Here is a 144,179-nt window from a genome sequence, read left to right as displayed (position 1 = left end):
CTCTCTCTCACTCTCTCTCTCACACACAAAAAGAAAGCTAGACAATTTGGCAGGGGAAAAAGCTGGTGTGTTTCAGTGCTGGAAGAGATCCCACCGATAGTACTTGCACCGAGTATTTAATGTCAAAAATACCTCATATCTGCCCAACACACTTGTTTCAAGGCAAGAGGCCATGAGGCCATTGCCAATGCTTGGTGGGGACATAGGAGTGTGTGTCATGCCAGGACAGGTTTGTGGTTGAACAGCTGAGTGGTTTTAAAGAGTTGACATAACACAAAGGGATTGGACATAATGCCAGTGGCCCACAGAAATTAACTGTGGGTGATGCGAAAAATAACAAGAGTTTGAAACTGATTTGTAGCACTGTCTTTTCAAAGTCTTAAGAGGAAGACTGTCCCCTAGATTCTGTATACTCAAATGAAATTTAAAGAGGCCATCAGAATGTTTTTCATCCCTGCCAGAAGGCTTTGAATTAGGCTGCACACACACAATACCTTTAGAGCTCATTCGACGCACATCTTTCCCTCAAAGAATTCTGGGCACTGTCGTTTGTTAAGAGTTAGTGGGTATTGTTGCTCTGTGAGAGGTAAACTTCTGCGCCCAGAATTCTTTGAGGGAAACAGAGGTCTCAAAATGGGATTTAAAAGCATTGTCTGTACGCAGCCTAAGTATACACTCAATGAGAAGCTGTGGCCAATCCTAGTCCTTTGCTGAATTTAACAAATCTTAGCATCCTTTTCAAGCTACAGTTCCCAGATCCTTTGGAGGAAGTCATAGCTGTTTCTGCCTTAAACGTATTGCATGGATTGGACTCAGAGAATTAGATTGCTCTTAACATGTTGGATGTTTAACTATTCTGATTTCAGTGCCTTTATAATACAGATTTATTTACCTTATATATTCCAAATTGTTCTCCCTGCAAATTTCCACATGTTGAAATGCATTGTATACTTTTGATCAATATTCAAAGTAATAATAGCAATAATTGCAGGCCCAGGTAATTCTAACCATCCCAAATGAACATCCTTATGCCATCACTAACTTTAAAATCTTTTGTTTTATTCCCAAAGTTGTGCTGTTTCCTTAGGAGGAACCCAAACAAAGCTATAATTGGGAGGAAGACCAATTTTATCCTCTCCATCTCCATCTGCTCATAAAACCTTGATGCGACTGGGAACTGTATGGCAGTACAAAAGTAACAGCATTGGCTTCATGAGCTAATTCCTGGGGAGTTTGTGGTAGCATTTTATAATAAATGGAGAAATGGAAAGGGCGCAGCTCTCTAGGAATAAAGGTAGCAGCTAGATAGGCTATTAAATCATGAGCAATGTGAACTCTGCAGCTTTGTGAAACCCCCAGAGTAAAATTTCTCAAATCCAGAAAAAGGAAGTTACAAGCTGCAAACTGTAACACAAAGTCCTGACACAGGTTTCACCACATTTCTGCTTAAACCTCATAAAAATTAACACACGGGCCCTGTGTAGATACAAGCCCTCCTAAAAGCACAGGATTGGGGGAGGGAGGCACCAAGAATGAAGTGTCAAAATGTTTTATTATGTCAAAGAGGTTTCTGAATTAATAAATTCCTGAATCAGGGGCAACTTCACCCCAGCAACCTTCTATAGCTTTCTCCTTGGCCAAATTATGCAAAGGAAGAGGCTAACAGTAGTTTATCTCTGCAGGTTGCTGAGCACATGTGTAAAATGGGCATGAAAATATATTTTTTTAATGGGTCTTTCATGCCCTCCAACATTTCTCCGATGAAAATAGTGATGCCCCATTCCATAATGATAATTTTACTGTTGATACCCCCCCCACATCTTACTGGGTTGCCCCAGCCACTCTGGGCAGCTTCCAACAAATCTAAAAAAGCAAAACGTTTAAAACAGTGTTTCCCAACCACTGTTCCGCGGCACACTAGTGTGCCGCGAGATGTTGCCTGGTGTGCCGCGGGAAAAATTAAAAAATTGAAAGATTTTTTTTTTTTAAAAAAGTCAAATTTTCGATTGGGGCGCCGTCACTAGATGACCCCTGGGGTTCCCTCCCTCCCGCTCTGCGCCTCCCTCCTCCTCCTCCTCCGGGGAGGCCCTTCCTGGCTCTCGGCCAAGGCTTGGCGGCTGCCACTCACTCACTCGCTCGCCCACCCGTCCCTCCATCCCTGCACCCGGCCTCTCCCCCTCCGTCCCCGGCGCGGGGGCTGCCGGGATCCGTAGTCGCCTCGCCCTTGGGCTCCGCGCCCGCGCGGGGTGCACAAACTACGTTTCCCAGCGTGGCCTGGCGGGCCGGGCGTTTTGTTTGAAGCGCTCTTCTCCCGGCCATGGAATGAGCGCAGCGGCGGCGGCCGGGCGGGCAGGGGCTCTTCCGCGCAGACCCCGCGCAGCCTGCCTGCGCCCCCCGGAGATCGGGCGGCAGGATGGAGCCCGGGGATCCCCGCAGAGGCGGAGCGGCGGAGGCTGCCCCCCAGGTAGGGCTGCGTCGGGGTTTTTTTATTTTTTCAATGCTGCATCCGCGCCGGAGGGGACGCATCGGACCGCGGGGAGACCCCTTGGCGGGCGTGCAAGGCAATGCATGCGTGCAGGCGTTGCATGGAGTGCAGTGCAATGCAATGGCAATGCGGCGCCCTGCATGCATGCATGCAACTTCCACCGGCGCTCCGGACTTGGCAGGTGAGGGGGGTCCCCAGTGGGCGGCAGAGAGAGCCGGGAGGGCGAAGGGGAGCCGGGGGGGAGCAGCGCTGCTCCCCGAGCCGAGCCCGGGGGAAAACTTTGGCGTCGTTGCGCCAGGTGTTGGAAGCGGAGGCTGGCGGGGGCCCCTCACCTGCAAAACCTGGTCGCCTCTCATATATTTCATGCATTGCATTCATCGCCCGCTTTCTCCTCCAAGGAGCTCCCGGGGGCGCGCGTGGTTCTCCCCGTGTTATCCTCGCAACAACAGCCCTGCGAGGTGGGTCAGGCGAGTGGCCCAAGGGAGCACCCAGGGATTGTCCTGGCCAGGTGGGGTGATTTGAACCCTGCTCTCTGCCCGGTCTTCGTCCTCATTTAGTCCCCACATGTGCATGACTGTGCATGACTGAGGTTTTCCCCCCTCGTCTTGGCTATGGTGTGAGTCTGTGCTGTTAATTAATGGGGTTCTGCCTTCGGAGAAGATGAGCCAGCCCTCAAGGAGGTGATTATGTAATTTGCTAGCAATTCATGTCCCTCCCGGTGTGACGCTGCGCGCTGACGTCACGGGGCTGTAATGGTGGTGTGCCTCGAGATTTTTTTCATGAAACAAGTGTGCCTTTGCCCAAAAAAGGTTGGGAAACACTGGTTTAAAAAAACCTTCCCTATACAGTTGTACCTTGGCTTCCAAATGCCTTGGAGTCGAACGTTCCGGCTCCCGAACGATTGAAAACCGGAAGTGTTCCAGTTTGCGAATGTTCTTTGAAACCCAAACGTCTGACAGCCAGTTGGAAGCTTCCTGCAGCCAATTGGAAGCCGCACCTTGGTTTCCGGATGCTTTGGAAGTTGAACAGACTTCTGGAACAGATTCTGTTCGACTTCCGAGGTACGACTGTACAGGATTGCCTTCAGATGGCTCGGGAGTCGGATAACTTCACACCCTCCAACATTTCTCCAATGAAAATAGGGACATCCTAAGGCAAAGTAGGACATTCCGGGATCAAATCAGAAACCTAGACAGCTTCTGTCAATCTGGGACATCCCTGGAAAATAGGGGTACTTGGAGGGTCTGGCCTTTTAGAACTTGTTCTTTCTGGGGTTATATCACCAGAGTTCTGTAATTTGTTCTACAACCCCAAACAATAAAGTGTAAATTCTGTCACAAGGAAAACTGAATACTATGCTCTGTATTGAAGAAATGTGCATGGTTTGTCTTATTGGGAAACTCCTCCGGCTTTTGAGATCTCACAAGGCATTGACTATATACGTTTTCAAGTGTGTCTTTGCAAATATAATGGCTAGTAATTTGCTCTTTTTGAAAAAATAATAATGGAAATTGACATACTTAGTAGCTGAATTCTGTGGTGGACATAACATTCAGAGCTGTTCTCTGCTCCCACCAAAATGTAGCACACACACAGCAATGAATACACCTCATTTCTTTGCTATGAAATCAGATTGGAAAGACCACAGCTAGGTTTTCCTTGGATTACATCACAGGCACATCTAGCTGTTCTGCAGACTGGCCGTATTTAAAAATAACCATCTTCCATCTGAACAGAGAATAACAAACATATGTTTTTGAAGGTGGCGGAGGGAGAATAGTTGATTCTGGCCTATATTTAGACAGGCTTATGTTAGGCTGATGGAAAGCTGCACAAACAAAGAACCTTTTTAAGTTACAGTTTTCCATGCCGCACTGAAATTGAGTTAATAATTGTTTATCTCTCTTTTGTCTCCCAGCGCTTTTTACAAGTAGGCACGTATTGTTCCCAAAGCAACTCGGTGCATAGGTGCTAGAGCGGACGGCCTCTGTTTTCCATCCACATAAGGCTCTGCCAACTTAAACTATCTCCTCCTAAAAATCTCTCTGTGTAGATAGACAGACATATTACTTAAACAGAATTTGCACTGAGTGGTTCAACCATGGTATAATGCCAGTACCCCAACATGCCTGACTCTAGGGGTGGCTAACAGGTTATCAGCCATATTTGGCCATCCACACAAGGATTGATCGTTTGTTTAAAACCAACATTGGTCCCCATCATCACACTAGGCTGGGGAGAGAGGTTTCAATCTCTCTCTCTCTCTCTCTCTCTCTCTCTCTCTCTCTCTCTCGCCTGGCTGTTACCAAGAAGCTGGAACCTCATATGAGCCCTGAAAAAGACTATGGGCAGATCTACACTCATGGTTTTTAACATTAAGGAAGGGTTAAGGAATGGTTTTCATAACGTAGTTGGAGACACAACGTCCTACTTTTAACGTTCATAATGCCTCATTAAAATGTGACACCAGACACCACTGCAGAGCAACCAGCAACCGCAGTAGGGAGACAGCATTTTGACAACAACAACAACAACAACAACAACAACAACGGCAAGAAACGCTTTAATTTAGAAGTATGCCCTGCAACACTTTAGAACAATATATCTAATATTGTTATAATAATGTTAAACAGGTCAGTGTAGGCCCTTCCAGTCAGTGTGCAATTTAGCTTTGCTCTGAACAATTGGTTCAGGTCATTGTGGTCAGCCAGAGAAGGCAGCTATAGCATAGACCAGAGGTTTTCAACTTTTTTGAGTCCACAGCTCCCTTGACCAACTACATTCTTTCTGTAGCACCCCTGTGGGGCTCAGGGGCCCAGCTATGTCAGCCTTTCCCTGAAGAGCTGGGCAGCTGCATCTGCCACATCTGGTCTTTGAGCTGCCCACCCACCCCCTATATGAGCCAGTGTGGTGTAGTGGTTAAGAGCAGTAGACTCGTAATCTGGGGAACTGGGTTCGCGTCTCCGCTTCTCCACATGCAGCTGCTGGGTGACCTTGGGCTAGTCACACTTCTTTGAAGTCTCTCAGCCCCACTGAGGGAAGGGAAAGGAGAATGTTAGCCACTTTGAGACTCCTTCGGGTAGTGATAAAGCAGGATAGCAAATCCAAACTCTTCTTCTTCTTCACATATAATATATATGCTTTTAGCATTTTGCAGATGTCTAGATGTACGTAGATGTTCATCCTTCACCATATAAAAGTTTGGGGAAGGGTTGCACAACATCGTTGCAAAACAGCTCCAACGAATGGAAAGCCGGGATGTTGGTGTTACAGGTGTTAGCAAATAGGTCCTTCCCATAGTTGGTCTCCCCACCCCACCCCTTAGTTCAACCACACTGAAAACACCCAGAACCAGTTTTTCAGAGTTCCTCCTGTGATGGAAAAACATGTTTGTTCTGAACACAGCGAGGGTTCCTTCACTGTTCTTAGAATGTGATGCCTGTCTTCAGCTTCAGTACATTCAGATAATTTTAGACTTAATGTTTTTAGAGGGGAGGATTCTTTCTATGGTCTCACTTACTTCCAATGGTCTTATAAGTCCCTCTTCTGTAGATGTTCTTTCAATTGCTTCGAACTATGATAAACCAGCCCTGCTGTCTTGGGGACCTCTCTTGCTCATTCTGAGCGGGGCATCTGCCCTAAAGGCCTACTGTGAAGGCACCTGAGACCACCACGTTGCCGAAGCTAAGTGTGCATGATCAGTGCCTGGGCAAGAGACCGCCTGAAGACCCCATGACTCCTCCTTGGCTTCCATGATGGAAATATGGCAGGATATAAATGATATAAATGAAATAAATAAGAAAAGAATCAGCATGTGAAGAGCTTGGCAATGCTCTACTCTGCTTTCCACTGTACTTCACTCTTAATAAAGTTAGGTAGCTGCAATTATTTTTAACTTTTCCAAAAGAAAAGAGAGAGATAGAGAGAGAAAGATCATGACAGAAGGAGATACTTTGGGATGAATTAGTCATGGTTCGCAATGATAATCTTTGTTAATGAAGCCTGAAGCAGGCACATGTCCAAAAGAACGAAATAATGAAGTGTAGCACTGTTTATGGGCCCATGGAGAATTCATTAACAAGGATACTATATAAGCCAGGGAGCTAAGGGAGGGAAACGGGATCGTTTTTTTTTTAGAATGCTATTTCCACTAGGGGCATTGTGTTTTCCCCCAAAAAAGTTTCCATTTGGGAGGATGACCTCACAGTTAAAGGTATACCACAGAATAGGCCCCTCAGCTCCCACTATGTTTTCGCATGGTAACTACAATCCCAAAGGATAAGTGTGTGAGACTGGAGATGCACTCCCTACTTTATCTTCTCATATTTCTGCTTCAGCAAGTTGCACCTGGTATTCCAAATGCTTGAGGTTTCTTGTTTAGTAGTTTAGTGTTTTTTTTAAGGCTGTCCATTAAAAGCAACAACATACCCTATGGCACTTCAGAGACGACTGTGCTACAAAAAAATTGTTAAATCATTAGGGTGTCACCAGTAGGGTACTTCATTAGTCCCCTTGGCAAATTATGTTTATAATTCCAGAGTATTTGAAAGCAGTTTTGTGCAATGAACAATGGTATATTGAATTAGTAGGGGAAATGTACCCACAGTGAACTTACCTCTTTCCTATACATTATATATGGTAATTGGAAGCACCACCAGAGCTACATTTGGGGTTCTGGAGGGGTATTGGTCACTTTTCCCAGCTGTCAACTAAACAAGAAAGAATTATGGAGGGAATGGCAGCTGCCAGCAAAAATTGTATTGCTAAATTTCATAGAAAGTTCCTGGCTGAAACACTCCAGAAACTGTGGTGGTTCTTCCATCCTGATTTCATCACTGTTTTGTCACATGGTCCTAGGGCTTTCCAGTGCAATCTTAGGCATGCCTACTGAGAAGTAAGGCCTACTAAATTCAGTGGGCTTATTGCCAGGTAAATGGGTATAGGATTGTAGCTTGAATTAAAGAATTCAGATCCTTAATTCATCATGGTAACCATGCTCTTGGGATAGCTCAGTCAGTAGAGCATGAGACTCTTAATCTCATGGTGGTGTGTTCAAGCCCCACAATGGGTGAAATATTCCTGCATTGCAGCGGGTTGGACTAGATGATTCTTGTGGTCCCTTCCACCTCTATGATTCTGTAAGAAGAGCCCAGCTGGATTGCACCAAATGCTCCTCCAATCCATTTTCCAGTTGCACAATTATTTCTGAATGAGTTATTAGGTTGAAGTACTTGCTTGGAAGGCAAGGGAATCACAGAGGCTTACTTACTATTCCTGGGTCCATTTCACACAGGTATGTTGCCTTTTAAAAACCTTTAAATGATTTACCGGGATCATTCTTGTCTGTATCCTATCACCCAACGGAACAAAGGGCACCCATGAAGGTCAGTGCTATTGAGAGGAGTTTTATAAAGTGCAGTAGGTTAATGATTATAGAGGTGGGGAGCACACAGAAGTCCAATTAAAACAGATTCTAGTATGTCTTTCTCCCTTGTTATGCAATCTAGTTGCAGCTCTTCCAATTAAAAAATAGCTGATTGATAGATACCTGTGTGGAAAAACAAGCACAATGAGAAGACAGAATGAAAAAAAAAAAGTATTCAAAAGTGAAGACCTCAATGTAGCCTTAGTCACTAAGGCTTAGTGAGATATGTCCAACTCTCTGTACAAACTTAAGCTTGCAGCCAAGCCTAAGAGGTAAAGGTAAAGGGACCCCTGACCATTAGGTCCAGTTGTGGCCGACTCATCTTGCTTTACTGGCCGAGGGAGCCAGTGTACAGCTTCCGGGTCATGTGGTCAGCATGACTAAGCCGCTTCTGGTAAACCAGAGCAGTGCACAGAAATGCTGTTTACCTTCCCGCCAGAGCGGTACCTATTTATCTACTTGCACTTTGACATGCTTTCAAACTGCTAGGTTGGCAGGAGCAGGGACCGAGCAACGGGAGCTCACCCAGTCGCGGGGATTCGAACCGCCGACCTTCTGATCAGCAAGTCCTAGGCTCTGTGGTTTAACCCACAGCGCCACCCGCGTCCCAAGCCTAAGACAGTGTTTCCCAACCGGTGTTCCGCGGCACACGAGTGTGCCGTGAGACGTTGCCTCGTGTGCCGCGAGATGCCTGGAGGGAGGCGGGCGAGTCGGGCGGCGAGAGGCGGGGCGGCGGCGGCAAGGAGAGGCCGCGCCTCCTGCTGTTGCCTGGCGCTCCTCCTCGCAGCCGGAAGCGCTGCCTGGGTGCCTCCGCGCGACTCTGCCTCGCTGGGTTTGGTCTCCCAGCAGAGACGGGTCACACGCGCCCCTCCCTCCCTCCCTCAGCCTGCGCGGAGGGAAAGCCAGAGAGAGGCATCGCTCCTGCGCGGCGGGAGAGGGAGCAGCCGGAGCGATGCCCCAAACGAACGCATGGGACCGGAGGGGAAATCCTCTCCGAGGCGGATTGAGCGCAGCTGAGAGAAGCCTTTCGAGGAGCTGCCGTGTCCCCTGGAAACCCCCTTCCCAGCTCTGCCTCAGCCGCCGCCGCCTCAGTTGCCGCCGTCCCTCAGTCCCTCGCTCTGCTGCCTCCTCCCACCCCCAAAGCTTGGAGGTTCCCCAGCAAGGGGGAGGGAAAAAACTTTCACTTTTGTGCGTCCCTCCCGGCGTGACGCTGCGCGCTGACGTCACGGGGCGGGGCTTTAATGGTGGTGTGCCGCGAGATTTTTTTTCAGTAAACAGGTGTGCCGTTGCCCAAAAACATTTGGGAAACACTGGCCTAAGAGATAGGAAGTGAAAAATTGGCCCATGTGGCACCACCAAGCTCTGAGCAAAAGGAGAGAAATGCTAAGGAACCAGACAGGCCGACCAAAGAACCTCTTCCATAGTAAGTAGGCCAGGCTACTTCTTGCCACCCCTGTATGTTGAATGGGAAGCAGCGATAGTTTTCTGTAAACAAATTTGCTGCAGTGTTTAACAACCAACAACAGAAACCCTAACCCCACCTGCAAAAGCAAAGAACCATTGGAAGAATCTCATGGGCAATCTCTTGAAGGGCAATGAAACTAGCTGCTAGAAGGCAGAAAATAAAACATGCATTAAGAAAGAGAAAAGGTTAATGATTGTAAAAGAGGTGCTCACAAGCTAAAACGGCCATTCATTGGGAACACCTAGAACCATATAACTGTGTGTTCTAAAACAGCAAAGGAATAATATTTTTTTTTAAACAACAATAACCAAACATCTATTTTTCAGTAATTTCTAAAAGGTTGAAAGCAGTTGTTGTTTTTCTAAAAACAAACAAATGTTTAGGGGTACTCTCATTTTCCTACTCATATTGAAATTCTGCCCTTCAATGAGGCCAAACTTAGATTCACAAAATGTTTAGGGGTATGCGTACCCCTGCATACCCACAGGGGGGAAAAGCACTGGCTGAAAGGATGATCAGGAGTAGGGAGGGAAATTTGGGTCAAAGAGTTTCATCGTTTTGCAAATCAGAGGCAAGAGCTTTGCATACAGTATAAATAATATGGCCCTGTATTATGACAAGATGTAATTCCAGCATATCCTGAAGCCAAGGTTATATATAATTTTCCTTTGAATTCATTGTAATGTGCAGAAACACTGTCTATTAAAAATAAAATAAAAGATTTGAAGTAAACATCAAATGCCGCAAATGTTATTCAAGAAAGCCATAAGATCACACTGAGACCTGCATCATGGAATTTCACAGAACAGCAAGTTAGGGGCAAGAGACAATTATTTTGATCAGGCAGCCAGAGACAGAAAGGTATTACATTGCTGCCAAAGGAATTGAGGAAAGGAAGAATTGCCTGAATACAGGTGAATAGTGAAGCTTCGGAGACATGGCAGACCCAAGGGAAATTCCCCAAACTGCTGAAAACAAGCTAGGCTGGTAAAAGAATTTCTTGTTTTTACAAAGGGGCCATCACTCAACTGATTCCCTGGGACCACAGAGAGCTCTTTCTCTCTCTCTTTGTTCCTGAAGATATTTATGCCTCCTGCACAGAAAGCAATTCAGTGAGCCATATCTCTTTTCCAAAATGCAATGCTTTATCCCCAACACACATGCCCAGGATCCCCTGTAAACTGGCAGAAATTTGCTAAACTTACACTTTAAGATGTCTACAAAGGAGTCCCCCACTGACTCCAGGGAGTGTTGCCTCTTGATCTGCCAGAAGCCTCGAAGAACAGCATATTCAATGCATCACATTACTTGTAATAGGGAAAGATCTTGCAGGAGGCAAAGGAATAATTGCTTCCCATATTGTACTTTTAATTCTTTGGAGTGTTTCTGCAGGAAACTCCCTCTCTAAAATCTTGAGGAGGGTGACTTTCAATGATTTGATTGCTTTTCAGACCTCTTTACTAATTTTACCATGTATAGTAGCAATCAGCAGAGTATCTGAACATGGACCGTTCAAATGCATATGACATTATTGCTTGAATGTGATTAATTTTTGCCTTTTTTGTTACATAAATAATAGCCGCATGGAGGACTGTGCAGCCACAGGATGGTAGTGGTGGGGAGTTTAATAATTTCTCTCTTTGACACCAAAATAACCTCTCTGAAGCTGCTATTTGCATTTCAGAGAAGCCTCCATTGGCATCAATTGGAGCTTCTGCTGAAAATGAAAATAGCAGCTTTAAAACAAACAAACGAAATCTTATTGGTTTTTAAACAAATACAATAACCATTAAACACTTATTCAGCAGTACAGCTAATGGTGTTTGTTTTACCCATTGTACTGCAAGGTAAATTAAAACAGCAGCTTTGGGGAAATAATGTTTGCCAGGACTGTGGCAAAGAGACAAAAACATTATGTTTAAAAATCTTGAAAGAGAAAAAGGCATTTTATGGGTTTTATCACCCATACTTCCTACCCTCTAGACCTGTTTCTTCCTATGTTGTCTGTCTATCACAACATTGACCTGATTTTATCCAGTAGGTAGGAATTTCACAACCCCCAGTGTGAGACATTTTAAGAAAAAATAACAGCAAGTTCACATACTTACCTTGTTCATATTAAGATTGCAGCTATCACTTGATAACCAAAATAACTGACACCGTTGCTGTTCATCACCTTATGAGCTAGCATCGATCATTGTCTCTTATCTCAAGAAATCTCCCAGGATGGGCACCAAACTGTAAGCTAATAAGAGACAATGATGTATGGCAACTCAGCGAGTGATGAATGTTAGTCCAGCTGCAACACACACTTCCCTGGTTTCTCAGACACTGGAAACACTAGCATTGTGCATTTTCTTTGTCAAGTGCAACAGAGATAAAGCCTTTATTAACTGGAATTAACAGGATTGTTGTGATGCCCTCTATTAAGGGCAATATAAAAGCAGACCATATCCCAGACATGATAATCAATCTTTAGAACAAACTGAAGTTTGCATTTAGACAAAGATTCCCATCCCACCCAGCCAGGGAAATACTGTATATCTTCACATCCAAGGTTCACTAGCCAAAAAAGGTAAGCCCATTTTTTAGTCTCCTAGCAAAACCTCTCTACCTGTTACTACCCTGCAGTTAATGTTGGGCACATTCTTTTATTTGTATTCTTTTGTATGTGTGCTTCCAGGTTTTAGCTTCTTATGAGCACCTCATTAGTATTTCTTATTAATGGCAATGAGTGCAGTTTTAGAACTGCTAAGTGCCTAATTAGGGACGCGGGTGGCGCTGTGGGTAAAAGCCTCAGTGCCTAGGGCTTGCCGATCGATTGGCCGATTTGTCGGCCAATTGGTGTCAAAGAAAGATAGAATTTTCTTTATGTATGCTACGACAGCAGCAAGAATACTCATCGCAAAGTACTGGAAGACACAAGATCTACCCACCCTGGAAGAGTGGCAAATGAAAGTGATGGACTATATGACACTGGCTGAGATGACTGGCAGAATCCGCGATCAGGGGAAGGAGACAGCGGAAGAAGAGTGGAAGAAATTTAAAATTTATCTTAAGGACTATTATAAACTTGATGAATGCTAGAATGTTGAGGTTATGAGAAAGAAAGGGTGACAGTGATATAAGATTAGACTGAAGGAAAGATTAAAAGGACAGAGGCTTGACAGAAATATTTAGAAGTTGCTAAAAAACTTTGGACATTGGGATGCAGAAAGGGGAGGTATGGGGGAGTCTGTGAAATAAGGTTTAGGAAAAAAAGGTTATGAAATTATACACGTTTGTATGTCTTTTTATATGTTTGTTTTGTTTTAAAAAATACTGTAAAACCAATAAAAAATTTTATAAAAAAAAAAAAAAAAAGGGCTTGCCGATCGAAAGGTCGGCGGTTCGAATCCCCACGGCGGGGTGCGCTCCCATTGCTCGGTCCCAGCGCCTGCCAACCTAGCAGTTCGAAAGCACCCCCAGGTGCAAGTAGATAAATAGGGACCGCTTACTGGCGGGAAGGTAAACGACGTTTCCGTGTGCTGCGCTGGCTCGCCAGATGCAGCTTGTCACACTGGCCACGTGACCCAGAAGTGTCTTCGGACAGCGCTGGCCCCCGGCCTCTTGAGTGAGATGGGCGCACAACCCCAGAGTCTGTCAAGACTGGCCCGTACGGGCAGGGTTACCTTTACCTTTACCTTTTTTAAGTGCTTAATTAGTGCTAAGCCAATATATACTCTCCCCTACCTTGCCACCTCATTCATAGGCTGATATTTTTCTACGTGCATGAGAGGGCAACAATTTGGCTCATCCCAACTGAAATGAAGCTTCAAAATACACATCACGGAACCAGAAGGTCAGTTCAAGTTTAGGCTAGCCAGATGGCAAGCCTTTGTCAGTGCACATCAAGGCCCGTTTCACAGGCCTAGAAGCCATTCCCATTTCTTAGGCATAGTATCTTACTGGTACCTTTTCCTTTCATCTCTCTATTATAGACAATCTTCTTCTTTGGCAATCACTCATAACTGAGTAAGGTTGTCTTTCATAAACATGATTTTAACAGTGGATCCGTAAATGGCTGTGGAGGCCAATTCTGGATCCATAATGGGGACATATGTTTCTGGGCAGGAGTTGATCATGGTGAGCGTGTCTTCCTCTTAGCATATTTCTCCCTTTGTCCTGAGTTCGAGCATCTTAATTTCGTGAGAAATTCCCATTTCTTAGGCATTGTGTTTTGGTTCACATATTGTTCTGGAAAGTGCAAATTATGTAGCTTTGCCTTTAAAATACAGACCCCCTTGCATCCCTTGGTGTGTGTGTGGGGGGGGGAACTTCTGAGGTGATAAATCTTCTCTCCCTAATTTGCAAATTGTAATTATATGTAAGGAGTTCTTTTTACACGAGAGAGCTTTCAAAACTGATGTCTCTCCCTGCAGTCTGAAACGGTACTGTTTGCCCTAGTACCTCAGAACTCCTTATTCTGCTGCATGCATACACCAGACTTCAATGTCCCATCCATGCATTTGCCAAAGAATCATGCAAGCTTGCCTTGACAGATGGAACATTTTCTCTAGCAGTTTAAAAGGCCTGCATAATATGGAGGACAGAAACTAGGTGGCGAATCAACTGTGACTGCATTTACGAGGGATCGTTGACAGCAATCATCTGGAATTAGCAGCTGAATCTTTCAAAAGCCACCCTCTTCAATTTCACGAAATGTTTACATTATTGCCCTTCTGGGACCTCGTGCAATCAGGAAGGAAGCTTGAAGGAAACTAGATATTATTCAAAGATGTCAGTTGGCTGCTGATTGGGTTGTTTACTGAACAGCTGGAAGAAGGAGGAAAAAGTCTTTCTGAAGTTGCTAGATCAGCAATGTGCTCCTTGGACAGCATTTGGCCTCATGTGCTGGTCAGGGCTGCAATGGCTCATCTACCAGAGTGCAAGCCTTTGGCCTGGAAGAGCTGGCTGAGGTCCCAGCAGAGACACGGGGCTGATATTGTAGAAACGCCTGAGTGATGTCGGGTCACTGCCCTTTAAAGAACAACACTCAGCTTTTCAGGGTTATCTATCTTTTATTATTATTTCAAATGGTGAAAATATCCAGCTTCTTCCTCTTAGAACATAAAGCAGTTGAACCAGAATCCCGCTCACTAAAGTCCACCCAAAATTGACTTGATAAAGAACAGTTTTGGGGACAATTGTGTTTCCCCTTCCTCAAGGTTTGTGTTGGTTTTGCAAAAACCAGGTAGTGAAGACCTGTATTTCTGCTCTTTTGTTTTTTTCCAGGCTCTTTTCCCTTGTAATTGTGTGTGAGTCTCAGCAATAAGCAACACCTTAGGGCATAGGAGCCAACTCCTAGGAGCCGAGGTCCCTTTGGCCCCCCAATAAAATATTTGAGGGGGCTGCCCCCCCAAAAAAATTGATGGGCATTGCTATTCAAATGGTGTGTGTGCCAAAAGAAAGAGGGAGGCAAGGGGAATTTTCCCTCTTTGCTCCAATCAAACTGCCCCCATCCTGCCCAACGTACATCCCTGTGGGATGGAGGAAAGGCAGGCAGAGAGCAACATCATCTAGCCCTGATCCAGACACACTGTGCCCTCTCCACCACAGGGCAACAGACACCATTGGCCCTGTGGCAAGGAAGAAGAGAACAAGGCAAGAAGGCAAAGGCAGCTGTCAGATAGCTGCACTGGCTTATTTTAGTATTTTAAGATTGCAAAGTGCCTTGGGTGCCTTGCCTTATTATAAAGGCAATAAATGAATAAGTTAAACCCTGGAGCATGCCTAGAAGCAGAACAAAAGTGGCAGAAAGTCTCAGCTTCGTATTCTTCCATGCTGGATATAGTTTTTTGTTTTTAAGGTGAGCATGAAACCGAATGGATTCTCTGTGCTTTGTGTTTGCTGATGGAATATTACCTGCTCCGAGAGCTACCCTTTGCGAATGTTTGTGTTTTCCTGTTTTGCGCTGCGAAAAAAGGATCCCTTGTTCTTCAGGAAGGGAAGAACGGTAAACATATAACTAGAAGATTACACGTCCTCACGATAACTGCTACTTCTAAATAACCCACATACCTCTTGCATTGTCTCCTGGTGAGTGTCCCTCTGTGGCTAGTGGGATTTGCTAGAAAGGTTAGCAAACTAAGCATCTAGTGCAGCAGCTCCAAGTGCCCCTATTTTTCAGGGATGGCCCTGATTTAGAAAAGCTGTCCCAGTTTCTGATTTGATCCAGGAATGCCCCACATTTCCTTAGGACATCCCTATTTTCATTGGAGAAATGTTGGAGGGTTTGGAGTTATCCGACCCCCAAGCCATCTGAAGGCAATCCTGTATAGGGAAGGGTTTTTTTTAATGTTTAATGTTTTTATTATGTTTTTATAGATGTTGGAAGCTGCCCAGAGTGGCTGGGGCGAGCTAGTAAGACGTGTGGGGTATAAATAGTAAAATTATCATTATGCAATGGGACGTCCTTATTTTCACCGGAGAAATGATGGAGGGTGTGCAGCTGTCTCTCTCCCCTCCCTCTCAAATTCGGTGGCTTTGAAATCTGCCAGAACAAAGCAGAATAAAACCGCTGTTTGTTCTGATTTTAAAGCAAAATAATGAACGTCCTTCATTTGTACTGCCACCTTTTACAAACAAGAAGCCCACCCCAATCCAAGAGGAGCTTGCACCAAGGAATAAGTGCATAAACTAGCAGTCCTACCTTGCAATCCTGTCCTTCTCTCTTTGGGGACAAGCCCCACTGAGTTCAATAAGACTTAGTCTCAGGTAAGTGTGTATAAAGGGATTGCAGTCATAATCTTTCACTTTCCCTCATAAGCTGTTTATGGAGACTGTCTTAATAGCTTTGCAGTTTTAAAAGGAACAATATTTGCATAGAAACAACTCTCTTGAACTTTGCTTGCCCTGATAAACTGGCTTCATCCCCAGCATGTCTCCTTGGCTGGAATTATTATGAGCACCATGAGTAAAATCTTGCAGTGGAAAGGAAGTTTAATTTCTTGAAACCATGCTGGTGTTCTTGAGCACCATCTACTGGAACATATCCTAGTGGCTTTCTGAATCATGGAGTTGGAAGATATTTGAAGGTCATTACTTAGCTCTTTGCATTCTCCAGCTCATTTGGGTGTTTTTTATTTTTTTTTTAAAAGGACGGTAACAATATAAATTTTTAAAAAACCCTAAAATCATAAAATTCATGTTGGATGCCGCCTGCTCATATAATGACGTTGTTTCAATTGCCCAATCATGTGTTAAGTCTCTATAACTTAGATCCCAACTCTCGCCGCTCCTGTAAATGGGAGAACTGCACTTGCTCAGCTCTCCTTAGAGAGTTTAGAGCAGGTGTATGGAATCGTTGGTCCTCCAGCTGAACCTCAGCTCCTATTGTTGTTGTTTAGTCGTTTAGTCGTGTCTGACTCTTCGTGACCCCATGGACCAGAGCACGCCAGGCACTCCTGTCTTCTACTGCCTCCTGCAGTTTGGTCAAACTCATACTGGTAGCTTCAAGAACACTTTCCAACCATCTCGTCCTCTGTCGTCCCCTTCTCCTTGTGCCCTCCATCTTTCTCAACATCAGGGACATTTCCAGGGAGTCTTCTCTTCTCATAAGGTGGCCAAAGTATTGGAGCCTCAGCTTCAGGATCTGTCCTTCCAGTGAGCACTCAGGGCTGATTTCCTTAAGAATGGATAGGTTTGATCTTCTTGCAGTCCATGGGACTCTCAAGAGTCTCCTCCAGCACCATAATTCAAAAGCATCAATTCTTCGGCGATCACCCTTCTTTATGGTCCAGCTCTCACTTCCATACATCACTACTGGGAAAACCATAGCTTTAACTATATGGACCTTTGTTGGCAAGGTGGTCATTAGCCATGTTTGCTGAGGTTGATGGGAGTTGTAGTTCAGCAACATCTGGATGGCCAAAGTTTCCACAGACCTGAATTAAAGGTTAAAACCCAAGCTGTTTTCAACAGCACCAGTGAAGGTCTGGCATTTAGGGTGGCCAGGTGAAATCAAAGCAGGATTCTTTTAACTTGAATAGTCTTTTTTTAAGAATCATGGTTGTGTAGAATAGATTTATTCCGCACAACTATAAAATGTGCAGGTGCCCTGTCCTCTTTTGCATCTGGCTGTTCTACTTGGATTTGGTGTGAGGGGAGAGACCAGGATGCCTTTGTCCCCGGATTTTAGGATTCCCCAGGCAGCAGGATTTGGTTGTTGCTCGCCAGTGGAGGAGGGTCAAAGACATGTAAATTGACAGTGTCCTGGTTGTCATGAACAGAGAGGGGACTCTCACTTTCACAGGACTCATCCTGCCTCTGGCACACTCCTGCCGGACTGCTGGTGTGCTCTTTAAGAGCCCATTGTGCTCTCAGCTTGGGGGGGGGGGGTTGCTTACATAACCTTCCGAGTCTGAGCAAGTGTCCTGCCTCGCTTGCATAATAATAATAATAATAATAATAATAATAATAATAATAATAATAATTTATTTATTTATACCTTGCCCTTCCCGGTTCAGAAAACCAGGCTCAGGGTAGCTAACAACAAATTTAAAACACTTAATTGATGCAACAAAAAACAGCATAAAATTCAGTATAAAATGTGAATAACAATAAATTCAGAGTTCAAAAATCAATTTGCCTCCTAGAGGCAGCTCACAGTGGAGGCATGCTACATGCTTGGGCAGGTCTACCTAAGAGGAGTCCAGATGCTCCAAGTGTCCCTATTTTCCAGGGACAGACCTGGATTTACAGAAGCCACCCCAGTTTCTGATTTGATCTCAGAATGTCCCACTTTTCCTTAGGGTGTCCCCATTTTCACTGGAGAAATGTTGGAGGGTATGGAGTTATGTGATCCCCGAGATTGAATGTATTGCCCTCGGCTGTACCCGAGGGACGATTCCAACAGATTCCACACGAAAAACGCTTATGTCCCTGTGGAGATGGCAGTACCGAATCGGTGGCGCATGCCCTTCTGGCTTGCACTCTTTATAAAGACTTGAGGAATGAGATTATCACCCCTCTTTTATTGTCCATTCCGGGTCGCCCAACCACTGCCACAGTGTCCTTTCTCTTGGCAGAGCAAGATGAGCAGGTGACAGCAAAGGCTGCAAGGTTTTTAGCTGGGGCGATCAGAATAAGATCCACTATTTGACTATTGATTCAAAACCCTAAAATGTATTTTATATAATTGACTTTCTATTTCTATTCTTTGTATATCGTATTGTTGTTTTATTGCTATGGCCGATGGCTGACACAAATAAAGATTCATTCATTTGACCCTCCAAGTCAAGGAGATAAGTAACCATACAACCTTTAGAAGACATCTGAAGGCAGCCCAGCATAGGAAAGTTCTTTAATGTTTAATGTTTTATTATGTTCTCATATATGTTGGAAGCTGCCCAGAGTGGCTGGGGCAATCGAGTCAGGTGGGCAGGGTATTATTATTATTATTATTATTATTATTATTATTATTATTTATTGAATAGGACATCCTTATTTCCATCGGAGAAAAATTGGAGGGTATGGGAGCCCTGCTGGAGAGTGGCATGGAGTGAAATTTTCCATAGGGGAACAGAGCCAGCTTGCAAGGGCGATTGCAGGTTGCATGTGTGACATAGTGACGTCTTAACGTTGAGTGTGAGAGCATTGCACCTCCCTCCCTAAACCGGACAGGAACTTTCTAGGCTTTGGGAAGGAGATACCAGGCCTCTGACAGAATGCTGGAGCTCTGCTGTCTCCTCTTTGCCCAAACTAGGAGAGCTTTGGGGAAATGGCAGGAGGGCTCTTAGATATAGTCTACTGACCGTACTCCACTGCTGCTTAAAGGCCAATCTAGTGCAGCGTCACCTTGCCAACAAAGGTCTGTATAGTTAGTTATGGTTTTCCCAGTAGTGATGTATGGAAGTGAGAGCTGGACCATAAAGAAGGCTGATCGCTGAAGAATTGATGCTTTTGAATTATGGTGCTGGAGGAGACTCTTGAGAGTCCCATGGACTGCAAGAAGATCAAACCTCTCCATTCTGAAGGAAATCAGCCCTGAGTGCTCACTGGAAGGACAGATCATGAAGCTGAGGCTCCAATACTTTGGCCACCTCATGAGAAGAGAAGACTCCCTGGGAAAGACCCTGATGTTGGGAAAGATGGAGGGCAGAAGGAGAAGGGGACGACAGAGGATGAGATGGTTGGACAGTGTTCTCGAAGCTACAAACATGAGTTTGACCAAACTGCAGGAGGCAGTGGAAGACAGGAGTGCCTGGCGTGCTCTGGTCCATGAGGTCACGAAATCAGACACGACTAAACAACAACAAGTGCAGCGTCCCGTTTCCCACAACAGCTGACCAGACAGGTTCCAAGAACCAGGCCTGCCTTGTTTTAACCCTTGGTTTCATGCGCCTTCGTGAAATCAGCCAGGAAGGGAAAGGGGAACTCCTGCAAAAGGATTTCCTGGCAGATTGTGTGGAGAATCTACAACAACAGGATGCCTTGAAAGGAGTAAACTAAAAGCCACTTTGTCATCGCTTGTAGCATCATCTTATAGGTTCTGTTCAAGGAAAAAGAGGCACTAAAAGCAGATAACCTGTCAACATTGGAAATATAAGTTTCCCCTTCACAAAAGATGCAAAAGCAGGGCAATGCTGCCAGCTGTCCCCCACCCCCAAAGGCAAAGAAATAAGAAATGATACACCAAGACTATACAGCTCTAATACATTGCTGCACACTTGTGGGAGAGAAACTGTGGTCCCCTTATTTCAGCTTCTGAAACAGTGAGAGTTTATTCTGAATTCTTCAGCAGAGTTTGGTTTTATTTTTATTTTGGATTTGAACTCTTTTTGCAATCTTTGATGTTTTAAAAATAAGCTTCTAGCCTTCATTGGTCTAAACATGAATTGGAAATCACAAAGGTAGAATTACAAAAGGCTCCATTGACACTACACGTCCTTCCTGCAAGAATTTCAGTCCCTTTTTCTGATGAAAGATAACACCACTGTTATACATCTCTTCCATCTAAATTTCCTCTTGCCACCATACTTTCCCTCCCACAAAGGTAAACATTTCCCATTCTACAAAGGTGCTTATTAAAAAAAAATAGATACGGACTAGCAAAAGTTTTTTACTCAAAATCTGCTCAAATTTGATACAGAACCAGAACAAATCAATAATAATAATAATAATAATAATAATAATAATAATAATAATAATAATTTATTATTTATACCCCACCCATCTGGCTGGGTTTCCCCAGCTACTCTGGGCGGCTTCCAGCAAAGATTATATATGGTGAAATGGGCTCAAAGTATTGCAGAAAATATTCCTTTGGACATCTGGGAAAATCTGTACATATCAGATTCACAATTTCCCTTTCAATATGGGTAATCTAGAAAATTCCTGTGAAATTATGAGCGACTGGTACATTACACCAGCAAAGAAAAATGAAGTTAATAGAAATTATCTTTGTCAAGAAGAGAGAAGCAATTCCCACCCCCCCTCCAACCCACCCGCACATGTGGTGGAAATGTAAGCTGTCAGAAATATTAGAAGATGATAATAAAAAAATCAAGTCACAAGCATTTTGGGATATGAAGTCCCACTTCACCCTGTTTTCTTTTTACTAACCTCCAGTATATGAAACAGTTGTCTAGGCCAGAAAATAAAGAACTAGTTTTTTATATTGCTGCCTCAGCCAGAATTATTCATGCCAAATATTGGAAATTACACACTATACCTAAAATCAAAGAACGGATTGATAAACGTCAGGATTTTGCAGTTATGGACAAATTGAGAATATATCGAGAAGGAAGGAAGAGACAAGATAACACATTTTGGTAAAATGGCAGAAGTTTATTTATTATAGTAAAAGATACGGAAAAGCAATGGGTTTGCAAAGTTGACAATGGGTTTCAAATTTATGGCGCCTTATGGTAAGTAGATATAGATATGCTTTATAATTTTGAGAAATGTTAGCAAAATGTTGAGACCGTGCTCCTGGTGTGTTTATAATTTGGGACTAAAAGAGGTAGGAATGATCAAGTATATTCTTCTGTAAGGTTCTCGTTATAATTTCTGCTCATGGGTGAAGCGATGATAGTTTTATTGCTTGCTCTTGTTAGGACCAATAATTTTAATTTATTTTTTATCTGGCATGAAAATATGTATGTTGTTGTGAGCATCATAATCAGTGGAAGTGGAAGTGCAAAGGAAGTAATGTACATAATAGCCATCTCTATAAGAGAGAGAAGAAGGGACGTGGGTGGTGCTGTGAGTTAAACCACAGGACTTGCCTAGGACTTGCCGATCAGAAGGTCGGCAGTTCAAATCCCCACGATGGGGTGAGCTCCCGTTGCTCGGTCCCTGCTCCTGCCCACCTAGCAGTTCGAAAGCACATCAAAGTGCAAGTAGATAAATATGTACCGCTCTGGCGGGAAGGTAAATGGCGTTTCCGTGCGCTGCTCTGGTTCACCAGAAGCGGCTTAGTCATGCTGGCCACATGACCCGGAAGCTGTACGCTGGCTCCCTCGGCCAATAAAGTGAGATGAGTGCCGCAACCCCAGAGTCGATCACGACTGGACCTAATGGTCAGGGGTCCCTTTACCTTTATAAGAGAGTGAGAGAGAGAGATGCCCATGTTGGGTTCCATATAGATGTAGCCATCGCCATGACACCTCGCGCCACAGAGCCCTGGGTTGGTGACTGAGAGATGGCTGTTTGTGGACTTAAGCTCAAACAGGGCAGTTCATAGTTGAATAGGAATGCAAAGGGAGTTCGACTTGATTAGGCAAATGCTATAGACACTATACCACACTGCCTCTCCCCCATGCAAGGATAGCCTGGAGGCTGAGGGTTCAAAGCCCTCTGTCCCTCATGCTGAGAACAGGAAGGAAACAAACCAATAAATTGTTATTATTTATTAATATTTTACTGAATGTTCTATTGAAGAATTCTGGGGGTTTTAAATGAAAGTACGCTTTCAGAACTGAAAACCATTAAAGGCTTTGCTTTGAAAGATGGACATGTGTCCTACTTTACAAAGGATAGTGCTCTGTTTGTAGGAGTCTGGTTTTGAGATAAAGAAGATCTGGTTTGAAGATAAAGAAGGGAGAGAGGCAAAAGCCCTAAAGCTGCCCATCAACAGGTCACCTGCTCAGTTTTCACCACGGTGGTGAGATGTATTGCATTTGTACTTAAATCATCACAATTATTTCTAAATTTACATCAATGCAGCTCAATTAGAATTTGCAAACTTTATTGAAATCTGTGTCCTTGGTTGGTTTTCGGTTTGCTTGTTTTTGGCGATTCGTTTCCTCTCTCGTTTTGGTGATGGGTGAGAGGTTGGTCATCCCTATTAAAGGTAAAGGGACCCTGACCATTAGGGCCAGTCGTGACCGATTCTGGGGTTGCGGCGCTCATCTCGCTTTATTGGCCGAGGGAGCCAGTGTACAGCTTCCGGGTCATGTGGCCAGCATGACTAAGCCGCTTCTGGTGAACCAGAGCAGCGCACGGAAACGCCATTTACCTTCCCGCCAGAGCGGTACATATTTATCTACTTGCACTCTGATGTGCTTTTGAACTGCTAGGTTGGCAGAAGCAGGGACCGAGCAACGGGAGCTCACCCTGTCTCAGGGATTCGAACCGCCGACCTTCTGATCGGCAAGTCCTAGGCTCAGTGGTTTAACCCACAGCGCCACCCGCATCCCTTGGTCATCCCTATTACTCTGTTGTTGTTATTGTTGCTGCTGCCTATCAGAGGTGAAAGACACTTTGTGTGTGCTCAGAGGAACTGTGATCTTGGGTTCATTTCTGCAGACACCAGTTCCCTTCAGAAATAAAAGGCACTCTTTAGAGAACCTAAAGGTACTTAGATTAAGGAGCAATTTTTTATTTTATTTTTTAAAAAGAAGTTCACACCCCTGCTTGTTCAGCCAACAAGGACAGAGTCCTGTGCGCTTTTAACAGAATGATGAGCATGTTTTCCAAAAAAGCAGCTGCAAACTAACATCCTGTGAATCTCCCACTTACCCGTCAAAAATTCTCCTCTGGCATTGGAACGCAGAGAAAAATGTTTATTGTTCTTTTTCCGATCAGAACTCTCTTGTCCCAGAATTCTCCCACGTGATTCCAAACCATCAGCAAACTTTCGGGGGGGGGGGATTGCTCTTTGGAAAATCAGTCAGGGTTAGGGCTTTTTTTTCCAAGCGGAACTTACCAGAACTCAGTTCTGTGATAGGAAATTTGAGGTCTTAGATATATGGTAATGTTCATAACCGCACGTACATAGATCAGCACAGGAAGACCGACCTGAAGCCATTTTGATTCCTAAACTGAGCAAATGTTTTCTCTGCAAGGTCAAAGTGGAAAAGCCTGCCCATTGTCTTTTCCTTCACAAATCCTGTCTTAAGGGTATGTCTGTGTTTGAATAGGGTGTGAGCCTGTGACATGGCCCAGGAACTAAGTATTTATCATTACACAAGATTGGCCAGGCTCCCCAGGCAATCCAATCAAGTAACCTGCCAGACAGGAGATAAACAAGGACAGGAGAAAAACAACATTCAAATTTCTGTTTAGACCGCCTTTTTTGTGATGTAGGTATGATGTATCTGAGGGGTGGTCTTAGGTTACACCCTTCTGTGATGTATGTATGATGTTTCTGGGGGTGGTCTTGATCTACAGGGTGGAAATTTCAAAAGTCTTTATAAGGCCTTGCATGCCATTTTTCTGGGTTCCTCCTCTCTCCTGCAGGTGAGGGGAGCACCCTGTTGCAACAGATCAATAAAGATCAAGCTTACTAGCTGCTTTGCTTCTCAATATTCTCTGGTCGGCCTCTGTTATTTTCTCCTACCAATAGGGAACCTATGCAAGGACTCTATATGGGCTCTTGGATACCCCATAAGGGAAAAGGGCAATTTTTGTTTACAACAGTTCCAACCCCTCTCATTTGGGCGCCATTGCCCTTCTAAGAGAACGAGGCAAATGTTCATGGTGAATTCCTCATTTTCTAGTAAAATAGCACTGGTCCGGGTGGTAGATTCTCAATCCTCCACTCCCTTAAAAAACGTGTTTTAAACTGCTTCCTTTGAAATGAACAGATATATCCTAGTCTGACCAGCATTTCCCAAACTTCTGACCGCTGAAGCACACTTTGTTTCCAAACTAAAAAGTAGGAGGCATGCATTAGTCTTTAAAAAGTTTTCATTTAGCATGTTTGCTAGTAAGGCTGCAAACAGATATATATATATATATATCTACGAAAGCATATATATATATATATATATATATATATATATATATATATATCAGTTCAGCTGTGAGCCCAATGTGAAAGTATACCCATCACATATCTGATAAGCGTAAAGCCATCTTCTGAGGATTGGACTCAGTTGATCCTGTTCTTCTAGTTTAGAACAGAAAACAAATTTCCACTGTTGTAAATAAAAATATATGCCCTTTTCCCTTATGGGGTATCCAAGAGCCCATATAGAGTCCTTACATAGGTTCCCTATTGGTAGGAGAAAATAACAGAGGCCAACCAGAGAATATTGAGAAGCAAAGCAGCTAGTAAGCTTGATCTTTATTGATCTGTTGCAACAGGGTGCTCCCCTCACACGCAGGAGAGGAGGAGGACCCAGAAAGATGGTGTGCAAGAGCTTATAAAGACTTTTGAAATTCCCATTATCTAGATCAAGACCACCCCCAGAAACATTATGCATACATCACAGAAGGGGTGTAATCTAAGACCACCCCTCAGATACATCCCACCTACATCACAGAAATTTAAATGTTGTTTTTCTCTTGTCACAGTTTATCTCCTGTCTGGCAAGTTACTTGATTGGATTTCCCGGGGAGCCTGGCCATTCTTTTGTAGTGGTAAAATACTTATTTCCTGGGCCAGGTCACAGGCTCACACCTTATTCAAACAGACATATCCTTGAGACAGGATTTGTGAGGAAAGAGACAATGGGGAGACTTTTCCAGTTTGACCTTGCAGAGAAAGGATTTAGTCAGTTTAGGAATCAAAATGGTTCCAGGTTGGCTTTCCTGTGTTGATCTATGTATGTGCGGTTATGAACATTGCCATATATCTAAGACCATAAAATTCCTATCACATTATCCCCCCTTTGGGGCTAGAATTTTTCTTAAAAATTTTTGCCCCACAAATAATAACATCGTATGTTGTAAATGAATGCCTTTGTATAAATATATCATATAAAAATAACACATGTTGCATTTTGTTACTAAATTACTTGTGGCATTCTAGCTCTTGGGAGAAACATTTTCTCAATAGTGGCTATGCTTTACATTTAGCAGGAAGGTCCACTACTGACTGAAAAATGCAGTTGGTGTTTTGTCCTTCGCCATTTTTGTGTGTTTCTCAGGTGTCAAGCTAGCTCTTCTGTGGTCTCACACTGACATAGTGCTACAGCAACACATCCTGTCTGTTGAATCCCCTCGGGGCTTTCATTTAACCATGTCGCCTGGCATTCACCATAGCTGGCACAGGTTTGGGCATCTCGTGAGGGAGATGCCTTTGCCTTGGCCTTTAGCTATGGGATTTTATTATAGGCTGTGGTCTTGCACTCATGGAAGTTGCTCACTTGCACTTAAAGGACCAAAAAGCTAATTGCAGCCTGGATACACTTGCCCAATTCAAACTGAGTCCAATTTGAATTTATCTTGCCCCATGGTTCTCAACTTTTCGAACCAATCTGTTAAAACAAACCCATTCTTAAAAGGGCACTTGTCCAAATTAGTTAATTTAACTCTTTAGGGGATCATTCCTGCTAAATCAAGGCATATACACTTTTCTTGTTATCTAGGCTTTTATGGATCTTGAAGCTTCTCCTTGGTAAAATCAAAATTCGGCAGAGAAGAGCAAGCACACAATTTGGTTGTCCAATTGAGATAAAAAATGAGAGCAATTATGGGGAAAAACCTTCAGATTCACTGTGTGCAATCTGGGAAAAAACTATGAAAATGATATGCAGATGTTAGCAAAATAAAATAAAATAAAATAAATAATGTGTTGGAGATATAAACAAAGTGTAGGAACCTTATTCCATGTATGGTGGACGTGTCCTCAAATAAATAAAATTTGAGACATGATCTACACTCATTTCCATTTGGCATTCTAATCAAAACATCCCAAATAATAATAAAGTGTGTTGTTTCAAAACTACCTGATAAAATATGGTTCCAAGAATAATACTTGGTTGTGGTTAGATTAATTTCACAGGTATACGGGAAATCCAAGATTAATACAGAACAATTGCTACTTAAAGACAGTACTGAATCTGCAAGAGATACAGAAGTCTTAGAAGAGATTCACATAAAAACAATTACACACAAAAATATCCCCCCCACTTTGTGGAAATAACACACTGTCAGACACATTTCAACATTCCTACGTAATAACACATAATACACAACAAACTAATTACATATCAGATACATATCTTGAGACAATTGTGATCTTTTACGTATGTATCTCAAAAGTGAGAAAATGTCTTTGCAATTCAACTCCTCCCCCCTTTGTCAGCCCCACTCCCCCGTCAGTCTGTATCCTTTGAAAGAGATAGCTGTGGGCACTTTGTTGCAGGTCTTGTGATGGTGAAGAACTCTGAGTTGAGGGGTTGTTGCTGCTTTTTCATCATCGCACATCTGTAGAAGTGATATCCTGTAAGGGGGCAGGGTTTTGGGGGGACTTAAAAGACAGAGTTAGGAAAAGGAAGGAGCAAAAGCCCCCTCCCCAAGAAAATCTCCTTGAGTTATTAGCTGCAAATAATAAAATCTTAGCATGTTAAGCATTTTACTCATTTTAATATTATTATCACATTTCCAGATAATTACTGTTATTATCTGCTAAGTTTGTTTGCTTTCCTTCATTTAGTTTTTGTTGGGTTTTTTTTCAAATTATTAAATAAAAAAATTACTCCACATGTATAGTAAGAAAACTGTAAACAATACAAGAAAGACATCAGATTCAGAAAAGAATTATTATTAAATAATACAAAGATATTATCTAAACCACACAGATTACTACTGGACTAAAAAATGGGAAGAACTTGGAGCAAGCTTGCATTTTTATTTTAGATGGCACATTTAAGATAAGCAGCTGCTGGATGTTACCTAAGTACAATTTAAACACAGGAAAAACGTTTCTGTCAGAGTCCAGGCGGGAAGTAAGCACCAATTGGGCTTCTTTCACGCCAGGGGTCTGAGGACTATTTTTCTTTTGATTGAGGTGCACCCATTTTCAATTAAAAGGGGTTTGGACCTGGGCAAAACTCCGAAGGGTCCGGAAAAGGGGAAATCTGGACAAAACTCCGAGGGGGAAAAACCTGGGGACACCTGGACAAATCTCCGAAGGGGAAAAACCTGGGGACACCTGGACAAATCTCCGAAGGGGAAAAACCTGGGGACACCTGGACAAATCTCCGAAGGGGAAAAACCTGGGGATACCTGGACAAATCTCCGAGGGGAACCTGGGGGTACCTCACTTAATCTCTATTCTACAACCCACAGCAACCTCCCTGCCTCTTACAATCTAACTCAGAGTCCCTACTGAACGCTTGCACACTTGCAATGCCAGATTGAGACTCTGGAATATGAAAGATGGAAAGGAATTCAGCGCCCTTGCGTTCTCTGTTCACAGGTCATTTCTAACAAAGATCGCCATGGCAGAGGTGCGGCTGCGCTGGGAGTTATAGTTTTGGGAATTATAGTTCTCAGTGCAGAAGAAATTGCACAACCTTTCTGGGCAAAACTCCGAAGGAATAGGTTGGCATATAGAATTAAGTGGAAGAAATCACACACAACCTTGTGCCTGGGCATACTCCGAAGGGCTAGGGCTGGTGTTGAGATCAAGAGGACAGAAAGGAGGAGAAGGCAATTTTTCAAGAGTTAAAGTGAGGAAAGAAGTAAGGATTTGAGAAGTATAGGTTTGCTGTGGTTTTCAGAATCCCACCCCACTACCCGTTTTTCCTACTCATACTCACTTCGCAAGCGCTGTCCTGGTGATCCCGGGATCTCTTGACTGGTTGTTTAAGGCCGGCCTGATCAAGCGTTGCTTCCTCTGGTTAGCCCCGCTGAACCTCCAGTTATTTCCAGACCCTGGGATCGATGGAAGACTGGTCATTCCTCCTGGCAAACTGCCTGGTGCGCGCTGGATAACCAGTCCTTCCTCGCTTCCAGAATCTGGGTAACCAAAAGTCCCTTCGTGCGTGGTCGCCATCTGTTGTAAATAAAAATATATGCCCTTTTCCCTTATGGGGTATCCAAGAGCCCATATAGAGTCCTTACATAGGTTCCCTATTGGTAGGAGAAAATAACAGAGGCCAACCAGAGAATATTGAGAAGCAAAGCAGCTAGTAAGCTTGATCTTTATTGATCTGTTGCAACAGGGTGCTCCCCTCACACGCAGGAGAGGAGGAGGACCCAGAAAGATGGTGTGCAAGAGCTTATAAAGACTTTTGAAATTCCCATTATCTAGATCAAGACCACCCCCAGAAACATTATGCATACATCACAGAAGGGGTGTAATCTAAGACCACCCCTCAGATACATCCCACCTACATCACAGAAATTTAAATGTTGTTTTTCTCTTGTCACAGTTTATCTCCTGTCTGGCAAGTTACTTGATTGGATTTCCCGGGGAGCCTGGCCATTCTTTTGTAGTGGTAAAATACTTATTTCCTGGGCCAGGTCACAGGCTCACACCTTATTCAAACAGACATATCCTTGAGACAGGATTTGTGAGGAAAGAGACAATGGGGAGACTTTTCCAGTTTGACCTTGCAGAGAAAGGATTTAGTCAGTTTAGGAATCAAAATGGTTCCAGGTTGGCTTTCCTGTGTTGATCTATGTATGTGCGGTTATGAACATTGCCATATATCTAAGACCATAAAATTCCTATCACACCACAGCACAGACCTGCTATCAATCATGAAGCAAATCTATCAGAGCCGGTGTGGATTGGGGGTAGCTGTTTTATATCAGTCCTGAAACCGCCTCCCCTTCCTATCAGAGTAGATTTCAAGGTTTGAACAAACTGTGGGAAATAAGCTCTTAAAAACGCTGAACAAACCAAAGCAGGTAATCTACCCGGAACCTAGTACAGATAAGCACTTTCAATCTCATGTGCTATTGAGAAACAAAAAAGTTTTATGTTTTGGACGATGGGGGAGATAACTTCTCTGGCAGCATCCCGTGAATGGCTGAGTCAGACAAGTGATAACAGCAGGAACCTTTACTGAACTAACAGAACTGGACAACAGGGGCAAAGTAACTGCTTATATACATTTCACAAGGCCTGGGCCACTCTCAACGTGATTGGCTGCCTAAACTCCCAAGCTGCAAATCATGACTCAGAGTTTAAGGGCCAACGGCAGAGGGCCAGATCCTGAAATGTTCTGTGATTGGATATCACGTATCAAATCAGATCACGGGCTCAGAATCCTTAGTCCTGTCTCAAGCTCAGGCAAACACAGACTACTGAATAGAAAAAGACTCTCGTTCACTAATCCAACCCATGGCATTTCATGGCCACAGAGCACGCTCAGTCCTCACTGTTCAGGGTTCACTTGCAAAAATGCACTTTATATATATACACAGTAGAATCATAGAATCATAGAGTTGGAATAGACCACAAGGGCCATCGAGTCCAACCCCCTGCCAAGTAAAAAGCAGACTAATTGTTCTGAGAATTCTTTTTGCTTGAGTCCAATCCCATCAGGGGATCTGTCAATTTCAAGTTTTTGTAGAGGGAAGTTTTTAATGTTGGATGTTTTACTGTGTTGGATGTTTTAATTTGTTGGAAGCTGCCGAGAGTGGCTGGGACAGCCCAGTCAGATGGGTGGCCTGGAAATTGTTGTTGTTGTTCTTCTCCTCATAATTAAGTTCAATTTCAAGCATCGGTTTGCATTTTGCATATAACAAATGTGGTGAAGGGAACCGAAGATTGAAGAAATAAGAAAAAGCAGAGAGACTGAAACTGTCCATCGCTGCAGAGGGGTGAGCCCCCTTGAACAAAAGTGGGCTTACTTCTCGGTAAACATGCACAGAAGTGCACTGAGGAATGGTTGTGTACCAGAAGAAAACAAACAAATATGACTTTTTAAAAAGCTTTGTTTCTCTCAGGAGTTTCCAGAATAGGCACTCTTGATAAATCAGTGCGACGAAAGATCTGGGCAGCATAGGACTACATGTGACATGCAAATCAATATATGCACTACAAGCATGTTCATGTTCATGTTTGCTCAGAAGTAAATCTTAAAAAGCAGAGACAGCACCTTGCCGACAAAGGTCCGTATAGTTAAAGCTATGGTTTTCCCAGTAGTGATGTATGGAAGTGAGAGCTGGACCATAAAGAAGGCTGATCGCCGAAGAATTGATGCTTTTGAATTATAGTGCTGGAGGAGACTCTTGAGAGTCCCATGGACTGCAAGAAGATCAAACCTATCCATTCTGAAGGAAATCAGCCCTGAGTGCTCACTGGAAGGACAGATCGTGAAGCTGAGGCTCCAATACTTTGGCCACCTCATGAGAAGAGAAGACTCCCTGGAAAAGACCCTGATGTTAGGAAAGATGGAGGGCACAAGGAGAAGGGGACGACAGAGGACGAGATGGTTGGATAGTGTTGTCGAAGCTACCAGCATGAGTTTGACCAAACTGTGGGAGGCAGTGGAAGACAGGAGTGCCTGGCGTGCTCTGGTCCATGGGGTCACGAAGAGTCGGACACGACTAAACGACTAAACAACAAATCCAGTTGAATTCAGTGGGACTTACTCCTTAGGACAGGCTTCCTGAAACACAGCCCTCCAGACGTTTTTGAGACTACAATACCCATCATCCCTGACCCCTGGTCCTGCTAGCTAGGGATCATGGGAGTTGTAGGCCAAAAACACCTGGAGGGCCAAGTCTGAGGAAGCCTGCCTTAGAACGTATGTTTAAGACTGGCCCTGTTTACATCGATCGAGTTCCAGCACTCAATCTTGTTTTATATCCCTCTGATGGGTGGTTGTGTGCATAATATATGTCCAAGCATAAGTAGGCACATAAATGCACACCCTCTGTGTGGGAAGCCTTGTAGACCAAAGCATAGAAACTATATATGAGGTACTTGTGACCTTCATTCCAACAGAGCATGGGAAGATTTGTTTTAAGGGCGGTGCTTTCCAAAGTCTGTAAAAGAAGTAATGGTTGGCGATTAAAAGCATATCAAAGCCACATCAACATCTCAAGGCTGCTGAATACCCAGAGTGACTCATGTGCTCAATGCGGTCATTCTTTCAACTTCCCCTCTCCGGTTTGTTCATGAATTTTACTATTGCTCTCAGTCAACAATCACATAAGGGAAGCAGTGGTTAATGGCAGGACACTGTGAGGGTGTGAGAAAGCCTCATCCTGCCTTCCACATTTCTCATTTATAGGGCAGAGATGGGGAACTCACGTCTCTGAATCGGTTGTTGAGCTCCAACTCCCATCAGCCCCACCCAGAATGGACAGTATTAGGAATGCTGGGAATTGTAATCTGGAGGGCCACAGGTTCCATATCTTTGCCATACGTAAACTACTCTATGAATTCTGCCTTTACTAGCCATAAAAAGGTAAAGGGACCCCTGACCATTAGGTCCATTCATGGCCGACTCTGGGGTTGCGGCGCTCGTCTCGCTGTATTGGCCGAGGGAGCCGGCGTACAGCTTCCGGGTCATGTGGCCAGCATGATTAAGCCGCTTCTCGCGAACCAGAGCAGCACACGAAAACGCCATTTACCTTTCAGCCGGAGTGGTACCTATTTATCTACTTGCACTTTGACGTGCTTTCGAACTGCTAGGTTGGCAGGAGCAGGGACCGAGCAACGGGAGCTCACCCTGTTGCGGGGATTCGAACCACCGACCTTCTGAATGGCAAGTCCTAGATTCTGTGGTTTAACCCACAGCGCCACCCGCGTCTCTTTTACTAGCCATATCGCTGGATAACTTATGCTAATATGTTTGTTTCCATATGAACTGACCCAGACCCTCTGCTTGTCATCGGAGGCCCATCTCTATGTACCCACTCCCCAAGAGGTTTGAAGGGTGACAACATGAGAACGGGCCTTTTCTGTGGTGGCTCCCCATCTGTGGAATGCTCTCTCCAGAGAGGTTCACCTGGCACCATCATCACAGGTCTTTAGTCACCAAGCAAAAATGTTCCTCTTTTCCCAGGCCTTCAACCATTAAATAATCTAAATAATGTTAAAGTTGTGGGTCGGGGCGCCATTATTATGACTATTTTTATTAGTATGCTGTCTAATACTATGCTTTGTTTTATGTGTTTTATAATTAACCTCCGTAAAATGTTTGAAAATGTTGTACGCTGCCCTAAGATATTTTGATAACGGGTGGTATATAAATCAAATAAATAATAACAATAAAAATCATTCCCATTTTTATTCTATTCCTTTCCCTAAACTGAGGGTATGTAATAATAGTTTCAAGGGCAGGAGGTGCAACAGAATACAATGCCCAGCAGAGGTTCATATCTTTTTCAAATATTTGCTGGACGGTTGGGGACAAACCAAAAGCTTAGCAAAAACAAACATAGAGGAAAGATGGTTTCCCCCCCAAATTTCGGGGAGGGGATTGCCATTTCCTTACCCTTACAAGGTGGAGAAGACTTTCCCACTTTTTTTATTTTATTTTAAAACTTAAAGTCCCCTACTGCTCAGAAGCTGCACTTCCCGGAATATTTTAGCTTAAGGATGACTGAAAAGATCTCTCTCCCCACCACTCACCCCATATGTTTTTTTTTAAAATCACATACAGCTTCCCAGCTGGTTTGAAAGGAGTAGAGAGCCAGTGTGGTGTAGTGGTTAAGAGCGGTGGACTCGTAATCTGGTGAACCGGGTTCGCTTCCCCGCTCCTCCACATGCAGCTGCTGGGTGACCTTGGGCTAGCCACACTTCTTTGAAGTCTCTCAGCCCCACTCACCTCACAGAGTATTTGTTGTGGGGGAGGAAGGGAAAGGAGAATGTTAGCTGCTTTGAGACTCCTTTGGGTAGCGATAAAGCGGGATATCAAATCCAAACTCTCTTACATGTAAGTACATATGTACTATCAATTGGATGGATGTAGAATCAGAGAAGGGAAGTTGGCATTCTGTCAGCCTAATAAATATATTTGGATGAAACTCTGCCGCAGCTGGAGCCTGTGATAAGAAAATGCTTAACAATACATGTCAGTTGCTTTGTCAATGTGTCTGCCCAAAATCAGCTCTACGCAAGGCTGCACCAAAAGGTTTACTTTGGCTCTGTGCCAGTGTGTGTTGCAAATCCAGAATAAATTTTGGAGTAACTTACTTTGACTCAAAAACCAGTCTAAGAAGCTAGAAGAGGCCCAAGGTTTCATTGTAGGTGAGTGTGAAGTCTGGGTCAATATCTTTTTATGCAATATGTACGCTGGCTCCCTCGGTCAATGAAGTTAGATGAGCGCCGCAATCCCAGAGTCGGCCACAACTGGACCTAATGGTCAGGGGTCCCTTTACCTTTTTAAGCATCGGTTGGGAAGGGTGTTCTGAACTCACTCTCCATCCCAGTGCAAAAAGGTATGCCTTGACTTGACACTGAGATGTATACAATGATGAAGCTAGGGAGAGTGAACCTGGGGGCCACTGTAGAAAAGGCCCTGTCATTCACTGCCAACACACTAGCTTCACAGAGGAACACAACTGCCAGCTAAGCAAAAAAAAAAAAAAAAAAAAAAGCATATTGCTGGGGTAAATGTGAGCATAAAAATGTGTATAGTCATGAAAACCATGAACAAAGCATTATTCTACTGGAAATATTACTGCAAAAAAATATTATTTGGGGAAACATGTTTATTAAGACAAATTGTCGTAAAAATGTTGATGCATTTTCATGGGATATATATAGGGGGGGGGGACTGAATTTAATAGTGGAAAAACTGAGATAAACTGAAATTCTGATATTTGCCCTACCAATTTAGTAGATGGACTGGGTCTTTATAATTCATAGCTTTTTTTTCTTTTTACATACTGATCATAGCTTTAACTCTAAAAAGTGCTCCCCCTCCTTTGTCAACAAATCATCCTTCACTGAGAAAGGAAATTAGATGACAAGGACACTGAATGTTCCAGCAGGGACACGACCGGATAGCTGCATGAGAGTAGCAGCAGTACCATGATAAACCTCAGTGACCCAGTGGAACGGACATATTTTCTGTGGAGTGAACATTTAAAAACAACAACAACTAGCATCTTTTGCCAAGAAAGGCATTTGATTTATACTTTTTTAACAACTCTGATAGAGATATTTTTTTAAAAAAATACTGACAGAAAGCATTTATTAAGGGGTCTTTTTTTATAGAAACAAAAATACATTTCTCTTTTAGAGCTAAAATAAAATTAAAGCTTTTCCCATGAGGACTTGGGGTTGTGGGCAATTAATTCCTACTCAGAGTAGGCCCACTGAAATTAATGAAGCTGGATCACATCCCAGTGTTAACAAGCAGCAGCTCTAAGCACTGCCTGTCTAACGTACGATGGAGTTTTGCTCCTCTCCATTTGCAAGTAAAACTTTGACAAAGAGCCCAACCAATGGCTGCTTTGAAGTCCAGGTTCTGTTTGAAGAAATCGGAGCATAGATACATCTACTTGAAGGATTGCTACCACCCCCAGCTCTCCTAACAAAAAACTAGATCTTTTCACAGGTTCACCACAGGTTGTTGTTGTTTAGTCATTTAGTCGTGTCCGACTCTTCGTGACCCCATGGACCAGAGCACGCCAGGCACCTCTGTCCTCCACTACCTCCCGCAGTTTGGTCAAACTCATGCTGGTAACCTCGAAAACACTATCCAACCATCTCGTCCTCTGTCGCCCCCTTCTCCTTGTGCCCTCCATCTTTCCCAGCATCACCACAGGTAGGCTATTCTAATGTGCTGGTGCAGTTTCCGCCAGTGTGGAAGTGTAGTGATGATTTCAGATAGTGAAGTTCTATGTAAGGTAAGACTCCTGCAAGGAAGAAAGAGGGCAGCCCCACACCATACCTGGCTGCTAATATGATTCTGTGGCTTTATCGTTTCGATGATTTAATTGTATTGGTTTTTAAATTATATGCCACCCATCGTGTCCCGTTACTGAGGGCCAGCTGATCAACAGCCAAAGAAAGTAAAGAATACGTGAATATTATCACATAAGCAGAAACTATTTATATGATCTGTTTAAGCTTTTTTTGTGTGCTTATCCTGCTTTTGATCTCTGCCTTTCTTCCTGGTGGCAAAGCTTCCTAAGTAGAACCGAGGAGCCTTTTAACAGTGTGACTCTCTCAAATATCCCAGTGTGACTCTCAAATCTGTCAGAGCAATGTTATAAGACTTCGGAATGTGTGTCACATGCTAATCAGTCCCAGAAAGGAAAAAAAAAAAACCCCTCTCACTCACTGCAACCAATTATTGTCGGGAGTGATTTCAGGGGCTAAAAAAAAAAACTGACATGAAAACCCAGCCAAGAAAGAAGAGACTTTGAAAATAAACATCACATTCCCGTGATGAAGCCAGAGCGGAAAGGAGGTTCTTATAGCAGCCGCAGACAAGAGGAATTTCTCATTCACGTGGTAAAGCACCGAAGCATTGCTTGTTAAAGGACACGGGACTTGTCATCCCAGACTGTGTGGGGGACTTTCGTTCAACAACGGTGAGAAGCAATATTAGACATCTGGTCGGGTTAATATTCTACCGTTTCAGTCTGACCCACGCCCAGGTTTTGCAGTAAGATTGTCATTGCACAGCTAACGCATCCCAGAGATTCTGCTGGGAAAGTGAGCATGTTTGCACGAGAGCAATGCTTTTGAGGGATTGTTCCTTTGAAATATGTCTTCAGTGTCTTGGTGTTAGAACTCCGCACCATCAGGTAGCTGCCAATGGCCCATTCTCACAACCGGACGCCTTCATCTGCCCCAACTGCAACAAAACATGTCCCTCCTGTATTGGTCTCTACAGCTACAGCAGGTTTGACTTCACCCCCGAAGGTGGAGTCTTCCATTGTCTCCCAAGACAGATGGGTGCCAACCAACGAGAAATTAGCACTAAAATGCTGGCTAATTTTCATGAGAACCTTTTGGGGTGGGGGAAGAACCAGCTGAGGTGGAACTGATTGGGAGAATAAGAAACCAAAACGGAGAGATTCAGTCACCCATCCCTAGGCACAGGTGGCTGGGGAGAAAGTCTGGTCAGATTCCCAGAGGAAGCTTGGCTTACGTCTTGCCACTTGCTCAGTGTGGGAGTCATGATCCGACCTACAGTGTAAATGAGAACCTGGCAATGCTCTCATGGAGAACTAAATCACAGCTGCTGGGGCATACATCGGAAGACTGTCCAAGCGTCCTTGCTGGCAAAACAAAACAGAAAGGCAGTGATGTCTGCACCCAGTACAAAGATAAAGACAGCAGTGACCTCATTCCCTTAACTCAGCATTGGACCGATGAGTCTGTAGCATCCTGGCACGTCCCCTGTGGCTCAAAACATGTGTCAGAACAGAACAAGGAGAGATCACGGCTCCGGCCGTCCTTCTGCTTTTCATTGGTTCAAAGTATAGCAAACAATGTCCCAGATTTCGTAATAGAATATTAAGAGATAATTGGTGACAGGATAGAAAGTAGTAAGAGAGAAATATCGTCATGTCGAGAGACACGCGGAGTCCTCTGTGTGCAACTTAATGCAGTTCTTGTCATTTCATCTCACAAGAGAATAAATCTTTTAATAATGATGATGATGATTTTTTATTTGTATCCCGCCCTCCCCAGCTGAGGCTGGGCTCAGAGCGGCTAACGTCATAAAAAAATCCATTTTTAGAGATAAGGGAAGAGAACAATACCAACCACCAGGTCCTTGAAAAGAGACTACAATTCAAGACTGAAAAGGGCAGGGTTCCTTAGCTTGGGCAAGGAGACAATTAAGGTGAGGGCGTGATTGAAGCACGGAACGCTTTGCGTGGATTTTCAGAATGGAATGGCGATTCTTTGGAAATCCTTTGGAGAGCCAGTGTGGTGTAGTGGTTAAGAGCGGTAGTCTCGTAATCTGGGGAACCGGGTTCGTGTCTCCGCTCCTCCACATGCAGCTGCTGGGTGACCTTGGGCCAGTCACACTTCTCTGAAGTCTCTCAGCCCCACTCACCTCACAGAGTATTTGTTGTGGGGGAGGAAGGGAAAGGAGAATGTTAGCCGCTTTGAGACTCCTGAAGGGGAGTGAAAGGCAGGATATCAAATCCAAACTCTTCTTCTTCTTCTTCTTCCATGACACACAAGTAATTTTCTTGAAGGTGCCTCTCAAGAAAGGTGAAAATGTTTTTGTTCCCAGAAGCTGTCTTTGTGGTATTAGCTGTATAAACACCAACTGGGCAAGGAGAAGGTAAAGGGACCCCTGACCATTAGGTCCAGTCGTGGACGACTCTGGGGTTGCGGCGCTCATCTCGCTTTCCTGGCCGAGGGAGCCAGCGTACAGCTTCCGGGTCATGTGGCCAGCATGACTAAGCTGATTCTGGCGAACCAGAGCAGCGCAAGGAAACGCCGTTTACCTTCCCGCCAGAGCGGCACCTATTTATCTACTTGCACTTTGACTTGCTTTAGAATTGCTAGGTTGGCAGGAGCAGGGACCGAGCAACGGGAGCTCACCCCGTCACAGGGAATCGAACTGCCGACCTTCTGATCGGCAAGTCCTAGGCTCAGTGGTTTAACCCACAGCGCCACCCACATCCCAGGCAAGGAGAAAGGGGGAGGCAAATAAAGCTAGCGTTCCATTTCAGTCCAGGCTCTCCATTAACCTGGTCGCCTTCAGCTATTAACAATTCTAATTAACTGCTCTGGTTAAATGTCTAAGTCATATTTGTGTGTGGTCTGGTTTGCACATGTGTAACGTGTACAGGGGTCCATTAAAGCCTAGTTTGTTCCCAGTTGTCAGAGGGGAACAAGGGGTTCATGCAAACTTACCTTTTGCCCGTGCTTTGTAGGCATAGATCTATGCATTCCCAGTCCATGTCTGAATACTTCCCCCCCCCCCGATGCTTTCCCTGCCAAAATCTTTTTACCACTGAAAACAATTCCACAGAAAACATGAATTGCTGTTTGTTCCAACACAGTGTTAAAGAGCGGGGGGGGGGGGGTCTGGAGAAAGCCACAGGAGCTTAAAAACACAGACCTGTGCCTATAAATGTGACACGAAAGGAAGTCTGAGTGAGCCCTGTGTCCATACCATTGGGTACCTTAAAAATCAGCCTAGCAACACACTTTAAAAAACAACAACATCAATTGGAGTTTTTGGTGTGAGCTGGTCACTCAAAATAGTCTTCCAGCACATATATCATGGAAAACGCATGCAAAGGTCTGCAGTATTAAAACCTTTGTTTTAAAGTAACGTATTTTCATCATCTGATTCATCTTCTTCCAGAGATTCCTTGGCATATTACTCTGCTTCTTCCTTAATTTCTTTTGGGACACCTTCCTCTTTTCCATTGGTTATTTCTCCAACCCAATTGAGTTCAAGTTCAAAAGCTTTATCTTTTACTTCACCACAGCTCAAATCAATGAGGGAGTCCAATGGTTGCACGCTGCTTCCTTCCCCTCCCAACGTTTTCTCTTTCAAACATCTGATATGGTGTGTTCATCCACCCACAGCCCGAGTGGCTAGCGCTTGTGGGTGGGTGGGCTTCTAAAGTAGTCTATTGTCCCACCTACCAGGATCAGTCCAGTTGAGCAAGGCAGATTCCTCCTCCATCCCTTTGGGCTACACCCACTTTTGTGCCCTGCCCTCTGGCAGCCCGTAGCCCCCATAGGGGTTACAATGGGGCAATGCTGGAAAAGGTTATCCATCTCTTAGCTCAGCAAAGGACAAAGGGCAAATGACTTTGGCACTGCTGATTCAGTCACTGACTGACTCAAAGCGTTCTTTCACCCCCTTCTCCCAAGGAGTAGCAACAGAGGCTCTGTCCAATCGACACCCCTTCTCTTTCAGATCATGTTTCCTTGAGGCCTATACTGTAAGAGAAAGTCCTTGTTGCGATTCACAGTGGAGTAATTTGAGCTGTTATACCTTGGCTCTTGTGAGTGTGTGGTGTTGAGATAAATAATATGTAGGGGATCTTTATTATTGGGCTATGCTGGAAGTCTGATATGAAGCAGGTATGCTTTAGCAATCATGCAGTGCCGGCGTTTTATACCGTTGGGATCATTTTATGGTTTTATACCTTTTAATGGCTACACTGTGTGTCAGTTTCTTTGTTTCTCTTCTGAGGACCTCAAAACGGGGTACATGGTTCTCCTCCTCTCCGTTATTACTTAATGAATATTACTTAACAAAAAGTAACCAATAAATGCATATATAATGCCAAACAGCTATTTTGCAAAGAACTCAAAGCAACCTTAAAAGTATATATGATGCCTTAAAGTGTCAGAGACTACAAATGAATTGCGGAGATTGGAGAACTCACATTTGCAGCTAACTCTAACTCACTAGTCTTTGACCTCTTCAGACCTCTTTCAACCCAAAGAGACTTCCTTCCTTCCTTCCTTCCTTCCTTCCTTCCTTCCTTCCTTCCTTCCTTCCTTCCTCTTTCTTTCTTTCTTTCTTTCTTTCTTTCTTTCTTTCTTTCTTTCTTTCTTTCTTGTATTTCTATGGTGCTATCATTGCTGTTGCAACTTGCAACCCACCTTAGATCAGGCTGGAAGCCAGTAATGGGGGGACTGCAATCCCCATCATTCCTGACTGCTGGTCCTGCCAGCCAGGGATGATGGGAGTTGTAGTCCATAAACAGCTGGGGACCCAAGTTTGGGAAAACCTGCTCTACACAAATCAGTTCATAACCTATGGTTTGCAGTTGTCTTGCGACCAGAATCAGCACTCTGGGTCTAGCCATTATTTCAGTTTCATACAATGCTCTGGAATGATGCTACATCCTGGGTATTGTGGGAAATTTAAATGGCAGATAGACCCAGCCACATGGCCTGGCTCAGAAAATTATATCAGGATTATTATTATTATTTTAAAAGGGGGGGGGGAGTTTCATCAGCTGTGGGCCCCATAGGGTGTTTGGGCTGCCCCCAGATGCCCAGTGTTGATGGTGACCCTCTGAGCAATGCATTGCTAGAATAGCCCTCCATATTCCAATGCTTAGTCTTGCCCCATGTTGCTTCTAAAAAGGTAAAGGGACCCCTGACCATTAGGTCCAGTCATGACCGACTCTGGGGTTGTGGGGCTCATCTCCTTTATTGGCCGAGGGAGCCGGCGTACAGCTTCCGGGTCATGTGGCCAGCATGACTAAACTGCTTCTGGCGAACCAGAGCAGCGCACGGAAACGCCGTTTACCTTCCCGCCAGAGGCAGTACCTATTTATCTACTTGCACTTTGACGTGCTTTCAAACTGCTTTCAAACTGCTAGGTGAGCAGGAGCAGGGACCAAGCAATGGGAGCTCACCCTGTTGCGGAGATTCAAACCGCCGACCTTCTGATTGGCAAGTCCTAGGCTCTCCAGATATATGGAGAAACGTGACTCAAAGAAGTAGGAGGCCCAGGGTTCGCTCTGATTGTTTAGAAATACGCAATCGCTTTGAGGTCCTTTCCCCTAGCATGGAAGACGAAGAGCAGACTCCATTTGAGGATCTCTCCCTCATTACAGTCGATCAGGTATATGAAGACGAGGAGCAAAGGCAGTCCTCTGGGAATGTCCAGGCGACCTTGGAACCGACAGCTCACAGAAGAACCCCGACCAGACCTAAGAGGAGGCGTGTAGTGGTGATAGGGGATTCCCTACTGAGGGGAACAGAAGCAGTGATCTGTGGGCCTGACAAGATGTCTCGGGAAGTGTGCTGTCTCCCCGGGGCTAAGATCCAAGATGTAACTGAACGACTGCAAGGAATCATAAAACCCACTGACAAATACCCCTTCCTCTTGGTTCATGTGGGAACCAATGACACTGCAAGCAATAGCCTCCAGAAGATCAAAAGAGATTACGAGGCTCTGGGCAGGAAATTGAAGCAATTAAATGCACAAATTGTCATCTCATCTGTCCTCCCAGTTGAACGACGTGGCCCAGGGAGAGAGGGAAAAATAGTGGAAGTGAACAACTGGCTTCGCAAATGGTGCAAACAGGAACGGTTTGGATTCTTAGATCACGGAATGCAGTTTCTTGAAGATGGACTTCTGGCAAGCGATGGGCTGCACCTCACAACGGTTGGGAGGAATGTTTTTGCAAAAAATCTCAGAAACCTCATCAGGAGGGCTTTAAACTGACTAATGTGGGGGAGGGAGACAGTGCTCCTGAAGGTAGGAGTCTATCAATTGATGAAGATGATCATCCAAATGTCATAGACCGAATGGAGCAAAGAGCATGCAGACCTAGTGGTGGGAGGAGAAAATCCTTAAATAAGAGACACGGGGGAATGATTAATGGACTTCAATGTCTGTACACTAATGCGCAAAGCATGGGAAATAAACAAGATGAGCTTGAGCTCCTGGTACAGCAAACTAAATATGACATAATAGGAATCACTGAAACCTGGTGGGATAAATCCCACGATTGGAATGTAATAATGGAGGGATACAATCTATTTCAAAGAAACAGACCAGACAAGAAAGGAGGAGGAGTGGCGTTATATGTCAGGGATGTGTATACCTGTGAAGAGATCCAAGATTTAGAACCTCAAAGCCAAAGTGAGAGCATTTGGGTCAAAATTAAGGGAGAGAAGAATAACAGTGACCTCACTGTGGGAGTTTACTATAGATCCCCAAGCCAAACGGAGGACATAGATGATGCCTTCCTGGAACAGATGGCCAAGCATGCAAAAGGAAGGGAGATAGTAGTAATGGGGGACTTCAATTACCCGGATATTTGTTGGATGTCAAACTCAGCCAAGAGCATAAGGTCAAACAGATTCCTCACTGCCCTTGCAGACAACTTCATTGTCCAGAAAGTGGGAGAAGCAACAAGAGGAACAGCCATTTTAGATCTGGTCCTAACCAATGTTGATGACCTGGTTAGTGGGGTAGAAGTGGAAGGATCATTAGGCGCGAGTGATCATGCTCTTCTGAAGTTTACTATACAGCGGAAAGGAGCAGCCAAGCATACTAGGACTCAATTTCTCGACTTTAAGAAAGCCGACTTCATAAAGCTTAGGGAAGTGCTGGGTGAGATCCCATGGACAGTAATACTAAAAGGAAAGGGAGTTCAAGATGGCTGGGAGTTTGTTAAGAGGGAGATAGTAAAAGCACAACTTCAGGCAATACCAATGAGACGGAAACATGGAAGGTGCCTAAAGAAGCCAGGGTGGCTATCTAAAGAACTTTTAACTGAGTTAAGATTAAAAAAGGATGTGTACAAAAAATGGAAAAGGGGGGAAACCACCAAAGAGGAATTCAAACAAATAGCCAGCACGTGTAGACACAAAGTCAGAAAAGCTAAAGCACAAAATGAACTCAGGCTTGCTAGAGAGGTTAAAAGCAACAAAAAAGGCTTTTATGGGTATGTTCGTAGCAAAAGGAAGAACAAAGAAACCGTGGGGTCACTCAGAGGAGAAGATGGTGAAATGCAAACAGGGGACACAGAAAGGGCTGAACTCCTCAATGCCTTCTTTGCCTCAGTCTTCTCCGATAAAGAAAACAATGCCCGACCTGAAGAATTTGGAGCAAATGATTCAGCAGAGGAAACACAGCCCAGAATAACTAAGGAGATAGTACAAGAATACTTGGCTAGTCTAGATGTATTCAAGTCTCCAGGGCCAGATGAACTACATCCAAGAGTATTAAAAGAACTGGCAGATGTGATTTCAGAACCACTGGCAGTCATCTTTGAGAATTCCTGGAGAACAGGCGAAGTCCCGGCAGACTGGAGGAGGGCAAATGTTGTCCCTATTTTCAAAAAGGGGGAAAGAGAGGACCCAAATAATTACCGCCCAGTCAGTCTGACATCAATACCAGGGAAGATTCTGGAGCAGATCATTAAGCAAACAGTCTGTGAGCACCTAGAAAGGAATGCTGTGATCACCAATAGTCAGCATGGATTTCTGAAAAATAAGTCATGTCAGACTAACCTGATCTCGTTTTTTGACAGAATTACAAGCCTGGTAGATGAAGGGAACGCAGTGGATGTAGTCTACCTTGATTTCAGCAAGGCATTTGACAAGGTGCCCCATGATATTCTTGTAAAGAAGCTGGTAAAATGAGGTCTTGACTATGCTACCACTCAGTGGATTTGTAACTGGCTGACTGACCGAACCCAAAGGGTGCTCATCAATGGTTCCTCTTCATCCTGGAGAAGAGTGACTAGTGGGGTGCCACAGGGTTCTGTCTTGGGCCCGGTCTTATTCAACATCTTTATCAACGACTTGGATGATGGACTCAAGGGCATCCTGATCAAATTTGCAGATGACACCAAACTGGGAGGGGTGGCTAACACCCCAGAGGACAGGATCACACTTCAAAACGACCTTGACAGATTAGAGAACTGGGCCAAAACAAACAAGATGAATTTTAACAGGGAGAAATGTAAAGTATTGCACTTGGGCAAAAAAAATGAGAGGCACAAATACAAGATGGGTGACACCTGGCTTGAGAGCAGTACATGTGAAAAGGATCTAGGAGTCTTGGTTGACCACAAACTTGACATGAGCCAACAGTGTGACGCGGCAGCTAAAAAAGCCAATGCAATTCTGGGCCTCATCAATAGGAGTATAGCATCTAGATCAAGGGAAGTAATAGTGCCACTGTATTCTGCTCTGGTCAGACCTCACCTGGAGTACTGTGTCCAGTTCTGGGCACCACATTTCAAGAAGGACACTGACAAACTGGAACGTGTCCAGAGGAGGGCAACCAAAATGGTCAAAGGCCTGGAAATGATGCCTTATGAGGAACGGCTAAGGGAGCTGGGCATGTTTAGCCTGGAGAAGAGGAGGTTAAGGGGTGATATGATAGCCATGTTCAAATATATAAAAGGATGTCACATAGAGGAGGGAGAAAGGCTGTTTTCTGCTGCTCCAGAGAAGCGGACACGGAGCAATGGATCCAAACTACAAGAAAGAAGATTCCACCTAAACATTAGGAAGAACTTCCTGACAGTAAGAGCTGTTCGACAGTGGAATTTGCTGCCAAGGAGTGTGGTGGAGTCTCCTTCTTTGGAGGTCTTTAAGCAGAGGCTTGACAACCATATGTCAGGAGTGCTCTGATGGTGTTTCCTGCTTGGCAGGGGGTTGGACTCGATGGCCCTTGTGGTCTCTTCCAACTCTATGATTCTATGATTCTATGATTCTATGATTCTAACCCATAGCACCTAGCTAACTCACATCTCAGTTTGCTTCTCTGTGTGTCGCTATATACACACACACTCCTGCCCCCTCCATCGAGCTGGTATGGCGGTGAATCACCTTCCCGTAATTCTGATGGATCTTCCATTCAAAAGACATAAGAAATACCTCTATATCTAGGAGCTATGCATCACTTAACAAGCCCATAAAAGCAGTGGCGTAGCGTGGGGGGTGCAGGGGGGGCGGGCGCACCGGGCGCAACATCTGGGGTTAGGGCAAATCCACGGGTTAGGGGGCGCAAATCCACAGGTTAGGGGGCGCAAATCCACGGGTTAGGGGGTGCAAATTACTTTCCTTGCCCCGGGTGCTGACAACCCACGCTACGCCGCTGCATAAAAGGATATCAACTGCCCATTCAATATTCTTAACAAGCTGTTTACTGAATAAAGAAATAACCAGCTAACTTCTGTCACAATAGCATGCCTCTTTGGCACTGGCCAAAAGAAACAGATTTGTATACATTTTGCAAATTACTTTTAAATTCCAGTTTTGCAGTAGTTACCCCTAATCCTGAAAAATAATCCAGCGAAAAACTGTGGATTCCATCATCTGTGGAAGCCTCTGAATTTAACTGAATCTGTTTATCTTTAAACAGATTTTCATTAATTGTTGAACAGAGACAAATGCCCCGACATTTGTGTTACAAAACATAATAACTCAAAACAGGTTCAACTTGAAGTAGCTCCTGGAACAAACTGCCAAGGACTGTTGTGGCCAGGGTGGCATCCTTAAGGATTTCTTAAGCTGAAGTCTGAGACTCTTCTGTGCAAAGGTTTGAGACACTCTCATTGTCATCAGAGGTATTCTGATGAAGCTTGAAAACCCTTCTTAAAACCACAAGGTCATATGACTTCTTTAAAAAACCCCACAAAACTCTTAAGGATACACACACCTCTTTGCCAGAACAGACAAGATCATATTCAAACCCTAAAATTGAAAAGCTCAAATCACATTATTAGTGGTGATGAGGAGAAATGCCATCTTTCTCAGCTCAGGCATATAACCAGGCCTGTAATCCTATAGGATACACACTTCCCTAGGAGTAAGTTCAGTGGAGCTCAGTAAGGCTTTCTTCAGAGAAGACATGTATCGCTGGAAGGCAAAACAGCCGTCTCCCCCACCCCACCCCTTCTCCAAACTTCTGGCTGATATCCCAACTTTTTATTTCTAGCTTGCCCCAGTGCTCTGTCCTAACAGTAACAAAGAGAAACAAAACAGAGCATATAAAATATATGCAAGCTATTTAACACAGAGGTAAAAAGAATGCCATATTTATTCTTAACTGCCAGCTTAAATGACAGGCCCCTCTAGATGGCTTGGCTTTTTCCTCAAGTGGACACTGCAACATGCCACTGACACAATAATAGTGCGTGAGTGGTGGATTTATACTGGAATAATGAATTTATTCTACTTATTAGTTGTTCTGTGATGCTTCCTCAGTGTTGCCACATTAGTGTTGCCTGGAGGGGCACTTCTGAAACAGTGCGACAAAAGCAGGACAACCCACAGCATGTTTGTGGCAGAGATATTTGGGTTTGGGCATGACCCATGACTCCAACCAGGCCCCAACCCGCATCCCCACTAAGCCTCATGTCGTTGCTCACCTCCTTCTCCAACAATTTTTGGGTATTTCCCACATCAAAAGGATGGCCGCCTGACTTTTCTCTGACTTGTCATGTGCTGCAGTTAAGGGTGTCCTCAAGAAAGCTTCCTTCTGAATCAAACAAGCCACTAGACTGCAACGTAAGAGAAAATGGCTGGATGGACAACAGCCAGGAACTTAATTGGAACAGAGTTCTTTGAGATTTCTTTTCAGGCTGTAGAAGCAGGGTTTGTATCTGCAGCATTAATAGAGTGAAAACCACAGTAGAGTGTCAACACAGTCCTCAGCTGCCATGTGACAACCCACTGCAGATGTTACAAGGATTTTGTGCACATTAACTTCTGGATCTGTGCTAGAGACAAGCAGGAGAAACTGAGGGCAGTCAAGACTGCCATGGCACTGTTTCATTATGCCACCAGCTTGATAGATGGACGTAGCTATTTCCATGTGGCTGGCCTTGATTCTGAGAAATCATTCCTACTCAGACACAGGGAGGTAACACAACTGCAAGGGACAAGTGGGAACAGACAGGAAGCGGCAGCAGCCTAACATACAACTAGGTCCTTATATAGGGCTTTCTGGCTGAAGAACTGCAGACAAATGTATTTGCGTTCTCCAGAACGAGCAGCACATTGTTCTGGAGATGTCCTCACTCTGGCCCTGGCATCCAGCTCTGCCTTGTGCATGGGTGAAGTGGGCACTGTTGGTATTCTGGCATCAACAGTCTGTGCCCTCCATAAGGAACTTTTCCCAGTGCAAGTAGGGTGCCAATCGGATGCTTGGCAGAGCATCTCTAATACGCCAGCTTAGGCACAACGCTGTACTACAACCTGCAGCATTCAAAGTGGTGGTGGGCGTTGGCGGTGGTGTAGGAGAAAGGACATAGGAGAGGTGGGGCATCTGAAAGCTCAGTCCCTCTCACTTGCATAGAAATGAATGCTGCTCCAACTTTCAGCACCACGAAGGTCTGCTTGCAAACGTATGCTTGAAATTTGGAGCAGGGCAATGGCAGGTAGATAAAGGGTTAAACCTGGAGTGTGGAACCCATGGCTCTACAAATGTTTATTAATTAAAAAATATTTGTAATCAGTTGTGTTATTAAAAAAATATCAAAGTGGTTGGATTCCAGCAATACTTGAAGGGTCATAGGATTTCCACCCCCAGGTTAAGCAATCCCTCTCTTGCCGATTCTTCCTTCTTAATTGCTCCTGCCCAAAGCGGCATTTCAAATTATTATTTTCTTAATTTATTTTAAGAATGCATTATTTGTTTGTTTGTTTATGACCTTTCATATAAATTTCAACTAAAAATAGGTTTTAAAACGCAAAAGACAACAATTAACGATGCTTTACTTGTACTTTTCTAAAACAGTATGACGAAAACTGTAAGGCTACAGTTCTATATACTTGGGTGTAATATATAGCTTCACCTCAAGAAATACTGAAACCAAAGCAAGTTTTAAAGTGAAAAAAGACAACAAGGTGAAAAATAAAAGCTTTTCTTCTTTTAATTCCCAAGTGAACAGTGTAGCTTTGGAAACATTTTGCCTTGAAGAGGCTTCCAGTGACAGCAGTGTGATCAAAAGCATGTAGCAGTATCTAAAGTACAGAAGAATGTTTTATTATAAAAAAAAAGCCTCAGACTTAGATGGCTCGGTGCTTTGTGACTGCAGCCTGATGCAACAGACCAGCTCAGCTAAAACATGAGATAGTATTTCCTTATTCATATATACTTTTTACTGGGGCATGTAAAAGCAATGCTTCCCTTTGTTTTGGATTGAGAATTTACCTCCTCACCCCCCAAAAAATGGCCTCAGAGGCTGAGGGTAAGTTACCACACTTGCTAAGGATTTCAAGTGAAGATGTGGGTATACAGAAGAACTTTTCCCCCAACACAGTTCAGAAATGAAAAGGAAATGAGGAATCAAAACAGAAAATATCCCTTGGCTTCCTAATGTGGAAACAGTAGCTGACATTCTGTGGGTGGACTTGCTTGTTCCAAGCACCCAAGACAGGGACTGCCATTTTAAAAACATGATTCTCTCTTCACAGGTTATTGGTGGATGCACACATTAGAGAAGAGAGACTGTCTGAAGCATGGGAGAAGACGACGATGCAATGTTCTTCCTGGCAATATCGACAGTGATTGATAAATGTCCAGTATCGTTGGAAAATGCTTTTCTGGGCAGTGAAGATGGAGATATGTGCTGTGTCGTGCTGCATTGTACAGATAAGAAACCATGAAAAGGAGTTGACGGGGGGAGGAAGAACAACAACAGTTAAAGTTTAAATACTCTGTGCACTGAGCTACAAAATCTACATAGAGAAGAATCTGATTCACAGTTGGCGACATCCCAGAATATACAGTATCTGGAATTTATCCAGCACATAATTACCCAACCCTGCAATGGGCCAGGGTTTGTTTAGCCAAGACTCCATGATAAAAAGGTACACATTGTCCTACAAAACTGGGTATAAATTATATTGCTGAATAGTGCCCTTGAGCAGAAGGCAAAGTTGCAAAGCTTTCCAATTTTCCCCTCCCCACAAGTGGCTCCCTAGCAGTCCCCTCACGTTCAACACATCAAGTCAATTTCCTGCGTTTCTAATAAAGGCACAATCCTATCTTAATCTGCTATCATCTTTATTGTTAAATGCCTTCTGCAGTAAAATAAATAAATAAATAAATACCCACTCCAGATAGTTATCATTCTAAACAAAAACTCAGTTGGGAGTTTTAAAATTACATTAGATTTATCATACACTCCGGAGTCAGGAGGGAACAGGTATCAGTGCTTTCCTGGTCAACTACCAATTACGAGCACAAAGGCACTATTGGGGGAAAACTTTGCTTTGGGATTTGAATCATGAGAATCTAATTAACTCCCCACCCCCAAAGCAAAACCCTCCTTGTTCGCTATTCCCTCTCTCTCCAAATATCTCTCGTGCAATTCTGAATGCCAAACATGCAGATTAAATTGACTAGATCTTCCCAGTTCCTAAGCAAAAATAAGCAGGCCATTTGCCTCTCGGGTGAGACATGAAACAGGAGAACAGAAATAAAGTGTCTACAAACACACCTCTTGGTTGAAAACGTATTTAAAATTACCAAACAGGCAGAGCTAAGTGGCAAAGGGGATCTTATACAGTGGTACCTCGGGTTAAGTACTTAATTCGTTCCGGAGGTCCGTACTTAACCTGAAACTGTTCTTAACCTGAAGCACCACTTTAGCTAATGGGGCCTCCTGCTGCTGCCGCGCCACCAGAGCACAATTTCTGTTCTCATCCTGGAGCAAAGTTCTTAACCTGAAGCACTATTTCTGGGTTAGTGGAGTCTGTAACCTGAAGCGTTTGTAACCCGAGGTACCACTGTATATTGAGTGGAGTTACCTGAAGAAAGAGGGCCTGTTCAGACGTAATGAGAAACTATGGATTATGTAAAAGAGCTTGAGCAAGAATCAGGATTGCACACTTCCTCCTTACCCTGCCTCCTTTTGAGCGGCCAGGAGGATGGTATCTGAAGCATCCACTTACTTTCGGGCTTATCCACACTAACTTTTCCCAGGCACAGTCCACACTTTGAAGCTCTGTGTCTGAGCATCCTTTTTTAGATCTGGAGCTTTCCCAAACTGATGGTTGCTCTGATTGAGCACTAAAGAACAGGTTTTCATGGAGAAAGCTCCACAGCAAAAAAATAAATACAATGCTGTCGGGCACATGGACCTGTGCCTGGTAAGAGCGGGGCAAAAGCTAAGTGTGAATAAGCCCTAAAGCAAACCACAGTTCTCCATTATGTCTGAAACCCAGGAACTGTGGTTTGTTTAAACTGTAGATTGTTAAAACAAAACAGGAGCAAATCATGGTTCCGGCTTGTTCTAAGAAAGCACAATTTAAACTTCTCTTCATATGGACAAAATAAGGGGAAATGATTTCTTTAAAAGCAGAAGCTTTTGATATCCTCCTTGTGGCCAAACAAGAAGAGAGAAAGAAGGAACGTATGAACCTGAGGATTATTCGCGTAACAGGAAATTGTGGTTCCACATTATGTCTGAACTGGTCCATATTTTTTTAGCCTTGAAATACGTTTTAAGCATGAAACAATTACTGTTTCTCTCCCTTGATCAAAACAACTGGCTCAGTAATAGAGACAGGGGTGGTCTGATAGTGTTGCCCACGTTGTCCTCTAGATGTGGTTGGACTCCAACTCCCATCAGTTCCAGCCAATGGTCAGGGATGAAGGGAGCTGCAAATCCAAAGGACCACAGCTTTGCCACATTTTGGTTGTCACTGAAAGGCTCCGCAGATTTTCCAGCGTGAGATTTTCAACACAGTTCTAAGGTGCATGTTCCATCAGTGCAAGCATTTCTCATTGTGCAGTGGGAGGTTCCTCCCTCTCCTTTTCCCCTGCCCTCCTAAATTTGTTCCACCAACCCTCTAGAGCAGATCTGGAGACAACGCAGGGCACATATGGGGAAGTCCTGTTGTGCAAACAGAAGTACTTCTGCTTGCGCAATTGTTTAACTGAATGCCACTCTGAGTCTTTTTGACCTGATGGTGCTAAGAGCCTTGTGAATAGTGTCAGTGACATCACTAGGAACCTCACTGCCTGTCCCATTTACCTAGTTCCCAAATTAGTTTTGCAAGATGAAGGTGAAAGGTATCAGTTTTGTGTGCATGTGCAGTGCTGCTTTTTTCTTTTAAAGGACACAGATTGCCCAAAACATAATTTGGGGTTAGGGGAGACAACTGAGGGCTGACACAATGTTGTGGAATGGGAGGCAACTTGCTGGAGGAGCATTCAGCTCCCTCATATGTATGTCTGTAACAAAAGTTTCAAAGTGGGTTCACATTGCAGGCAAAGGTCTCCTGTAACTGCCCTTCAGAATTCTACATCTGCCTCCCTCTTAGCTTCCAAGAAATTTACTGTGTTATCCATTCTTTTGTACACAGTTAAGTCTAGCAGACAAGAAGAAAGTTACCAAAGTGAATTCTTAGCACCACATACCATGCCACAGAGAGCAACAGTAACAGGATGGAGCAGAGAGCAGCAACTGACCCCAGTAAAACAATAGTCAGATGCTGTGGCGGGGATGATAAATCTGAAAGAAAAGTAAATTAAAATTCAAGTAGGCGCCCACCAAATGACGCAGTTCAGTCTTGTGATTCATTGTCAGAAGGGACTGAAGTTTACATACTGTAACAAAGCTCAAATGTTGGGTTTCCTGCTTTTTCTCTCTCCAGACATCAACCAGACAGTAGCCAGCACCCAACTGAAGAAATGACACAAACTACATGGAATTGTCTTTCTCAAAAGCAGTTGTACTTCTTACCCATGGCTTTCTTGCCTCACTCTTTCTTGACGGCAACGTGGTGATCCCCAAACTTCCCCATTTATCCTGGGGCTTATAGGAATCCCCAGGACGCTGAACAAGACAGAGGAATTCAAGCAAATGTAGATCTTGTTAACTGCATGCAATGGTGACCAGCTGACTGCTAAGGTCCAGAGACCGTTCCTGGGACTTCCCAGGGTGCAGGGGAATGCCAGCCTGCAATACCCCCCAGCAGAGAGAGTGAGTGGACTTCCTTTCTCTACATTTTGAGAGTTTTGTCACATTCACCCATCTGCTCTAGACCTTCACCTCTTTAGTTCTGAAGTATGATAGTGTGACGTATTGTTATAGGTTTAAGAGGGGGAACCCCCAGGAACCCTGGAAATTAATAAATGCCAGGGTTTGGATTAATTGGAATAGGGGTTAAAATACAGAACAGTGCCAGATAGGGAATTCAGTGAATTCCTGGGCTGGCTTATGCAAACCAGCCTGGATGATGGAGTGAAGGTCAAACCTATTAACATGACAAAAGGTGTTGATGGGCCATTGGGGAGTGAGCTGTTACCAAGGTTTGAGGGAAAAGAAAAAAGGTTTCTGGGAAGAAAGAGGAAGAAGAGCTGTGATCCATCTTGGACAGGCAGGCTGAAGGTTGCCTGCACTGTGGTTGGCCATGCTGTAAGAACTGGACTCCCTCCATGCAGACTGATGGTGTAAATAGGTGAATAAAGCATATTTATGAAAGCCACGACTGTCTCTACTGCGTCTTCAATTCTGCAAAGGAGCACAGACACTGTGTGGGTGCCTGGGACCCCATGGGCTCTTGCCACCAATCGGCAGAGGGAGAGGGAAGGCATCTGACTTTTGTAACAATATAAATTCGTTAAACAACGGCCACGTAAATTGCTATTTTCATAACAGGAGCAACTGGAAGTTAGTTGTTGGTTCCTCAGTCCACAGAAAGCTTACCTTTAATTTGAGCCCAGACTACACAGGATTGCTTTTTCACCTGAGGGGGGGAAATAACACAACCTGCATCATTGCTTTCCTAAGGTACAAAGGCTGAAAGCTCACACAGATATAATTATTTATTTTGGTATTTATATATCACCAAATTGCCAGGTCTTCTGGACACTTTGGGGGAGGGAACCCTCACCAATAAACTGCAAATACAAACAAAATCAATACATGCAATTAAATATCAAAACAAAAAGAACATAGCATAAAACCATTGCAAAATCAATAAAACCCAGCAAGGGAATTAAAATGCACTGAACCAAAGGTATCAAAAAGGCTGTAGAATAAAAAAGATATTTGCCAAAAAACTTCCTAAATATGCACTAAATATGACTGGATGTTCCTCCATACAGAAAAATAAAGTTCCTGAACACAGAAAGCTGGCATGTCAAGGAGAAGTGTTCTAGCCTTGCTTCATAACCTATCAGGGAATTTTATTTATTTATTGTATGGAGGAAAATTCTGTCACGTGAGCTGCACCTGCAGTCCGAATTAATACAGTTCAAGAACAAGATGGGAATTAGGGTTTCAGGTTTGCCACCCTTGCATGACTGTGACGTCCATCTCTGGCTGCAACCCAGCACACCATCAATGACTGCTTGCTAGCTACATTGACATCAATGGGCTAGACTACAGCCTACTTTCAGAGGTTTGAGTATGATGTATTGTATCCATTAATGGCATTTATCAGTAGGCATAATGCCTAAGGTCCATTAGCTGCGACCTAGGGTTTGGACGCGGGTGGCACTGTGGGTTAAACCACAGAGCCTAGGACTTGCCGATCAGAAGGTCGGCGGTTCGAATCCCCGCGATGGGGTAAGCTCCTGTTGCTCGGTCCCTGCTCTTGCCAACCTAGCAGTTCAAAAGCACGTCAAAGTGCAAGTAGATAAATAGGTACTGCTCCAGCGGGAAGGTAAACAGTGTTTCCGTGCACTGCTCTGGTTCGCCAGAAGCGGCTTAGTCATGCTGGCCACATGACCCGGATGCTGTATGCCGGCTCCCTCAGCCAATAAAGTGAGATGAGCGCAGCAACCCCAGAGTCAGCCACAACTGGACCTAATGGTCAGGGGTCCCTTTACCTAGGGTTTGGACATACTTTGTGGGGTTTTCTTTTATTCCTTTTCCCTATGCTGAAGCATAAATGACCTTTGGAACACCCTTAGGCTTGAAATGAAGTTTGCCATGCATCATTGGAAATGGGGCTGCTCAGAAACCACATCCAAAAGCTCTTTTGGACTTCTGGAACTAGTTACATTGTTCTGTGAATCCAGAGCCATGGCAAGTATCCACTGCGTACTATTATTTCAGCCTAGGTTTTGAGATCTGTGGGGAGGTTCAGTGGGCTGTTCTTGGCAGTGGAACTCCCATCTCCACAGCTGCATGACTGTGGCGCTTCAATCACCAGCAACTTGAGATATCTTTATTCATCTGGGTTCATAATGGACCTAGTTAGGCTGCACTAATCCACAGAAGTTTTATACTGAAGCTATTGTCCTATTGGACCATAAAGAAGGCTGATCGCCGAAGAATTGATGCTTTTGAATTATGGGGCTGGAGGAGACTGCAAGAAGCTCAAACCTATCCATTCTGAAGGAAATCAGCCCTGAGTGCTCACTGGAAGGACAGATCGTGAAGCTGAGGCTCCAATACTTTGGCCACCTCATGAAAAGAGAAGACTCCCTGGAAAAGACCCTGATGTTGGGAAAGATTGAGGGCACAAGGAGAAGGGGACGACAGAGGACAAGATGGTTGGATAGTGTTCTCGAAGCTACTAACATGAGTTTAACCAAACTGCGGGAGGCAGTGGAAGACAGGAGTGCCTGACATGCTCTGGTCCATGGGGTCACAAAGAGTCGGACAAGACTAAACAACTAAACAACAACAACAACATGTTTTAGATGCAATCCTTTGTGTGTTTACTCATTTAGTTCAATGGGAAAGGATAGCAGTCACAGAAGGGATTACTAGTGCTTAGCTAATATATTTTCTTTAAAAGAAGTCAGTGGTGAAAAGCAAAAGGGTATTAGGATAAATGAAGCTTCTACGAGAAACAAAAATTACAATTGAGCACTGGCTAATAATGTTTGGAAGGGGAGTGATTGAAGCTTATGACAATGCATAAATGAGCAAAGCAAGTTTCTAATTGCCAAGAGCGCTGGTGTTTGCCAACATTTTTGTTCTGCTTAATAGCACTCACTGTTCTGCTGTTTCATTTAGACCAGTGCCAGATTTATGTACAGTATAAGCTAAACAAGATATAGCTTAGGGCCCCACTCTCTTGGCCCCACCCCCCAAAATATACTTCTTCTTAATTGTATTTCACTATTAATAAACTTCTTCTTAATTGTATTTCAGTTCAACAATTACTTTGAAAAATACATACTTTGTTATGTGCAAATAGTTTTAGATACCTATTATGTCCATAAATTACCATACAGTCATACCTCATGTTACGTTTGCTTCATGTTACGTTTTTTCAGGTTGCGTCCCGTGGCAACCCAGAAGTACCGGAAAGGGTTACTTCTGGGTTTCACCAATCGTGCATGCGCAGAAGCGCTAAATCGCACTTCGTGCATGCGCACAAACACCAAATCGCATCTCGCAGATACAGCGCTTCAGGTTGCGGGCTTTTCATGTTGCAAAAGGGCCTCCAGAGCGGATCCCGTTCGCAACCAGAGGTACCACTGTATAGCATATATTCAACACAAAAAACCAGCGACAATTTGTTGTTGACAAAGGACAGCTGGACATATAAAGGGTCCCATTACCTTCAGTAGCTTAGGGCCTCATCAAACCTAAATCTGGCCCTGATTTAGACTATTTGTGTAAAAATTCACTGCTGTTGGAAGCAGTGAAGACTGGTCCATAAGGATGAATGGGGCCCTGTCCCACCAACCTCAGTCTCTCTTCTAACTCCTACCTGTAATTACTTCCTACCTGGTCGGAAGGAAAAACCCAAATGTATCATTGATGTGATTTGAAGAAAACATTTTATCGCAGAAAATGGCCTGCAAAACAAATGGCTTAGCCTGGAGGAATTATACTTTGGGCTGACTAAAGAAAAAACCCTGTCCTGATACAAAGCTTCAATTTCCTGTCCACAGTCGGAAGTGAACACAAAGCTCTCAAGAAAACAGCATCTTGGAATGAAACAATTTGGAAGAATACGCCACACAATAACCAACTATTGTTCACTAAATATGCACAACTTTAATTCCACTGTTAATAAGATTTGGTACATGTGGCTCACGGGATCATTTTGCTTTAAGTTTCTATTTTTAATCCTATTTCAACATATAAAAGGATATGTCTATTCATGTGACGAGGATTTCTGAAAGCACTACTTAAGCTTTCTTCATTTGAAAAGGGTGAGTGACTTGAGAAGAATTTGGAAAACCAGACATTTCAAAAAATGAAAGTTCTCTTTTCACACAGGGGATATACTGCACTTGGATACCTTTTTTAAAAAAATTGATAGATTAGTTTTATGGTACTGAAGCAGCTAGGCCCTGTTACATCAAAACACTGGGGGGGGGGTTTCTGTTGGAAATCTTGAACTTGTTTTGGACAACTAGGGTATAGAAGTTATAATGTTAAATTTTAAAAAACCCCTGTAATGTTATTTAATACAATGTTTAATATCATGTTATAAAAGACCAACTTTTCCATATAAAACCCATCAGTTTGGGATTAGGATGCCTGAAGGTTTGCTTATCTCTACATGTACACAAAGGGCAATTCCACAGTTATAGCCCAGCTGCAAAGTGCTCTCTACATGGATCCTTGCGGGTGTTATTTTGGCACGAGGTAATTATCATCATTATTATTATTTTCCCAAGTTCCTTAACCTTCTGAACAAAGTCTTTTATGCCTCCTGGTGTCTGTTTTTCAGTTCCCCTAACTGCATTTACAATGTACAGTCGCACCTTGGATCTCGAACACCTTGGCTCCTGAACAAATTGGCCCCCAAATGATCGAAACCTGGAAGTGAGTGTTCCAGTTTCCGAACGATTTTTAGAAGCTGAAACACCCAGTGCAGCTTCTGCAGCTTCCGATTGGCTGTGCCAATTGGCTGTGCCAATCGGAAGCCACACCTTGGTTTCCAAATGGTTCCAGGAGTCGAACGGACTCCCGGGACGCATTCTGTTTCAGAACCAAGGTGTGACTGTCGTCTTTTAGGCTGCATCTGAAAGCAGATGCTCCACCACTGATCTACAGCTTTTCAGTTCAATGGGAGTTGGGGCCAGCCCAAGACATTTTGTCACCTGAGACGGACCCCCAAATGCTGCCCCCCTCCCTGGCAAGGAAGAAGGTGTGAGGAAAGATCTACACCAGGAACAAGGGAGGGGAGATAGATTGACATCAGAACCTGCTGCCCCGGTGGATCCTGCTGTCTGAGGCAGTCGCCTCACCTGGCCTCATGGGTGGGACTGACTTCTGTAGCTCAGTAGCAGAGCATCTCCTTTGCATGCAGAGGGTCTCAGGTTAAATCCCCAGCATCTCCAGGTAGGGATGAGAATGTACCCGGTCTATCCTGTAGACAATGAGGAGCTGGGGGGGGGACCAATGATTTGACTCCATCTAAGGCAGCTTCTGACATCCCCAACTCAATAAAACTTACTTCTGAAAACACTTGTATAGGATTGCAACCAGGGCTGGATTTAGGTGTGATGAGGCCCTAAGCTACTGAAGGTAATGGGGCCCTTTATATGTCCAGCTGTCCTTTGTTGTCAACAACAAATTGTCGCTGTTTTTTGTGTTGAATATATGCTATATGGTAATTTATGGACCTAACAGGTATCTAATGCCATTTGCACATTAACAAAATATGTATTTGCTCAAAGTAATTGTTGAACTGAAATACAATTAAGAAGAAGTATATTAATTTTGAAATACAATTAAGAAGAAGTATATTAATAGTGGTAGTGATATTTAGGGAGCAGGCTAGCAGGCGGGGCCCATTATTTACATCATAGGAGCCTACACAACACAAAACACTGTTGCTGTATGTAGGTTTTATTTTATTTGTTTTTTATCTTATATTTTGGAAATGTACATCCAGGTTGTTGTTTTTCTTTAATTTTTTTTGGGGGCCCCCAAGAGAGTGGGGCCCTAAGCTATAGTTCGTTTAGCTTATACGTAAATCCGGCATTGATTGCAAAGTTCATGTTTTTGTTTTAATTTAATTAACTTTTTGTAAGTCATCATGGGAATCTGTTGAAAGGTAGGGTATAAAATCAAATCAATAAATGCATCATTCTTATTCAGGAAGAATTTTGGCCTGCGTTCTTACCCCATTCCATTTACTGATTGTCCTCAGTATAACACAATAATCTTTTCCTTGTTTCAGGGGAGCATTGTAAAAATCCCCATAGTAAAGTCTGTCTCCGAGGGAAAAGACCAGCATGTTGTCAGCAACGACCTTGGCCGGGATTTCTGCTGCCACATAGCCTTCTGAGTCAGTGCCTTTGCTGAAATAGTCTAGCCTAGTCAAGGAGTAACAATCAAAGTTGCACTGTAGGCTCCAGGGAAAGACAATCACTTGGTATGAACTAGAAAGAGATGGAAGAGCATCAAGGAGTGTCAGAAGTGATTTATACACAATTGCCTTTTGATTTCTGCATTGATTTTCTTCAACGTGCTGCTTTGTTTAAAAGCTCTCAATCACAGGCCATCACTGAATGGCTTGTTGTACTGTATTTTATTTTATTTTTTTAAAAACCCTATAATCCTAAATTGTTATGCTTTCTTCAATAACGCTAGGCTAAACCACACTATTCAGAGCACTGGATTTACAAAAGAGCAAGTTAACTGGGGGCCTTTATTGCTTACTTTAACAATGCTGGGAAAATGGGAAAGAGGGGCATATACTGCAGGGATCTCAATAGAATGTAGTGTCTCTCTTTGCATTCCATGTAGAGAGATCCATTCCATCCATAGCTGTCAACTTTCAGATTTGAAAATAAGGGATCAGCAGCCTCGAAAATAAGGGATCAGCAGCCTCACCTGTCCTGGGGACAGTCTACGGGGTATCTAACAATCCGGGATAGCAGCGGGAAGCAGCGGGAAACGGTGCTGGAATAAGGGTATTTCCAGCCAAAAAAGGGAAGGTTGACAGCTATGTTTCCATCTATTGTTAAGCATCTCTCTCCACTGAACACAGAGGCAACCACCATTAGGGACAGGTGATGCTACAGCCAGTGCCTTAATCCACACGAGTATATGATAGCTTCTCATTTACAGGGAAGACAGTACTCTCTGGAACCATTTGGGTGAAGAAAGCTAAACCCATCCCCTCCCTTTGAAAAATAGGCTGGCCCCTATTCTAGCAGTCTTGGGTAACGCAACCATGAGGTTTCCCTGCTTCCATGGAGGCCACGTAAATCAAGCTTGCCTCTTCATCTTCAATGTCCAGCCCTAATGCAAATTAGGTATCCCTTATTATCTTTTCCCCATACAGTGGTACCTCTGGTTAAGAACTTAATTCGTTCTGGAGGTCCGTTCTTAACCTGAAACTGTTCTTAAGCTGAGGTACCACTTTAGCTAATGGGGCCTCCCGCTGCCACCACATGGTTTCTGTTCTCATCCTGAGGTAAAGTTCTTAACCCAAGGTACTACTTCTGGATTAGCGGAGTCTGTAACCTGAAGCGTTTGTAACCCGAGGTACCACTGTACTAATGAACCCACGGAATGAGTACTGTACTTACTTATGATGAAATGGAGATCAAAATCAATAGACTACAGCTATGGAACTGAGGGGGGTTGTCTAGATTAAATAAAGAAGAATGTAAGGGGTATAAATCTTGCATACATGGCACAAGATTCTGTGTTTTTGTTGATTATTGCATCTCTGGGTCAAAAAGCAGTTAGCTATATGTGATAGAAAGTAAATCCAGATATGGAGGAAATTAAATCCTTTGAATTGTAATGAAATGTGAAAGGGAAAAAATAATCTAAGCAAATCAAGTTTGAAGTGTAAGTATTATGTGTTTGGGGAGTATCTTAAATGTGTAGCAAAAATCCAGAGACCTTATTGGTCCATTTTTGTCTTCTGCCTTCCTCAGGCTGAATAATGGTGCAGAACCTTGTACTGATACGAAGTCTACTTCCGGAGATGGTGGATCTAAAAAACAAACCACATTTTGTTCTTATTACAATGGTATTATTCATGCGTTAAATTTGTATTTATTTATTTTTTTAAAAGATCATAACCTGGTCTTCTTCACAAAGAAAGCTGAGCAACTTGCAAAATCAAATGCACGGCAATATCAACAGCTATGATAAAAACCAAAAAAGTAACAGAACAAAAAACAGAACAAGGGTGTTCCTTATATTGGTGCCACAACCCTGGTCCTCACAGACCAACACTGCATTTCAGCTGGCTGGGAAATCCAGGGCAAAGCCTCTGATGTTCAGAGGAACAAGCAGGGCAAGTTAGCCCTTCAGGCATGTGTTACACGACCATTTATACTGTGCTGTACATACTTTTAAAAAAACTATTATTTGCCATCCATTTTAAAGATAATAAACTGAAGGCTTATGAGTGCCATCTTTAATTTTTATAAGTATATCTATTAAAATTATTGATTCTGCTCCCAATTAATTGGGCTACCTTTTTAGGTAAGTAAACATTGTTGCTTTTTTAAAAAAAAAGATGGGTCTGATGAATCAATTAAATGTTCCTGCCTAATATTTTATCCCCTTTCAACCTAGCAGTTCAAAAGCACACCAGTGCAAGTAGATAAATAGGTACCGCTGCGGAGGGAAGGTAAACAGCATTTCCGTGCACTCTGGTTTCTGTCACAGTGTCCCGTTGCACCAGAAGTGGTTTAGTCATGCTGGCCACATGACCCGGAAAGCTATCTACGGACAAACACCAGCTCCCTCGGTCTGAAAGCGAGATGAGCGCCCCAACCCCAAAGTCACCTTTGACTGGACTTAACCATCCTGGGGTCCTTTACCTTTAACTTTTACCTTTTACCCCTTTCTAAATCTCTGTAATTCATTCAATTCTGGAATTATTAATGTTGCTTTTTCTACAAACAACTAAAAAGATATTCTTTTCTATATTTTAAGCTTTGTCCATTAATTAAATCAGCCCACCCTGTTTGCAATGGTAAACATACAACTAGTGCTCTGTGCGAAGGGAAAAGATATGCAATGGTGAAAGTTGCAGGTGGGGGGAAAGCTGTTGAAGAAAGGATTCCACACGTCCTCAACATCCACAAACTCCACTCTGTCTCCCTGCAAAACTGCCACATCTCAAAGCTGTGTCTGTTTACAAAAACTTGTATCAGGGCTTTGTTTAGCATGCCCATCAATCCCTTTCTCATAACCCAAAGAGCAGGTATTTGAATTGAGAGCACCAATAATTTGAAAGACTGGGGTACCGGCAGACAGAATAAGGAAGCTTCCTGCTCGTGGACTGCAAAAGGAAACGAGCACAGGCTGTGCATCCTTGCAATGTGGGCTCGTCCACATTTCCGCTTGACTAGTGCCTAGAAAGCACAAATCTGACCCATTTCCTGCCTCTCTTGTGCTCTCTAGGCAGAAGTCCGAGTGGTTCTGCCTTGCCCCACTGCTTCCCGTCAGAAAACCCACTCTTTAGCACAAACGGCAATCGGCAGGAAACCCAGTTTCCATTTGTTCTGATTCAGCACTAAACCGCGGGTTTTCCCAGGGGAAAGCAGTGGGGCAAACAAAGACGTGGTTGAGCCCTAAGCTGAACTCAGTCCATTGGACATGGATGATAGTTCCAACACCAGCTCAGCACATCTCCTGTTTATGCTGCCTGGGAATGTAGGAACTATGGAGGGAGGGATGGGGACATCAGGCAGCTGGAAGAACACAATGAATGGCTGATGATGATGAATTTTGCTTGGTGAGTCACAAATTCTGAAGGCTTGGAATACAGGCAGATGAATAATTCAGCAGATGGTTATATCAAGTTGGTGGACAAGAACAGCAGCAGCTATTTTAAATATAGAACTATCCACAATATGTGGCAAATGCAGCACATGACTATCAATCGGAATAAAAAATTTAGATTGTGTTTTATGTTTTAAGCTCAGCTGCAGTGCACAGGCAGAAGAAAAGAAGGATGGGAGCAGTTAAGGTTATTAAGGGGGAGGGGACTTCTCTGTTTCATCCTAACAAAGGAAGGAACAGCTGAAGACGCTGAAACAATTTATCTGCCAAAGATAAACAGCTTCACCTAGTGGATGATTACAGAGTGTGGAGAAATGTAAAGAAATTGCAAAGACTGCCTTCTTCTGGTTAGCAGACAGAGTAACCACAAAGTGCATGAGAAATGGCAATGTCTCCTCCTCTTTCCACACAGCGCATGAGAAAGGAGGATGTTTTTTCAGGTTTATGCAACATAACAACGACCGAGACAGTATGGTGTTCCATACAGAGAAGCTATTCAATCAGTCAATAACTTCCCCAAGCCCACTCACATATCTACCCCATTCATATCTAAAGCAAGCATTGGTGCCAATTCCCTGGGGTCTTGGTTGCCCAAGCACCCATAAAAATTCCCCATGAAGGGGCCAGGTATCCACAAATTTCAGTGCCAGGGCCATGCACGCTGCATGCCACCCACGGCCCCGGGCAGCCACAGTCACAGGGCCTAGTTGGCACTCCTGAAAGCAAGGGGTGAGAGGCGTAAAAGGAGCACACAGGAGAGGAGACTTGAACCCTCTCCTTCCTGGGCCTCATCTCTCCTGCAGCTGGTGGCTACAACCATTTTTCTCTCTTCCTGGTTCTGATATCAGAAAAGAGCCCAGAATGCAAAAAGTGGCTGGAGCAACAAAATTAGGGGAGGTAAGGAATGGGGAGGGATCAGCAAGCTTCTTTTGCTGTTTGAGAATCCCCACCCACCCATTCACCCCCCTATTCATAAGTGAACAAGAATGGCACATGAAACAAAATGTTCCTGTCATCATCACTGCTAGTTCAGCAATCAGCAGGTTATTGGAAAAACATATACAGTCGTACCTTGGAAGTCGACCGCCTTGCAAATGGAACGTTTTGGCTCCCGAACGCCGCAAACCCAGAAGTGAGTGTTCCGGTTTGTGAATGTTCTTTGGAACCTGAACATCCAATGCGGGTTCCATGGGTTCCATTTGGCTGCAGGAGCTTCCTGCAGCCAACTGGAAGCTGCGCCTTGGTTTCTGAATGTTTTGGAAGTCGAACAGACTTCCGGAACAGATTCCATTTGACTTCCGAGGTACGACTGTATTTGAATCTAGGTGTAAAGGTAAAGGTACCCCTGACCGTTAGGTCCAGTCACGGTCAACTCTGGGGTTGCAGCGTTCATCTCGCTCTATAGGCCGAGGGAGCCAGCATTTGTCCGCAGACAGCTTCTGGGTCATGTGGCCAGCATGACTAAGCCGCTTCTGGTGAACCAGAGCAGCACATGGAAATGCCGCTGGAGTAGTACCTATTTATCTACTTGCACTTGACATGCTTTACCTTCCCGCTGGAGCGGTACCTATTTATCTACTTGCACTTGACATGCTTTCGAACTGCTAGGTGGGCAGGAGCTGGGACCAAACAATGGGAGCTCTCCCTGTCGCGGGGATTTGAACCGCCAACCTTCTGATCGGCAAGCCCTAGGTTCTGTGGTTTAGACCACAGCTCTACCCATGTACTCAAGTCCAAAGGTAGCTCTCGTTCCATCATGGCAAGAGCTGGTGCCTTTGCTGCAGTAAGACTCAATATAAGCACCAAACCTCATTCTTCATATTCTACAGCTTTCTAAGTCACTGTGGTGTTGGTAGGGTTAGTGGCATAGAAAATTATTTGATCCAGTAAGGGATCTTCCTTACCAAGAATGGAAAAGCGAAAGGTAGTAAATTCTATGGCTTTCTTCCAGATGGTATAAAAATCAACTGACGTGACTTCCTGCACTTTTAATTTTCCAACCTTGTCAAAATACTAGGAGAAAAATACAAAGCAAGGCCTTACCAGTGATGGGGGTTCTCATGTAGATGAGAGCACTCTGGTTGAGATCTGTTGTGGAGATGTTAACGGTGTAATTGGTGCCTGGCAGCAAGTCAAGGCACACTGCTGGAGTCTGAGAACTTGTGGTGAAGTTATAGGTCATGTTATCACGGAATTGTTTCTGATACCACCGTAGGCCCTGTATCTGAAGCTGCAAATGGAGTGTGCGACCCAAATGAGAATGAAACACTTTAAACATTTGGCACATATTATTAGCTAGTGAGGCCTCTTAAATTTAAGTGCACTAAGCAAACGTTTTGGTGGTTGTGGCAGGAAGCAGAATACACTACGTTTGCCTGGTCTGAATGTCCTCCGTCTATTGGGAGTGCCTGCTTCTAAGGCCAGGTTTACATGTGCAGCAGAATGATGCAGAATGGAAGTGCATAACCACTTTTGAATGCTGCCCCATTGTAAAGTGCTCTCTGAAAATGGAAAACTAGCACAACAGGACAGAAGTGTTTTAACCTTTAACCTAACCTGTTTCCTCCCCTTAATGGATCACTGCCTTGTCGTGGCAAAGGCGCTTGAATAACTTCAAGAAGCTATGAGCCATGCTGTGCAGGGCCACCCAAGACAAACAGGCCATAGCCAAGAGTTTAGACTACATGTGATCCACCTGGAGAAGGAACTGGCAAACCACTTCAGTATTTTGCCAAGAAAAGGAGGAGCTTTGAGAAGAAAGTGATAATTTCCAAGGCATACCCTGGTTCATGGGGTCACGGAGAGTCAAACACAACTAAGACGACTAAACAACAACCTGTTTCCTGCTGTACTAGCTTTGGTATTTGCAGAGAGTCTTTTATGTTGGGGCCTGTTAATAAAATGTGAATTCCTGCTTTTGGTCTGAAATGGTACAATCCATTCGACCACCTCTGGGCCACTTCTACCATCTCATTCCCACCTCCTTCTTTAGCTTGTGCAGACCAGGTTTCAGATAGCATCATCGGCTGAGTCACACCTGCAAGTTCATCCAGCCTGACCAGATTTCCAGGATTCACATTTTGAGTCCTGAGGGAAGGCCTGCTTTGTGTGAAGACAAACGTAGCATTCTATGAGCTGTCAGAGCAAGGTCTTAACTAGGGCTTCCCCCCCCCCAGCCGGAGCTCACCGGAGCTTAGCTCTTGACACCTCTTTCTCTAGAAAAACAGCACTGGTCTTAACCCACAATATAAAGGTTTGCATGTTTTGTTGACTGGCAATTTGCTTCTCAGATCAAGAAGTTCTGACAGCCCTCTCTCTTCCCCCAAAGCGTTCTGCATTAGGTAGGCTTTTTGGCTTTAAAAAGAGTAATAAGCACCATGGAACTCCAGGAAAGGGGCCTGAATTTTAATGAGGGGGCAGATAATCTCCACGGCTGCAGCGCTAACACACAAGGGACTATACAGAAATCTTATGTCCACATGATCTACCTCAGAATATGTTGCAAATAAGAATGTATGGCACGCAAGTCCCTCACAAAAATTCAGCAGTTTGCTTGCAAATCTACACACTACCTAATCAGTCACTACAACAGTTATATCTGGTATGTTTTTCAACTGTGAGGCATTATCAGAGTTCAAGGGAACACTGCAGCCAGGCAAAAATACTCAAGGAGGATGTGAAGGAAGGCTGCTGACAGATGTGGCCTGAGAAGAATTCCAGTTGTGAAACAGAGACCTAGGGGGCTGCATTTGGCCCCTAGGCCCCAGTTCTCCACCCTGGTAACAATGACATTGTTGACTTTCTTGAATAAGTAGAGATCCCTGTTGTCTCTGATCAAACCGTTTCTTTGAAACTCACCCAAAATCTGCAAAACTTGTATCAGGGGTGACAATGGGATGGACACTGCACTGCTGTCAACACTCTGAAACACGCATGTCAACATGAGATTTAGTCCCAGTACTTCCCACTGCAGTCAGAAATTGTACATCACTTACTACATAGTTTTCCTCAGATGATGATTCTCTTTGCCATTTAATGCAGGTGTCATTAAATATGGAGATGTTGCTGAATGCAGCTTTCTTTTCTGGGGAGGGAAAAGTGTGGCAGGGAAGAGAAACTCTTAATCAACTATGCTATGCTGGTATTTTATTAATAATAACAGGTAACACAACACAAAGAAGTTGCCTGCAATCAGAACTGCCTGTTTTGAGCAAATCCAATAAGAAAAATTCAGGCCCACTCACCTGTTTCTTGACTGCCATGACTATTTTTGGGTAGCCAGGTCACAATGCTACTGCAGAAGACACAGTTGGCATAATTCCTCATTTGCAACCCAACTCTCTTTTGGCCCCTTCCCTTACTCTTTCTTCCTTGTCCAAAGCACACAGTCTCTCTAGGCCCTATATATAGCTTTCCAATTTGGTTCTTTGGCTCGTTTTAATCCACTAATCCCAGTAGTGATGTATGGAAGTGAGAGCTGGACCATAAAGAAGGCTGATCGCCGAAGAATTGATGCTTTTGAATTATGGTGCTGGAGGAGACTCTTGAGAGTCCCATGGACTGCAAGAAGATCAAACCTCTCCATTCTTAAGGAAATCAGCCCTGAGTGCTCACTGGAAGGACAGATCCTGAAGCTGAGGCTCCAGTACTTTGGCCACCTCATGAGAAGAGAAGACTCCCTGGAGAAGACACTGATGCTGGGAAAGATGGAGGGCACAAGGAGAAGGGGGCGACAGAGGACGAGATGGTTGGATAGTGTTTTCGAGGTTACCAGCATGAGTTTGACCAAACTGCGGGAGGTAGTGGAGGACAGAGGTGCCTGGCGTGCTCTGGTCCATGGGGTCACGAAGAGTCGGACACGACTAAACGACTAAACAACAACAATCCACTAATCATTATCACAAGGGTTCACCAGCCCATTGCACTACAGAATCTTTAGCATACAGTTGCAATCGAAATTATTCAACTCCATAGCTGTCAACCTTCCCTTTTTTTTGTGGGAAATTCCCTTAATTCAGTGCTGTTTCCCGCTGCTATCCCGGATTGCTAGATATCCCATAGACTGTCTCCAGGACAGGTGAGGCTGCTAATCCCTTATTTTCAAATCCGAAAGTTGACAGCTATGCTGCTGATTTATTTTTGAGGCTGCTGATCCCTTATTTTCGAGGCTGCTGATCCCTTATTTTCAAATCTGAAAGTTGACAGCTATGTTCAACTCCCTCATTGCAAATCAGGTTTATTATAAAAAAATTACAGACTTTCAGGTGTTTGAAAGGAGCAAATCAATTGAAATAGCTCAACACAATGGATGCTTCAAGTGGTTTCCCCCAAATTCAGCTGAAATTGCAACTTATACTGGAATCTCCAGTCTTACTTTTATTCAATTCCTTCATGGCAAGCATCTTTAGTTCTTAGTAAAGCAGCCTTTTGCTGCTATGATCTGCTGCAAACGAGATGCATAGCCAGATCTTAGCCAATCTTAGCCCATTCCTCATGAGCAGTGGCCTCCAGTTCAGTATTATCAACCACCAGTTTAAGAACACTGTTTTGTGTCATCACCAGTACTGAAGATTTTCAGGTAAAATTTCCTAGTCTATTTAACTATCAGTATTGATGATTTGCCAAACTGCAGCACCTACCAGCTACTGGGTGCATTATTCGGACTTTTAAAGCCAAATTGGTGGATCCTGTAGTTACTTCCACACTGTAGTTTGCATCCTGACGTAGCTCCAAGCATATCTTTATAGCCTCCTTGGCTGTGGTATAGCTAATCTTTGATTCAGCCACAGTTTTCTTCGATTCATTCCCTAACATTCTCATTGTGAGCTGCATGGGAAACGAAAGGGAGGTCAGTTCTCAGAAACAAAACTTCAGGGCATAGCTATAATACAAACTTGGTTAACGATCCACTTTGTCTCCCCAGAGAACTTCGGAGATGTTCCTTTTGAAAAGGCCACACTTTTAACACATGGGTTTTTCCATGAGTCTTTGGGGAAGAAGTCAAGACAGATAAGCTGGTACAAATTTGTTTATTTGTTAAATTTCTATACTGCCCTTCATCCGAGGATCACAGACAGGGCCGGATTTAGGTTTGATGAGGCCCTAAGCTACTGAAGGTAATGGGGCCCTTTATATGTCCAGCTGTCCTTTGTCAAAAACAAATTGTTTTTTGTGTTGAATATATGCTATATGATAATTTATGGACCTAATAGGTATCTAAAGCCATTTGTACATAACAAAATATTTATTTTATCAAAGTAATTGTTGAACTGAAATACAATTAAGAAGTAGTATATTCATAGTGAAATACAATTAAGAAGACGTATATTAATAGTGAAATCATTATTAAGCTCTAACGTAAAATGATTTTTTACTCATAGCAAACTTAATAATGCAAACACAATGGCATTGGGCAATAACAGAAGTTCCTTTAGAAACACAATTTACAAAGACTCATAATCTTGCCTTTAGAAACTTGCTATAACATGAAATAATAATAGGTGTAAATATATGATGCAAACTACTAATAATTATAAATAGCTTTATTAATATGAAATTAAGTGTTATAACCTGTACAATGCAATTGCAGTTAATACAATGCATTTTTAGGTTTTATTTTATTTGTTTTTTATCTTATATTTTGGAAATGTACATCCAGGGTTTTTTTTCTTTAGTTTTTTTGGGGGGAGGACAAAGATTGGGGCCCCAAGATATAGCTTGTTTAGCTTATACGTAAATCCGACACTGATCACAGAGCCATTTGAAATATAAAAACAGAAAAATATACAACATAGTAACGAAAGCCCACAATAACACACCCACACTGTATTTAAAGGGCCATAAAGGTACCCCTGCCCGTACGGGCCAGTCTTGACAGACTCTAGGGTTGTGCGCTCATCTCACTCTATAGGCCGGGAGCCAGCGCTGTCCGCAGACACTTCCGGGTCATGTGGCCAGTGTGACAAGCTGCATCTGGTGAGCCAGTGCAGCACACGGAACGCCGTTTACCTTCCCGCTAGTAAGCGGTCCCTATTTATCTACTTGCACCCGGGGGTGCTTTCGAACTGCTAGGTTGGCAGGCGCTGGGACTGAGCAACGGGAGCGCACCCCGTCATGGGGATTCAAACTGCCGACCTTTCGATCGGCAAGCCCTAGGCGCTGAGGCTTTTACCCACAGCGCCACCCGCGTCCCCAAAAAGGGCCATAGATTATTTAAATAGCCAAAGGCCTGAGAGGAGAGGAGAGTAATGTTTTTGCCAGGCACCTAAGGATATGTAATGAAGGCGGCCAGGCGAGGCACCCTACGGACATCATTCCACAAATCCTATTTACCAGTAGATTTGTATATACTCTCAGAATAACTGTGAGATGGAAAGGAGACAGGCCAAGATAGTTAATCAGCATTAAAGACAGAGCTGACTTGGCCAGAACAGAAGCCCTTCTGGCCAATCAAGAAGCAGTTATATATTTATCAAGTTGTAAATGTTTCCAGGCAGCTCAGAAGTTTTTTGTTTCTGCTTTACTTCCTATGTTATGGCATCTAGAAGAAACGGTGAGCAATCAAATCACATCCTTTTAAAAAAAACATTTGCCGATGTTATTTAGCAATATTTTAATAAAATGTTTATACATCCTCCCATACTTACAGAAACCTGCCTGTCCCCCACTAGAAAGCTAAGAACCTCTTATCTTTCTGGTACAAAAAAGATTTAAAATATCTCACGCACTTGGTAAGTCTCGTTGACAGCTGTATTTCCATTAAGCCTCCTCCACGTCAAACAAGAGTTATTTAGTGCAATACCGACAAAGTCTTTAACTTCTGCAAAAATAACAAACGAAAACATTTCCCATTGTTGAATGGCATGTAAAAGCCAGTTTCTTCTTGTCGCTGTTTCAATTGCAGGATCTAGTAGTGGTCAACTGCAATCTAAATCCAGCTTTTTCATCATGCAAACTTTGCAACTTGACAGGGAAAGGGCAGCCATCCTTTGCCATCACCACTTACCTTGTTCCATCAACAATACAGGGAACTGCCATATCATTGCTCTAGAATGAGACCTGTTACGGCTTCTGCTAACGCTTCATATTCTCTAAGTTTACATCTTGTCTATTTGCTGAACCCGGTTTTGATCAATCATTACTATATTTGTCACATGCATGTTGTTAACAAAGAAATCCACTGGATGCCACTGTTGTTCTGTTAAACACAGAGCTCCAAAAACTTCAAGAATCCTCTCTGAAAGTTCTACAGTATTGGGAGAGGGTCATGAGAAGAGAAGACTCCCTGGAAAAGACCCTGATGTTGGGAAAGATTGAGGGCACAAGGAGAAGGGGACGACAGAGGACGAGATGGTTGGACAGTGTTCTCGAAGCTACCAGCATGAGTTTGACCAAACTGCGGGAGGCAGTGGAAGACAGGAGATCCTGGCATGCTCTGGTCTATGGGGTCATGAAGAGCGGGACATGACTAAACGACTAAACAACAACAAAGTTCCGTTAAACATCAAAATTTGAGAAGGTAAAGTGGCATAGAATCAACATGGGATTTCGTGAATCAAGGAGGGGCGATTGTTCTCTTGATCTTTCCTCCACGTAAACATATGAAAGCAGCAGTAGGGCGCGATAGAATGCCAAACACACCCACGGAAGTCCATCTTACACAAGAAAAATCCTTTTGAAACTCCCAAATCTTCATCAGTGAACCAGTTTGATACCCAATTTCAGTAGTTCCTTCAGCTATCTAGATTGGACCTTTGTCACATGCAAGTAGGTTATGAAACCAGATATTGGTGAACCTGCAGTCCTCTGGAAATTATTGAACTGCAACTCCCCTGATCCCTAAGCACTGATCATGTTGGCTGAGGGTGATGGAGGCTGGAATTCAGCAACATCAGAGGAGCAACGGGTACCTTATTCCTGCATTAAATTTATGGCCCTTGTTCCCCTTAACTGGATCATCTTTCCCTTCCACCATCAATTCTCCCGTCGCCTGTTGCAATCACAATTAGGCCATTCAATACCATCCCCAAGATCTGCACCAACAACAGAATGGATGAAAGTTAGGAACACAGGAAGATGGTTAAACCAAGTTAGACTGCTAGTCCATATAGCTCTGTATTGCCTACATGGACTGGCCGCAGTTCTCCAAGGTTTCAGATAATGGTCTTTCCCAGCCTTACCTGAAGAAATGAATTTAGCCTGAGCTTTGTCACTTAGCTATAGCCCTGGCCCCTGCAGAGAGGGTAAAGTAAAGGTAAAGGGACCCCTGACCATTAGGTCCAGTCACGGCCGACTCTGGGATTGCAGTGCTCATCTCGCTTTATTGACCGAGGGAGTCAGTGTACAGCTTCCGGGTCATGTGGCCAGCATGACTAAGCCGCTTCTGGCGAACCAGAGCAGCGCACGGAAACGCCATTTACCTTCCCGCCAGAGCGGTACCTATTTATCTACTTGCACTTTGACGTGCTTTCGAACTGCTAGGTTGGCAGGAGCAGGGACCGAGCAACGGGAGCTCACCCCATCACGGGGATTTGAACCACCAACCTTCTGATCGGCAAGTCCTAGGCTCTGTGGTTTAACCCACAGCACCACCCACAGAGAGGGTAACACTATGGAAAAGAGGAAGAAGAATTCCAGAACAATTGCAACGTGTGCACTCACAAATAAGGTCCATTACCCTTCCAACAGTCAATAACTCACCAGTCAATAACTCATATTCTAACTCTCACCTGGAGCACTTTAACCCTTTCTCCTCAGCCAGGGAGATTCCAACAAACAACCCCCTCTGGTTCTTAACCCGTAGACGCCTGCCAAAAGGATAGTGCCCTCACCAATAATAACTCCAGCGTCCCTTAGTTAGAACTTGCCCACAACGTCTGTGCTAGGATTATCATCATGCACTTACTTTCACATCTTAGATCCAAGATTTCCCATGATCCATTTTTGGTACAGAATGAATGTTTTTTCATGCTCGTGTTGTAGAAACCCTTGACACATCTGTATTCCACAAGGCTTCCCGGCTTTGATATCCCATTCCATATCATGTTGGAGTGATGTATGGCAGGAGGTTTGCCACATTTTATTTCTAAATGGGATCAGAAGCTGTTTTAATTCAGAAATGCAACTGCAGTCGTCTAGACTTTTTGTCATCCCAGTCTAAACCATTGAGCTTCTTGGGCTTGCCAATCGGAAGGTCGGCGGTTCGAATCCTCGTGATGGTGTGAGCTGCCGTTGCTCGGTCCCTGCTCCTGCCAACCTAGCAGTTCGAAAGCACACAGTGCAAGTAGATAAATAGGTACCGCTGTGGCAGGAAGGTAAACTGTGTTTCTGTGCGCTCTGGTTTCCATCACGGTGTTCTGTTGCGCCAGAAGCAGTCTAGTCATGCTGGCCACATCACCCAGAAAGCTGTCTGTGGACAAACGCCGGCTCCCTCGGCCTGAAAGCGAAATGAGTGCCACAACCCCAGAGTCGTCCGCGACTGGACCTAATGGGGTCCCCTTACCTTTTTAATCTACCATATTGGCCCAAATATAAGCACTGCATGCTTTCAAACTGCTAGGTTGGCAGGAGCTGGGACAAAGCAACAGGAGCTCACCCCATCGCGGGGATCCGAACCGCCGACCTTCTGATCGGCGAGCCCAAGAAGCTCAGTGGTTTAACCCACAGTGCCACCTGTGTCCCCAATATGGTAGATACCTGACTACAAAATAATAAACCTCTTGTCAAGCAGCAATGGGATAGAACTGGGAATATGAAATAATAATAATAATAATAATAATAATAATAATAATAATAATAATAATAATAATAATAATAGTATTATTCATACCCCGCCCATCTGGCTGGGTTTCCCCAGCTACAGCATGTATAAAAATATTGTAAAACATCAGCCATAAAAAAATTCTCAATACAGGGCATATGACCATCGTGCCTCGTATACCGTGTTCTCCAATTTCCATAACCAAATAGAAAATGTAAACCAAGAATCAGCCATCTGAGCAGGTGAGAGGTGGGGCTTCTTCCAGGGATGCTGTTTAGCATCTCAACTAGTCTGACCCTGAACCTCTAGTACTTGTCAAGATACCTAAAAATCATTTTGCCATTGTTAAGAAGAGGTAAGAACCCTGGGATTTTCAGGAAAACATTTTTTCTTCTTCACAAAGGATAGTTATTATGGTGGTGTTCATTCATAAATAATGAGCGTATTTAATGTAGATTACAGATTATATTTTTACCTTTGCATTCAAAAGTGATGTTTCCCCACTTCTGAGATGTTGTGCATTGGGAAAAATTATGCTCTCCAAAGGACTGAAATCCTTCCCTACATTTATAGTATATCTTGCTTCCTAAAGTTGTTCTGTTATCCCAGATAATATCTGTATTATTTGGAAACCACTCTGGTTTTCCACAGTCGATTTCTAATGGGAAAGAAAGAGAAAGATGACAGCATTATTAAGATAATGGTTTCCCCATTAATATTTATTTATCAGTAAAATATTTGCTGCTGAGTATTTTGTGAAGCAGCACTTTGACCAAATGAAATCAAGAGAACCATTTAACTATATACTTAAGTCCCATTGACTTTAATTTATAAAAACTTTGATTTCCTTGCGATTTAAGCATGCCTAATTTTTTTAAGATATGCTTACAATTAATGTAACAAATAGCCTTTGTTGAAATAAATGCTGCAATCATTAAAGCTTTTTAATTGTTTTCTTTACCTTTGCATACAAAATCAGCTTCCTTCCATTGTCCGCTGGAACTGCAAACTGCAGTGGAATTTCCACTTTCGATGACATAACCAGGCTGGCAAGTATAAACAACTTTGTTTCCATAAGTTGTTTTGTTGACTGCAGAATATGCATTTGGAACGGAAGGTGGGAGCCCACAGTCCACAACTGTACCAAAGCGGGTGGGAGGAGAATAAGTTAAGACACTATAAGGCAAAGACACTCTATGATTTGTAACGACAATCTATTATTTGTAAGTGTTCTTTCCTCATAGAAAGAACACACAAGGCCTAATTTCTTAAAGTAACAATGGCCGCCACTAATCACACATTTGAAGCACATTCGTCATCCCAAAGAATATTGGGAACTGATGCTTAGCCCACAAAGCTATAATTCCCAGCACCCTCAACAAACTACAGTACCCAGGATTCTTTGGTGAGAAAAATGTACTTTAAATATATTGTGTGTATGTAGCCCTAGGGTACACAACACAGAACTGAGACAACCCCAGCTGCTTAAATCATGAATTTACAAACACATTTTGCTACATTTATATGTCTTTACTGTTGCCAGCCACTCCAATCTCTGCTGAGCAGCGAAAGATTCCAGGGATCTCGGCATTTAATCAAAGTTTGTGTTTCCTTTGAGGAAAATGAGGCATGGTGGAGACCGTAGCGCCTTTATGAAATATGGTTTATTTGCACATATTTACACCTGAGCTTGGATAGTGAGAGGATTCTGAGCATCGCAACTCGCGTGGGGCTTGCTCCCGACAGCAGCACACCATTGGGTTCAAAAACAGCCCAAACACCATCTCTGAGCCTCCCCCCCCCCACACACACACCATGTCTATCCCTCAGCCTGTATGGCATCTCTCTCCACCCTTCTTCTTCCCAAAACCCTTGCTAAAACACAACCCGAGCCTCATGCAAAAAGGACACTTTTTTCTGTGGTGACATCACACCCCCTGTAGCCCTGGCAACCTCCCCCTCCCAGCTCTGCTATTGGCTTTTGCTAACTGGCACAAAGCTGGGGGAGGGACTCCACCTCACTTCCTGTCTGCCACTGAATGTCCCGATGGGTAACAACTATGCCATCGCCTGTTTTGTTCTTTGATGGCACCTCTCGCAAGTCAGTCTCCTGAGGAAACTGGCTTGACTTTTGTAAAAAGGTAAAGGACCCCTGACAGTTAAGTCCAGTCACAAACAACTCTGGGGTTGCAGCGCTCATCTCGGTTTACTGGCCGAGGGAGCTGACGTTTGTCCGCAGACAGTTTTCCCGGGTCATGTGGCCAGCATGACTAAGCTGCTTCTGGCGAAAACAGAGGAGTGCACAGAGATGCCGTGAGCGGTACCTACTTTTCTACTTGCACTTTGATGTGCTTTCGAACTGCTAGGTTGACCGAGCAACAGGAGCTCACCCCGTCACGGGGATTCGAACCACCGACCTTCCGATCGGCAAGCTCAGTGGTTTAGACCACAGTGCCACCCGCGTCCCTTGTAGGCCTTGCTAAATCCATTGACCAAATCCCACATTTACTGATTTCAGACATTATGGGGAGAACTGGCACCCAGAAATTTTAGAAGATCCTTGCCCTCCTGCAAACCCATAACAATACTGTTAAGGAACTAATGAGGATGCTTATAGTTTTGATGCCATACTTTTTTGGGACCGGTTGGGCAGGGGGTGGGGGATGGGAGCAGTTTTGTGATGTGGCAATTTAAAATTGAAAAGCAGCGGAGGCGAAGAGTGCTGAAACCCTTTCCCATCCATTTTCCTGCTCAGAATCACAAAGCCAAGCAGCTTTCTCTCCCCAATGGGTTGAAACCACTGGAAAACACCTAATTTGAAAGATGAGAGGAACATGAGGATAATCTGTAGCAAAGAAATGGCAGGTGAAGCTAAGCACCTCTTCCCATTCACATCTCTGCTCTCTGCTCAAAACTGCCCTCTAGCAGAAGCCTCTTTTTAAAAAATAAAATAAAATAAATGTTGCAGAAAACAAAGACAAGAAAACATTGAGATTTCAAAGCCCATTTAGTGAATCTCCAGCTCTGCCTACTAACTGCTCTAGAAGATTGACACTTTTGCACTTTGTTGTTGTTTAGTTGTTTAGTCGTGTCTGACTCTTCGTGACCCCATGGACCAGAGCACACCAGGCACTCCTGTCTTCCACTGCCTCCCGCAGTTTGGTCAAACTCATGCTGGTAGCTTCGAGTACACTGTCCAACCATCTCGTCCTCTGTCGTCCCCTTCTCCTTGTGCCCTCCATCTTTCCCAACATCAGGGTCTTTTCCAGGGAGTCTTCTCTTCTCATGAGGTGGCCAAAGTATTGGAGTCTCAGCTTCAGGATCTGTCCTTCCAGTGAGCACTCAGGACTGATTTCCTTAAGAATGGATAGGTTGGATCTTCTTGCAGTCCATGGGACTCTCAAGAGTCTCCTCCAGCACCATAATTCAAAAGCATCAATTCTTCAGCGATCAGCCTTCTTTATGGTCCAGCTCTCACTTCCATACATCACTACTGGGAAAACCATAGCTTTAACTATACAGACCTTTGTTGGCAAGATGATGTCTCTGCTTTTTAAGATGCTGTCTAGTTTTTTCATTTCTTTTCTCCTAAGAAGCAGGCATCTTTTAATTTTGTGGCTGCTGTCACCATCTGCAGTGATCATGGAGCCCAAGAAAGTAAAATCTCTCACTACCTCCATTTCTTCCCCTTCTATTTGCCAGGAGGTGATGGGACCAGTGGCCATGATCTTGTGGCATTTAGGTCAGATCAGTGTTAGTGCAAGGGCAGGAACTATCGCCTCTTTTATCAGCTCCTATAGGCCCATGCTGCAGCACATGGGACCATCATCTCTCTAAAATCCCATACTTTACATAAGCCCTGAGTCGGTTGAATTAGGTACCTGGTGGAGGCACTGGATGTTTTTCACCGCAGTTCTAAAACATTTCCACGCCTGCCTGCGATGTTGCCATAATACCACTGCGATGCCTGCATAGCATCGCCTTTTGAAATGTGCTGGCACACCTACTGGCATGGCTCATCAAAAGCCTGTGTGCTGGTACAACGAGTCTTGCACTCAAGCAATTATATAGCCTCCTTGAAGTATTCTGCCTTTTTATGATCATTATTATAATGATTATTTCTACTATATTATTACGATGACTGCCAAAGCACAGTTCTCAGGAGGTGCTGCTATCTTATTTAAAATGAGTCATCCAAAGATTATGCCAACTCCACATGGCAAAGTGGTAAAAGCTCCTGACTCTTGCAGGAGTGCTGCTGTTATTACTTTCATTTCTTTACATTTCCCCCCTGAAAACACAAGTCACTGTGATTACATATTTTCCCATGAGATAACTATCGTGCTAGGCATTTTCGCAGAGAAAAAAGTGACAGAACTTGGCAGTTAAATTCTGTGTGTTCTTCCTCTTTTTAGGGTCCCAGACACTCGTACAACACACAAGCGACAATGTCTTAAACCAAACTGCTCCAGAAAACAGAAATTAGAAAGCAGGGGGCCTGTAGGTGTAGGCGCAGCTACATTTTTTCTGAGTCGTATCTAGGACAGACTTTCCTGCTACCCTTTCTATTGTTAGCAGCGCATAACATGGTTGTTTTTATGCTGTTTTACTGCAGACCACAAGGCAGAGGGAAAGAAGAAGAAGAAGAGTTTGGATTTGATATCCCGCTTTATCACTGCCCTAAGGAGTCTCAAAGCGGCTAACAATCTCCCTTCCCTTCCTCCCCCACAACAAACACTCTGTGAGGTGAGTGGGGCTGAGAGACTTCAGAGAAGTGTGACTAGCCCAGGGTCACCCAGCAACTGCATGTGGAGGAGCGGGGAAGCGAACCCCGTTCACCAGATTACAAGTCCACCGCTCTTAACCACTACACCAAGGACTGCCTTGGTAAAGAAAAGAAGGAGAGTTATGTTACCACCTCTGCTGAGAGGCCTATGATATTGCCACAAGTGACCTTTCAGCCTTCCGCAGCTGTCACCTAGTGGCAACCATTCCATCAAGCTCCCTGAACTTTTTCATCACAGCTGGTCATTATAATATCTCTAACGTAAAAAACTAGTACATAAGGATATATATTTTTCCTCCTCCCACCCCATCTCTCATTCTTTGCATTTCAGGTCTTTTAAGCCTGAGGGCAGAGGCTATCTTACTACTGATTTTTATTTTTTTTTAAGCCACTCTCTTTTCAGCTAAACAGAGCGGTAAAAATTAATTACTGAAATAATACAATACAATATAATGAACACAATACCAAAGTTTCTTGCAAGAAGATTGGGGTACAAGTGTAACAAATCAGTAAGAAGAAATGATAAAATGAACAAAAGCAGCCTGATGAAGTAGCTGCAGCTCAGAAAGTACAGTTTGTTTTTAGTAGGGATCATATTGTTTCAGTTTTAATTTACATGTTTACAATACAGGAATAAAATGAGCAAAAGGCATGGTAAATTACAACAGGCAGCATAAAGCATTTTACAGCACTGTGAATCTGCTTGTGAATGTCTCAGTTCTACCTGCAGGATTGGCTATGTAAAAGAAAATGAATACAACAGCTTTTCATCTCAAGCAGCAAGCTTTTAAGAATGATGTTGCTCGCGTCTGTGCAGACACCACAAACAACAGTAAGAGAAAGATAGGGTACTGGTTTTCCTGCAACAGAACCCAAAGGTGGAGCTTTAATTCATTCATACCTTATATCACCGATTAATCATAGGAGAAGGGATGTATTCATCTCATATGGATGCAACACTGAATGTAAATCATGTGCTGAATCACAGACCCATAGCTGCTTCTCCATCACCTGCCTTTCTCTTGTAACAGATCTTGAAGTGATCACTTCCTGCTCCACACTGAAGTATTTTACTATCAATAGATGATCTATTTAGCCCAGTGTTACATTCTCGGGAAGCATTTCTTTGGGTCTCACACTCAAGTCCTGTAGCCTCTGTCGTCCTTTTAAATATTAATACAGTGGTACCTTGGTTCTTGAACTTAATCCGTTAAGGGAGTCCGTTCGACCCCCGAAACCGTTCGAAAACCAAGGCGCAGCTTCCGATTGGCTGCAGGAACTTCCTGCACTCAAGCGGAAGCCACATCAGACGTTCGGCTTCTGAAAAACGTTCGCAAACCGAAACACTTAACTTACAGGTTTGCAGTGTTCGGGAGCCGATTTGTTTGACAACTAAGCCATTCAGGAACCAAGGTACCACTGTACTAGGGATTCAACCTTGGAATTGAGTGCTTGTCAATCATCCCGGTGCCTCATCAGCTAGAATACTGGAAGATGGGTTTACCACTTACTGCACAATTGGGCAGAGCATACAGACATGTTTCCCCTTGTATTTCAATACCCAAAGGAGCCTAAAACTGTACTCTTTTTAAAAATACAAGCATTCACCTTTGCACGAAGTATTTGCTGTAAGCGAATGAAATGGTTCCACTCCATTTTCTGTTTGGTATCCTTCAATACAGTAGCACTCATAGCTTCCTAACGTATTCACACATCGTCCTCCAAGGCCACAGATGCCTGTGATTCCACATTCATCAAGATCTAGAAAATGTAATACAATTGTGACCGTCTTTTTATTAAGACTACTTCAAATATTTTGAACCCGGTGGCAGGCAAGAGCCAACATGCAGCCACAATTATTGTTTAGAGCTTACCTAGCACCAAGCTGCCCCACTGAAATTAATGGACCTAACTTAGTCATGTTCATTCATTTCGGTGGGCCTGCTCTGAGCAACTACCACACATGGTGCTTTAAACTATAACATACATGAAAATGACTGGTCTTGGGTCAGGGGGCTTTCAAGAGTGAGGGAAACAAGAAAAGAAAGGGGAGAAATGAAGAGGGAAGTATAACCGGGGTGTGTGAATATGGACTAAGGGTGGGATTCAGTGTTGTAATATTATGACTGTTCTGTGAACACAAGCATTGCAATTTGCCCGACGGAACAAACCCCGTCCCTTCCAGCTGCTGTGGGGTTTCTCCTGATCAGCGGCAGAGCATATGCCCATGCTGCCCAGGGCAGGCATGCTCCCAAAGGGGGAGGGGTGTGGAGGGTGCCCTCCCAGGCATGGGATAGCCACTCGGGTGCACAGAGTGGCGCGAGTGGGCCCCCCATGGGGGCAGAGCCAGCCTCCGATGGCGGACATTCGGCGCACCACCCGCCCGCAACTCCCAAGCCTCCCCCAGCTGTCAAAATGAAGGGGGAAGGGGGGATGCAGCCGGCAAAGCGGCGCAGCTCCCCCCTTCCCCTGACAGCTCCGGGTAGGCTGGGAGTCGCGGGAAATGTCACCCACCTCAGCGAAGACACCCAGGGTGATCCACCCCCACCGCACCCCCTTCCTCCACCCCTGCTCATGATGCCCCCAGAGCCAATTCTGGAGGGTTCAGTGGGGAGAAGCCCCTCTGCACAAGCAGAAATACTTTGTGCTGCTGGTGTCTCATTAGGGGAATCCTGCCCTTAGTTTCAAATGATAAGAAGACTATGGAATTAAGCCAAAGACTTGTTGGAAGAAATGAGGAAAAAGTCTCTACCAGAGAAGAATGGCAGATTAAATTGATGGATTATGCTGAAATGGCTAAAATGACCGGAAGAATCAGAAATCAGGAAGACCAAAATCTTAATAAGGAATGGGGGAAATTTATACTTTATCATAAAAACCATTGTAAACAGCTAAAATCGTTAGTAGGATGGAATACCACTTGTAGTTTAATGGTGAATTTTGGTCATAATGGAGATGTAAAAGATTTTGGATTATCATAGAAGATGCAGGAGGAGATGATTAACAATAGGACCCACAAAGGGGAGGAGGGGAGGGCAAGAGATTCCTTGGAATCTTGTTTTTATGTTGCATGTTGGATATGTGACTGTAAAATGTTAATCTGGAAAACCAAATAAATAAATAAATGAGAAAAAGAGGAGGATGGCAGTAAGCAAGTATTTGGAGAAGGGGGTGCAAGGGAGAAAGGGCAGAGCTACTCACCCTGGAAGAATGGCAGATGAAGGTGATGGACTATTTGGAACTGGCGGAGATGACCGGCAGAATCTGAGACCAGGGAGAAGAGTCGGTGGAAGAAGATTGGAAGAAATTTAAAGACTATTTACAGAAATACTGCAAAATTAATGAATGTTAGAATGACATTGGATTGAAGTTAAGTGGTTTTCAGCAGTAATGTTAAAAAGATGTGCAAAAATGGATTGTTAACAGGTGATAATTTAAAGTTATAATATATTAAGACTAAAGATTAGGATAAAAACAAAGAGGGAAAGGATTTGCTGAACCAACTAATTGAACTGGATACAAAAAAGGGAGGTGTGAGGAGGTCCGGGGAACAGGCAAATGAGAGATAAGACACGGAAAGATTGAATTGTTTTTAACTGTTTTTACTTTGTATTTCTTCTTTTTCTTTTTGTAATATTTCGAAAACCTTAATAAAAATCTTTTAAAAGAAAGGGCAGGGCTATTTAAGAGAGCAGGGGACTTTTAGGTCGCTGTAATTGGAGATATCAACAGATCAGAGACATGTCAATAGATAAGACTGGGGCAAGCTCACACCAAAGTTTCAAAGGTAAGGGCAACACTGGGTATGGAAGGGGATGGAAAGCCAGAAAAGAGATCCGAGGAAAGGCACCAGCTGGACTTAGATCAGGAAATCTTGGACTCAAGTTCTACCCCTGTCAGTGGCGGAGCAAGCCGATGGGGCGCCTGGGGCGGCGTGCGTGTGGGGGCGGGGCCGGCTGGGGCAGGAGGCTCCGAGTCTGCCTGCCTCCTCCCACTCAGCCGTCCTACAGCTGAGGGGGAGGGGGAGGGTGGACCATTTAGGGCAGTGTGGAGCCTGGGGGCGCCCAAGCCACCGCATCACTCCCAGGAGAGACGTGTGGCTTGGGTGCGCTGCAGGCCCCGCGGTGAGTGCCACCTGGCATTTTGTCACCCCCCTCAGTGGTGACACCTGGGGCAACCTGGCCCCCCGGCACCCCCTTCCTCCGCCCCAGTTCTACCCCTGCCACTGATTTGCTACGTGCCTGTCAGGGGTTCAGGGAGAGAGGCACAGATGAGGGAGGAGACTGAGAGCGAGGGGGAAGAATCCCGGAACGAGGAGGAGGAGGATGACAATGACTTGAGGGTTTCCATGAGTCTTTCAATTGAATCGGAGGATTCCCAAAAGGGGGCGCCCCTGGTCAGGCCAAGGGGAGCCACAGGGGGGACTCGTCAGGAGCAGGGGAGCAGCAGGGGAACCCCGAGTGGGAGTTGGAGATCGGGGCCGGCTTCCCCACCGGAACGGAGTGAAGAGGGTGGAGTTCCCAGTGTGACAGACGAAGCAGAGCAGGAAGCAGAGAGGGGAAGGAGATCGGGGCAGGACGTCCTGCCGGAAGGGGCGGAGAGTAGTACAGAGAGTAGTGTAACTGTCAAGAGGAAGGTCAGAGGTAGCGAACGCGCGCCAAGTTCAAATATGGAGGCGCGCGGAAATGCGGAGAGCCCGGAGGAGGAGCCTGGTCCCAAAGCACGGAGGAGGGGGGAACAGGCGTCTGGGGATTCAGCGTCAGGGGAATCCAGGAGGGAAGGAACCCAGGGGGGCAGAAAGACCCTGCGGAAAAGAAAGGACAGGAAGAGGTGGACCAGCACAAGCCTCTTAAACTGGTGTAGAGGCGGGACTGATTCAGAGGGGACTTCAGCGGTCTAAGAGTAACAGACGTGGGGCTGCGCGCCTCGGCTGTGGAGCAAACAATGTACTTCAATAAAGACTTTTGTATATAAAGTGGACTTGGCGTTGGTCTCTTGTGAGCTGGGACCTGAGGCGGCCCTGACAGTGCCCTTCAAGAAGTCAGTCTCTCACATCTGCACACGTACATATTGCAGCACTGAAGCAATTTTCCCACTTGGAAAGTAACAACCATGAGCTTGCATACTCAAGACCTCAGATATCAGAGTACAAAACACAACAGCTATGTTATCAGCTGTGGGAGAAAACAGATGCAAAATATGTAGAACAGTAAGCCTGGACTTGGACTATGATGAAGAGGGGCTGGGGTGATCTGTCAGACCAGCAGCACAAGAGGCCTGGGTGACAGAAACCAACACCAGCCTTGAATTGGGGCCTCCAGAGTCCATAAGGGCTCATGCAGACTCTCGCTTGGTCCTGCCACTTTCTCCTGTAGAAATCCGATCTTTACTGCTGGACCGGAGCAAACATCAATTGGATTTCCTGTGGAGTGACGTTTGCTCCGATTTAGCACGAAAGAGCTGGTTTTCCCAGGGGAAGCAAGTAGGGCAAACAGAAGGTTTGTCCACACTTCCAGTTGTCCTGTGCCTTAGAAAGCATGGATCTGAACAGTTTCCCAATTGTCTCATGAAAAAACACTACAGTAATATAGCACATTTGATGTGATTTAGATGTATATATTGCAACAAATTCAAAGCTTTACCTGGAAATTATTTTTACGGGGAAACTTGTAAATCTATTGCAGACTGAAATATTCCCTTCCCTGAACATTAATTAGGTTTTGGAGGTGGGGGAATGAAGGCTTCTCTAAATCAGTTAAAAATAATAATAACTACAACTTTTATTTTAGATTTGACTGGTATATATTTTAGTTGTCAGCTTAATCAGCATGATAGTCATTCCTGTATCTTATTAATTTGATGAAACAATGCATTTCTAAAAATGAAATACTTTCTGCCAAAAATATATAGCAGAAAATTCCCCCTCTCCTACATAACTATGTGGAAATATGGGTTTGATCTTCCTCAATTACAGCTCCCAGCAATTTTGAAAATGAAAAGTGTCAATTTAGACATGCTCAAGTAGTGGAAAGGACATACATTAAAGAGAGAAACAGCTTTAGCTGAAAACTAAAACTTTCTCTCTCTCTCTCTCTCTCTCTCTCTCTCTGTGTGTGTGTGTGTTTGTGTGTCTGTGTGTGTGTGTGTGTGTGTGTGTGTGTGTTCTAAAAAGAACATAAAGGAAAACAGTAAAAATTCCTTATGACTTATTGCTGCTGTACTTACCTATACATTTTGTGCCATCATTGGGAATAAATATCTTGTTTTTACTGGAAGCCTGGAAGCCTTCTAGACAAATGCAATAAAAGCTTCCTTGTGTATTGTGGCATGAAGCATGCTCTCCACAAATCTTGCTTGCCCCAATATCACATTCGTTTTTGTCTGACGAAACATTAAAAAAAATTGCAGAGATTAAAGCAAACCATTAAATATCAGTATTATTCTCTAATTATTTTCTACCATTTAAAAAGAGAATTTGTTTTGTTTTTAATTTTTTTTATTAAGTTTACCACAATTACAGAACAACAGAACAGAACAGATAACACAAAAGGGGGGGGGGAGTGCAATAAAACAGTACAATAAACATCTTATCCACCACCATAAAAGAGATAAACAATAAGAGCTAACTTAATCCTTTAAAAGCCCATACTTATTTACATATTGGTTGACTTCCTCCATTCCCTTCCTTCTGAATTTCCTTGTGTCTGTATGTAACAGCTTTCCAATATCATTCTTAAACCAAAATATTTCCAGTTATTATCTAGCTAATTCACTTTTCTTACTTTCTAAACCCCATTTATTTAGTAAATCCTATTTTAATCATAGGCCTATTTGGTACTTTCAAGTGATTTCTAATTTTTTATATTAGAATATTTATTCAAATAGTCTTTAAATTTCTTCCAATCTTCTTGGTATTCCTCTTCTTTCTGGTCGCGGATTCTTCCAGTCAGGTCAGCTAGCTTTGAAAAATCCATCATTTTCATCTGCCAATCTTCCACAGTTGGTAATTCTTGTATTTTCCAGTTCTTAGCTAGTAAAATTTGAGCAGCCGTCGTGGCATACAAAAATAATTTAACATCTTTCTTGGGCAATTCCAGACCTGTTATCCCAAGAAGAAAGGCCTCTGGTTTCTTAATAAATGTATATCTCAACATTTTTTCCAATTCATTATAAATCTTCTTCCAGAAGTCTTTCACCTTGGGGCAGGTCCACCACATATGAAAAAAGGTGCCTTCTTTTTCTTTACATTTCCAGCAAAGATTATCACTGTTGTGGTAAATCTTTGCTAGTTTTACTGGGGTTAAGTACCACCTATACATCATTAAAAAGAGAATTTGTTAAAAGAGAATTGATTCCATCAGAAGCATAGCAAGGTCAAGTGGTACCCAGTGTGGAAATTTTTTTGTCACACCCACCCATACCACATCGACGGCTCGGGGTAGTTTTGGGAAGAAGACTATTTCAGCCATACTCACCATAGACCCAGTGAAATTAATGAACATTACTAACCGAAGTCCATTGGTCTCAGTCGGTCTATTCTAAGTAGAACTTAGATGTATACAACCAATTGTTCAGATAATTCACTCAATTTACTGTGAGCCCCTGTGGGGGTCCTATCTGCAGGGCTGGATTTAGGTTTGATGAGGCCCTAAGCTACTGAAGGTAATGCGGCCCTTAATATGTCCTTTGTCAACAACAAACTGTCGCTGTTTTTTGTGTTGAATATATCCTATATGAACCTAATTTATGGACCTAATAGGTATCTAAAGCCATTTGCACATAACAAAATTGGTATTTTATCAAAGCAATTGTTGAACCGAAATACAATTTAAAAGTATATTAATAGTGAAATAATTATTAAGATTATTAATTATTAATTATTGAGAGCCTCCTCCTCTTCTTCTTCTTCTTCTTCTTCTTCTTCTTCTTCTTCTATTAAGCTCTAACTGTATGTAGGTTTTATTTTATTTGTTTTTTATCTTATATTTTGGAAATGTAAAAGGTACCCCTGCCCGTACGGGCCAGTAGTGTCCGACTCTAGGGTTGTGCGCCCATCTCGCTTAGGAGGCCGGGGGCCAGCGCTGTCCGGAGACACTTCCGGGTCACATGGCCAGCGTGACGAAGCTGCTCTGGCGAGCCGGCACCAGCACAGCACACGGAAACGCCGTTTACCTTCCCGCTAGAAAGCGGCACCTATTTATCTACTTGCACTTTTTTTAGGGTGCTTTCGAACTGCTAGGTGGGCAGGAGCTGGGACCGCAGACGGGAGCTTACCCCGCCGCGGGGATTCGAACCACCGACCATGCGATCGGCAAGCCCTAGGCGCTGAGGATTTACCCACTTTTTACGTCCCATTTTTTTACGTCCCATTTTTTGGAAATGTACATTGAGGGTTTTTTCCTTTTAATTTTTTTGGGGGGCCCAAGAGAGTGGGGCCCTAAGCTATAGCTTGTTTATCTTATACGTAAATCCGGCACTGCCTATCTGTGAAGACAACCTAGCATGCCAGGGTAGTGCTGGTGGGGCAAGCTTCCCACATCACAAAACCTGCCTTGCCAAACTCTAACATATATAGGTTTATGTTCTAGTAGGTGTGTCTATCTCTTTAAGGGAACAAACTTTCACAGAGAAGAAGTGGAGCAAACTGAAAGTTGCAAGCTGCGATTGAGAGCCAGTGTGGTGTAGTGGTTAAGAGCGGTAGTCTCGTAATCTGGGGAACCAGGTTCGCGTCTCCGCTCCTCCACATGCAGCTGCTGGGTGATCTTGGGCTATTCACACTTCTCTGAAGTCTCTCAGCCCCACTCACCTCACAGAGTGTTTGTTGTGGGGGAGGAAGGGAAAGGAGAATGTTAGCTGCTTTGAGACTCCTGAAGGGGAGTGAAAGGCGGGATATCAAATCCAAACTCCTCCTCCTCCTCCTCTTCTTCTTCTTCTTCTTCTTCTTCTTCTTCTTCTTCTTCTCTTCATGGGGGTCAGTTTGTTCAGTAAAGGCATATTATTAATATCTGGAGTATATCTGAGCAGTTCTATGTGAGCAACAGTATGTCACGCCATTCACCCCTGGTTGGCCTTTGCATTATTATAACAAATCCTAAATTGTAACAGTTCAATTGTTATTCCACACATGCCTTTGTGAAGTTGCAAGGAATCACAAATGTCCACCTACCTTGACAGTAAGTCCTCCCATTGCCCACAAATCCATAATTACAGGTGCAGACGTTTTTGCCATCTCGCTGCTGGCATGTGGCATTAGCATGGCAAGTGGCGCACACGTCAGAAGGTAAAGCACTTGTGGCATCTATTAAAAAAAAAAGCACTGTAAATTAGGACTGGTAATTACCTAGCAATGCACTGGACAATTAATATTTGGGGCATTTTCAGCCTCCCAATGAATCACACTCAGGTATAACTGCAACACAGGTACACAATATAATGTTAGTTCTCATACCAGCACCATGTGCTTCTAGAGCTAAGGAGCAGAGAAGCAAGGCAGACATAATGACACAAGCCTTCTTCTATCCAGATAACAGGCCTGGATGGGCTCATTCCCACAAAAAGCTAAGGAGTAATAATTACTGCAATGTGTTATACATAGGGCTGCCTCTGAAGTTGGTTCGGAAACTTCAGCTGGTGCAGAATTCAGCGGCCAGGTTGCTCAAGACGGTTTGAGCATATTACACCAATTCTGGTCCGACTACACTGGCTACCAATTAGTTTCCAGGCCTAATTCAAAGTGCTGGTTTTGACCTATAAAGCCTTAAACGGTTCAGGACCGCAATACCTCAAGGACCGCCTCTTTCCATATGAACCTACCCGGACTCTGAGATTATCTTCTGAGGCCCTCCTTCCCTCCTTGAGAGGTCTGGAGGGTGGCAAGCCGAGAACAAGGCCTTCTCTGCAGTGGCTCCCCGTCTTTGGAATGCTCTCTCCAGGGAAGTTTGCCTGGCACCTTCATTATACAGCTTTAGGTGCCAGGCAAAAACGTTCCTCTTTAACCAGGCCTTTGGTTGACCTGATCAATATCCTATACCCTTTTAAAATGTGACGTTGGGAGGGGATATTATTGGGTTATTGTTTTTATTTTGTTTTTATATATTGTGATCTGTTTAGTGAACTGCCCTGAGACCTCTGGGTATATAAATTCAACAACAACAATAAATCAGCTGGAATTCTACAGAGTGGTGGGTAGAAGGAAATCTGAACTATAGAAAAGATAGCCTGATTGATGCAACAAGCACTCGTGGATTATTTTATATTGTTTTTAATGCTGTCAGATGTTTGCTTTACTTTATTTTTAACTGTATTGTTTTATTCACTGATGTGTTTGTTGCTTTGGGCTCCTTTGGAAGCAAGGGCAACATATAAATTTAAATAAAATAATAATACTGCCACTACCTGCTCCAAAGTAGGGCAATCCACAGTCCAGTTACAACACTGAGTCTTGGCCTAAGCTTGTGCCCTCATCTCTGGCACTGTGCTGCTGCCAGCCTAGGAGCAAAACTACCAAACACAGGCATGGGGACTGGGGGGGGGGGGAAGTAGGCCAGTACTCTTTGAGGATTACTCTGTTGTCCCCAAGTAACTCTTGGTTTTGGAGCAGCAATTTTCAGGGCCACGGCAAGGGAGGAAATGGTTAGCATCTTGAACAACACCAACTGTGATCCCAATAATTATTAGTCTACCCACCATGAGTGCTTACTATTTGCATTTTTAAGGAAAGTGAAGGCTAAATGCAGACATTAACCCAAAGGTTCCATAACATGCAAATACATTCTAAAGAAAATACTGAGCACCGTTGTTTGATGTGACGTAAATTTTACTCGGAATGCTAAAAATGCACAGCTGAGCGCTCAAAACAAAACCTGGAAGCGGGCAAAACCCCTGCAGAAATGTGGGCGGTTTTCAGGAGAACTGCTATTTATACATTTGTACGCATTAGCAGCTTAAAACGAGGCAAGGTTGTCCGTCTGTTCCCCCATCATATTTACGTATTGCTGTACACACCAGAGAGGGGGCAGGGATGTCTTCACCTGGTGTGCATTAAACCTGTTTTATTTCCCTGGTTCTCCCCACTCTAGACCCCCCCCCCCCAAAACCACCCCTTTTCGTGAAAGCTGTCACCATCTGCGCACATGCAACGGCTGTCTTCGACACACACACACACACACACACACACACACACACACCCCTCCGCTGCTAAGTGAACGTGGATCAAATTTCCAAACCCAATGGAAGCTGCTTGGAGGAGAAAAGCAACAAACAGGCATCTTTCTCCAGGAACAACAGGATAGATATGGATCATGGCACATGTCCTGCACACACCGCTTCCAAAAGGGGAGCATGCCGGAGCCAAAGTATGCGCAGCCACCAGAGGTGCGAATTTGAAGAAAATAGGAGGAGGGGGCATGGGCATAACCAGGATTTATTTGGGGGGGAGGCTTTATGTTGGGGGGGGGCAGAACCAAGTTATCTGTGATGCAGTTGGTCAGTTAGTTAAGTATTTTAATTGATGGGGGGGACAGGTAATCCCTTCATCATATACTTTCTCACATGCACATCGTTTGAATGGCAATGCGCATTAACTTGGGGGGTTGACCCCCTCAAAATAAATATGGGGGGGGGGGCGAAGGGACCTCGGCTCCTATGGCAGCCAACACAGAATCACACAACTCATAGGAAAAACAATTGGTTTTCGGTGCTACCCCCCCCCCCCCATCCCACCATCCTCGAGCTTAAAGCTTCTTTTTAAAGGTGGGCTAGAGAAAAGTTAAAGCAAGCAAGCTGGAAACGCGTCCTTCTTCTGCACTGTTTCCACGGTGGCTGGAGCTCAGATCCGCCTCCGCGCGCTCCCCTCTGCCCATGGCCAGAGGCACTCTTGCTCCAGCAGAGATCCACGCCGCGCGCGCTCATTTCTCCCTTTAGCGGGGCCGAGGCGACGCTTACCCGGGTCCGCCTCTCCTCCTGAAGGGGACGAGAGGAGCAGCAGGAGGAGAAGGAGCAGGAGCGACGGAGGCGGAGGTGGTGGTTGCCGTCGCGTCTCCGCCGCCGGGCTCATGGCGCCTCCAAGGTCCGCCTTTCCGCGCCTCCCCGCAGCTCTGAGGCCCCGGAGGGTGAAGGGCGCCTCGGGCTCGCTCTCCACGCCCCCTCGGCCGCCAGGCGGCGAGCGGAGGGCTCCTGCCCGAAGCCTCGCTTCCCGCCTGCGGAGGCGGCTTCGCCTACTGTTTTGGTCCCCACCCATAGGTGCCAACTCCCTGGGGTGCCCAAGCAAAATTCCCCAGAAAGAGGCATCCACAAATTTCGGTGCCTGGGCCATGGGCAGCAGCCAGGATTTTTTGGTGGGGGCGCAGAACCTCGGTTTGCTATGTATTTTTATTTATTTTTATTTATTTGGGGGGAGGGCAGCTGCCCACCTTCCTTTGGCAAAGCCCATGCCCAGGTGTAACTGAAACAACTCTTAAGCTCGTGTCATGATGACTAAGCCCAACTCTGAACTATGTTTCTTGCTTTGTTTCGACATTTGGGGTTTCAGTCCTGAGCTATTATTCCTTGAATATTGCCTATCTTCTTTCCATATGCCACCCTTGCTTGCGGTCTCTGTTTGAAACACACAAGTGGCCGTACTGATAAGAATTATTTGTGGCTTTACGAAACGCTGGTTATTTTCAGCTAGCAGCCAAAATGGTGATTCTTTGTTTCTGTAAATCCCCTTATTTTTCTTGTTCAAACTGAAAAGTCGTATTTTCTAAATGGAATATGTAGTTACAGTCTGAAAAAAAGCATCTGAAAAATCCAGTCGCAATCTTCAAAAATACCTTTATTTTTTTCACAGCAGGACAGCTAACAAGTATAATTTAGGTCAGGATAACAGCACAGAGTTTAAAAACAAAGCCTTTTCCAGTGTCACCTCTCTCACCTAATTAAAACCAGCAGTGGGCGAGCTCTGAAGCAAAATAGCTATAAATCAATTGTTTGCTTCCTTTTGGCTACTTTCTTGTAAGCCATCCCAATAACTTTATGTTACAGGGTTGCAAACAAATGTCACAAGTAAATGTCACAAGTAAATGGCTACCTGATGAGCCCAAATTATAAGAATAGTATAGACAAAGATAGTTATTTGGAAGCTACAATGTTTGAGATCATAAGGGCTGCACAGTGTTACAGTTTGTCACACACTTCAGTGTGTTTTGCAATGCTTGCAGCGGGAAACATGGTCAGGAAACGAGAACCTCACATTTTGGAAGTTGTTGCAACAGCATTTCAGTCGATTCCTTGGTCATATGCTTCCCTGCACGTGGGATTTTAAAAAGGGAAACCAAAAGGTCTGTTGCAACATGTTACCGAGCTGTACTGTGCAATTCTAACTGAAATATACTTAGAGTCGAGAGTGGATTTCATGCCCCTTATTCAGCTCATAGTGGTGAGGAGGAAAATGAATTGTTTCCCCACAGTATCTGTTTTATATACATTATTTACACAATGGGCTGCACGTGATTGGCTAATTCTGGAATTCTCCTGTAAGCCAATCAGGTTGTGGATTCACCTCCATCTGGAGCTGGATTGGGTGGCTCCTGCAGACCAATCATACTGCTGCATTGTTCTAGGACCAATCAGACTGCTGCATTCTGAATCCTATTGTTCTAGGACCAATCAGACTGCTGCATTTTGGATCCTATTGTTCTAGGACCAATCTGACTGCTGCATTTTGGATCCTATTCAACTCAGTACATAACACTAACCATGCCTGCTGAGAAGTACGGTAAGTCCGGATGAATTCAGTGGTGCGGTGTATTCCCCAGAAAGGCGGGTTAGGATTGCAGCTGTAGTCTTTCAAAGCATAACTGAGTTCCCATTTTCACAATCAATTCCCAGTGTAGTAGACTAGCTAGCTGTTGCTTGCTTGCTTGCTTGCTTGCTTGCTTGCTTGCTTGGTTGGCTTGCTTGCTTGCTTGCTTGCTTGCTTGCTTGTTTTGTGGGGCAGACATGTAAAAGCAGGTGTGACCAAACCACAAAAGTTAGCAGGGCGAGAACTGCAGTTCTTATGGCTGCCCTCCAGAAGACTTTCCCATTAAGCTTTTCTACACAAATTTAAATCATTTGTATCATTCAGTTTTCAGCATGATACACAGTAAAAGTGAAAATAAACAAATACTTTATCAAAATCAAACAACAAATTTTGGGAAGGTCAGGGCAACACAAAAACCTTTTGGGATCACAGAATCACAGGTAGGGGCCTGTGGAAGTGATCAGCAATTAAAAATAATATTACAAAAAGAAAAACGGAGATGGTCATGAAAATGGGCTTGATGTTAGAAAATAGGAGGTCACAAGTTAGAAATGATTTACCGGTACTTTCCCATCAAGCTACTGTACAGTGGTAAAGGTAAAGGTAAAGGTACCCCTGCCCGTACGGGCCAGTCTTGACAGACTCTGGGGTTGTGCGCTCATCTCACTGTAGAGGCCGGGAGCCAGCGCTGTCCGGAGACACTTCCGGGTCACGTGGCCAGCGTGACGAAGCTGCTCTGGCGAGCCAGCGCAGCACATGGAACGCCGTTTACCTTACCGCTATAAAGTGGTACCTATTTATCTACTTGCACCTGGGGGTGCTTTCGAACTGCTAGGTTGGCAGGCGCTGGGACCGAGCAACGGGAGCGCACCCCGCCGCGGGGATTCGAACCGCCAACCTTCTGAATCAGCAAGCCCTAGGCGCTGAGGCTTTTACCCACAGCGCCACCCGCGTCCCAAACTGTACAGTGGTATCTCAGGTTAAGTACTTAATTCGTTCCGGAGGTCCGTACTTAACCTGAAACTGTTCTTAACCTGAAGCACCACTTTAGTTATGGGGCCTCCTGCTGCTGCCGCGCCGCCGGAGCACAATTTCTGTTCTCCTCCTGAAGCAAAGTCCTTAACCTGAGGTACTGTTTCTGGGTTAGCGGAGTCTGTAACCTGAAGCGTATGTAACCCAAGGTACCACTGTATTTTCTTTTCTCCTGAGAAGTATTACAAGGTTCAACTGCCTTGCATTAGAAGTATGCCAGCAGTTTATGCAGCATAGTTTCAACAAACTCTTCAATTCTTTCAAACATAAATATAGACAGCAAATACAGCAATTAAATATGAAGGACTTTTATGGCTTTGGTAGCAGGTTATATATATATATAATGAAAGTTGCCCTTCAGTAACCTGGAAGTAAGCTCAGTGAATATGGATTACCCATTCAAAATGCAACTTGCATTTATTGTTCTGTGCTCTGTTGGCTGCCTCCTGACCAGCTGAGATGAGAGTTGATGGAATTTGATGGAGGGCTGCCTATTCGTGCCTCGCATGGGGAGCAAATACTGTCCTTCTGGCCTATTTGCAAATCAGATTAATTAACAATTCCTCCTGTTTCTCCCATTAGATGACAGGGCAAGCATAAGCAATAAAGTGGGACTGAAAAATAGCTGGCCAGACCAGGGTTCTCTAATTCTCATCAAAACGCTTCAGTGGTTATTGTGCCACCTAAGTGTTTTTTCTTGTAATAACACTCACTGAGAAGAAAACATGCTATCACTCAAGTCTGATGGTGTGGGCAGTGCCTCTTAAGTCCATATTTCTTGTGATTCCTCACCCACAAAAGCGTAAAATACACAAACAGAACAAGAAAACCAACACATGTGAACACAGCTACCACTATAGAAGTATAGGGAGGGGAAGGCTGTGGTGTAAATTTAATATACATTGGTACCTCCGGTTGTGGATAGGATCTGTTTTGGAGGTCCGCTCGGATCCTGAGGTTTCTGCAACCTGAGGACATGCAGAAGCGATCTACCGCTTCTGCGCGCACGGCGAAACCCGGTAAAATACTTCTGGGTTTGCTGCGTACGCATCCCGAAGTTTACGTAACCAGAGGTTTTCCCCCCATGATTTTATTGTTTTTATATTTTTGATGGGTTCCCCCCTCCCCCCCAAGTGGTGTATAAATTTTATGAAATAGGTATTATAAAATAATATTTCACAGGTGCACTCATGCAGACACAGAGTTTGTAACAGTGTGGCGCTGAATTCCATCCTACATTTCATCAGTCCAATTGCGTGTGCTGTTTATTCCTTATACATATCCAGATGCAGAATAATAGTGACCTTTGTGGGGAAAGGAAATGGTCCCCCTCAAATATTAATTGAGTGCAGCACACACTCCTTATGTTTAGATAATTTATAGTATCCCCTCAAGAGACTATACTCTTCTATGATATGTGGATTCATCTGCAGTGAAAACGTTTGCCACCTGAATGAGAAGGCAAATTTGCAACTAGAGCATACAACCTAGTTTTTTTGTATTAAAAACCTTTTAACTGAAATACATATCTTTCCCTAGACTGATAAACACGGCTGAAGGTTAAAAGCAGGGCTCTTCATGAGCTTACCAAAAGATAGCAAGTACTGTATATGGATTGAAAAGTAGAGTAGGAGCAAAGAAATTCATAAAGACTTACAGAAAATATGTTTCTTTCCTCTTTGCAATAGACCGTCTGTCTACATTGCAGGAAAAAGATTTGCAGCTTATATATTATATGTCTTGTTACAAACTTCACTGCGGTAGCATATCCCCAAAGTGCGGATGACAATAATTTGTATAGTATTCTTTAACTTCACCGTAACCCCAGAGTCGGTCACGACTGGACCTAATGGTCAGGTGTCCCTTTACCTTTTAGGCGAAAAACCAAGTGGTCGGTGCCAATTTGCCAGTTGGGTAAAAATTCCTACCAGGCCTCTTGGCCAACCAAGGTGACCAACCGCAGGTCCATAGCAATGTCAAGAACCAAGCACTGAACTAAGGGGAGGGTGGGAGGGTGATCCAATGAAAGCCAGCAGTGCAAAGGATGGGGAGCTTTGCCGTGGCCACGTTTGAGCGACGAAACCCCGCCCCCAAGCCTCCACCTGATTGGTTGGCCACCTGGGGGCGTGGCGCAGCAGCCAGGACATCTGAGGAGGGGCCAGAACGCCCCCTGTCAATGCGGGAAATGGCTCCCACTCACAACTCCTTCCCTCTGCAAGGAGGAGAGGCTATGTGACAGCTTAAGTCAGTTTGGCTCCTGTGTCCATTAACAAGGGAGAGCTTCACCTGCATTTATCTTTTGTGCATGGCAAAATCAGAGACTACAGAAATAAAACTGGAAGAGGATTAATAGCAGAGATAGATCAGGACTTCATAGCTCATTGACATCAGAATACGTCACAATACATATGCAAATTGGCCTGATACACTACACACATATGCACACACTATTGTGCACACGCACACACACCAGACTAGGGATCGTTCTGCTGTAGACATTTTGTTTTACTCTAGCATGCATACTGCTTAGGAATGAGGGGACCCTGCAGTTTATTATTGCCTCCTGTCATCCCACCATCATTTATTTTTTGTCCACTTAGGCCAGCTCAGGAATAGGAATGTGCTTTCTGGGCAAGACTGATTCGTCTGGGACTCCCCCATACTTGTCGGCTAGCTGTACTCACATTCTTATCTGCAGCTGCCACTGCCTGTATATGAGCCAGTGAGTGGGTTGCTAGTGCAAAAGGGGGTGTTGCTGCTGTGAGTGGTGGATGCATGCAATATCACACCTTAATTTTCCTTAAGAGCGCGGAAGTGGGCCTTGGCGCACACAACTGGAAACTACTGCCTTAAGAGATGTCTTGTTATGCTGACAACAAAAGGACTTTCTCAACAGTTATGCAGTTAAAGCAGTATCTACATGACCATTGCCTAACATGCAGGTTTCTTTTCAAAACAGGATGCTGTTACTAAATCACTGCAGCTACAGCCAGGAACCCAACACAACTACATTTGCGCCAGAGTGCAGTTAGTTTTTTCCACAGCCGGCCTCACTGTAACTTCCATTTTGTCAGCAGAATGCAAGAGATCAGCCGCTGGAAACGGCATGCTGTAGCAAGAATACAGGGCCCCAACATTTCTTCCCCCCACCCTTGTCTTTTCCTCACCAAGCCTGCGCATTGACCCAAAGTTACCCACTGAGCTCCATGGCTGGTAGTCCAAGCGGGAGATAACCAGAGCATGCACCACTCTGGCGAGGCAGTCTGCGGGCAGATAGAGTCTCAGCCTGCATACCAGATGGAACTGGTAAACAGCTGCCCTGGACACAGAACTGACCTGCGCCTCCATGGACAGCTATGAGTCTAAAATGACTCCCAGGCTGCGCACCTGGTCCTTCAGGGGCACAGTTACCCCATTCAGGACCAGGGAGTCCTCCACACCCACCCACCTCCTGTCCCCCAAGAACAGTACTTCTGTCTTGTCAGGATTCAACCTCAATCTGTTAGCCGCCATCCATCCTCTAACTGCCTCCAGACACTCACACAGGACCTTCACCGCCTTCACTGGTTCTGATTTGAAAGAGAGGTAGAGCTGGGTATCATCCACATATTGATGGACACCCAGCCCATCAATACTTTCCTGGGCCACCATCCAGGAGCTGCTGACAGCATCCTGACACCCCCTCAATCCTGTTAAGAAGATGATGCCTCTGTGCTCTTGAATACCACTTGCTGAGGGTCAGTCACAAGGACGACTCATGTCCTGCTTCTAGCATCCGGCTGGCCACTGTGAGAACAGAATGCAAACCAAGATGGGCCTTTGGTCTGATGATCTTATGAAATGTCTGGTTATCAATACACTGGCCACAGCATCTAACTTCAGATGTTCATCGCTGTAGGTAGGGTGGGAGAGTTTGAAGATAAAGCAGAAGACATGGTTTGAAAATGTTGAGAACCGAGATAATGAAGTAGGCATAGCCACTGTTTCCTATTGATGTTTTCCCCCCTGTGCGCCCCAGCCTAGCAGTTGAAGACACAGTTGAATGGAAAATTCACACGGCTGTGACTAAAGATGAAGTGTGTGGTGGGGGAGATGTTCACCAAAACAATGAGGACTGAGAATGTTCAATTGACATATAATGCTGACTGTTACAGGGAGAAAAACAGAAACGTGGGTTAGAGAAGGAAAAGAGGAAGGCAGAGGAAGAAGACACACAGAAACAACAAGTGTAGAAACTAGGGCACATCATGTTTCACACTGAGAAGCTATTTTAAAATGTACCCAGGAACAGCACAATGAGCTGCCCATATACATCAGTGGAGAAATACAATGTTTTAATGTAGCCGGGGTAGAATACAGCACTCTCCACAGAAACCCAAACTCCTGAAATGGAGAATCTTTATCCACCTAAAACAAGCCAGTGATTACTGAGCATTCTCACGGGGCGGAGAATAATGGCTGGTGGAAGGAGGAAGAAAGAATGAAACCCCAACAGCCCTTCTCGCTGCAACATTCTGTTGCAGGGCCCCATGAGCTTTAAAAGCAGAGTGGCATAGAATCGCCTTACATTCAAGAGTCTCAGGAAGAGAATCTGCAACTTCCAACTAATCCCAAGCCACTCCAGTAACTCCCTCATCTAAAAGGCCTGGTGTTGGGGTACAAATGAATATATAGAGAATGTGGAGGTTACGTTCTGGAGAAAGTGCACAAAGCCAAAATCGCATGTAGTCAAAACACACTGGGTGCAACGGCATGTGGGGTTGCCGAAGTCCCCACCCCCAAGATGCCCTCCCCTTTATAACCCCCTCCCAAGTGTGTAAAGCTGAATGCACCCAAGTTATGGCACATTAAGTCATGGGTCTACTACAGTACTGTATAGTGATTTCAAACTGTTGCTAGACAAGAGTTAGCAAGCAGCCCTTGGTTTCTCTTGGTTCTTAAGGTGGCTTGGTTTCTCAAGGATCATATTCAAGTGCTGATGCTGAGGCGAACCTAGTTAGACACAGGGCAATTGGCATTCTGTGTCCCTCGGGGTTTAAGGTTCTCACCTATGATGCTTTTAGGTCAACAACACACAGCTCTGTTTCTTCTTTTCATCTAGTGCCAGAGAAGTTGCAGATACCCTGAACGGGTGCCTCAAGGTGATAAATGAGCTGGATGAGGGCTCATAAATTTACACATAAACTAGACAAGACAGAAGTTTCCCATGATCAGGAAGATGAACTAGGGATTCAACTTGCTTTGGGTGGGGTGGCAGTGCCTCTGAAGAAGTGGAGAATTCCTAGGAGGTGCCAGTGGCCAGGTGTGTCTTTGCATTGTTTAGGCTGGTGTGATAGTTGTGCCCATTCCTGAGGTCTGGCTCAACTAGAACAAAACATGCTCTAGCACCATCTAGACTGGATTCGTGCAATGTACTTTCCAGTGATGTTAGCAGATTACCCCATGGGCTCACAGAACACCGGCCCTGCAATGCCTGCACCAATTACCAGTTTCTACCCGGGAATAATTTGAAGTGTTTTTGTACATTGTAAACCCCTACCTGGCTCGGTTACAGGGTGTTGCCTCCTATATCAACTTGCCCACTTATTCATATCTTGCAGGAATGCCCTTTTGGGTATCCTGCCAACTGTGGAAAAGTACAGTTGCTTGGGGCAAGAAATACAGCCTTCCTGGTTGGTTGTACCAGTATTACAGAATGCCATGCCTCAGGAGGCAAAGATGGCTCCATCTTTTGAGTGTTTGACAAAAGGTTGGCAGAACAAAGTTTTTACAAGCCAGCGAAAGGCAGAGTTATTGACACTGGAAAACTATTTGTGATGTGTTGTGCTTCATCCCGCCGAGTTTGGTGATATTATACTTTTTATTTGCAGTTTTACATGACGTGAGCGAACATGTAATTCATGCATCTTAGAAAGGTGGGAGTATGTCATTTTTTAAAATAAAAAATCTATTAAATAAATGTTTGGATTAAATAAGAGGCACAAACAAGGTAGTGCAATTCCTTAAGCATCTCAACAAGGCTCAACTTTAAAGCATGGGTAGGAAAAATGGGTGTGTTTTTATATGAGTAGAATGTGTCCTTTTATTTAAAATGCGTCTCTGGGTTTTTTGTGCGGCATAGGAATTCGTTCATTTTTTTTCCAAAATATAGTCCGCCCCCCCACAAGGTCTGAGGGACAGTGGACCAGCCCCCTGCTGAAAAAGTTTGCTGACCCCTGCTTTAAAGAGACATGGTGAGTGGCTCAGCAGAAAACGTTGGAAAATTGACTTCAGTAAAATATTGAAGCTACTCAGTTGTTCGTATTGGGTTATAGCCAATAAAGTAACCACAAATGACTTCTGATCCTGAAGTAGAATTTCCCCTTCCCATGTGTCCTGCATGCACACACACACACAAATATGCTCCAAGGGTTCCCCTTAAACTTCCAGAGCAGATGGGGGGTATATGAGGGGGAAGGGGAGGAAGTGATTGCCCAAGTGGAAGTCATTCTGCTTACACAATGCCTTTGTTGGATAGCACTGTTGAAAGACTTGTTTTGCCCGTGCATGAGAAACAAGTCAGCCTCTTCTTGTTTCTTTGAAATTATGTGATGTTACTTAAAACATAAGGATGCTCTGTGAAAATGTAGCTTGTCACAGACTTTAAACACAATCTGGAGAGAGCAAGTGCAGATGGCCAATAGAAGAAAGGAACACAAAAGAGAGACAGACATTAGCTTTACAATTAGAGGGGAGGGGGGGAACCCAAAGTAATAGACAAGAACGCAGAAAAATTTGAGAGTACAGATGTCATGACATTTATTAAGAGGCATGCTACAACTAGAGTTGTTAGAAAAAGAGTTAAGTATAGATACTCAAGTAATAATCAAATACACAAAACTTAAAAAGAAATGGAGCATCCGGCAGTGTACAGAAGTTCAAATTAACCATGCACTACGCAGTTAGAAAATAGGTTTCTTTAATATTTCAACTTCTTTGCATTTATAACATCAAGTCATCTCAACAACATGAAATCCTTTTCCCCCTCCAATTGCCACAAGCTGCTTAACAAACGAAAGCTGGTACTGTTGCTTATCAAAATATACAAGATAATTGATGTTTTTTTTTTAAATATAAAAACCATTTTATACTTGTTCCCAAAAACCTTTTTTTTTTTTGACAGGTAAAAAATGTTGTTATAAATATTTACAGCATTTTCTTGTGTTAAGATGAATATTTTTACAAACTTAAAAAGGGATTTGTGAAGACATGAAAAGGGAATGTTTTGACTCTTGTAATTGCGCACCAATCTTTCTCTTAACACAGCACTCTCTCTCCATCCGCCTCTTGCCTTATGCCATTACATTTGGTTAGCTTTTCTCTTTCTTTCTTTTTTTAAAAAAATCTAATTTCCCATTAAGTAGTCCATTCACCAATAACATTCATATAAAAGGCCACTTTACACCGAGTCTTTCAGGGGGAAAAATCGCTTGAGAAAGAGAGAGAACTGGCAAGATGTCTCAGTAAAACCAGAGCAGACAATCTTTGGTCATTGCAATGAGGTGACAAATCTGATACAACAATTTGCTTGGTCAGCAACTGTATTTTGAGACTGGGATGAGTTGTTTTCAGGAACAGGAGAATGAATTTGGAAAACAGCAAAAAACATGGTCAAAGAGAGATGAATCTAAGTACATCGCTGGTTAGACTTTTCACTATCATTCCTAATACTGCACATAGATCCAAGAACTGAAAATTCTACCAAAGCATGCACTCTTCATTTATAACTGAGGATTTCTGGATACAAGGATCCTCAATATTTAATAATGTCCCAGTTGCAAGCTACTGTGACAAAACACGAGCCACATGCCTAGAGTTGAACATGAATTCCTGTGTGGTGCAACTTGGTTCATGTTATAATGATAGAAAGCAAAGGATACTAAAACCCAAATGAAACAGTTAGCAATTGACTGCACATATGGATAGTTCATGGGTCATTTGGTGTGGTTTTTTTTTACTATATAAATACACATTTTCTTGAAAACAATAGTATTTATTCTAAAGACTGAAAGAGATAGCAAAAAAATTACACAAGACTACTGAAGGCACATAAACTTTGGTCCCATATTGTTTTCTTCTTCGTAAAAACCCTGAAATTAAATCTTCGAAGTTTTAAATTTCTTCAAATAATTCCTAATTGTTAAGATTTGATTTAAAAATTAAGAACAGTCTCATATACCACAGACAGATAATTGCAAAGACAATTAGGAGTTAGTTTGCTTCAAGAAAATCTCTGTGCGACCTGAACAGTTTTCAGCACAACTGTTTTAAATCTGACAGTTTTGTTCAGAGTTACCAGTCCACAAAAAAAAAGTCAAGGCAAATAAAAATGGCTTTAATACAGTAAACTACTCAGCCCCTCTCCTTTGAAAATAGCAGTACATACTACATATAACAGGATGAAGACTGAAAGAGCACATCTCAGGTTTGTCATTCCCAGAAAAAAAGCCCATATCCAGCGGTCTCTCTCTTGGTCATAGTAAAAAGTGTAGCAGTTAGATAGGCTTGTTCACTGCAAAATTCGCACTCTCTGCCTTATTTTACAGCAACAAGATTCCACTGCACAATCTCTCCGTCTGGGAAAAAGAGGTGCCACATGGACAACTCAAGGCTACATTTGGAGATAGATATAGGCACAACGAGCCCTCAATAAATTCTCCAAGCACAGAAATCGTGCAACTGGTGGGAGACACGAAAGGCAACCAAGTTTGGGGGCAAGGCTTAAAATGAACGTATCTTTGAAGTTCTGTAACTTGCAAAAAGTGTCTGGATGGGCTTAGTTGATTTAACGGTGCAATCAAAAATTTCATTAGAGTATTAAAAGCCCCTCTCCCCAGATTATCGTGGGGCTAAAAAGCAAAGACTGCAAGACATGAAGCCTTGTAACTATGCACTCTGGCATTCCTGAGCCAGTTTTCCCTTCCAGTTTGTATCCAAAGCTAGCAGCAGTTTGTCTTTCGGTTGTGAAAGCTGTAATGGCTTAGCTTCTAGAAGTAAGAATCATAGGCAACTGCAGGTGACTAATCAGTTAAGTAACTTAAAATACCATTTTTAAATCTGGCCTCTCAACACCAAGGAGATGTAGGCTTGTTTATTTTATAAACCACATTGGCTCCTGTGGTGTTACATATCCCTTAATTTGATTCGTTAGCATTTATTTCTTACAATGAACGAAACCGCAAATCTTCCAATTGAGAAAAATATTTCCTTCGCCCAAAATGCTAAAAGGGAACCTTTGCTGAGGTTGCATAATGAGCAAAAATATTTAAATGTTATTAAAAGTCAGCATTCTTCAAAGACTTCATTGGCCAAAGCCCTAAACACCTATCCCATACTCTACAGGTGACAGAAATGTCTGGCACACAGGTGACTGGGACACAAACAGGATTCACTTTGAAAGCAAGGCCCACTTGCAGCTTAAAATCACAACCGCTTTAGGGCGAGAGAAAATTCAGTTGATAATAGGAATGCTACAAAGATCCAAGTAAGTCTGGAAAAGTAAGTTACTCTGCGCTAAACTTCTTGTCAGATATTTTTTCACAAAGGGATGCTAACAACATCCTCTTGAACACCTTAATCTTGAAGGACATTCACTGTAGATCTGCTAAATGGTGACAGACCAGATGCTAGCGTTCTGCAGCAAAAGAATAAAGGGGCCAGAAAGTGTCACCTTTGTGGGACTAAGTTTCTTTTGCTTTGATGGGGAGGGGGGAAATCAAGCTTAGCTATTGCTGTAAATGGAATTACTGTTTTAAATGCAAACAAAGTGTGTACTGTACTGCCATTTCTCATATTTGCACCTCATGGAGAAACAGTTTCAAAAAGGAAATCAACCACCCAATCATTGAACACACATGCACTACAACCAAGATGATCAATACAGAATATAACATAATTATGACAAGACCACACAGAATATGTTGAGTATATCCAAAATAAAATTCAAAAAAAAAAGTTTGCCAGCATATAAACCGCACACCCTACAACTCAAAGTAGTCGAGAAATGACTACTTACAACGACACGTTGTCTAGAAAGGGCATTTTCTAGGGACTAAGTGAAGCTGTCTTTCATGTTAGGATTAACCATTTACTTCTCTGTTAAGCATTATGAAGGTACGTTTTGTTTTTAGATAAGTCAATAAATTAAATGCTTGCAATGTGTATTAGCATACATATAGGAAACTTCACACAGCACACATGTGTGTGCGTACACACACACACACACACACACACACACACTCCCCACCCTTGATATTATACATGCTAATGCTCATTTCTCAGAACTTGTTTTTCCCCTACTTCAGGTACATTCATCAACTGCAATAACGTCCCCTTTGTAGCAGCATTAAACACATGGTGACCAAGATTAAAAGGTAACTTAGCAAATTATTCTAAAGAGGAGCCATACTGATTGGGGATATAAATCCAAAAAGCTATTTAATTTACACACCTAAATGGGCTGTCATCTTGAACATGCTTACTTGAAGTCATGGTTCCATGGAATGAAGGAGACCCATTTAGGCTGGATTTTGGGACCAATTGAACTGCATTGCTAAAACAAAAGAAGATACTGGTATTCTAGGTGTTTTAAAATGCCATTTCCAAACAGCTGCAAAGCAGTGGTGGACTTTGAATATGGGATCAGTTATTACTGGACGTTAGTCTAGCGTTACACACACTCTTATTGGGTGACAAAATGAACACATTCATTTAATGTCCAAAGGTGATTTATCAGCCAGCTGACACAAATATAGCTATATAAGGTTGCAAAAATGTCTCACTGACTATCCTTTCATCCTACAGTGATGTTATCAAGAAGCTGACATCTCAAAGATAAGTTACCAAGTTACCATTTTAAAAGAAGCTTTCAAACTAGATCTAAAGCTATGGAATTCTTTTTGCTGACCAACAGCCAGTCTTCACAGAGCAATTTGACTTGCTAAAAAAAATAATATCCAAAAGCAGAATGAGAGCTACAAATCATTACACTCCATTTCACTTCTTAAGTCTCTGTGTCCATCTTCAACACAATTTAAGGATTAATAACCCTTATACTTGAGAGGAATACCTTACAAAACAATGAAAAATTTCAGTAGACGTAACATCTTGAGACACCTCTAAAAACATTGTATTACAATCATAGAAATAATTTGTGTATGCCTAGATTTCACAAAAAATAGTTAAGATTGCATCTCATCTTGCTCTCCAAAGAGGAGTGAACATTCAGTATTGAAGTTGTGATATTTATGGAGGAAAGCCAGTCCACATTTAGTACAGCAAGCAAGTACTGTTGGGTGAAAAGGAATCCTGAGGCAAAATATTCTCAAAGAGCCAACGGCTCTACAGGTTAGATATCATGCAGAAACTGGAGAACATTCTTTAAAACCCAACAGTGGTGTCACTCAACTGCAACCTCCAAAATATTGTGAGGCCTATAAGGATGTGCATTGAGTTATCTTTAGTCCACCACCACCACCCCTGTACCAAAGCACCAAAAATCTGATTTGACTATTACTTATTAAAACATTTTTTTTTAAATCACCAAGCGTTTAAAAACTAGGACAAAGGAAAAAAAATCTCACCAAGCCACAATACAGTTTAAAGATACTTCAGATAAAACTCTAACTATTGTATCATTATAAGCACATAATAAGGCACGTAAGAAATTAAGTAAATACACAGTAATTCTGATTTAAGTATTAGAGATTATAGTGGTACAAAAAACCCTTGAGGTTTAATTTTATATTTTTAAACAAGACCTTACCAAAAATAACCTTTCTAAAAATTTGTCAAACCATATGACAGACCTGAATTTTTTTCCTTATGAGTGTAAACATTTTTTTTCTGAAAGAAATGTACAAAACTTGAAATCAGGACATATTTCTTCTTTCATTTTCTCCAAAATCTTATTACACAGCATTTCATAGTAATAAAAATTAGTGGTCTCTCACACCATGATTCAATACCTAGTTTAAAATTTCACTATGATCACATTAAAATAATTTACCTGTGTCACTTACACAATTTGAAAAAAATTACTTTGCTCCATGGAAAAAGAAGGCACTGCCTTTCCTCCAATATGTTCAACAGGTACTGATTAAAATTATTAGCTAAGGGGTCAAATAAATCCCCCACAGAACACTCTATGTGCTTAAAATAATCCACTATATCTATTTGAAAACATTATTTTCATAAGATAGTTTAACGGGGCACGGAAATGTTGTGTAACATTGTTTTGGAATAAAAACCAAAAAAATATGCCTCTGAAATCATTGAAAACAAAAGAGGGGCTTCTACTGAAAATGTTGCGTTTTTAAATACTAGAGAAGAAAATTTCGTGGAGGACTGTTAGCCATTTAAAGAGAAGAAGATATGAAAAATCATCCCTTGATTCATTTACTGTGTAAAGTAATACACATGAGCCACACAAGTTTAATGGTTTAAGGACGCAGCGTTGGTTTGGGCTACTCCAGTCTCTTGTCTTGAATTTTACTGGTAATTGTGGGTAGAGTCTTAAAAAGCAAAAGGTCACAGAAGTGTCAGATTGTAGATTTGGAGAAGGAAACTCTGAGGTGATGGTTCTCTCCAAGGTCATGATTATGAAGCTCAATAAGAGCTTGGATTGCTTCTTCCACAGAGCCCAACTGGATGAGAGCCATTTTGCGGTCTTTTCTAAAAGTGAAAAGGAAAGTGTCAATCCCAACCACATCGTAAAGAGTTCCTCACTTCCCAAAATCTTAGTGCACTTTTAGAACTAAGTGTCAGGATAATGTCAGGCTCCGGGGACCCAGCTTCCTCCTCCCCTTTGGCCATATATAAGCAGGACAAAGCAAAGAGTCCCTTACCATTTAAAGAGTCCTTAACGACCACAGCAAAAGAACTGTGGAACTAGGAATAAAGGTGTTCCTAATTAAGGATTCCACCCACTTCCCTCCTAGTAACTCCCATCTTGCAAAGCGATCTCGCAACAATCATGGCTTTTTGTACAGCCACCTTATCAGGCACGTCCAACTCCCAAGAGAATGAGATCTACAGTGGTACCTCTGGTTGCGAACAGGGTCCGTTCCGGAGGCCCGTTTGCAACCTGAAAGGAACGCAACCCGCTTCTGCACATGACGCCATTTTGAGCATCTGTGCATGCGCGAGCGGCGAAACCCGGAAGTAACCCTTTCCGGTACTTCCAGGTAACCGCGGGACGCAACCTGAAAACGCTCAACCTGAAGCAAACGTAACATGAGGTATGACTGTATTCACAGTATAAAAAGACTGGCTGTGATCTACCCATGGCCATTGCCAGGCAAAGTTGTTGTGCTTTTTTTTTGGGGGGGGGGGGGAGCCAAAGTTGTTGAGCTTCTTCTTCTTTTCTTTAGGGCAGGCAAACCTGTTAAGCTTCTTTTTTTGTGGGGGGCAATCGCTAATGATCACACAGTCGACCATGGACATCTCGTGGTCGACCGGTAGATCACGATCGACCTGTTGGGACATGCCTGCTCCATGCCTGACCTTGGACTGATATGCTGAATACTTTCCAGCAAGAGAGAGTCTGTTAGTTCTCTCTCTTCCAGTTCTTCTTCACTTTTCACTTTGCTGTTCACACCCCAGTTCATTCCAACTTTTGTCTTCAGAACTATGCCCCTCTGCAAACCACTGTTCCAAATCTATATTGATCCACTGCTCCTGGGAAGCTTCAGGATCCTGGTCAGGAGCAGGGGGAGGGGGAGGGCCCCACCATTCCTCATCAGAGCAGCACTCCTCAGCTGGATCTCTGACAGATAATCAGTGAAACAGAACCACAAGACAATTCCAAACACACAGTATGATATGGTGCAATCTGTAGGCATTTCATGTCTGGTCTTTTATTTGGCCTTCATCTCAAGAGATGAACACCAAGAAGCTCAGCCGCTAGCTGGTTAAGTCTCCCTTCCTTCCACACATTTAGTTTTCCAGAACCTTGCTTAGTGCAAGATTATGCTGAACCAAAGACTTCCAGCTATAGCTTCTCAGCTTTCTTTACAGGAAATTATGTGCAAGAGAAAGGACCTATTTAAGTGGTGCAAGTTCATATAATTACATCCCCACCCTACCCCGGATTAAGTCCCAGTATTGAATTTCATGTTATTCCTTATTTTCCATCTGTATGTATGCAATGGATGAATTCCTTGCTTTAAAAAACTTAATTTACAGTGGATACTTACGGGAAGAATTTGAAGGCTTTCACAATACATCCAGTACCAGCAAAAAGATTCTTCAGGTCATCTACTGTGACAGAAGGTCTGTAATAGATTAAATCCTTCGTGTTAGCTAAATTTTCAGGTCTCGACAACAACAACAAAAACCACATTTTTTTATCTATGTCAAAATAAACTGGTTAGCTTTTAAGGTGTGTTGCTGTAACTTACTACCATGCCTACCTGTCCAGAAAAGAGAGTTCAACAACACCCCTTTTGTCTTTTTCCCATTTCACAGACAATCTGGGTTTCTTATATTCTAGTAGCATCACAAATAAAGGGTAAGCAACCAACCTTTCTGGGCTCTTGTCCCCTCTTACGTGCAAATTTATCTGGCAGAATTTGTAATATTTTGTTTAACTTCAATTCCTCTGAATGATGTAACCTTCTTAGCTCTGACAGGTTGTAGGGCTGTCTTTTTATTATGTACTATTGTGGAAGAATGTGGGCTTGCTGTGTTTACCTTTTTCAGTGTTGAATATTTTCTTTAACCCTGCTTATACCATTAATATCCCACCCACTCCAGGGTGATTTGTAACTAAATACTCAGAGCAGAGCCACTGAAATAAATAGACATACATAACTTAATTCCATTGTTTACAATGGATCTAACACTGACTATGACTAATGTAGGGTATCACCCTCTATTAGGAATCTAAAATTCCCTTGAGCAATTAATCAGACATAATCCAGCACCAGTTTAGACCAGAGATTGAAAACCATTGCTATATAGAGAATTATGTAATAAATAATAATAATAATAATAATAATAATAATAATAATAATAATTTGTTTATACCCCGCCCATCTAGCTGGTTCCCCCAGCCACTTTGGGTGGCTCCCAACCAAATATTAAAAACACAATACGTGTTTTAGACTACTTCAGAATTCTGCTATTCTTTATGGCTCCACATAAATGTTTGAGATGCTCTTAAAATCCATGGAATTATTGCACAAGAAACCCCACCCAGGATGCAGACATTTACAGCTTCTGAAGCAACTCTTTAGCATCTCCTGATGCAAGCTGCTGGTGCTGGAACAAAAGAATTTATTTCGAGCCCATGAGCAAATGGCTTCTCTGAATATAGGCCATGGCCTACAAGTTGGCTTGTTTTATTGTCATGTAAACAAAACCTGTAAGTCATGCAGCAGACTGTTACACAAGTGGTTTAGAGGAGCTGTCCTGCAATTCAGATGTGCCATGCTCTTTCTTGCCTCTCAAATCCAGTTGTTTGGGATTTCTCTCAATGCCAGCCCTGCCATTGGGCAAGGGATTTCTGATGTCATGGAAGGGCAGCAAATTGTTCTCCGTTTAAATTTATTATTGTTATATGATTGCAGAGTAGAAAAAGTCACTTGGGCTGGCCCTGTTCACATTTAGATACTTACGGAATGTTGGATAGGTGCAGAGTGGCAGATGGTGGAAAGATATTTTGGAAGTTCTTTGAGCCGGGTTTCTTGAAGCGATGCAAAGGGCTATTACTATAGTCCTTAGTCAAACCCTGATCCTCTTGTCCCTCACGAGGAAGCTGTACTGTCTGATGTTTTGAGAGTGTGACACGCAGCACCTTCCCATATAGTTTTTGTCCATTTAAGTGATTCATGGCTAGAAAAAGAAAGAGAACAGCTGGAACGCTACTCCACTGAATCTGTGCTTACAAAATGCTTGCCCCAGTTATCAAATAAGTGAGGAATAGACACACTTCAACTCGGCTTTATTCACAGTCACAGTTGTACATTTCAAGAGTTCTGATTTGCAGACAGCGTCTGAAAGCACAGAATATTGCTACTCCAGCACATCTTTTATTTTCAGTCAAGCATGTTTCCTACTACGACTGAATACCTCTTTCAAATTAATCGTGGACACTTAAAATAATGGATCTAATCCATTTGGTCCCTTCTGCTTGCAAAAGGGCTTTTGATTCACGGCAGATTCCCTTAACGGAAGGTGGTGGACAGACTCATTTCCCCCTGAAAACCTGCTCAACAAGTTTGGGGAAACCCCCAGAATACAGGAGAAGGTGACACAGAGGAACCAGCAAAAATCCCTTCTCCCTCCCATTAATGAAGACTCCAAAAGGAGTAGGTGCTCTTCAATCGGACCTATGCAAACTGTAACATGACACTGTTATTACCTAGTTGGGCTTGGGTTGCATCTGCCATCTGAACTAAGGCATTTTCCTTCTTATTAAACATGATTTTTACACGGTGGACATCACCATAAACACCTGCAAAAGCAAAACAAGTATTTTTCAACACACCTTATACACCAATCTCATTCAAGTTATTGGCTACTATTTAACCAAGTAGATCCAATGGAACAAATAACCAAGACTAAGTTAGTTCTATTAATTTCAGTTTCTCTATTCCTAGTAAAACTTAATTGAATGCAACCCTTTATATGCAACACTGGAGTATCACGTCCATGTCATGCTAGGGATCATTTCAAAGAGAACATTTAAAAAACACACACCAGGAAGCTGGTGAAGCTTGTTAGATATGGAGCCAGACATTGCACAAATATGATGAGTGTACTAAATACATACATCTTCCACATGAATGCATAGATCCAGAGTTTGTTTTATCCTAAGCTCAATTATTCAATCCTGAAGTAATCATTTACTTGGCCCAGTACATATATGTTTAAGAAGCACATAATGTGCATCTGATTATCAGTGTTTGCAACGAATACAGCTGAGAATGCAGCAAGAACTAGCAAAGAATCTAGACACGTATCCATTTACTAGTTACTGGGGATACAGATTATTCTATAACAGCAATGGGAACCTCAATCTAGGAGCAAAAATACAACCCAGCAGGCCTGTTTGGCCCTTGTAACTGTCCCCAATGTGCCCCCTTTCCTCAGACCACACTCATCACTGCCCATACGTCTCACCCCCAAATTCTTTTGCATGACTGTGTCCTCTGATAATGCCGCTTTCTTGTCTGGATGAATAATGCAGAGGGATGTATCAGTGTGTGCAGAAAGTGGCCTTATGCACAAAGGTAAACTTTACATTTGTTGCCCTGCCCAATTCTACCCTGTCTATCACTAGCAAGTGGTCCTCAGAAGGTTGATGAGATTGAAATGAAGCCCTCAGGCTCCAAAAGCTTCCTCACTCCTGTTCTAAGATATAACTACTGCCTAACACGTAGACAACTCCGTGGAAATTAAAACCAACACAATTTGAAAAACCAGTCCCTCAGCTAATATCTGTATTATTTTAATCTGGTGTTGTACACAAACCAACTTACCAAACAGAATAAAGAGTCCATCTGGTGTGATTGCCTGCAAAAAAATCACAAGGCAATATTTTTTAACCAAGCATAATGTATTAAAAAGAAAAGGTGCGTCAATTATTTTAGGGTTGCCAGAGAACCTTAACAGGTAGCAAGTGCGTGAATAGATAGTGAAATACAATATTAGGTAAACCAAAGTGGTATTCTAAAGTAAAATTACTTCAAACATCCCTTGTCCCAGAATGTTATACACACACACACACACACACACACACACACACACACACATATCATGAAAAGTTATTTCAGTTATATTTTTCATTGATAATACTGGTTATTATCCAATCTCTAGTTTAGATTTTGGGTTAAGTGCCATAAGCTTAACTCCAAACTATGTTTATGTTATAAACTTTAGTACTATATATGAGGCTTACATCAGGATTGAGATTGCTAACAAGCAAAACGAAATTTCCGGGCATTCCAGTCATTCCTGGGATAGCCATTCGCCCAGTCATAGCAGAGGTGGTGATTGCAAGAGGACCAAGTGCACTGGGAACAGCTGAGACGGAGAGACCTGGAAAAGTCAAAATAGATCTATAGAAATATTTCATAAGATGCACACGGCAGCTCAATTTTTATCTCTCATTTTAAAGCACAAGCTCAGAGCGAAACATTCTATAATAAATGCTTCATAAATAAGCAAAGGCCTGCCATTTATTCCTCCTCACCTGGTTAAAATACCACAAATAAATCTTTGCAGCCTATCTTGATAAGACAAACCGAAACTGTACCATCCCATTCTTACAGATTTTCCATTTCTTGATGAGTTAAGATTTATTTCAATACATTGGGGGTTTGAGTTCTCATACTTCCAACTAGTTGTTAAATACAGGTACAAAAAGAACAGCCCCACTACAATGATTCACTTTAACATGGCAAAAAAACATTTTCCTGTCCAAAGATAGATGAATTCCCAAATGCCCCAAGCTCTCTAACTAAAATTAAGTGCAGAAAAGTATAAAAGAGGCTGCTTTCTGACTATCATGGCCTACATACACAAAGGCATGCTAATGCTAGGTCCTTTGTCTACTCCAGTGCCCATTTTAATTAATTTGTTTAAACAAAAACAAACAGACAGACCAATAACAGACAGGGTTTACGCATACTGAAAAGGACTTGCCTGCCTGAGGAAACCCAATGGCAGGAGCAAAACCAGCAGCCCCCGCATATGGTGAGGAGATGATACCTGGAGTGCCTAAAAAAGAGAAATTAAATTAGGGTGCAAGAGATTAACTGCTAGAGAAAACAGAAAGCAATTTCAATTCCTCTAAAGCTTGCTAAATTAACCTGGCACTTATTTCAGGGGTTGGATACACACATTCGGTGCTTTTAGTCACTTTAGAGCAGGCATCCCCAAACTCGGCCCTCCAGCTGTTTTGGGACTACAATTCCCATCAGCCCTTACTGGTCCTGTTAGCTAGGGATGATGGGAGTTGTAGTCCCAAAACAGCTGGAGGGCAGAGTTTGGGGGTGCCTGCTGTAGAGCCTACATGTGTCTGTGCTGGTTGCTCCTACTTCAAGACAATACAGCAATCATGGGATCAATAGCAGCTGTGCCATTTGCACAACTCAGCTCACAAAGTGTGGCAGCAATCCTATACTCACTTACCTATGAGTAAGTGTATTTTATTATTAATTTAATTTATATACCACCTTTCATCTGAAGATCACAAGAGTGGCTTACACAGTATAAAGTTGTTGGAGGGTTTACTTCTGAGTAGATGTGTATAAGGTTGCGCCGCAAAATCCAAAATCTAGTGCAAGAATCAGCTTTGTACACCAGCCCTTTGTCTTATTATTTTTTTAAGTTTCATGACTTTATTTACTGCATATTTATATACTGTCTGACTTTAAAAAAACAAAACAAAACCCAAAGCTGTTTACAAAAAGAACAATGAAATTATCAGTAAAAACAGGAACAAAATATAATTAAAATCAACAATGCACTAAAAATAAGCTTAACAGGTGGTAGTGTTCCTTTTTGTCATATAGCAGTCCAAATCATGCTGTTCCTTTTCTGTGGCAGATTTGAAATTGTGATGAGGGAAGGAAAGAAAAATCTGACTATTATATATTTTCAGCCAAATCATAATAGTTTTCCCAGCTCTCACTACTTAGGGCAAAATCCAACAGCGAAATAACTTTGAATGTTTTGGTCGAACTATTGCTCTAAATTGAGGCATAATATAAAAAAGCTAGACGATAAATATTTGGGATTTATAATATGCAGAGATAGTCCTGATCAGAGAAACTCAAGCTACATTTCCTGAAGTATACTTACACACTTGAACTGTGATAATTAACCTAATTAGATGCAAATTGCTACATAAACAGCTGTAAATTGTCCTTCCAATCTAAACAGACTCAGCAGCTTCCATCACCCCTTATCTTTAGTTACAATATGGCAGTTACACAAATACAGCAAAAACACCATATATTAAACACCTATAATACATGGATTGGTACCATTCCTACTATTGGCAATATAGGTATTAATCATTTATTCACAATTCCGATTTCCATTGTAATTCATTATACATGCAACCAGCAACAAAGCACTTATTCAGTCAGACACAACCTGCATGAATACTGATACCAAACACAGAAATACAACACCCACCATTTTAACCTAGATTAGCAAGAATTCTAGTATGCAAATACTGGTGGGCTGCCTTTCAATTTGTGGTGAAAAGCTGTCTATAAATATTGGAAATCTTGGATTAAATCTGTTGATGTTGCAAATGATATTGTCCGCCCACCCCCCTGGAACTGCTTATATTATTAGCTATTAATTTTAAGGATTGTATTTTATTGCTATACATTGTCTGTTGTACTATATTATGCTGGTAACCGCTCTAAGTTCCTTTGTTTAATGAAGGGCAGTCGAGAAAATTGGTACATAAACACACACAGAGAAATGAAGCGTTCTTACCAAAGGCAGCAGCCATAGTGGGATCAAGGGAAGGCTGTCCATCACCTGAAGGAAGGTCTAAACGAGTAAAGTCTCTGCTTTTATCATTGTTGTATTTTACATTAAGGCTTGTTAGCTTGGAGAAATCAATACGAAGAGTGCAGCAAGCATTGTAGATATTCTGACCGTCTAGAGCCTGTAAAGATGACAGAAGAGCTGACTTGAGTTTATGAAGTCCTAATCTTTTACAATACTGATATATGCAAGATAATCCTTTTAGCAATCTTGAACATGCTTTGGGTAGAGCAGAAGGGGCAAGCAGCTAGTGAACATTTCTTGTGCCATTCCTCCATGTTTTTCCAAGTCCATTCTCTAATATTCACTACAGTCTTAAAGAACGGCATCATTCATACAGTTTCTTACAATATTACCACCACATGCCATCAAGGTAAGCAGCACACACATCCAAATGCTGTAAGCATTTTGTTTTATTATCTGCATTGGTCAAACTTATGGTGTATCATTAATGCTTTTCCAATTAGAGTACCTGTAAGATATGGTTGTCAGTCATACTTTATGACAGTTGCAAAGGATGACTGTTCTGTCATTTCTTAACATGCAAAGAAGAGATTTTTACAACTATGCCCATCCACCCCAACATTAACTATCTGGGCCCTTTATGCAAGATCTTTTGGGTGGACAAGGTAATATTCATTCATTCATTCAGCCTTTATTGATAGTTTAGACAGTAAAATCATTTAAAAACAAAAAACAAAAAACACTCACCATCCATAAAACATTAGTAATCCAGACATCTTGAACACATAAAACATATATAAGACTCGGAAGCCACCATTAAATAAAGTAGTTTTAAATTTGACTTTAAAAATCTTGACTAAATATCTAGAAACAAAGCCTGCTATGACAGGTGTGCCACAAATGTATATCGGTATGGAATTCCTTTAGCAACTCCAAATGGGATACTAGTGACACAAAACACTGGAAAATTAAGATGCATATTAAACTCAAAGTCATACACAGCAAATTGTTAACATGGTCAAAATCCAAAACTTATCAGGTGCATAGTTTTGCACTTACCATTTTGGCATAATGTGCATTCATTGGATCAGCATATTGAAGCAAGGCCTGGAACTGATTGTTTTTTGTGAAAGTGATAATCTTCAAGACTGTCCCAAACTTGGAGAAGATCTGTATAAAAATGCAGGTAGCCAGTTCACACCTTGATACTTTCCAGAAAAGTTTTGAGAAGCAAACTTCATGTGTACCCGACCCCCAGCAAAATAATCAATGTTGCTTTTTAACCACACGGACAGAGATGTTTTTCTGTCATGAGAACCACATGTAAATGACAAAATCATTAAGTGAAGGGGTTCTCTCAGTGAAATAACTAGATAGCTGTGCCTTATTACTAAGTGAAATTGTTTGGTTATATTACTACTCGTGCGGCAGAGTGAAGCAAACGCCACTCAAATCATTTAATTGTTCTATAAGGAATGATTGCTTACATGCATACAGCTAGAGCACAACAGAATTGTTAAGAATATTTAAATGAATACATAATTAACCCCTATTAAAAAGGATAAAGGTAAAGGAACCCTGACAGTTAATTCCAGTAGCGAATGACTCTGGGGTTGTGGCGTTCATCTTGCTTTACTGACCAAGGGAGCCGGCATTTGTCCGCAGACAGTTTTTCCGGGTCATGTGGCCAGCATGACTAAGCCGCTTCTGGCGAACCAGAGCAGCGCACAGAAACGGCGTTTTCCTTCCTGCCAGAGCGGTACTTATTTATCTACTTGCACTTTGATGTGCTTTCAAACTGCTAGGTCGGCAGGAGCTGGGACTGAGCAATGGGAGCTCACCCCGTCGCAGGGATTCGAACCGCTGACCTTCCGGTCGGCAAGCCCTCTGTGGTTTGGACCACAGCGCCACCCGCGTCCCTATTAACCTTGAGTTAAATATATAATTCCAGGTTCAGATCTTCCCTTTTAGCCAAACCTATCGTCACAGTCTAGCAAAAATAATTGACATGAAGAAACAGGTTTCTCCAGGGCAATTGAGGGGAACAATCTGTATCCATATGCATCTGTGGCTATTTTGGAGGGAGTGTATAAGAGAGAAACAGGCTGCACTCTGAATTGTAGCTGCAAACTTTCCCCCTTTTTAAAGGGAAATTCCCTTATTCTGAGTAGGATTCCTCGCAAGAAAAGGGAAAAGTTGACAGCTATGCTCTGAATGCATACAAGTGACCAGATAACTGGTGCTGTTCGCTCCAATCGCTATAGGCATATACTCTCTTTAGCAAATAATCATCACCAAATGCCGTCCCCTTGTCAGAAAATAGATGACCAGCCCAGCACTATGAAAGATCAGGCCTGGAGAGGAAGTAGTGAAGGAATAAGCATCTGACAATTTGTTTTTCATTACCAAAAAAAAAAGTACTGACTTTTCAGTGTATAAGACTAGGTTTTTTTCTTTTAAAATTATGCCAAAAAGAGGGAGTCGTCTTATACATGGATAGTGCACAGTGCAAATTTCTTAAATTTGAGTTCCCCAAAACAGGGTCTTATACACGGAAAAATACAGTAATTGGTTTTTTTTCTTAAAGTCTTTTACCTGATACAGCACTTCTAGAGTTACAGGGTAGAAGAGATTCTCAACTATAATTCGAAGAACAGAACTCTGACCAGGAGGTAGTCCGCCTTCAGTCGCGAGAGCACCTGTAAGGGCCAAGCCTCCGGACTGCACCGCATTCACTGCTTGCAATGCAGCTTGCGCTCTCTAAGGAGGGGGTGGAAAGAAAGGATGAAAATGTTTTGTGTTAAGTTGTGGGTGAACATATCAGACGACACAGCAATTCTTCAAACAGCTCTTGTTTATTCAGAGGCCAGAACAGAACTGAACTGAAGGGTTCAGCCAGCCTGCTTATATAGAGCTCCAGTACAACGTAACTGTAACAAGTTTCTGTAACTATCTAATCACTGAACGTCACTTTCGATCCCTTATTTGCATATGTGGACCTGAACTATCTACAGTATCCCCCTGCTGGCCCAGGGTGAGAACTTCAGTACATAACATTTTGTGTATTGTACATGCCATTGTTAGCTTAAAGGTAAAGGTAAAGGTACCCCTGCCCGTATGGGCCAGTCTTGACAGACTCTGGGGTTGTGCGCCCATCTCACTCAAGAGGCCGGGGGCCAGCACTGTCCGCAGGACACTTCCAGGTCACGTGGCCAGCGTGACAAAGCTGCTCCGGCGAGCCGGCACCAGCGCAGCACACGGAAACGCCGTTTACTTTCCCGCCAGTAAGCGGTCCCTATTTATCTACTTGCACCCGGGGGTGCTTTCGAACTGCTAGGTTGGCAGGCGCTGGGACTGAGCAGCGGGAGCGCACCCCGCCACGGGGATTTGAACCGCCGACCTTTCGATCGGCAAGCCCTAGGCGCTGAGGCTTTTACCCACAGCGCCACCTGCGTCCCACCAATTGTTAGCTTGCACACACGTTATTTAAAGAGTTACAATCTGTAAGAATCTATGTGCCCCCAAAGCGTAACCTTACACTTTCTCTCCACTGCACCCAGTGTGCAAATTGTTCATCTATGGCAGGGGTCAGCAAGGTTTACCTCGCTTGGGCCAGTTCACTCCAGCGGAGATCCCTCCATGGACCAGATTGCACGCACACATGAGTGCATGCATCCGCAATTTTCAGTGCCTGCGTGATTTTCAACACCATGAAAGCGAGTGCCCGCACCACACCGGTTTATCGCAGTGCACAGGGACTCGCCAAGTGGGTGGCTCAGTTCAGGGGTGGCTTGTGGGCTGGTTAAACGACCCCCGTGGGCTGCTTGTGGCCCATGGGCCTTAGGTTGCCTACCCCTGATGTACGGCACACACTAGTGAAGGTTACAAGTTTCCCATTCTGTATTCAGTGCTTCTGAAACATCAAGTGTAGGGCTTGCAAAGCCAGCTCGTTTTCAGGAATTCAGGTGCCTGGCACCTGTCAAAAGTCCTTTGCACAGCACTCGAAGTGCCAAAAAACCAGGTGGCTTTGCTGGGTGCAGTGAGTCAGAGGAGGGGGGAGCAGAAAAGCTTCCCCACCCCTGCTGTTGACTGTCTTGTGTAAAAATCTTTACTACGTAATTGTTCTTATATATGCAGTTGTTTTCACTGTTTTTTATAGTATATTGTAAATTGCTTCGGAGTACGTCACGGGGAACGATTTAATAAACGGAATAAATATTATGAGTGAGCAAAACCTTGCCTTTGCAACATTTCACTCCTTCAAAAGATGTTTCATTTCCAGGTGTTTCCCCATCCCAGTGTACATGCCCCCTTCCCGATTTTTCCAATGGAAAAATTGAGAAGTCCTCATGGGGGTGGAGAAAACCTCTCCTGCCACAGTTCCCGCACCCCTCTGACCTTCACATATGTAGTCAGCACACCTTCAAACTTTATCTATTAGCTGTACTGTCCAGCCTAGTAACAAAACACTAAAGTTTTTAAACTGCTAACTAAAAGTAGCTGAAGTTCAACTTTCTTTGCTCCAAATCAAAGCACTGGCCTGCTTTCAGGAAAGCAAACGAAAGGCTTATAAAAACAGGATTATTTAAGTGGTTTGAAAATCATTTACATACTCATAGTTCTAATGAATACTATGGATTCCCCCCCCCCTCCTAAAAAAGTACCATACTTACAGCCTGATTGGGTAGGTTGTCAGTCTTAAGTTCTCGGTGATTGGAATACTGAATATAAACAGGCTGGCTGCGGAGGTGAGGAGTAACAGGAGTGTAGTAGTTCACCATAGTAACGGCAGCTTCTTCTGAAGCCATTTCTAGGAAAGCCTGCAATTAACACAAACACAGGAACGTTGTGATTGTAAAACCACTTTCACTTGAAAACAAACAAACAAACAAACAAACAAAAAACCGTGCACAGACTGCTGCTTTTATATGTGTTATGTCCATTAAAAATGCATCTATTTACAAAAGAAAACGTTGCAATTTTTATTTTTTTACTTCAAGTAGTTCCTTATTTTTATTGTCTAAAGGTGCCTTATTTCACAACTTGGGGATAGACAGGCATATATCAATGTATGACCCAATATAAGTTTTTTCAGAGTGCATTCTGCAAACACCCAATACCATTATAACTGCTAAAGACATTGCAGGAAACAAATAAAATATTTTTTGATTAAATAACACAAGTTTTCTATATTTCTAGTGATTTCCCCCAAAAGCTTTTTTTTTTAAAAAACACCTTCACAACTATACAGTGACCAGCTTCAGATGTGATGAAAAACCATCTGCAACCAGGCCTTTGGCTGAATAGCATCCTATGTTCTTTCAAACGTGTTTTTGGGAGGGGGTGGGGTGGGTTATTGGTTTGTTTTGTTCTTGCTTTTATTATGCGTTTTGTGCTTTTATCTTGTATTTTTATGCTGTGAACTGCCCTGAGATCTACAGATGAAGGGCAGCACAGTATACAAATTTAATAATAATAATATTCCTCTACATGAGCGAGCCTCAGAATTGCACGTTCCCTTCTTCTGCCTCTTTTGTGCACCGAGAATAAGGGATTGAAAGCTTCTACTTCTGATATTAAAGCCATCACAGGTCCCTGACAGGTCCAAATTTTGAGAAATGTGTTTTGTTTAAAACTATGGTCTGAGAGCAAAGCTACGATACGAACACTTTCATGGTTCATGCAGCTGAAGATTGAGGACACCTGCTAGTGACCTGTGCTCTTGGACTGCAAATGGCAGGCAGCTCCCTGAAGGGCTGGAGAGATACTGCAGAACTTCTTTGTAGCCCAAGAATCATGGTCAATAGCCTTTTGGGGACTGGGTATGGGCTAGGCAACAATCTGAGTAACTTCCTGGTTTCCGGCACATGCTTGGTTTATTTTAGAGGCAAAACTATTGTGAGACAATTGGGAGATTTGAATTGCTCAACTCTTTAACTATTCCACTGGATACTAGCCAAATAGCATACACTACATTTTCTTGTGTTTTGGGTATTTACTGCAAAGTATATACATACCTGGCTCTTGCCCTTCAACATCAAGAGATTGGTTACTTTGCCAAAAGGTAGACCTAGAGAAATTATTTCCGCTTCAGTGACGTCATTTGGAATTTTACGAAGATGAAGGACTCGAGAAGGGGAGCAGGGAGATCGGTCTCCTTTAAATTTTTTGTTGTCATTCCCATTAGCTAAGATATAAAGAAACACTTCAGATAAAAATGTATACTTTAGCATTGCTAAAAAATTTGCTTGCTGTGCGGGTCACAATATTAAACCACCTGTACTAAGCAACAACAAGCTTTTTGTTTCCTTATGACATTTGTGTTTGTTCACTACCGGTAATCTCTAGCTCTAATCACAGGAAGTTCTAATTCTGTTTTAGATAAAGTCTGTACGGGTTTATTTCAGTCACAGAACTTGGGAATTTTGCTTTTGGCTCACTGGTTGCTCTAGGAAATCATGGTAACTAATTCACCAGCAACCAAAAGGGCTTCAGCAGCTGGGCGTGTTCATCTACTTCCCATGGGTCCTTTCTTAAATAAGCCATGTGATAGACCCTCCACTGTTGCTACAAGCACAAGTCCCATGGAAAGTTGTCACACTGATCAAACTGGGGTGGTGGCAGCAATCCTTGGGGGTCTGCCTCTGCTTACGTTAACACACTGCAGAATAGCTTTGCAAATAAGTCCTCAGACGTGACCAGCTCATAAAAATTGAACTTTACACAGGAAACAAGGCGAGGGGATATTTGCAAACCTGCTGCAAGGTGTGTTCTTTAATCATACAATCATACCTGTAGCAGGAGTAGAATTGCTCATGGTAAAAGGCCCGTAAGCGAAACTAGGTGGAAGAAGCTCATCAGATCCACGCTGGAAAAAATACCATAAAAGTAAAATGTAAAAATACTTGCGCCTCAAGTTTTATTTTAACACATGTATTTCAGCAACTTTTGATAACAGGAAGATTTTTGTTGAAGGAAAAACAAAGTTTTACTTTAAAAAAACAGTTTTTTTGTGGATTGAAAACCACTATTTTATCCTATCGTTTTATGCACAATGAAAATGTTTCAACATATTGCACAAATAAAAGAATCCACCCTACCAACCATCTGAAAACAAATACTAGACCAACATTTAGATGGGTTCAACACTCACAGGCTTCCTCCACTTATCTAACTAGTCTGTTTTACCCTCTCACTCAAGCTGGCATTCCCATATATATATCTAATATAATGTTCCCTTTTTATTGCCAGTGTCAGATATGCAAGCCACTACATTTCTCACAAAACTATCATTCATATCTCTACACATTCTTGTTGAGGTCTCATATACTTGTTCAACAGAAAGGAAAAACCAGAAAGTCGCAGTTAACCACAGCTTCCCATTTTGGGAACCAGGAACTATGGTTTCTTTTTTTAAAAAAGGCAGGATTTGGAACCAAACACATGGGAGATTTTTCAAGCCCCACAGGCTCTGCAGCATAAACAGCCCTATCCACTTGGCATGCCAAAAATGAAATAATTATGAGGTATAATGAGATATTTCAATGCAAGAGTGGCTTGCTATGAACCGCAGCTGCATTTTCACAACTAATGTATTTTTTCCTCTTCAACAATGGTTTCATAATGCTTAAATTTCTTTCTCTTGGCTCTAAAAAGCTGACAACGGTAGATAGCTTTAAAAAATAAAATAAACACCCAATAATAATAAAATATGAGAACCTTAAAATATGCCCCGCTGCCTGAAAATAAAACAACCCTCAAACTTGTGTTCTACACGAAACCTTGATTGACCTGGTTTGCTAGGCCAAACCATGGATTAGCACAAATGTGCAACCATGTGGGCTCCCAGAAAGGACATTACAACTGCTTTGGGCCTCCCCAGTTTGGTTGCTGCATTGTGCCATGCTAATCCATAGCAGGGGTTCTCTCCCCCCACTTAATAAGTATGAAAATTACTGAGGCCCACCAGCCACAAAAAGGCAATGCAGAGGTGAAAAATACTTTTTATTTTTGCATTTCCCAAACATGCCACTTAAAATATTTTTACACATCTCCTGTTGTTTAATCTCCCCTTCTCCTTTCACACTTAACTTGTATTCTATTTCCTCATAAACTACTTATTTCCTCCTTCCTCACTGCAGCTTTCACATTTTTGTCCCTTCTCTTGGCTTGTTCCTTTCTATTCCCAATTATTATTAATACACATTAACCGTTTATCAAACATCTTTGATACCTGCTCTGCCCCTTTCCCCCTGGGAGGAATACCCGCTTTCCTCCCGCACTGAACCTCTGTTGTCTTCTAGTCACCAGTTTGTGGGGAGATGTTGAGGCTGGTATTGTTCCAACAAGAAGGCTATGGCACAGCAAAGGGGGTGGGATGTTAAGCAAGTGAGGAAGAACTGGGCAGGCTGTGGGCCTGAGGCTCACCTGAAAGGAGGCAGGGGTCCACCATTTGTGAAGCACTGGCTTAGCGTGTCATCCACCTGAACTCATGGTTTAACTTTCTCCAGACTAACCATGAGCAGGAACCAAGGTTTGCCTGTTAATAGCTTATGGTTGGTCCTGGAGATCTAAGCCAAGAGTTCAGAAGACACACCAACCAAAACTATGACTTAGTTCATTGGAGCACAACAACAAATGGTCAGGGAGAAGCAATACAGCTGGGGTAACTTCTCCCAGCTCATATGTTTGTACCAAGGGATCATGCGGCATAACGTGATGTGCAAATCAGGCCATTATGTGGAAGCAAAAATATGTCCTTTGCTGAAACACCGTATATTGTTGCAAAATATTTAAACATGAAATTCTGAACATTTATGTGTGAAGATACTTCTGCTGATGGGGGCTCAATTTTTCTCCTTTCCTTGAAGGACACTCCCCCACAAACATTCCAACTCTAGAAGATAAGGATTTTTCAGCTTTTAAGGGGCTGCAGACATGGGGGAAATCAGTGAACACTACTGCCATGTGCAGGCAGAAATTCCTTCTATTCATGCAATGGGATCTTGCAATTCCAGTCATGATCTTGCTTACCATTTGCCATGACAAACCCCATTTGTGACTAAGCAAAAATGTGGATCGACTTGAAATACTAGTTGAGTAACAGTCAAGTAATTTTAGCTGTATTACACTTAGATCTACAGATCTCTTAAGAATGGGGGGTTGCAGTTTAACTAACTAACAGAGCCTGACAAGCATGCAGGTTAGCACGAAGCAGTTTCACTATAGCCCTCAATGCCTCTTCTCTTTGAAGAGAAAAAAGTATTGTTCAAGGCTAGTGAAAACTTCATAGTGCATTGGCTATAGAGGTAATCAGAACTGTTACAACTGCATTCTTCAACGTAGTTCCTTCCACATATTGTTGGGAGTCAAAACTCCCATCATCCCTGACCGTTGGCAACACTGGCTGAGGCTGAAGGACTTTAGCCCGAAACATCTGGAGGTTGGTTGTTCTGCAGTTATTTTAGTTCAACAGCAAGTGGGAAAGTCTTCTCTAAATCAAGTTCAGAAAAATGTGTACGGAACAGAAGCTCTTTTTAAACACTCTGCTACGTTGCATTCACACACCTCTTCTTTGTAAGCAGGACAGAAAACAGACACAGTGGAGTTTGACAGGTCTGGAAGCACATACTTAAGTTCACATGCCAGAAGGAATTAAAATCAGAAGGAATTCGCTTTCTTGGGTCTAAAAATTCCTGGGCTGCAGCTGCTCATCACAGCAATACTTGAAGGTTCAATATCTGTATTGCCGAGATCAGCAGCAGATGGAACAGCAGAGAATTACCGTATTTTTTGCACCATAACACTCACTTTTTTCCTCCTAGAAAGTAAAGGGAAATGTCTGTGCGTGTTATGGAGGGAATGCCTACGGGTGGCATGCCTACGGATTTTCCTCCTCTAAAAACTACGTGCGTGTTATAGAGCGAAAAATACGGTAAAAGGCAGGTGGTCCACACATTGCATGACTTCTGCTTCTGCTCTGTCATTTTTAAATTCACTTACAGACAGAGGTGCCAACTTGAATAAACTATTTGGGGGGGGGGGTGTCAGGTAAGCTCTGCCCCACAGAATCAATCAGGATGAGGTGCACGCACACCATTTGAACGGCAATGCCCATTAACTTTGGAGAGGGCAACCCCCTGAAATATTTTTTTGGGGGGCGAAGGACCCTTGGCCCCAAAGAGTTAGCTCCTATGCATACAGAAAAGTGGCATGTCTGAGAAAATTATACTTCCCTTACTCACAAAGTGCTGCAACTCAAACCAATTAATTTGAATACCCCTACCCACATTTAACACCCCAGATTTAAACAGTCAATGATTTGGGCAGAGTATGAGGTTACATTTGTGTTACATGGAAGGATTCTTGGTCCAGTGGGCCATACTACAAATAAGCAATAGTAAATGGATCACTATTTCAGAGAATAGCATAGTGAATCTAAGATCATATCAAGTTGTGCTCCTGGAGCAGAGGCTGGCAACCTGGTGCCCATAGGCACTGTGGAGCTTGCAAGGCCCTTCATTGGTACCCCGGGCATTCCCTGCAATGCCACCTGGTTGAATTTTATAGAATGTGTATGCACGCTTCCTCTTAATCGGGACCTCTCTAATCTGTCTCCAATCTAGCATGTTCTGATGTCCTGGCAAAGTAGTAGTTTCTGCCCGTAGTAGTATCATGCTACTTGGGCAGACTGCTTAGGTCTTCCGCTAAAAATAAGAGCAGACTTTACACAATGTTCCCCTTTTAACTACCACTAAGACAGGAGCCAGTGTGGTGTAGTGGTTAAGAGAGGTAGTCTTGTAATCTGGGGAACCGGGTTCGCGTCTCCGCTCCTCCACATGCAGCTGCTGGGTGACCTTGGGCCAGTCACACTTCTCTGAAGTCTCTCAGCCCCACTCACCTCACAGAGTGTTTGTTGTGGGGGAGGAAGGGAAAGGAGAATGTTAGCCGCTTTGAGACTCCTTCAGGTAGTGATAAAGCAGGATATCAAATCCAAATTCTTCTTCTTCTTCTTAACCTGCCTGCCACTTGCCAATTATAATACTTCAAAATGTTTGCACATCTCCTATCATTTGCCTGGAAAACATCAAAGTTACAGGCAATAGAAGAGAGTGGGTTTTCCAATAGAAACTAAACTCATTGCAGACTACAAATACTTAATCAATCCTATTTATTTTTGCAGGCTATAAAATAAAGCCTCCTTGGAAGACCTGTTTGGGCTGGCCTTAAGGGCCCACGGGTTATGTCAGCGAAGGGTGTCCTGATTGTAATAAAACCTCATCCCATCTCCCAAAAAGAATACAATAAAATTATCAGTAAAAACAGTAAAACGTATATTTTGAAAAGTCAAAAAATAATATCAACAATAAATGCGTGGGGATTGCTTTCAAGTATGCGTCACACAATTCATATGACTAACTCTTAAAAATAAATGGATTGGGTTTCTCATATGCACACACTCTCGATTAATTGACTGCTGTCATAAAGCAAATCCCTCTAGTTTGAGGCACAGGAGTCGAACGATTTCCAATTTCACCATAATCTAGTAAAGTCTATATTATGCCTTAGTCACCCCCCTAAATAGCTATGCACCAGAGTTAGAAGTACTTTTTACTTTAAATAATCTAAATCAAACATATTTCAAACAGACGGCAGCACATCCTTAATAGATGTATGTTTTACGTTTAGTTCAAAATGAGGCAAAATGTTTGTCAATTTTTATTTCTTAAAAGTGCCATAGATGTGTAGTTTGCTGTTACGGCTCATCCCTCCTCCTCCATTCTCTGTTTCAGTCTCACATTAACAGCCACCTGGAAATATCACAAACAGTCACTGATGCTGCAATACATCTGGAATGATAAAAGTGAGCAAATATCTCAGATGTTCAAATATCTCAGATGTTTCAACATTTAGATTTCACTATGTGATTCCAAAGAAGATCTTCGTATTGTTGGCATATTTTATGTGAATAGCTGACATTCAAGTTCAACCAGACTAGAATATCCCGGTTCATACAAGTACAGCTATTTAGACAAGAGTGAGCAAAAAATTAGTAACCTGAACTTCTGCACTAACATGTTCTCTTACAAAATGAACACAAACCATTAAGACTCTTATACTCAGTGTATAGAAAATCAGAAACAAGGGTCTTGTACTATTATATTACAAACATCTATTTCAAAAATAATATTGATATACAAATCTCACATTGCTTTCAAACACCTATCCTGATGGGGGGGGGGAATAAAATTCTACTCTACAAGCAAACTTATAGGTAAGCTTCATATATAAAACTGTTTTAATCATGTTTAATGTTTAGGTCGTATTGTAAATTGCTTTGAGGTGCCTCATGGGATGCAATTCATAAATGGAAAAGTAACAACAACAACAGCAACAACAGGTGCTGAGAGAGAAGCACCCTTGGTAATCTTCCCCAGTCCTGCTAGAATGTGTTCCACTTGCCTGCTACTTTACAGAACTTCAATTTCAGCCTTTTGATATTAGTACAAGCTTGATGAAGATTTGTACAAAATGCTATTAGGCAACCCCCTTCCGAAAGTGCCAAATGATGGGTGGACTTCCTTGGTAATCTTTCACCTCAAGTGAAAAGGACAAAAACAGCAGGAAACAATACTGAAATTTGGGATGAATTCAAAATAACTATCGCCACATTTTTTGGGGGGGGTACTATTTTAGTTCCAGCTGGGAACTCTTTAGAATGAAGTAACCCAACACATGCAAAAGAGCTTCTGGTGTCACTTACATAGATCCCAAGATTTCCATTTTCCAGTATAAACAAAGTCCGTGTGGAGCAGTAGCCAGAGGGTTGGGTTTCAGTTCAAAAGTCCTGTTCAGTTATGAAGCCTTGAGCAAGTCAGCCTCAGCCTAAGCCACTCTCACAGGGTAGCTATGTGAAGCTACACTGCTGCTCTGAGCTCCTTGCAGGAATGCAAGAATGCAGATGCGTATGTTGATTCGTGAAGAAGAGCCATTTAGGCTTTGACACGGAAAGCTGGCCTCAGATGGTAAAAAAATCTCACAGAGAAAAAGTAGAAGCGAAATATCGTGGTTGAGTTGGCCCTACATACATACCATTTCACGATGCCAAATTACCTAAATGAGATAGCAACAAGCTTCAGTGACAACAAAGACGTCCCATTCCAATACTAGTCCAACAAGTTGATCAGCAATCTCCCTAGAAACAGGGCTGTTAAATTAACAGAGGGAGCAGCTGTTTCAGCCTTGCCTTCTCACTGGCACAGTTAGTTAGCATGCAGCTAGTTCCATTGTCTCATGTATCAATTATTGAGGCTGCCTGCTAGATCAGTAACAAGATACTATGGGCCTAACAAAAGGCACACAAGACTGTAATTAAAGAGCCAGTGGAAAGGATGCCGATAATTGAAGGAATGGCTTCAGCAACTACGTAAGGACTACAAGGAATAATAAAATCAAGATACCTAAAACTCAAGGGACTCTTCATTCACAAAGGCCTTAGAATATTTCTAGAAGTCTCTTTTCACCACGTTAAAGTATGAGACCAAACTTTGAGAAATTGGTGGTAATTTTTGACTGAGAAAGGTTTCATGTTAAAAAAAACACCCCACTTTCAAGTACAGTGGTACCTCGGGTTACATACGCTTCAGGTTACAGACTCCGCTAACCCAGAAATAGTACCTTAGGTTAAGAACTTTGCTTCAGGATGAGAACAGAAATCGTGCTCCGGCAGCGCGGCAGCAGCAGGAGGCCCCATTAGCTAAAGTGGTGCTTTAGGTTAAGAACAGTTTCAGGTTAAGAACGGACCTTCGGAACGAATTAAGCACTTAACCCGAGGTACCACTGTACAGGTTCAAGTTCAGGGGGTGGCCTCAATGATCCTACAGCTTTTGGTTCCCCAACCAGGAAAATGTGAACAGTGTGCTAAGTCCAAACTGTGCTCATGAATTGTACTCATGTGTTTGCCCCTTATCTATTCTGCAAAGATGTAAAATGCAGCAGAAATTTGCAAGGAACGGAGAAGAGGGCACCAGTAATGTTTGGGACTGGAAATTTACCTCAATAGCAATACAGTCGTACTTTGGAAGTTGAACGGAATCTGTTCCGGAAGTCCATTCAACTTCCAAAACGTATGGAAACCAAAGCACAGCTACTGACTGCCTGGGTTCCAAACGACGTTCGCAAACCGAAACACTTACTTCCGGGTTTGGGAGCCAAGACGTCTGAGTACCAAGGCGTTCAGGATCCAAGTTATGGCCAACTGAACACAGTATCTGATATAGCAAGCTAAATTGGGGTGGGGTGGGGTACATTTCTTTCTATTTATGTATTTATAACCTGCACTTTCATTAAAAATATATCATGGTATACAACATGTAAGAATAAAATATGTGAAAAATATCAAACAAAACATCAATAAATACTAATCGGTTAAAGGAGAAAGTTCATATTGCACAGGTCTCTCTAAACAATATAGTTTTCAAAAGAGGGCTGAAAGAATGGAGGGATGGTTTTCCGCTAAACCTCTGCTTAGAGTAGTTTCAAAGGGCATGCCATGCCATGCTAAAGGCTTGATCCCTAGGGAAGGCCAGCCAAACCTGAGGGGCGTGGGGAACCCGGATCTCAGTGATCAAGGAGGGATGTAACAATCCTTAAGGTACTTTGAGCCAAAGTTGTTCAGGACATTGTGAATTAACACAAGTACCTTGAACCTGGCCTTTTAGTAAATTGGCAACAAGCACAGCTCTATCAGCAGCAGGGTACCACGTTGCCAGTTATCTATTCCTGTGAACCACCTGGTTGCTGCATCTGCGTTAGATGAAGCTTCTGGACCAGACACAGGGCCAGCCCCATATAAAAGCGTATTGCAGTAATCAAGCCTTGAGGTTACCAATGCATAGACCACTGTGGTCAGGCTACTGTGTTGTCCAGGAATGGTTACAGCTGATGTAGGAGTCACAGAGCTTCAAGTGACAAAGATGGATCAAAGAGCATCCCCAGACTGTGTACCTGCTCCTTCAGAGGGAATGCAACAGATCTATCTCCCAGACGCGGCAATCACCCACCCACATGGCCTGCATCTTTTCCAGATTCAACCCCAGTTTATTGATAAAATCCAGTCCACCACTGCATCTATAATGTACAGTTGTGACCAATGTTTTTTCCTATCTTGTACCTACATATTTCCATTAGAAATATGTGGTTTTTTTTGCCATCCCAGTTGAAGTCTCCTGGGCAACATATACAATGTGAAAGTCAGTCTCAAAATGTTCAGCTAACGAAGTGAAAAATAAGCAATTGAGAAACTGCAAATGCAGAAAATCTTGGACTTTTCACACATAGCTGTGGAGTTAGTGGCTACATAAAACCAGAATGTGTATGAGTCACTTGTATTTTTTTCATAGTCAAATGATATTTAAAGAAAGCACCCTTAAACTACAATTCAACCAATTAAATAACTGGCTTCTGTAGTACCAAAAATACAAGCAAGTTTGAGATGCTTAAGGAAATGCCCAATTGTAGTTTTTGTTAGAAGCAAACAACATATTTAGGACAACCAAACGTGAACAGTGCATTAAACCAACTGCTCCAACCATGAATATAGGCATTCTTGAAGTAGTTGACTAAAATTGTAATTTAATAACTCAATAATTAAATCAATACTTAGTTATTTAAAGCAATAAAGGTTATTAACCCTAAACTTAAAGTTAATAAGTGCCAACCTAACCAATAGTATTTAAACTCTAAATAGCATGAAAACCAATTGACGATATGGCCTATACTGAATAATAAGAAGTACTATGGGAGCAACTGCTTTTTTCCTACGTAAACCGCTTATTGCACACTGCTTATTATATACTACTTGTAACTGTTCATATATAACTATAAAAAGGATGAAGTTAAGAACATTCAGGACTATTATCTCCCAGGAAGTCTTATTAGCTAAGTCAGTCCTGTTAGAAAACTCGTATGATCCCCCACAGACACCGAAATTACAATACTAATTTTAAATGACAAATGACTACTCAGTGTCACAAAGCAGAAACTTTATGATAATTAAGGAAACAATGTTAAAATAAATGAGCAGAAAAGGAACTAGGAGGCACAATTCCTCCATTTTAAAGTGAATTCTGCAAGAGTAAGTTATCAGATCCTGCCAGAGGAGCAAGCATTATTACATTCAAGAAAGAAAAATCCTAGTTGACAATTGGCTGAAGGCGATATTGTGATATACAACGCTATTGTTTAATCTTAGCAACCTTAAGAAAACTTTCAGGGATGGAAGGGGATATCATGGTTGTTTTGAAGAAATTTAGGTTGACATTGCATCTGGTTAATAACATACTTGTATGCCACTCGAGAATACACAGGTCAAAACCTTGACTGTGCAAGTGAGGTAACTAGAAAACATATTGGTTGTATCCTGGAATGAAGATGTCCTACTAATTATGGTTCTCACTTGCTTGAAATAACAGGAAGAAGTTCTTAAGGCAACAAAACAATTGCTCTGGATTCTATGGTTAGAAATGAATTGCAATGGATAAGAACTTTTCAAACCATATTAGAATGTCTTAGGGCCCCTTGGAAGCATATTACAGATTCCTCAGAAATCCAAGAATAAAACTGTTAGACTAGATTTATGAAAAAATAAGTTGTATTCCATATACCCAGTCAACGTGCATCCAAAAGTCTGTTTTTGTATGGTTGGGTGTTTGCATTCCAAGGCTGCAATCATAACACCATTTACCAGGGGTGGGGGAGACCCACTGGATTCAATAGGACTTACTTCTGAGTAGACATGGTCCAGAATGCACTATTATTTCTTGAGCGCATGCACAAAGGATCATCTACAATATGCAGGGATCCCTTCTCGCTAAAGTATGGAAATTATTCCAAAAAGATGGCAAGTTTGAAATAACACTGTTCTAGCTAAATGGTCTGTCTGGTATGAAAATGAACTCTGCCTGGGAGGTGACCACAATAAATTTGAGCAAAAGACTGGTATTAGGCCTCTATAACTGGTTAGTAAACTGTCAGCAACTGAAAAGAGGATCTGTTAGAAGGCTCAGTGTTCCAACAGCTGTCAATCTTACCTCTTTTCTCAATCAACCTCTTTTCTACAAGCAACCTCAAAAAATTAAATTGACCACAAACGGTCTGAACAGAGAAAGTAAAATCCAGAATTAAAATGTGCAATTCATCTGTAAGAAACCCAACAATTTCAAATGCTGTCAGACTTCAACAGGTGAGTGCTACTTCTTAACTTTCAAACTAATGAAAAATGTCTTTATTATGCTTCTGGTGCTGAACCTAAAACTGTATAGATTCTGATTAGTAAGGAGTCCTAAAAGATAGCTTTTCAAAAAGATAACATATATGCAATCTGTGTAACACCTTCTTTCTTATCACTGTACAATTCTATTCAGGTGTTCTACTATGTTTAATCAACATACAAGGGGGAAGCAAAGACAAGCATGCTACTATTGCCTGTCAGTTGTCCTTCACAAGCTGAAGTGATAACTTCTGCGATGGGGAGGCTTCACAACCTGTGTAGGCTTCCCATTTGATTTAGGACTCTGAAAAACTGGGATGTAATCATGGGGAGGCTACGCAAGCCGAGGGTGACATGGACAGCAAGAAGGGGCAGTGCTAGAGTGCTTTCCCTTCCCTTTCACCCCCACGGCACTGTGGTCTAAACCACAGAGCCTAGGACTTGTTGATCAGAAGGTCGGCGGTTCGAATCCCTGCGATGGAGTGAGCTCCCATTGTTTGGTCCCTGCTCCTGCCAACCTAGCAGTTCGAAAGCACATCAAAGTCCAAGTAGACAAATAGGTACCACTGCAGCGGGAAGGTAAACGGCGTTTCTGTGCACTGCTCTGGTTGGCCAGAAGCGGCTTAGTCGTGCTGGCCATATGACTCAGAAGCTGTCTGCAGACAACCGCCGGCTCCCTCAGCCTACAGAGCAAGATGAGCGCCGCAACCGCAGAGTAGTACCTTTACCTTTAAGCTGCAAAATGGACTGCCCCTCATAGCTTACAAAATTACAAGGTGGGGGGGGGGACAAGTTGGAGCCAGATAACATGCTTTATCTGAACCAATTCTTTGCTCTCTCTTAATTCATGAGACGTTTAGACTCCAACAGCTTTGTTAATTATTGAATTAAACAGGCTTGCCTCCCAAATCTCAAAAGGCTACAACAACACTAAATTATATTAGCCAACCTCCTGCAGTTACTAGATACCTATATTATAATACAGTATGCAATTTGGTGGTGCTGATTAAGTAGAGTCTATGAAACTTACTGGCTAAGCTGCTCTGGAGTCATGGAATTTTCACACATTCAAACTGCTTGAGGAGTGTCAGCAAAACAAAAAGTTATTATTTCTTCCCTTCCTCTTCCATAGACTTTACAAAATCGTACATATGCATTGTACCCAAATCATAATGTATCATACAGTATAGTAGGAAGAAAAGACCAAATACATTTCTTGAAACACTGAGGTGTTAAGAATTACTCGAGAACAAACTAGAGGGTGAGGCCCCTTAACCAAAAATCACAGTATTTATGTCTGGCAAAACTAGTTCTCTCTTCAGGTACCATTTGAAGAGGACTAAGATGCACTGCTTCTTATTGTACTCTTAGAAGCTGACACAGGACTGCTCCTAACATTCTAGTGATATGCTGCTATCAAGCCTCGTGGATATCTGGCTACATGGAGAGTTGTGTGACTGAAGTAGTTCCAACAGTGTTCGAAATTAGGCAAGTGCCAGGCACATTTTGCACCTGGCTACTGGCCACTTGCAACCGAGTAAAGAAAATGTAGAGATAGCCAGTAGCAGTACAACAGCTAGAAAACAACAGACAGACAAAAAAGCAATGGAGAGATTCTGGAAATGCCACTATAGTATCTATGAACAGAACAAGCAGAGAGCGTAGAGTTATTGTGAAGCACTCAATATAACATAAAACTGGGTATTTTCTTGCCTCATCAGATGGACAATTCAGACTAATGGGGGGATACTTCAAAGTGTACTGACAGTGTGCACTCAGATGCCTTGGCACAAAATTTAATTTGTACTTTAGCATATACAGCCCCAATGATACCATCTGTATAGCACGAGCATGCACTAAACTTATTTAAAACTTAAGTATCCTTAAGACTGGTTATGTTTTCCAGTTATGTGTACCTGCATCCCATTTTGCTGTAAAAATGGGTTACTATGCAGATAATTGAAAATATATTGTACAAATATTACAGAATTGGTTCTGCCTAATTAAAAACAAACAAACCCCCGAGTCCAATAATCTCTTATAAATATTTCATAACATGCAGCGTGGCTTCCTTTTGAACTCAAACTATAATATTTTGCCAGGTTCACTTCCGTTTTGTCTTTAAATCTTATGGTATGTTAAGTAAAAGCAATGACTCAGCAGATAATGAAATTTGATCCAAATCAAGTCTTTTAAACCCTGAAGTCTAAAACCAGTCTTTTATTCCTAAAGAGTGATCTCCAAGTCCTAATAAAGTTTACCTCTTCAGAAAACTGTATACAATTTATTTCAATGTATAAAATATTGCATAATGTTATCCCCCCCCCAAATATTAGCCATGACTTCTTTATTCTTTTGTTAGCTTGTCTATTTTCAGAGGCTTGCATAAAAAGTTTTCAGATTTTGTCTACTTGTTTATCTGAACAAAGCAATTACGTTTTCTAAGGCTCGAGTCCTGTATTCTTACTTGGGAGCAAGTCCCTTTTAGGTAAAGGGACTGACTTCTGAGTAGATACAGTGGTACCTCTGGATGCGCACACCTCTGGTTTCATATCCTTTGGGTTATGTGCGCGGCAAACCCGGAAGTATTTTCCCAGGTTTCGCCACGCACGCATGCACAGAAGAGCTCTACCGCGCCGTGCACATGCGCAAAACAGGCACCTCCGGTTGTGAATTCCTTGGGATCTGACCAGAGCTCCGAAATGGATCCCGTGCGCAACCGGAGGTACGTACTGAGCTGTAAGGAACAGACTATTAGGGCACTATCTTTTACTGGCATACATGGACTACAATTTTCTTTTGAAGCTGCAGCATTCAACAGCTTTGTGATGGTACAATAAAAGTATGTCTCAGTATTGATCGTGAACACAACAAGCCATTTTCAATGGAGCAGCTACACACAATGGACCAGTTTCCTGTGAACCCTCAAAATCAACTGGGGTTGGGGTTGGGGTTGGGGAATCCTCCAGAGCAGATTTTGAGGGTGTGTAGGGGCATGAGAGGAGGCAGAAGTTCCTTTCCAACAGTGGAACTATGCAAGTGGAGCACTGGAAACAACCCAATATATTCCAAGACTACAAATTACATGGTAGCCTTCGTTTTATGAGACAAAGAAATAAAAACGCTGTTCTTACAAACATCTAAAGAGCACAGAGCAGCTAGGGGGTTAGCTAAAAGTCTTTAGCAGAACTGAAGTTCAGAGACTGCTATAACGTATTAGTCACTTGACCTTTAAAATTCAGTTTCTGACGATCTGATTTTATTAATATGGCCTGCATAGATCTAGAGTACAATGCTTTAGATAGTTATTATTAAGAACTAATTCTTAAACTCAGCATTTTGGTCATTAGGATCTGAAAGCAACCAAAGTATGGAGACTCAAAACCATCGCTATTAAGTATCTGCTTTTCTCATTTGACAACTTGCAAGCAAACGAAAACACTTTAATCTCTGGGCTACAAATGACAGCAAGCTGAGCTGGAAGAAACATAATTGTAAACGCGTAAAAAAAATAACTGTAGAGACTTCTTTGGGAGGAGGGGAATCAGACTGAAACAGAGCAATGCCACAAAAGCAAAAGATGTGTATGAATACCAATATCTGGAAATAAAAATGGAGTAACAAGTGCATATGAAAGGACAGAAAAAGATGCCTACCTTTAAACCGACTGCTATAAGATCTGTAACAACACTGTGTGAAAAAAAAATGGGAGAAAATGGAAAAGTTAGAAAAATAGTTATTGCACAGGCAGTGGTAAATAAAGCTTAAGGAAGAAAAAATATCGGAAGAATGAAATGAGTTATGGAGCGTTTTGCAAAAGAAATGGGACAGTTTAGTAACACACAGTATGAGAAAAGGAAGTTTAGTTAGAACAAGTAGTAAAAACAAAAAACAAAACCCCTTTACACAACTCATTAAAGGAGTTTTTAGACACATCTATTACACAGGAAGTAGTGGAGACGTTTCCTTAACAAGCCAGACACATTTGGATTAAATTTCTACTGCTTTTCAGGTGGGAAACCGTATGAAACCAGAAGAAGTGAAATACTCCTATAGCAAAGTCATTACTTCTGTACTGTACAATAAAATGCAAGAACAAGACCACACATCCTACATTGTCTCCTTAAGGGTAATGAAGTCTAGTAAAGTTATGAAAAGTAGTTCCACTTCTCTCATATTCCTTTCCATGCCCAGTCCGTTTGTGGGATGCCATTGCCATTCCATCCTAAAGATGATACAGCAGACAGAAGCCACTGAGAAACAGATGGATAGGATCTTTCAAGGAGATTGTTCTGCTGTAGGGCCATAACTTCTCCAAACAACAAAATATAATCCTGGGCATCCAAGCCCAAGCCCTTAAACATCTTTCAACAAGAACCAAATGAAGGCAAAATTTAAGTGAAATTTAAACTACCTTGAGATTAATCTAACAACTAATCGTTTACTTCTGTTCTTCCTACACTCTACTGTATCAAACAATTTATGTGCAGAGATATGCTCATTAAAGAAAATGATTTTTCCCATCAGTATGTCTCAGTACAAAAAAACAAGAGATCAAGCCATGTATCATGTACCTAATATGTTCTATCAAACACAGCTAAGAAATTTGCTCTCCATTAATAATAATAATAATAATAATAATAATAATAATAATAATAATTTATTATTTATACCCCTCCCATCTGGCTGAGTTTCCCCAGCCACTCTGGGCGGCTCCCAATCAAGTGTTAAAAATACACCATTAAATATTAATAACTTCCCTAAATATTATCATATTTAAGCTCAATATATTCTAAAGAATACAATCCCACCATGTCACTTCCTAACCAGCACTGAGTAGAAGTTAAAGCCACAGCATCTGGCCAGTAATTCACCGCAGCAATCAGCACCTGCTCCCCTACAAGTAAGAATTTGGGAAATGGAAACCTGGATGTTTATGTCCTCTTCATCTCATCTATGTCTCAACTTCACATTCATTAATACTGCTGCTTGTGAGCAACTACTTGTTATTTCTCATCTTCTCCAAACTGCAGCCCAAATAAGAGCTCTAGAAAGAGATGTGTGCTACTGGGCACTCTGGCAAGCAGATATATTATTGTACAGTGGTGCCTCACAAGACGAAAAGAATCCGTTCCGCGCGGCTTAGCGGATCAGCTGATAAGCGGCTTAGCGGATCAGCTGTTAAGCGGCTTAGCGATCAGCTGTTAAGCGGCTTAGCGGATCAGCTGTTAAGCAGCTTAGTGGCTTAGCGGATCAGCTGATAAGCGGCTTACCGGCTTGGGAAAAAGGGGGGGGGGAACCCTGCAGGAACTCGCAATACATTTTCGTCTTGCGAAGCAAGCCCATAGGAAATTCGTTTTGCGAAGCACCTCCAAAACGGAAAACCCTTTCGTCTAGCGGGTTTTCCGTCTTGCGAGGCATTCGTCTTGCGGGGCACCACTGTATTCTATAAGCAACAGACAACACTTTTCTTCTAAAGATCCTGCCAAATATCAAGAAAGAGGAGCAAAATGCAGGCTGTTCCTATATGTAGATGAGATGCTCTGTGGTCCTATGTATGCAGACCACTGTTGTGAGCGCTAGAGGGATAACACATTCTAGGCAGAATGTGTGCTCTTGCTTGGATGATAGAAAATACTTTTGTTCTTGCTGAAAGATGCAAGATAATCTGTGGTGTACGGAACTGTAACTGCTAGCTAAAACTGAGCAAGACTGTTATTTGATTTGCGAAAATGTGATGCAACATTAATCAAATGACCGCTTCCTTAAGTTTATTAAATTCATAGACGCATGGTAGATAGTGAAATGATACAATGAATAGAGATCTTCACCTTTGCCAAACACACCCACACCCAAATCTCTAAGGTTACAAACCACTTCTGATAGGATTTGCTCCACCTATCAGTATCACACGTAGCATTAACTGCTTATGCTAGCCATGTGTAAATAAAACAAAAGTAAAAAACACAAAACCAGAATACAAATATTTATGTGTAACACACAACCTATTATAAAGATTATGAAACTATACAGAACAGTTGGGTAAGCAAAGATACAGAATTAGTTTCATATGTGATAGTTTCAAGTATGCTCACTGTACAGAGATGAATGTCCCTAGTAAAAATACTAAAATTCAATACAAATGAAATGATTGATGAACTTCGGGTTTTTCCTTTAATTTTGAAATTGATTTTAAAAGAAAGAAAGAACAGAGATAAAGGAAAGAGGACAAAGACAAAATAAAGTTATTGCAAACTTGAGTCCGAGTTGGAATACAATCAAAATAACTTATGCCTCTCTGAGAAACTATTTCTCTGAGCAGCATTTTAAAATATGTTACATTTGTTTTCTTTGTTCTTTCTAGTACTATTATTACTGTATTATTTTTCTATTAACTGACATGAAGACTGACATAATCAAGGAAGCAGGCACATCGTGCAAGGTTAATATTAACGATTTTTGTTTGATGATTTCTGGATGTAAATTGCGCACAACACATGCAAGCTATGCAAAGATTTGAGGAGCTGTAGAACTGCTATGTCAAAGCAATACTTCAAGTTTACACCGAACAAGACCCTTGAATTGCACCACCGCTACATATTTTCAGCCGCAACTTTCACTGATGAAGAATGTTTGCTCTCAAGCCAACAAGAGAATGGTTGGATCCAGAAAAATGCTGGCAGAGTGGCATGCTCATCCCCAGCAGTTCACCAAAAAGTCTCCCCCAAGGGTTGGGGGACTCTGCAGAATGGAGTGGGCTGTAGTGGCCATGGGAGGATGTCTGGCAAACAAACCAGAATACATGTTATAATAACCACAGTTGGCTCCAGGACTGAAGGGAAGCTGCCTTCAGTCTGCACCAAACCACTATAGCAAGACGGACATCAAAATTATACACCTGGTAAGTTCAACTTAATAAATAAGGTCATTTGTCCTATTAAGCACTTGCAGGTTCAATCGATACTATTCAACAGAAAAAAAATTCGCGTTAGGAATTACCAGAAAACACGAGTCATCAGCTTGAGTACAGGTCAAGGAGTCAAAATGTGCAGTAGCTTTAAACTGCTATCACAGATCACTCAACTAAAGTAGATTCTCTTGAGACAACAATAGGACAACAAATCAATTTGTATACTAACAAGATTCCTCTCATCTGTGCAACCTAGTTCTTTTACTTGAACAACGAGTAGGGGAATATGGGAAGAAGAACGGTCAAACCAGGTCACAATAATATTTAATTTTTTGTGCAATGACTAGACTATGGCTGGGTGATGCATCAACACACCGTCCAAAATCAATTTGAAGTCTACATTGTGGTAACAGTTTCATAATATTCGGCATGGTGATATACTGTGAATCACAATGTGTGTGCGCGCTATGTAAAAAATCGTGATGTGGTAACAACTGTGAGGCCAGTCATGGTTTCTTTCGTGATTCCTGCCACAGTGTCTCTCTGTACCAGGGGTCAGCGACCTTTTCCAGCTGTGGGCCGGTCCACCGTCCCTCAGACCATGTGGTGGGACGGACTATATTGGGGGGGGGGGGAGAATGAACAAATTCCTATGCCCCACAGAGATGCATTTTAAATAAAAGGACACATACTACTCATGTAAAAACACGCTGATTCCCGGGCTGTCCACAGGCCAGATTGAGAAGGCGATTGGGCCGAATCCGGCCCACAGGTTGCCTACCGCTGCTCTGTACTATAAAATAACAATACGTTAAAGGTAAGTAATAGTGTATCAGTTTTAGGCCCCTAAAATAGTAGCAGTTGCCAGGACTTCACCTCATTTGCCTCTACATACTTACGTCAGACATCATGATATATAGGCAGCCCCCCGTTTATGCACATTCAATGTGTGAAATACGTGCATTGCACTGAATTCGGAAGTGACCCGGAAACGTCATAAAGACGTTACTGAAACGTCCCTAAAAGGGTGGGTTGGAGGCGTAATGGGGTGTTTCCAGGCTTATTCAATTATACACAATTTTACCAACGTGTGCAATGCCTCAGAACGTAATCCACGCATAAATGGAGGACTGCCTGTACTGGTATATTGCAATCTTTACCCGGTGATATATCATGATGTTGAAAACCAGCCACTGCTCAGCCCTGGACTAGATTGAGCTCAAATGAGGAAGTTTTTGCAAACTCTTTGTCATCCAGTGTACAATCCCTCTGTAGGTTTTTTTTATTTTACGTAGCAAAGTGGTTCACACGAGAATGCCCCCTCCCCCCAAAAAAGGTCATGAAATGCCCCACAATAACCACATCAATGTCACCTGAATACATACACACTGTATCTGATATTCAGCTAACAGCACTGCTCTCCCCAGCAGCTTCATTGACAATAAAAATACTTAACCTATTCCTAATAATGCTGCCACACAAAGCCATACTGTGGCTCTCCAGCCTGTGTCCATACCCCAATAAAATGTACTATCTTGGATTCTCCATATCCACATAGCCAAACAGTCATTCCCCTCATTCAAATATTGCAACAATCACAAATGAAAACCCACTTGTTTCTTCCCCAAAAGAGGTTTGATTTTTTTTTTGGGGGGGGGTGTTAAACACAAATATCCTATGCAGAAGCATCTTAATCTGAAGTCATTTTACTTACAAATCTAATTGGTTTTGTGAGAAATACAACAAATTCATAAATAAACGTATTGACATTTATTGCTATCCAATTATTCTATTATAGACATGAACATTAAATCAATATGGTGTATGGTGCCCGAGGCAGATTTGCAAGCATTTAAAAGAATGCTGTTAGTATGGCTGTAAATATTAATTAGCCAATTAATCAACTAAAGCATTAATCAATCAATAGTGTGGGCAATCTTAAACTTTAAGGCTGTAAGTTAAGGGCACACATGCTTACTTTTGAAGTCATTTTATTTCTAGCATATTAGCACCATTGAGAATGAACAAAACACATTCAAGTCCACCTTTCTTCTAAAAATGAATGATAGCTTTTAGTAAATGTTTTGCTAAGTATCTATGTTGATGTTTTGGTGATACTGTATGTAAATATATCAGTTGCCTGAAAGGCAGAACAAAAAACCATTCAGCTATATTATTTAGGTATCAAAGTAAATTATTTACATCCCTTTAAAAATATAGATTTGTTTGTTCTATATCACAAAATACTTAACATTCATTTTTTTTTTTTACAATTAAAGGGTTATTTATTTGCCTCTTAGCAACTGTTCACCCTGTCCATCAATATGAAAGTTAATTTTCATTAACTTTAATTGGGAAATACTCCCTTCAGCCATTCAACAAACTAAAACTAAGCAGAAATGTTACACAACACCCCAATACCTAAAACTCACCAAAGAAGGTTCCTAAGCACCATGCATTAATGCATTCTAGATACAGTGGTACCTCGGGTTACATACGCTTCAGGTTACAGACGCTTCAGGTTACAGACTCTGCTAACCCATAAATATTACCTCGGGTTAAGAACTTTGCTTCAGGATGAGAAGAGAAATCGTGCTCCGGCGGCGCGGTGGCAGGAGGCCCCATTAGCTAAAGTGGTGCTTCAGGTTAAGAACAGTTTCAAGTTAAGAACGGACCTCCGGAACGAATTAAGTACTTAACCCGAGGTACCACTGTACTTTTGTTACACAACCCACACCTCACCCACAATGCAGCTTTACTATAAGTAAAGCCACATACCAACAGGCATCTTGCCTCATTGTAATTAGCTGAATTAAGCACACAGACACCCATTTACAGCATGACTTGAGCATCACTTCTATGTTAAAAACTTGCACCTTTGAACCAATTTCCTATACTCTTAGGACACCACTACTGCACAGACTTCCCCTTCCCCCCTTCACATCTGCTCTGCTGAGCCTCCCAGACCTCCAGAGCAGATTTTGGGTCAGTGTCAGGGACTGGATGGGAAATCCATTGTATCAATGAAGCCTGTTCCACAGGCAGAGGAGACACATTAGATTTCATTCTTAAAACTTACTTTGCCTCCAGGACAAACTGCAAGCCCACTATAAGTGAAGTGATTGTGGTGGGGAGTGAGATCACAAGATAGTTGTAATGACTGGCATGTAATACTTTTATGTATGTCTACTTAGAAGCAAGCTCCTGTGAACTGAGCGGAATCAACATATATAGAGTTAAACTGCCAGCCTGCTAAGAGTGTTGCAATATGACCATAGTTCCAATTTGTTTCTAAGAAGCTGCCCTGTAACCAAGTTGCTTCTGATTCTTTTCCTGGTGACTGGGTCTGAGGAGGCAGCAAAACTGACTCCATCAGGTTAGCTGGCTCCAACTGCCATTTTGCTTCCTTGTTTCTCAGAACTGCCGCCTCAGCAGCCATTTCAACTGGTCACTACAAGCTGAACTACACTAACTTTAAGAATTGATACGTTGAATGTGCTTTATTGCTTTCATTCCTCTTTCCTTTAATACGATACGTCTAATAAACATTATGCCTGTGGGCATAGCCTGCCTCGTTTCTTTAATCAAAGTACAGAGCTTAGAACACTCTAAGCACTGCAGAAATTATGGTGGATGGTTTTTGAACTTGATTGGGAACTTGGCACAAGATGGGTGGTTTGTGTTTGTTAAAGGGAAATTATTCTCCTTAGTCTACCTATAAAAATCTCATGTCCAAGCCAGAAGTATGCTTTAAGGGTTTAAATATGGTGTGGGTGAGGTTGCAGTGACAACTTATGAGAAGTATTGTGGACCTTCTGCATCACAGCCTTTGTATTAAGTACACATCAGGCTGATAATCGTTAGCTTAAAACTGCCTAAAAAAATCATGGCTTAAGCACAACTTTAAACCCAAATTCAATGCTGGTATTCTAGTGAACAGACCAAAATTTCAAAGCTTTGTTTTACACTTAGGAAGTGGTTAAACCTATACCTACTTTATATAGTGAAGTAAATATTTAAGGAACTTTGCACATTTCGTGTAATCTTCTCAAGCAAACTCAGAAACCATAGTTTAGTCATTTCAATTTTATAGGTGGCCACCTAAGCAAAGCTGGCAGAACCAAATTCACACCTAAAAGGGGATTTGAAGTTTGTCTTCTGGCCAACCTCTTCATACTGTGTAGAACTATAAACTATGGTGTATAATTTATATCAAGTAGGAAATACATCTTTTAACAAATAAGACACAATGCAACTAAGAGACCACCAGACACTTATTGAAATCCTGAGAATATCAGTTTCCTTTGTTTGAGATGTATTTGTAGAAGAGTACCTGAAAGGGTTAAAAATGCAGGCTAATTATATATATATATATTTCATTTCACAGTTTTGAAGATGGAAAAACACATTTGGAACACTTGTGCTTAGCAGTATCAATTATTCAGCTTACAAGGAGAGGTGCTGCTTTTATTCAAGATACTGGGGTTTTTATTGAAAATGATACACAAATGTGCACTCTAAACATGGTATAAATCGCGCATCTACACTGCATGCTACTGATTCGCTTTAAATTTCTGAGAAGGCTTGTGCTCAACTGCCTATGGTATAACAGTATGAAAGTCAGCTTTCCACAATATGACTTATTAGTGGGGATAAATCATGTTGTATAAAGGTTAGATTAACCCCAATGATGTCATGTCTAGATGAAATCTGCTAAAGTATATTTTTAAGAGTTATTAAGTAACAGAATCCTGAAATGCATATGCCATAGTGAAACATTGATATTCAAGTTAGAGGTGAAGATTGCAATCCTGTACCTAGATTCCTGGGAATAAACCACACTGACCTCAATGGGAATTGCTTTTCAGTAGACATGCTTCACTCAGTAGTGAATCAAATTGCACACTCAATTGTACTATTCATAATCCCGTATCATTTATTACCTATTTATTTATTAAACTGCACACCGCTTGATTGTTGAAAGCCCTCAAAGATGTTTACGAAAAGATAAAAGAAACGTACTTCCAAAAAAAGTAATGGAAATCTAGGTTTAGCAACTAATTTTATGAAGCAACCCACTCATAGTTATGCATAAGAGCACTGAGCCTTCTCAAAGTACATATGCTTAACTTAAATGCCAGTTTGGAGACTTGTTTACAGTAACAGAAAGCAGAAACTTGCAGCACAGGAAAACACACTACAAAATATGAACTGTTTTATCTGATCTTCATCGCTAAATAAATACCACCCAACTTTTCATGCATGCGCCACCAGGCAGATACTCTTGTTCTGCACACAATGGTCCAAAGAATGAGCACTCACACTGACAGCCAACAATCAAATGACTAATGTGCACATAGACACACTACCAACCAATATATTCTCCATCATATAGTATGCAGATGTGTGTGTGTAAATATTTTCCACAATAAGAGTCTCCATAATATTCACATGTATTTGAGGGGCGGTGGGGTGGGGGGGAAATGCACAAGGCTATCACAAAATCCATGGAACTTAAAACACACATTTGAATTTTGCATTACAGTCGGGACAGAAAAAGCTGCAATTAAGAAAACCACCATTGCAAGGCAACATCCAGAGAGAAGGTACAGGCAAGGCTTTTCCAGAGGCCGATTTAAACACCTGAAGAGCAAACACGACGGGGTCTGTTTTCATTACTGCGTGAGACTAGAGTTCCAATTAATTAGTTAATGGCCTTCACCAGTCCCAAGTCGAGATTAAAGCGATAAGCTTCTCCAGTTGTTGCTGATGACTGCGCTTTACAAGGCTACTACAGTATCTGCTTAAGAGGAGGGGGAAAGAAATCTGAAGGGAGGGGGGCAGAAACACCGCGAGTCACGCTGCAATGTTAGAAGCGGGCGCGTCTGCAACCTTTAACTTAAGGCGGCGCTCTCTATTTCCTGGTTCTGCTCTTGCGCAGCGGCGGAAAAGCCACGATGCGCTCCGGCAACCACCCCCTCTGGTGGGAGTCTCCCCGGGCTCAACGAGGAAGCGCTCCTCCCGCGGCCTGCTCTCCCTCACCCCCCCTTTCCCCACGACCAGCAAGATCCGTCTCCCCCGCGCAAGATGCGCGACGCGCCTTCCTCCCTCCCCAGAACATCGCCACGCTTTCCTTCCTCCGCGCGAGCGACTCGTCGCGCGAAGGGAAAACTCCTGTTGCCCACCACACCTGACACGCAGCAGCAGCAGCAGCTGCAAAAGGCGAGAAGCAAGCCAAAACAAAACGCCGTCCTTGCAAGCCTTGCAACTTAGGCTCGTCTCCTTTACTGCTGTCGCAACGAGAAAGAGGAAGAGAGAGCGGGGTGGGGACGGAGAGAAATCTGTTGCTCTTGTGGGAGGCTTCCTTTTTGGGAGGAGGAGGAAAGAAAAGAAGCAACAATGGGCAGCGAGGAAGGGACGGAAAGAGACTTAAAAAGTCGCCCCAGCCAGCTGCACGGCTCCCGAGCGCAACAAGACGTAAGAAGTTTTCGAGGCGGGCTCGTCACGCCGTACCTGGGGGAAAAGTTGCGCGCTCGCTCTTTCTCCTCCTTCTCCCCCACCCCGGCAGGTTCGGGGGAAGGGAGAGGAAGAGGAGGCCGGGCCAGCTTGTTTTTCCCTCGCCTTCACATGCCCGAGAAGCAGCTCCCGCTGCAAACTCCCCATGACCCCTCTTCTCCTCCTCTCCCCCCCCCCGAAAGACGAGAGGAGAAGGAATGCGAAGAAGCGGGTTTTGGAGGGGCGGGCGCGCAAATCCGAAAGGAGGCGGCTCGAAGCAACATCCCCCAACACATGCGCCAGATGCCGCCCTTCCCTCCTGTCCCACCTACGTATTACGCGCCCCACCCCACCTACCTACTTACCTGCCCGGGTGACCGCACCTTTTATCGCTGCCGCCGATCCCCAGCCCCCACCCCGCGCTTCCTCTTTCGCTCCCACCAGCCCCGCCGCTGCCCTCGGCGCCCCTCCACCAACCCGGGATGTTGGGCAAAAAAAACCACAGAGGTAGAGAGATAACAGTGTGCACAAAGCGAAGCAGCCACTGGCCCCGGTGAGGTGGGGACGGGGGAAGGATTGGGAGGGGGGGTTGGAAAGGGAAAGGACCCCCCCCCGCGCGCGCGCTTTTCGCCCCCACAGGCGGGTGCAATCCGCCCGTCCGCGACCGCCGGGGCGAGGCAGGTACTTACCCATCCATGGCACAGACAGGAGGAAGGAAGCGGCGAGGGACGGGACAGGGCGAGGGGGAGGGAAGGGAAAGGGAGCGGAGCGGCCGCCTCACAGAAGGAAAAACGAGAAAGGATGGGCGAAGCGGGGGGGCGGGGCTGCCGGCGGCGCGCAGGCGCAACAGCTGGGCCCGGCCCTGCCCTGCCCGCCCCCTCCTCCTCCTCCTCCTGTTGCCGCCGCCCAGCTCCTCGAGGCTCCGGGACACACCCAAGCGTCAGCTGGAGAGGGGAGGGAGAGGCGCGCACGCGGGCTCGGCAAGGTGCGCGTGCGTTTCTCTCTCCCCCCCCCCCCGCCCCGGCTTCGAAGGCTTCTTGCCTTGCCTGGGAGAGGCGA

General features: G+C 43.0%; 2 protein-coding genes across 6 annotated transcripts; both read right to left on the bottom strand.

Moving 5' to 3' along the window:
- Positions 1-47,782: 47,782 nt before the first annotated feature.
- SUSD1 (sushi domain containing 1) lies at positions 47,783-89,321 on the bottom strand. 2 transcript variants are annotated; one of them, XM_028712374.2, is made up of 16 exons: positions 89,058-89,321; positions 86,281-86,412; positions 83,340-83,495; positions 78,723-78,875; positions 73,290-73,466; positions 72,804-72,986; positions 71,474-71,653; positions 69,297-69,388; positions 67,209-67,395; positions 65,565-65,653; positions 63,613-63,799; positions 59,671-59,764; positions 57,935-58,193; positions 52,594-52,633; positions 51,303-51,396; positions 47,783-48,514 (listed from the first exon to the last, which is right to left on the bottom strand). In XM_028712374.2, the coding sequence occupies exons 1-16, from the start codon at positions 89,167-89,169 to the stop codon at positions 48,370-48,372; spliced, it is 2,280 nt and encodes a 759-aa protein (XP_028568207.2). In that variant the 5' UTR covers positions 89,170-89,321; the 3' UTR covers positions 47,783-48,369. The 2 variants fall into 2 exon arrangements, with proteins under 2 accessions (XP_028568207.2, XP_028568209.2); XM_028712376.2 differs by lacking the exons at positions 67,209-67,395; positions 69,297-69,388.
- A 9,549-nt stretch (positions 89,322-98,870) lies between these two features.
- On the bottom strand, positions 98,871-143,964 carry PTBP3 (polypyrimidine tract binding protein 3). Of its 4 annotated transcripts, XM_028713058.2 has the most exons (15): positions 143,810-143,935; positions 133,372-133,405; positions 119,239-119,314; positions 118,464-118,633; positions 117,120-117,266; positions 115,042-115,206; positions 113,506-113,616; positions 112,429-112,603; positions 110,617-110,691; positions 109,871-110,010; positions 109,452-109,485; positions 108,332-108,424; positions 107,586-107,802; positions 106,164-106,241; positions 98,871-104,640 (listed from the first exon to the last, which is right to left on the bottom strand). In XM_028713058.2, the coding sequence occupies exons 1-15, from the start codon at positions 143,815-143,817 to the stop codon at positions 104,508-104,510; spliced, it is 1,656 nt and encodes a 551-aa protein (XP_028568891.1). In that variant the 5' UTR covers positions 143,818-143,935; the 3' UTR covers positions 98,871-104,507. The 4 variants fall into 4 exon arrangements, with proteins under 4 accessions (XP_028568891.1, XP_028568893.1, XP_028568894.1 ...); XM_028713060.2 differs by lacking the exon at positions 133,372-133,405 and having other exon boundaries at positions 143,810-143,964; XM_028713061.2 differs by lacking the exon at positions 119,239-119,314 and having other exon boundaries at positions 143,810-143,950.
- Between the last annotated feature and the right edge of the window lie 215 nt (positions 143,965-144,179).

This window comes from Podarcis muralis, chromosome 17 (assembly GCF_964188315.1).
Source record: "Podarcis muralis chromosome 17, rPodMur119.hap1.1, whole genome shotgun sequence".
NCBI lineage: Eukaryota > Metazoa > Chordata > Lepidosauria > Squamata > Lacertidae > Podarcis > Podarcis muralis.
The sequence above is the reverse complement of the archived record's forward strand: the minus strand, read 5'-3'. Positions and strand labels throughout refer to the sequence as shown.

Coding starts and splice junctions, on each gene's coding strand:
- SUSD1 (XM_028712374.2), bottom strand. CDS start 89,169: ATGAGCCCGGCGGCGGAGACGCGACGGCAACCACCACCTCCGCCTCCG. Junction 86,413..89,057: donor AGGAGGAGAGGCGGACCCGG/GTAAGCGTCGCC, acceptor TTTTTTTAATAG/ATGCCACAAGTGCTTTACCT. Junction 67,396..69,296: donor CTGTCAACGAGACTTACCAA/GTGCGTGAGATA, acceptor TTTCCCATGCAG/CTCACAATGAGAATGTTAGG.
- PTBP3 (XM_028713058.2), bottom strand. Junction 112,604..113,505: donor ATGCACATTATGCCAAAATG/GTAAGTGCAAAA, acceptor TCATCTTTACAG/GCTCTAGACGGTCAGAATAT. Junction 104,641..106,163: donor AAAGCCTTCAAATTCTTCCC/GTAAGTATCCAC, acceptor TTTCACTTTTAG/AAAAGACCGCAAAATGGCTC.